The sequence below is a fragment of the Mizuhopecten yessoensis genome, unplaced genomic scaffold, assembly GCF_002113885.1.
Source record: "Mizuhopecten yessoensis strain PY_sf001 unplaced genomic scaffold, ASM211388v2 scaffold11097, whole genome shotgun sequence".
Classification (NCBI taxonomy): domain Eukaryota; kingdom Metazoa; phylum Mollusca; class Bivalvia; order Pectinida; family Pectinidae; genus Mizuhopecten; species Mizuhopecten yessoensis.
Window position 1 is genome coordinate 409,805 of NW_018408878.1, and position 144,179 is coordinate 553,983.

The 144,179-nt window shown below is 37.5% G+C and overlaps 4 protein-coding genes across 4 annotated transcripts in view; 2 read left to right on the plus strand and 2 right to left on the minus strand.

The window, feature by feature from the left end:
* Positions 1–38,886: 38,886 nt before the first annotated feature.
* LOC110465662 lies at positions 38,887–101,088 on the minus strand. Its single transcript, XM_021521620.1, has 28 exons — positions 100,738–101,088; positions 97,241–97,425; positions 96,137–96,395; positions 94,562–94,987; positions 93,070–93,192; positions 91,695–91,946; positions 90,298–90,393; positions 89,354–89,495; positions 86,065–86,190; positions 85,580–85,753; positions 84,655–84,790; positions 83,638–83,776; positions 82,365–82,609; positions 80,767–81,859; positions 79,003–79,215; positions 77,020–77,126; positions 75,638–75,770; positions 74,729–74,908; positions 73,436–73,685; positions 72,308–72,521; positions 71,438–71,633; positions 70,620–70,714; positions 70,016–70,118; positions 69,389–69,509; positions 69,093–69,183; positions 67,558–67,643; positions 67,302–67,371; positions 38,887–43,623 (listed from the first exon to the last, which is right to left on the minus strand). The coding sequence occupies exons 2-28, from the start codon at positions 97,421–97,423 to the stop codon at positions 43,558–43,560; spliced, it is 5,319 nt and encodes a 1,772-aa protein (XP_021377295.1). The 5' UTR covers positions 97,424–97,425; positions 100,738–101,088; the 3' UTR covers positions 38,887–43,557.
* A 165-nt stretch (positions 101,089–101,253) lies between these two features.
* On the plus strand, positions 101,254–118,130 carry LOC110465683 (ankyrin repeat and SAM domain-containing protein 3-like). The gene is made up of 13 exons (XM_021521650.1): positions 101,254–101,339; positions 103,613–103,807; positions 104,149–104,344; positions 104,796–104,917; positions 105,702–105,783; positions 106,757–106,889; positions 108,093–108,260; positions 108,623–108,760; positions 112,261–113,465; positions 114,123–114,271; positions 114,790–114,931; positions 115,933–116,084; positions 117,059–118,130. The coding sequence occupies exons 2-13, from the start codon at positions 103,623–103,625 to the stop codon at positions 117,363–117,365; spliced, it is 2,979 nt and encodes a 992-aa protein (XP_021377325.1). The 5' UTR covers positions 101,254–101,339; positions 103,613–103,622; the 3' UTR covers positions 117,366–118,130.
* Positions 118,131–125,897: 7,767 nt separating this feature from the next.
* Positions 125,898–144,179, minus strand: part of LOC110465680 (cell migration-inducing and hyaluronan-binding protein-like) — a 49,567-nt gene continuing 31,285 nt past the window's right edge. Inside the window, exons 16-24 of the mRNA XM_021521648.1 lie at positions 137,366–137,401; positions 136,925–137,035; positions 135,330–135,513; positions 134,616–134,825; positions 133,343–133,533; positions 131,505–131,675; positions 129,099–129,273; positions 127,702–127,755; positions 125,898–126,069 (exon numbers count right to left, since the gene is read on the minus strand). Coding sequence (XP_021377323.1) covers positions 126,007–126,069; positions 127,702–127,755; positions 129,099–129,273; positions 131,505–131,675; positions 133,343–133,533; positions 134,616–134,825; positions 135,330–135,513; positions 136,925–137,035; positions 137,366–137,401 — 1,195 coding nt within the window. The 3' untranslated portion in view covers positions 125,898–126,006. The remainder of the gene's footprint in view (positions 126,070–127,701; positions 127,756–129,098; positions 129,274–131,504; positions 131,676–133,342; positions 133,534–134,615; positions 134,826–135,329; positions 135,514–136,924; positions 137,036–137,365; positions 137,402–144,179) is intronic.
* LOC110465681 lies at positions 140,174–142,591 on the plus strand. Its single transcript, XM_021521649.1, has one exon. The coding sequence runs from the start codon at positions 140,703–140,705 to the stop codon at positions 142,305–142,307; it is 1,605 nt and encodes a 534-aa protein (XP_021377324.1). The 5' UTR covers positions 140,174–140,702; the 3' UTR covers positions 142,308–142,591.

Below are 144,179 nucleotides of genomic sequence, written 5' to 3' on the forward strand. Positions count from 1 at the left end.
ACAGTTTCGCTTTTAACATTCCGGTTGTAAAGATATGTCACTCACGTTGTAACATTCCATTTAAACTGCTCATTAAGACTATCCGTAGCCTCTGTCGGTTACATACCGATACACTTCAAATACAAGAGCTAGTAGATCAAATGCTAAGTATTACACCAGTGAAGGTTTGGGGTTCTGATGTTTCTCACTGCATGGTCTTAAGAGGCATCTTGTAATTGTGGTCATCCTTGTGAAAACGTCTTACACTATTTTATGGAATGTCACCTTTTTACAAACGAAAGACGTATTTTGGTTCAAAATTTGAAGAATTTGAATGTCGCGTTAAATTTAGGAATTCTTTTGTTTGGCAATTCACAGTTATCCGTTGACCTTAACTCAAACATTTTTAGATCTGTGCAAAACTTTATTAAATCCAGCAAGAGATTTTGACCCCAAATTATAACAACAATTGTATATATGTATTGTCATTATTGTAATGTCATTTAAAATGTATATTGGGAGAAGGCGTTAATAAGTTGTTATAACTTGTGCCTAATCCCTTGTCTAATTTTGGCAATAAATATGTTTAAACTAAAGAGGCGACTAGTGTGCAGAATCGGGGATGGTTTTTTTCGATTGTTTTCTGTTTAGAGGGCATTTAAAACAAAAGACCTGCTGTATCACACTGCATGTGTATCGCAAGAGACGACCCGCTTCTGTGTCTTCTACTAGGAGGCATGATACGGACAAAAAGTGAACGACTGCCCCCCTTGTAACAGTACATCTTTTTCATTTTCCATCTTTCCTGTCGTCTTCCTGGTGTACGTCTCCCTAGGCAACCGTCCTCACGTGACCCTATAGCTGTTGCGAGGACGTTAAAACCCTTAACAAAGATTAGTAGTAACACATACATGAGGTAATATATTTAGTTGTAGCTAGTCAATCTCGTCAACATGAGTTTTGACTAACGCAGGGACGTGAAAATAATGAACAGGGTGTGTTTGGTCCTGTCCTGATTTTTAAGGAGAATCATCTTATATACAACTTCGGGGCTTGGCATGTTACCATCTTTTGAGCTAACCCTCTAAACTGTACATATGATAATTCCTGCCTCAATTAGACCTACAGAAGAATATGAACTGTTTAAAATTACCTTTTGGTGTCTCTGAGAAAAATAATTTTCTTTATCCTGGGCGTTAGGGATATTTACCAAGTGTTCGTCTTGATCCTCATGTTCCTGTGATGACAAGTCACGTGGTAAATAATCGATAATCAAAAAAGAGATGAAGCTTTTTGCCCGATAGGCGTACATTGATAAATAACAAGTAATATAAGCTTTGAACACGGGTTGTGTGTTGTCATCTATATCAGCAGGTCCCCAAGCGACAGGAAATTCCACACCGGTGGCGTTACCATAGAGACCAGCTGCACTTAATAACCTCGAGGTATGACGCTTGATTGGAAATGTGCTTAACTAATTAAATTGTATAAAATCGGTGCAAAACATTGACATAAACCTTATGACATCCATGCCCCTGTCTAGACGAGCGGACTGTAAGAATTTGCAGCGGGCCGTTTGGGAGTATTCCCTTCACGCTCACGCGAGATTAAACGAGATCTTCAAAGTCATGTGATCACCAATTACAGGTCGATAATGGATTAATTTACCTGATCTGAAGTTAAGTTTATTTGAACAAAAACAAATACACGCGATCACAGTTTACATAATGGAAATGCAGTGATTCAGAAGTGCTACTCGTGTGCATAAATCAATTTGAACTGTCATAAATTCTGTATCAAAATACATCGTTTGTCCCATTAAAGGGTTCGCTTAATGCATTTCTCTAGTTCATCTTCCTTCGGTTTCTCTGTCAATTTTCGAATGTTTAGTTATATTTTGTCCATGTAATAAAATGAATCCATTTTAACCGTAATTGATCCAAGTCCAAACCAACTTACCGTAGGACAACTGGAGACCCACAGTGAGGGATACAACAGGTATAGATAACCAACAGATACAAAATACTCTCTAGGTTGGCACCGAACATCTCCTGCTACAAAACGACAGGTTTTAATAACCATTTATTTTAGGTAAAACACGCTTTATTGTTGCAAAATACACAAAGCAGCGTGTTTATATCAATCATTTGTCTGGTTTTATCAGAAAGTATTTCGGGTAAATCTGGCTACGCAATGAAGCGTTAACCTGACTACATAATGGAGTGTTAACCTGACTACGCAATGGAGTGTTAACCTGACTACATAATCGAGTGTTAACCTGACTACACAATGGAGTGTCAACCCGACTACACAATGGAGTGTTAACCTGACTACATAATGGAGTGTTAACCTGACTACACAATGAATCATTAACCTGACTACCCAATGGAGTGTTAACCTGACTACACAATGAATTATTAACCTGACTACCCAATGGAGTGTTAACCTGACTACATAATCGAGTGTTAACCTGACTACACAATGGAGTGTCAACCTGACTACACAATGGAGTGTTAACCTGACTACATAATGGAGTGTTAACTTGACTACCCAATGGAGCACTTACCTAACTACAGCATAGAACGTTAACCTGACTACACAATGGAGTGTTAACCTAAGTACACCATGGAACGTTAACCTGGCTGCACAATGGAGTGTTAACCTGACAACACAATGAATCATTAACCTGACTACACAGTGGAGCATTAACCTGACTACACAATGGAGCGTTAACCTGACTACATAGTGGAGTGTTAACCTGACTACACCTTGGAGCGCTAACCTGACTCCACAGTGGAGTGGTATCCTGACTACACAGTGGAGGGTTAACCTGACTACACAATGGAGCGTTAACCTGACTACACAGTGGAGTGTTAACCTGACTACACCTTGGAGCGCTAACCTGACTACACAGTGGAGTGGTATCCTGACAACACAATGGAGCGTTAACTTGACTACACAGTGGAGTGGTATCCTGACTACACAGTGGAGTGCTAACCTGACTACATAGTGGAGTGTTAACCTAACTACACCTTGGAGTGCTAACCTGACTACACTGAAGATGGTATCGTGACTACACAGTGGAGTGGTATCCTGACTACACAATGGAGCTTTAACCTGACTACACAGTGGAGTGTTAACCTGACTAATCCTTGGAGCGCTAACCTGACTACACAGTAGAGTGGTATCCTGACTACACTGTGGAGTGTTAACCTGACTACACAGTGGAGCATTAACCTGACTACACAATGGAGCGTTAACCTGACTACACAGTGGAGTGTTAACCTGACTACACCTTGGAGCGCTAACCTGACTAACTAGTGGAGTGGTATCCTGACTACACAATGGAGTGTTAATCTGACTACACAATGGAGTGTTAACCTGACTATACAATGAATCATAAACCTGACTACCCAATGGAGTGTTAACCTGACTTCACAATGGAGCGTTAACCTGACTACATAGTGGAGTGTTAACTTAACTACACCTTGGAGTGCCAACCTGACTACACTGTGGAGTGGTATCGTGACTACACAGTGGAACGGTATCCTGACTACACAATGGAGTGTTAATCTGACTACACAATGGAGTGTTAACCTGACTATACAATAAATCATAAACCTGACTACCCAATGGAGTGTTACCCTGACTTCACAATGGAGCGTTAACCTGACTACACAGTGTAGTGTTAACCTGACTACACAGTGGAGTGGTATCCTGACTACACAGGGGAGGGTTAACCTGACTACACCTTGGAGCGCTAACCTGACTACACAGTGGAGTGTTAACCTGACTACACAGTGGAGCATAAACCTGACTACACAGTAGAGTGTTAACCTGACTACACCTTGGAGCGCTAACCTGACTACACAGTGGAGTGGTATCCTGACTACACAGTGGAGTGTTAACCTGACTACACAATAGAGCGTTAACCTGACTACACAGTGGAATGTTAACCTGACTACACCTTGGGGCGCTAACCTGACTACACAGTGGAGTGGTATTCTGACTACACAATGGAGTTTTAACCTGACTACACAATGAATCATTAACCTGACTACCCAATGGAGTGTTAACCTGACTTCACAATGGAGCGTTAACCTGACTACACAGTGGAGTGTTAACCTGCCTACACCTTGGAGCGCTAACCTGACTACACAGTGGAGGGGTATCCTGACTACACAATGGAGCGTTAACCTGACTACACAGTGGAGCATTAACCTGACTACACAATGGAGCGTTAACCTGACTGCACAGTGGAGTGTTAACCTGACTACACATGGGAGCGCTAACCTGACTACACAGTGGAGTGGTAACCTGACTACACAGTGGAGCATTAACCTGACTACACAATGGAGCGCTAACCTCACTACACAGTGGAGTGTTAACCTGACTACACAGAGGAGTGTTAATCTGACTACACAATGGAACATTAACCTGACTACACAGTGGAGTGTTAACCTGACTACACCTTGGAGCGCTAACCTGACTACACAGTGGAGTGGTATCCTGACTACACAATGAGGTGTTAACCTGACTACACCTTGGAACGCTAACTTGACTACACAGTGGAGTGGTATCCTGACTACACAATGGAGTGTTAACCTGAGTACATAATGGAGTGTTAACCTGACTACACAATGGATCATTAACGTGACTATCCAATGGAGTGTTAACCTGACTACACAATGGAGTGTTAACCTGACTACTCAGTGGAGTGTTAACCTGACTACACAATGGAACATTAACCTGACCACACAGTGGAGTGTTAACCTGACTACACCTTGTAGCGCTAACCTGACTACACAGTGGATGACTACACAGTGGAGTGTTAACCTGACTTCACCTTGTAGCGCTAACCTGACTACAGCATAGAACGTTAACCTGACTACACAATGGAGTGTTAACCTGAGTACATAATGGAGTGTTAACCTGACTACACAGTGGAGTGTTTACCTGACTACACAGTGGAGTGTTAACCTGACTACACCTTGTAGCGCTAACCTGACTACACAGTGGAGTGGTATCCTGACTACACAATAGTGTTAACCTGACTACACAATGGAGCGCTAACCTCACTACACAGTGGAGTGTTAACCAGACTACACCTTGTAGCGCTAACCTGACCAAACAGTGCAGTGGTATCCTGACAACACAGGGGAGTGGTATCCTGACTACACAATAGTGTTAACCTGACTACACAGAGGAGTGGTATCCTGACTACACGATGGAGTGTTAATCTGACTACACAATGGAGTTTTAACTGACAACACAATGAATCATTAACCTGACTACCCAATGGAGTGTTAACCTGACTACACAGTGGAGTGGTATCCTGACTACACAGTGGAGTGGTATCCTGAATACACAATGGAGCGTTAACCTGACTACACAGTGGAGTGGTATCCTGTCTACACAATGGAGCGCTAACCTGACTACACAGTGGAGTGGTATCCTGACAACACAGTGGAGTGGTATCCTGACTACACAATGGAGCGTTAACCTGACTACTCAGTGGAGTGTTAACCTGACTACACAGTGGAGTGTTAACCTGACTACACAGTGGAGTGTTGACCTGACTACACCTTGTAGCGCTAACCTGACTACACAGTGCAGTGGTATCCTGACAACACAGTGGAGTGGTATCCTGACTACACAATGGAGCGTTAACTGGACTACACAGTGGAGCATTAACCTGACTACACAGTGGAGCGTTAACCTGACTACACCTTGGAGCGCTAACCTGACTACACAGTGGAGTGGTAACCTGACTACACAGTGGAGTGTTAAGCTGACTACACAGTGGAGTGGTAACCTGACTACACAGTGGAGTGGTAACCTGACTACACAGTGTAGTGTTAACCTGACTACACCTTGGAGCGCTAACCTGACTACACCTTGGAGTGTTAACCTGACTACACAGTGGAGTGGTATTCTGACTCCATAGTGGAGTGTTTACCTGACTACACAGTGGAGTGGTATCCTGACTACACAGTGGAGTGTTACCCTGACTACACCTTGTAGCGCTAACCTGACTACACCTTGGAGTGTTAACCTGACTACACAGTGGACCATAAACCTGACTACACAGTAGAGTGTTAACTTGACTACACCTTGGAGCGCTAACCTGACTACACAATGGAGTGTTAACCTGACTTCACAGTGGAGTGTTAACCTGACTACACAGTGGAGCGTTAACCTAACTACACCTTGTAGCGCTAACCTGACTACACAATGGAGTGTTAACCTGACTACACGGTGGAGTGGTATCCTGACTACACAATGGAGCCGTTATTGCAAACGTAACAGTTTCGTATGCCCACATATTGTTTTTGTATAACCCTAAGTGTGTTATAGTGTTTTGAATGAAACCTTCTGTTTTATTTAAACAAGAGGATCGCTCACAAATTACTTCAACCTATTGACGCAACTTTTCAATTACATCGACGTTAAAAACAAAACGACTGCAATGCAATGCAAATGTATTTAAAAACGAATTGTATGGTTATTGGAGTAAAGTTGAAATCTGCCATGCTAAAAATACATTAAATGCACTTAAATCTTGTTTACCTCAAAACGTTCGGATTGCCATTGATAAATACGTTTAGAGTTACTAAAATACATCATTGATGCTTCATCAAAGGTCAAGTTTTCAAATGACAAATGTTCAGACAATTTTTCAAATATGAGCCCAATCGTCGATTTTGTGTTCTCTTGATCATGTTCAATACCAAATCAGTTACATATAACTTTTATTTTCTCACATGGGCATGCTATATTGATAGAAACAGCAGCATTATGGACATCAAGAGAGTGATATATATTCTTAAGACATAATAAGCTGATCGTCGGTGTAGCCTATTTATTTTTATCAAATATGACTACGCTGTGCATTTCCCTTTTTCTGCAATATATTCGCTTTGAGTGAAACATTTAATGAAAATCACAACACGCCACTCTCCTCTCCTGTTGAGATCTGCAGTGTACGCCTAAGAGTTCAATGTGAGCGAATTTGGAATTTGAAGCAACAGTTCGAATCACTGATGTTCAGTGCTGGCAGCGCTTGTTTGATTGGCGAATGACCTAGCGATGGAATACCAGCACGTGGATTGCCATGGAATCACCTCTGATGAAAGGAATATTGAGTTTATATCTGGCCTATCGACATGGCGCACTTACGGACAAAACAGTGTGTCTATCCTTGGCGTAATTGGCTTGTAGCGCAGCCATTTTCCCCCTAAAATAACTAGCCAATCAACACTACATGTTTCGGCACGTGACTGACGTCAACCTCATGAATACACAAAAAAATGGCTCTATGACTGCGAAAACTTGGAAATTGTGTGTGTTTTTGGTCCGCGGAAGGAGAAAACATTTTACGTGCATATAGGAGGTTTTCAGAAGAAAAAAAAATCCATCTTTCCAACGGTACTAAGCCTTTTTTTGTACATCAACTAAAAAGGTGATTTTTGATTGCAAGAAAGTTAGATGGGGTCGATTTTTTGACATCGAGAGCTTTCCTCCCTTCTCGTAAATTATCATCATTGGGGGCGTCATTTTTTACCGAAAGTCGATGTAAACCCCGTAAAACGTGTAAAATTTCTCTGAACACCTTAGTTAAGGTCCAAATATAGTTGTAACAAATCATCAGGTCCCTGTGACACAGTGCTCTGATTGGGGCTAGACCAGGATTCGAACCCTGTATTTCAGACTGTTATATAATATCGCTCTTATCGACTGAGATGCCTGGTCAACGGGTCCAATTGTGATAAACGAAATTAAGGGAAGGTTATATGTGTATGTATGAAAAACAACATAACAGCTTGACCGTGATCCTTAAAATAGTTGTGCATTGATAAATATTATATTTGATATTTTAAAAACGATAACACGACGATTATTTTGCTTTTAAGCAGAATTTTACTCCGTGACTGCCTCGTTGTAGATAACTTCTATATATTGATATATTTTTTTAAATATCGAAATGGTTCGCAATTTTTTCTCTCTCACACAACAGTTCAATATTTTTCCCGGAATCCTCAAAGGAATTATTTAGATACGTGTACCATACATATGCATCTATTTATATCATCAATCTAAACAACTGTGACCAGTTATTCCGAGCTTCATCAGCTTTACGAAGAAAAAAACTAAAATTCTTATCATAATTTTCCAATTTTTCTTCAAATTTATACTTATTTCAGTGGTCTGATGCTTTAAAAGTGAGTTTAACATATTCTTACACACATACATTTATTTTTGAATTTTCCAAAATTCATGAAAATATAAATCCTTGTATTTTCTTCTTGATCTATATTGAAGCTAACCATACTTTGCACAAACGGCCGAAGTTGTTTATAATAATTGTTATAACAGAATTATTTAAGAAAAATGTGCATGTCAAAATTCCTATGATAAAAGATTGTAGCTACAGTATTGTTGACGTGAACGACTGTTAAAGCAAACAACACAAGCTACTTCTCAAATTTGAGTAACAGATAAAATCTGTTATCCGGGACGTTTCTGCTAAAGAAAAAGAAAACATCTTTCTTGTATCGATATTGGCAGTTAATGAATGAGTAATAGCCTAAAAAGAAATATCACTCCCCGAGGGCTCCGCTCCCACTACCGCGGAGAAAATCAAATTCCCGTTCTCTCCATATCCCTGATGCCTAATAATTACGTCCGTTACAACGTAATGAAAGTTGTAGAGTTTACGATAAACTCGTTTTCTTACTTCTATAAAATGTTTTGTTTGTCATTATATTTTATTTAAGCCGTTCCGTTAGCTAGGTCGGTGTTCCATTCCGTCCTCCGCACGCTATATCGAGATATTTTTGATTCTCAAGTGAAGGGTTGAAACCGCCATCAAAAACGGGCCGCTTTGTCCGACCTCCAGTGACTACCACACATTAGGACGCTACGGACTCTTTAGGACACTTCAGCTTACAGGGGTCCTGTTTTTCTGTCAATTTTTTTTTTCGGTCATTCTTCATTTTAAATCTTCTGTAAAAGATTTACACGTTCTTTACATGTAAAAAGGGCACTGACACTAGCACTGGGGGAAACTTCTAAAGATCTTCTAAAAACAGGACGTATTCATGTAGCGATTAACGATCTCGTAATTCATGCCCTTTATACAATTGTAACATTTTTTATTTTCATTTTATTTTTTATTGATTTTATTTTTATCTCAATATTGTTTTATTAGTTCAATTTTATTTATTTGTATGTGTGTCTTTTTTGTCATTTTTTAATCATCAGTTCGATGAATTGGCTTATCAGTTTTGTCGATTTTTTACCCAATTACTATTAGTATTTTAGTTCAATATTTTAGTTTTAATGGATCTTTTTAGTTCATCTCTATGCATTATGCAAGGACAGAAACTAACAAATATATCACAAGAAAAATATCAAGCTTCGTAAAAAATAAAACCTTGTGTTATATTTAGCATAAACGTTATCATTGTTTTTCGTTAGGACATCGAGAAATTTAGTAAACTTACCTTAAACCTTTTCCTGATATAGAGTTGGGAGAGTTTAGACTCTAGATTTTAAATGAATTTAATTTCTTACTGTCAATTCAGGGCCCGTATACATAAAACCATTATCATGCTCATGCGATTCTGTACTCAAACGATATCTTTTGTAACTCGCTTTTATCATGTGACAGACTTAAAACGTCTTGTGTAAACGGTGAAACCATTAATCGGCTAGAGGTCTCTACAGAATTTTTCAAAATCTGACATTTTTTGCTTTTTATTCATTTATTTCCGAACCAAGAAAAAGGGCAAGAGCATAGAAACTGAATTTGAGCACGAGAACGGTTTCATGAACACGGGTCTAGTTGGTATGTTGTGTCCAGTTTTACAAAATCGTAAACACTCAACGATACAAACTTTACGCGGGTGAAAAAGAAAATATCACAACCTGAACATGAAAAAATACCATTCTAAAATAAGAAACAATTTGAAGGATTCAACCGTACTCATATGAAAATTAGCGAGATTCAACCATATTCCTATGATAATTAGCGAGATTCTACCGTACTCACATGAGAGTAAGCGAGATTCTACCGTACTCACATGAGAATTAGCGAGATTCTACCGTATTCACATGAGAATTAGCGATGTTCTACCGCATTCACATGAGAATTAGCGGTATTCTACCGTACTCACATGAGAATAAGCGAGACTCTACCGTACTCACATGAGAATAAGCGAGACTCTACCGTACTCACATGAGAATAAGCGCTATTCTACCGTACTCACGTGAGATTAAGCGAGATTCTACCGTACTTACATGAGAATAAGCGAGACTCTACCGTACTCACATGAGAATAAGCGAGACTCTACCGTACTCACATGAGAATAAGCGATATTCTACCGTATTCACGTGAGAATAAGCGAGATTCTACCTTACTCACATGAGAATAAGCGAGGTTATACCGTACTAACATGAGAATAAGTGAGATTATACCGTACTCACATGAGAATTACCGAGATTAATTTTCTACCGTACTCACATAAGAATTACCAAGATTAATAGTCTACCGTACTCACATGAGAATTACCGAGATTAATATTCTACCGTTCTCACGTGAGAATTACCGAGATTAATAGTCTACCGTACTCACATGAGAATTACCGAGATTAATAGTCTACCGTACTCACATGAGAATTACCGAGATTAATAGTCTACCGTACTCACATAAAAGTTACCGAGATTAATAGTCTAACGTACTCACATAAGAATTACCAAGATTAATAGTCAACCGTACACACATGAGATTTACCGAGATTAATAGTCTACCGTACTCACATGAGAATTACCGAGATTAATAGTCTACCGTACTCACTTGAGAATTACCGAGATTAATTTTCTACCGTACTCACATGAGAATTACCGAGATTAATATTCTACCGTACTTACGTGAGAATTACCGAGATTAATATTCTACCGTACTCACATGAGAATTACCGAGATTAATACTCTACCGTACTCACATGAGAATTACCGAGGTTAATATTCTACCGTGCTCACATGAGAATAACCGAGATTAAAAGTCTACCGTACTCACATAAGAATTACCAAGATTAATAGTCTACCGTACTCACATGAGAATTACCGAGAATAATATTCTACCGTACTCCCGTGAGAATTACCGAGATTAATAGTCTACCGTACTCACATGAGAATTACCGAGATTAATATTCTACCCTACTCACATGAAAATTACCGAGATTAATAGTCTACCGTACTCACATGAGAATTACCGAGATTAATAGTCTACTGAACTCACATGAGAATTACCGAGATTAAAAGTCTACCGTACTCACATGAGAATTACCGAGATTAATACTCTACCGTACTCACATGAGAATTACCGAGGTTAATATTCTACCGTACTCACATGAGAATAAGCGATATTCTACCGTACTCACATGAGAATAAGCGAGACTCTACCGTACTCACATGAGAATTAGCGAAATTATACCGTACTCACATGAGAATAAGCGAGATTATACCGTACTCACATGAGAATTGCCGAGATTAATAGTCTACCGTACTCACGTGAGAATTACCGAGATTAATAGTCTACCGTACTCACATGAGAATTACCGAGATTAATAGTCTACTGTACTCACATGAGAATTACCGAGATTAATATTCTACCGTACTCACATGAGAATTACCGAGATTAATAGTCTACCGTACTCACATGATAATAACCGAGATTACTAGTCTACCGTACTCACATAAGAATTAACAAATGTGTACTGTACTGATATACCATAGTTCTTATATATGAACACAGATAGTGCGGAAGCCCGAGTACAAAAGTCTCTAAGGAAGTTTTACTGATTAAATAAGAAACATTTTTATCAATAATTGAACACCAATAGCTTTAAATCACTTATTCACTAAAACAATTAACTCTGTGTTTATTTCCTTTGAATAAACAACATCTGTTATTTTCTTGAAGCATTCGTCTCTGGTTGAATTACAGAACGCCCTATAAAATCCAACATATGGTTTTCATTTATTATGAAAATTGTAGCAATCGATTAAGATAAACACCAGACAGGGGGAGATTAGCGACCAACATTTTATTGTGTGTAATATTTAGAATTGGACACCAGGCTATCCAATATGGCTAGTTACATTTGATTCATGATTTTCGGAGAATTACATTATTTTTTTAAATATATGGCCAGTTAATAGGATGATAAAGAAATGTTCGTACTACATGTACGCAAAACGCTCCTTTAAAGTAACCTGCGCGCGAGGAGGTGATTAGAGTCCTTCAAATCGAAATAGGTTTGGCACTTAAACATCACTAAGTACATTTCTTTATGACCCTTAGGAAATTATTCCGCCCGACCGACATCAAACGAAATAAGTCCGTCCGGACACTTACGAACAGTATCGTTTAACAATAAATTCACTTAAATTGTTATTTTTCTTTCTCAAATTCGGAGCTGTGGGAAAATATTTCAAGAATTCACAAACAAAGAAATGACACCCTATATCGTTGTGTTTCCCACGGCGCCACGGTATTAGTCCGCGCGCGTGCATGGCACGTGCTCACATTCATATATATCGATTATTATTTGATTGAATCGTGCTCGGCCTGTTTGGATCACAGAGCTCAGTGGTTCCCTGTCGCGACTACAAACGGTCTGGGACAAGCACGTGAGAGAGAAAGGTGGGATCGAGGACTGGTGCGACACCTGGTGGTATAGACTACACGCGCGGGAACGGATATCACGTGATCTTCGGGGAGAAAGTTTGTTTCATTTGTTTGATAAATTCACACTGCACAAAATTATAGCAAAATGGAAGAATATAATCCTTATTTTCATTCTCCACACGTCCTCTTAACATAAGGCACATAAGAAAAATCACGATTTTGAAATGAGCTCCATTTTAATTAATCGCCCCATACGTTCATGTTATCGAGTACAGTCACAGGGACCTGCGAATTCGTTCAAATAAAGGCTATGATCACTGGGGATGTCATTTTATCTCAACCCCTAAAACATGTAAAATTACTCTGAACACCTTAGGTTAGGTCCAAATATAGCTGTAACAAATTATCAGGTCCCCGTGAGTACAGCAGTAACGTCAATCCACCCCATTCCTACCATATCATATATAGCGTACAAGGAAACTGAAGAAATATAATAATGTATCAAGGTCGTATTCAACCCAGGTAACTGTGAAGAAACTGGGGAGGCATATTGAAATAGGGGTCCAAGTGGAGAAAGCTTATTGGTTCGGGGTCAAGGGTTGAGGTCCCCCTGAAGCTCTATAGATTTTCTGAGCAAAATAAACATATATTATGTTTAATGTATATCTAGCAGTACTCTCTGTGCCATGGGTGGTTCGACCATAGTATATTGCCTGCAAAATTCAAGATGGTATGTCAAAATTATCTGTTCCTTTATTAACGTGGAAGGTTTATTACGGGAACCATTGAAAAATGATTTCGCAATTGAGATGATGCGAGTTGAATATTAATAGCAATTATCCAAGGAATAAATTCATATTTAATAAGAAAAAAAAAAAAAAGTCGATCAGGATGTAACGCGGAAAAAATGTTTTGCGAGAAAAGAGTGACTACCTGTGTATTATTAAAACTTGATCGCATCGCACAAAATATGGACAAAATTTCCTCATCGCGAACTTCGCTCCAAAGCTTTTGTTTTTAAAATATCTTACTGTATTACATAATACTTTGACGCTCGTGAATGATTTAGAGACTCTTAAGAAACCATTTGTGAAATGTGAACTTTACATGCAAGCGGGTATGTTTATAATTACTACCAAGGAAAGGAAAGTTAGTCATCGTGAAGTTGCAGTCATGTCGCAGTGTGGCTATTCTTGTCATAATGTAACGATCTTGAATTTAGAGTTGACAGATGTGACGTCAAATGTACCTCAGTATAGATAAAAGAAAACAAAAGACAAATGCAGTTCAGAAATTAGAAAAACTAAAGAAAGCTAGAGAAAAAAATGAAAATAAGAAAGAAACACAAAACGAAACCTTGGCGGTTTCTATACGCTTCTGTTAACAATACTGGTCTAGAGAAATGTCAGTTCCCGGACTGGTATTTTTAATATTTCTATTTGTTTTTGTATTTTTATTTATTTCCTGTTATTATTATTTATTTATTTTATTTCTTTCCCTTATTTATTTTTATTTTTTTCTATTTTGTGGGATAAATAAGATACAATGTATGTCGTGACAGTATTGTCACTTATATACATCCTACCTTGAATATACATCTGTAAGATGTGGAAAGGTCAAAATGTCTTGGCCTGCTTTCTTCAAAACTTTCGATTGAATTCTGTTTTATAAGAATACCACAGAAAAAGTAATGAAGATGGTTTGTTCCACGCATTTTCTTCTGATTTATTTGAAGTCAAACGGTCAACTATCTCTACCGTAAGAACATTCAAGGACATGATCGTCGATGTTATTTGGATAATTTAAAATTTAGCTTTTTTTTTTTTTTCAATTTTATGATCGCCAACACCCGAAAATAAAACCAAAATTGATATCCGTATGTTTTGATTATTAGTTGACAGCTATTTCACTAGAAATTTGAACAAAAACACAGACTCAATTCTTTTTGGTTGTAATCAATTACATTTTCATTTAAGGAAGTTATTTTGATTACAATATATATAGTAACCCATTAAACTGTTAAGCAAACATCAAAGCTTGTATTTCAGTTATATGAATTGAAGGTTAAAACTAGAGGGTTCCGAACGGTGACGGGAAAGGCCGAATCGACTGATCGAAAATTATCACCTATGATCTATCTTTTTTATTCATAATTAATGTCAGAATATTTTATCTACATTTTAGTATTACGGATTCTGTATAGATTGTCCCTGAATGTTTAAAAAAGTATTTAGAATTGTTTTCCAAAGTAAATAAATTAACTTTGTATCTACATTGTATTTGTACATGTGGATTGACATGCACGCTTTAAGAAGTTGTTCGCGTGTAGTCGAAAATAATATTTGCACATGAAACTAAATTGACATTAAGGATTGTCAGAATCAAACAAAAATATATAGAAGTCATTTTTACCTCTTTTTTTTATTTAAACCAATCAGATGTCGCACGAGACACGCTTGTGCTCCTTCTCACGCGAGAGGTAAATAATTAATGCCCCCTAATTATTGCCACAAAGAGCAATGCCGCCTGCGGTTGTGGCGATACCGGCCAATCAGTGGTAATCTCGACGGGATGTGGTGTGTGTTTCCGACCGTGATCGAGGGAGCTGTAATTAGGGGTGAGGTGTTTTTGTCCGTAAATAAAACTTAAATCCCTTTGATCTTGTAACGATGACAATAATAAACCCGGGGGAGCGATCTATGGCCCCTGAAGATAGGCGGTTTCAATGTTTTCGCCAGGAAAATTCGAGATTATCATATTTATTCATATATGAAACTGCTCATTTTACCACTATTGACATATATGCATGTCTAATATTATTTTATTTATGTTTGGTATTTACAAAAGAATGTAAGTAAACACCCCAACAAATCTCCGGATTTTTAGAGTTCGGAAAACCAATTTATTTTGGATCTAACTCCCTCGCTACAGCTAAAATCATATGAAGAAAGACCGGATAATCGAGGATTCGGATTAGGAGAACGTTCGCATTAACGTGAATCCGTTTTATTTGCACGTTCAGATTTAATGAAGGCAGTTCCACTTTATTTTTACGTCTGAAATACATTGCTGCAGTTCTGTTTTATTCGTACCTCCAGATTAAACTAGCACTGTTCCTGTAAACAGTACGTCGCACGGACGTGGTCCTATTTTATGTGTTTGACGGATTAAACAAACGTGCCTCCATTTTATGTTTACGCCCAAATTATTACTGTTCCGCTTAATGTGTGTAGTTCCAGATTAAATCAATGCGGTTTCACTTAATATGTACCCAAAAAATAGTACTGTTCCTCTTAATGTGTGTAGTTCCGGATACAATCAACGCGGTTCCGCTTAATGTGTACATATTTCCGGATAAATATTTTCAAACGTTTTACCGTTCTTCTTAGTGCACACGGCATACTCTAGTCATACATAAAATGAACTGATATGGCATTTATTTCAATAGTTCAGCCTTTAGTATGCACAGCTAAAAAAAAATAAGATTCATCACAACAGACTTACTTATAAATATTGATGAAACTAGTTTCCCAATGGCGCCCCTCCGGGATCTATTGGGCGACATATATTGTTACATACCCTGTGGCAGACCTCCCTATCGTTGCAGGGCGAAAAACTCGATTGATTTGCAAACAATTACGCTGCATGAACGGCCACAAGTCATACGAGCTCCTCAAATGAATACCAATCAAATAAAAAAAAAGGCCACGTCGATTAGCGCGGGAAAACGCTCGACCAACGTCGCCATTCAAAGTACCGGAAGTCCTATCAGATATAGTAAAAGATTAAAGCGAAGTTTAATATTAACAGTGAAGGATTAAACAACAATCGTTTCCTGTCCTAGGCACAGTGAAATCTGATGAGACGTTAGGGTTTCTTTTGTCTGTCGTTTTTCGTATTTTCTTAGTCACTCGTGTACCTAACCAAACGAAATTAAAGGCGCACATTCTTTGCGCCAAACTCTTAAGTCATTACGTCATCAATTTACCATTTTGTTTTTATTTATCAATCGCCAATTCCATTGATTGTTTATCCGAGATCTGTTTACGGATGCGTGTAATGAGGTCTGAATCTTCAACAAAATTCTGTGATCGAACACGTGATCACTGCTGATTTTGTTCGATACCGAAAATACAATCTTACTGATTTAACATTTCTGTTTAATTGAAAACATCACGTCCACAACAGAAGATAGTACCAGTATAGTCCGAATCATCTAAAGCAAAAGGCAACAGATGATTTACTACATCACGTCTACAACAGAAGTCAATAGTTGATTTACTACATCACCTCAACAACAGAAGTCAACAGTTGATTTGCTACATCACGTGCACAGCAGAAGGCAGCAGTTGATTTACTACATCACCTCAACTACAAAAGGCAACAGTTGATTTACTACATCGCGTCTACAACAGAAGACAACAGCTGATCCACTACATCACGTGCACAACAGAAGTCAATAGTTGATTTACTACATCACGTCTACAACAGAAGGCGATAATTAATTTACTACATCACCTCAACAACAGAAGGCAACATTTGATTTACTACATCGCGTCTACAACAGAAGACAACAGATGATCCACTACATCACGTGCACAACAGAAGTCAATAGTTGATTTACTACATCACGTCTACAACAGAAGTCAATAGTTGATTTACTACATCCCCTCAACAACAGAAGGCAACAGTTGATTTGCTACATCACGTCAACAACAGAAGGCAACAGTTGATTTACTACATCACGTGCACAACAGAAGGCAACAGTTGATTTACTACATCACGTCCACAACAGAATACAACAGCTGATCCACTACATCACGTCCACAACAGAATACAACAGTTGATTTACTACATTACGTCCACAACAGAATCCACCAGTTGATTTACTACATCGCGTCTACAACAGAAGACAACAGCTGATCCACTACATCACGTGCACAACAGAAGGCAACAGTTGATTTACTACATCACGTCCACAACAGAATACAACAGTTGATCCACTACATCACGTGCACAACAGAAGGCAACAGTTGATTTACTACATCACGTCCACAACAGAACACAACAGTTGATTTACTACATTACGTCCACAACAGAATACACCAGTTGATTTACTACATCGCGTCTACAACAGAAGACAACAGCTGATCCACTACATCACGTGCACAACAGAAGTCAATAGTTGATTAAGTACATCCCGTCTACAACAGAAGGCGATAGTTGATTTACTACATCGCGTCTTCAACAGAAGACAACAGCTGATCCACTACATCACGTGCACAACAGAAGTCAAAAGTTGATTTACTACATCACGTCCACAACAGAAGACAACAGTTGATTTACTACATCACGTCCATAACAGAAGGTAACAGTTGATTTACTACATCACGTCCACAACAGAACACAACAGTTGATTTACTACATTACGTCCACAACAGAAGGTAACAGTTGATTTACTTCATCACGTGCACAACAGAAGGCAACAGTTGATTTACTACAACACGTCCACAACAGAAGGTAACAGTTGATTTACTTCATCACGTGCACAACAGAAGGCAACAGTTGATTTACTACATCACGTCCACGACAGAAGGCAATACTTGATTTACTACATCAAGTCTACAACAGAAGACAACAGTTGATTTACTACATCACCTCCACAACAGAAGTCGATACTTGTTTTACTACATCACGTCCACAACAGAAGGCAACAGTTGATTTACTACATCACGTCCACGACAGAAGGCAATACTTGATTTACTACATCAAGTCTACAACAGAAGACAACAGTTGATTTACTACATCGCGTCTTCAACAGAAGACAACAGCTGATCCACTACATCACGTGCACAACAGAAGTCAATAGTTGATTTACTACATCACGTCTACAACAGAAGGTAACAGTTGATTTCCTACATCACGTGCACAACAGAAGACAATACGTGATTGACTACATCACGTCTTCAACAGAAGAGAACAGTTGATTTACTACATCACGTCCACAACATAAGGTAACAGTTGATTTACTACATCACGTCCATAACAGAAGGTAACAGTTAATTTACTACATCACGTCCACAACAGAAGACAACAGGGGATTTACTACATCACGTCCATAACAGAAGGTAACAGTTGATTTACTACATCACGTCCACAACAGAAGTCGATAATTGTTTTACTACATCACGTCCACAACAGAAGGCAATACTTGATTTACTACATCAAGTCTACAACAGAAGACAACAGTTGATTTACTACATCGCGTCTTCAACAGAAGACAACAGCTGATCCACTACATCACGTGCACAACAGAAGTCAATAGTTGATTTACTACATCACGTCTACAACAGAAGACAACAGTTGATTTACTACATCACCTCCACAACAGAAGTCGATACTTGTTTTACTACATCATTGATTTACTACATCGCGTCTACAACAGAAGACAACAGCTGATCCACTACATCACGTGCACAACAGAAGTCAAAAGTTGATTTACTACATGACGTCCACAACAGAAGACAACAGTTGATTTACTACATCGCGTCTTCAACAGAAGACAACAGCTGATCCACTACATCACGTGCACAACAGAAGTCAAAAGTTAATTTACTACATCACGTCCACAACAGAAGGCAATACTTGATTTACTACATCAAGTCTACAACAGAAGACAACAGTTGATTTACTACATCACCTCCACAACAGAAGTCGATACTTGTTTTACTACATCACGTCCACAACAGAAGGTAACAGTTGATTTACTACATCACGTCCACAACAGAAGACAATACTTGATTTACTACATCACGTCCACAACAGAAGGTAACAGTTGATTTACTACATCACGTGCACAACAGAAGACAATACTTGATTGACTACATCACGTCTTCAACAGAAGACAACAGTTGATTTACTACATCACGTCCACAACAGAAGGCAACAGTTGATTTGCTAATTTACTACCTCACGTCTACAACAGAAGACAATACTTGATTTACTACATCAAGTCTACAACAGAAGACAACAGTTGATTTACTACATCACGTACACAACAGAGGACAATACGTGATTTACAATATTTTATCCACAAAAGAAGAAAATACTGATCCAGGAATTCTTCCTGATTCCGCTCGGGGTTTTTTTAAATTCCGAAAGAAAAAATACTAGTAACCTTTGTTACACACCTGTATTGTGAGGATATAGTACATACAATCTTGTCGTCTGGCAACAGGTTATTCGGATGACGGGAGTAACTTGCTGTTTTAATTAATGAATAGCTGTTGAATGAATAAGTGATAATAAAACCATCCAATTAGCGATTTACGAGTCCATGAAAATCGTATAACTCATACACACAACATGGCCGAGACTTAATGTCAAGAAAGATGTCCTAGCGAACTTCAAAGCCCACATTTCGTGAGAAATGTTTTTAATTGTAACTACCCATAACAATGTTTTTATATATTTCTGTTAAAAAGACATACGTTGCTTTAATTTGATTCATTAGCAACGTGACGAAGCCAAATCAAGGTAACAGCGCGTGCTTGTTGATTGTTTCTGACGACAACATGCGATGCACGTGCGCGATAATAATTACGACGCAAAGGTCTCCTGATTTTTCCTCACGTGACTCCGCATGTGAGTAGATGTAGTACGCGATAATGGGCGGTTTTAACGATTATATAAAAACGGTCACTGAGTAGATGAAACAATGTCGATTCGTTTAGAAATTCTTTTCGCTTTACTGAATTCTTCAATTGAGCTTCCGCAAAATTAATTGACCGGTATTGTTATCAAATACATGCGTCCCGCATTATTCTTGCAGTGCTTCCGCAAGATCAACTGACCTATACAAATTACGGTATCGAACATCGGTTTGATAAATCTTCAAAAGTGTATGTCTTTACAATGAATATATAATGGCAGTTCCGCTTTGTTCGATTTTTTACATCGTGGAGTTCCTGCAGAATTGATTATCCAATTTGCTGAATGGTTAAAGTCGCGTTCTATTCTCCCATTGCTTCCTTTACATTCCTATTTTAAAATTGAAAAATGTTTTTCTGAAATGAAAGTAATAGTCGATTCATCTTACACTTTATTACTTCCTTGGAAATCTACTAGATAAACAAAAACTCTAACCATGTTTACTTCAGCTTTGACGCTGAAGCTTCCTCATGTTTTACGACTTCTGCCCTTGTTATCGCTTCTTGAATCTGTCTGTTGACTACTTCCGTTAATTCGAAACCCCGTATAATTAAAAATACACTCAATTCACAGTGTGATTGATCTTCTAAATCAGTTATTGTAATGATCTTTGAAAGAACGTTTTAGTAAACAGTCTTCATGAATAATCAGGTCAGGGTATGACTTTCACTTAGTTGAGCTGCAACATGAACTCAACATCTTTTTTTCCTCTGACGTCAGTCCCTTTAAAGATGGCGGACTCCTTAAATGAGTCCAGCTTATTGTCCGTTGCTTTCTCGTTTACAGACATTCGATTACATGATTTATGTAACCGAAGAGACACGTATATCGATTAGACCTGTATTTCAGCTTTAATTAGAGCTAAAATTCGTCAGATTCGATAGCTGTGTGTCGATAATACGACTAACTGAAGTATACAATCTGTTTTGGTTTCTGCGCGAGGATCGTTCATTTATAGATCTATTAGCATGATTACTCTCTCATACACTGCATTTTTGTTTGTCTGTTTGTTTGTTTTGGTTTACTTCCTACTAACAAGTATGGTCATTTAAGGACGAGCCAGATTTTTGTGGAGAAGGAAAGCCGGAGTACCCGAATAAAAAATCATCGACCTGCGGAGCGTACCTGGTGACTACCCCACGTAGGCCTCGAAACATCTACCCAGTGGTCGGTTTGGTTTTGGTATGTTTAGGGTTCAACGTCCTATTAACAGCTAAGGTCATTTTAGGACGAGCTTGATATATTGCTTCCTTTGTATTCCCATTTTTAAACTGTAAAATGTATTTCTAATATGAATAATAGTCGATTCATCAAACAATTTATTACTTCCTTGGAAATCTACTAGATAAACAAATACTCTAACCATGTTTACCTCAGGTTTGACGCAGAAGCTTCCTCGTGGTTCACGACTTCCGGCTTTGTTATCGCTTCTTGAATCTATCTGTTGACTACTTCCGGTTATACACTTAATTCACTGTGTGATTGATCTTCTTAATCAGTTATTATGTTCTTGGAAAGAACGTTTTGGTAAACAGTCTACATGAATGATCAGATCAGGGTATGACTTTCACTTAGTTGAGCTGCAACATGAACTCAACATCTTTTTTTCCTCTGACGTCAGTCCCTTTAAAGATGGCGGACTCTGTTTCTTTGAATGGATCTAACAAATTGTTCGATGATAGACGTTCGATTACATTTTTACGTAACAGAAGTTAGAGAGACACGAATATCGATTAGACCCATATTTCAGCTTTAATTAGAGCTTAAATTCGAAAGATTCGATAGCTTTGTGTAGACAAAACGACTTACTGAAATAGAGAACACTTTTTTCGGTTTCTGCACGAGTTCCGTTCCTTTCTAGATCTATTAGTATGGCTATTCTCTCATACACTGCATTTTTGTTTGTCTGTTTTTTTGTATTTTACGTCCTTCTAACAACTATAGCCATTTAAGGACGTGCCAGATTTTGGTGGTGGAGGAAAGCCGGAATACCCGGAGAAAAACCACCGACCTGCGGACAGTACCTGGCGACTGCCCTACGTAGGCCTCGAACCATCAACCCAATGGTCGGTTTTGTTTTGTTTTTATAGGGTGTAACGTCCTATCAATAGCTAAGGTCATTTAAGAATGTGCCTCCGTGATGTGTGCTTGAGACAGGGTTTTATGGGGTATTTAACTCCTTTCGATAGCGCAGATCTGATGCCGACTTTATAATGCTATCTCACTGAAATACAATGCCGAAGGCACCCATCACAGCATTCCTCCTGGTCAAATGTTACTGACAACTGGTGAACCAGTGGTTGTCATAACCCTTAATACTGAACGTTAAATAAATTGAATAAATAAATAATGAAAAGAATGAGAGAGAGATGTTATGAAATTTAGAGAAATATTTATCAATGGATAAAATTCAGGAATATGGCATTCGTTTAACCGTAAATATTTTAGTGAATGCTCCAAAATATCTGTTCATTTTTTTCTCTCGAAAAATTGAACCCCTTGAAGTTGCACTTGACCGCTCTTGCATTGTGGGTTATTTTAACATACACTTAAAGTGATAATTCAATCTTCAACACTTATCGGTAACTGTCAAGTCAATTTCTGAACATGGTTTTCAGCAACAAATACAACCGAAGTCAAAAGCTGACGTAATAGACTTACAGAAGGTCACGTGATATCACCAAGCGTCTCCCATTTTATAATTACCTGTAATTAATTACCGGTTTATGCAGATTAGCTACAGATCTAATTACGTTTTAATGAGATTTGGTCCAGACGTCCCTTATCAAACGCTGAGGTTGCCGACTTGTCGGGGTGACATTTAGACGCAATCCAATTTGTTCACACGATTTGATGCTAAGCTTTTTAATGACAGAGAATTTGAGAGATGCTAAGCTTTTTAATGATCTAGAATACGCTGGAACGACTTGTCCCGGTTAATCTGCTAATTCCGGTTATGGGGAACTCCAAGGGTTTATAGGAAACCAGAAATTAAATAACAATCAGAAATACTCTATACGAGTGTAAAGGGTGGACAAATGGTTCTACTCCACGAGGTAGAAAGGGTTTAATGTAGACATGAGATGTTAATTTGAAAATAACACAATAAATCTACAATAAACGAGCATGGCGTTGCTGTTTGTCAATTGCAAATTGAATGTAAACATGTGTATATGCTTCTTAATTTTGTAATGCACATATTTGATATACAAAGTGTTTAAAAACAAAGTTGGGAGATCTTTTTCGGGTTTTTTACTCCTGAAGAAGATGATTGTCTTACATAAGACAATTTAGCGCGAGTGCTCCAGTCCATTCAGCTGTACAGATGGGAAGTGACTCATCGCGTCCTTCCATTTCGGGGGTCTGGTGGCGCAGTGGTTAACGCACACGCCTTTTACCAAGGTGGCTGGGGTTCAATTCCTTGATCGGACGTAAAAAGGTATTTTGTCACCAGTCCGATTACGTTGGGTATTTTTTTTACATGTACTCCGGTTTTCCCCACATTAAGAGTTAGTGAGCGCAAACAATTTCACAAGCGAATATTTTTCTTTAGATTATAAAGATGTAAAGAAAACACAGATTTCAAAACTATTGCAAATGCAAAAATTTCAACACCGCTATAACCTTAAAGAGTCACTGTGTGAACATTTCCACACGCGAGAATTTCACTTTGAATTAATTATGAAAAAAATGGATTATAGGGCAATGATTATAAATGTTTGCTACACTTAATCGTTCTAAACACCCTCGGATATCTTCGTCTGACGAAATTTTACGACCATTTGGATCAAACTGCCGAATAAAACTACTGGTCATCTATATTGTTTTTCTCAGTTTTCAAGATAAGCTATGGGATCGAATAAACCAACATATTTTTTGCAAATCTGACGTCCTTTTACCCAGCCCCCTAACACGAGTGGTCAAAAGAAACAAAAGGCGTCTACGTTTGGACAAGATTTTAGAAATTCTATTTTTTTTTTTTTTCAAACTTCTAAAAATAACATTTGATAGTTTTCTAGGATCGACCAACTAAGTTTGTTAGTTTAGTGTGTTCACTATCTTAAGAAAAATAAAATATAACAAAACAATAAAAACACCTCTGGTTAGACAGTTGTCAGGTCAGGATAATGAGACCGGGAGGAGTGGTAGACTACCGTGTCGATGTTGGACATTTCAGTTACCGGCCCTGTCATCTGTGTACGCCGGCGTCATATGATCTTAGTTTTTGTGAGGGCGAAAGGTCCGAAAAGTCTCGAAAAACGTATTTCATCACATTACACAGACATTTTGGATGTTATTCTGGCTTGTGTTGGCATTTCAAACCAGGTTTATCATGTTGAATATTTCACGTTAAACACATAGTTAATATTTTAAAGACACAATATTTCATAAATGTTCATCCCTTCGATCGTACTTTTATAGTACAAAACTTTATAATCATTTGTGTTCGTAGACGTCACTGTCGACGTCAAATCAGTAATACCAAAACGTTTGAAATGTACATATATTCCGTCTTTGCGTATTGCAGAGTTATCTTCTCTTAGGAGCAGGTATTGATTGTTACGTCATTGGTTTGTGCGAGAAAATTACGTCGTTTTCTCAAAAAATGATGACGTTACTCTCACAAACAAGTGACGTAACAATCAATACCTGCTCCCAAGAGAAGATACCTCTGCAATACGCAAAAACGGAATAAGTCACCCTGGTACTAAATACTAGCCAGTTCCTACCAACTCAGCTAGAGAGAATTTCTCCTTAGTTCATTCGTTAGATCGTAAGACTCGGAACCCGGAGGTCCTTGGTTCGACTTCTAGATGGGGAATCGAAAATAAAATGACCTCTGTTATATGTATATTAATTGTATGATATCAGCAAAGTATAATTAGATTTCTGAAAGCTGTAACCGAAAAAGATTTGCTGGACAATCATCAACTCTAACTTGCATACTTTAATGTGCTACTTCAGTAGAGTGACACCTTGTAAATACTGCCAAATAAATGATGGCGTTATAAAAGGTTTGGCGATAAATTGAGGGAAACTTACGAAGGAATTCTGAAGAAAACGAGAAAATGGAACATTGGAATATGTTGGCAATAAGCGAGGAGGCAAATGAAACAAGGGGCATTATATCGAGGTTTTAATGTATCGTTACAAAACAACAAATCAAGAACTGCAGGCACATCTTTTTGAGCGCCCAACCGCGGTTTCAAATCTGAAATAATCCGAACTTTAATTAAAGATCTTTCATTGCAGGTCCCCTAGCGGACCAAGCCTGATCCTGATTCAGATGAGTCTGTGGTTACGTAATGCCTTGAAATAAAGTTAATCAGTCCTGTGTGACGCTAGGCCTCGTGCAGTGTTGAACGAGCGAAATAAACATTCGCTAAATTAAGTTTAATCATGAATGTCGTGGTTGCTTTCTCTGTACATGGCCGACATTAAAACACACTAGAAGATAAAACAATCTATAAAATGAAACTAATCATGCGCAGTGGACTTGTTTTGCTTTTTATGCGCAGTATTAATTAAAACTGTCCATGAAATTCTATTTCATTATCAACAGACCGTCGACTCCTTCATCGGCAGTTGTCAAAGAAGTGAGCGGAACTGGGAAAAAATAAACACGAAATCGTTATGTGGTTCTCATCAATAACAAACATTAGAATATATTTATATACGAAATTATTCATTTGCTGTATAATACCAAACGGAAATTTACAACGTAAGTGTTAAACGCAGAAGGTATGTTCCTGATTAATGGTGTCTAATACGCGTTGTGAAAGTACCGGAAGTTGCGCAATCAAGCATCGGTGTTGTTGTTGAAAGCACACGTATGATGTTCGATGATTTCTTTGAACTAGCAATCTAGACCGCAGTTTATTGCAACGTGGCCTTCTAATGTCTAGTCTCGTTAAAGCTTACAGCTTGATCAAAGTTAAAAGTAAAAGTTATATCAATGATGTGTTCCTAATTTCCGAGACTGGTTACAACAATTAACATGTTCTGGTATTCTAAATGACCCGCAATTTGCGTGAAAGAAATAAACATCGTATTTAAGTAGATATTTTTGACAAAAGTGCTTTTTAAAAAAATGAAATAATGTATGATTAAGCTATCGATGTCCTGTAAAGTGATTCCTAAATTACAAATAGTGACAGATGTAAAAATCGCTGACAAACAGGAAGAAACTGCAAAAACAGTGCAGGAGAATTATTTCCTTCGCCAATTTGCTCGCCATTTAATATCTACCGTGTAATGGGCTGTAGAAACTTGATGGACATAAACATCAGAAGCAGCCATGTTATGTAAAACAAAAATAATGAAGACATGCCGATTTATTTAGCGATACAAGAATATATATGTCGGCCACCCTTTCAACAGTATTTTCTCAATTCCTCTTTACACGGAGAAAACCGGAAGTGCTTTAAACGCACTATAATTGTCAGCACTTTATTGTCCATTTCTATACTAGAGGTTAAAACGGAGCAACCGGCGCTTTTTATTTCAACCTTCTGTGAATTTCAATTACCTACAAGGATGAAAAATAAAGCAGAATAATATATATGTAAACTTAAGTTCTCTTACAACAATTATATAAAACAAGTTACATTAACTGATATTAATCACTCCTGTTGGCCCGGATGTTAGCGCAAAGAAGTCTTATTGTGGGAGGAAACCCGAGTTCCCTGAGGAAACGCACGTGGTCCCACGTCCGATCGGGGAATCGAACCCCGGACGCATTGGTGAAAGCCACCAAACTGCTTCTATTCTTCCATAGAGATATAACATCGCTTAAAGAACTTGTCCTTGGTATTAGCAGTAGAAAAGGCATTGTAATTTGCCAGACGTGTCATCTGGGGAAAATGCCTGAAACATGATGAAATATAGAATGAAGTAACAGGGAATGCAACAACAATGTTCTCTGGCACGAGGAGCCTGGACAAAATGTAAATTCTCGAAAATATTTTTTAAAAGACATAAAAAAATTGTCCCGATCGGACGTGAAAAGGTTGGGGTCACCTGCCCGACCACGTGGGTTTTCCCCGGATACTCCGGTTTCCTCCCACACTAAGACCCCCGCGCGCTAACATCCGGGCCAACAAGAGTGATTAATATAAGTTAAAATAACTTGTTTTATAATTGTTGTTAAGTAAATAAATGTTATAAAGGATATAACAGATAAGACAACAGCAAACTTACTGACTCAAGGAACTTGGACAAGTCGCAAATTACCGATAGAGCTATAGGAGGCAAATATCACGAGCGATGTTAGAAGGATGTTGGCACGATAACTTGTCAACATGGTACTCGGATAAAATGGCGACGATCGTAAGACACGGTAAAGGAGCATAGTCTCAAATAGCTTTACTTTTGAGACAGACGTTCACTGCACCGTATATTTTCCCTGTGACGTCATCAATAATTACAGGTTGTCATTATAGAAACCGTTCAAAATGCTGCTTGCGTGTTTCACCAGATTTCACTGCCAACGAGGGCAGCACTTGTAGACATTTATGTGCTGTAGCGGACAATTAAACACGGTTCCTACATCAACTGTTAATGAGCCATTCACCAATCATGCAAATTGTCAAATCAATAGACTGAGCGATCAAACATGTACGCTAATTTCCGCGGTGTATACATGTTGTTTTAGGTAGTAAATGATTATTACATAATCGCCGTTCGTGAATATATCCCACAGGAGGTAAAGCGCTGTTTTCATTTAAAGCTAGATCATTATACGATAGCATTGAAATAGTTAATGCATATTTGTTTGGTCGTCAATGCACGTGAGATTGATATTTTTTTAAATTCAAAAGCAGAATCAACGGCATCTCAAAATCAACGACTGTGAATTGTTTCAATACAATATCCATTTTTATTTCCATGGCAATGCTATGTTAAAAGTAAATGCTAGATTCAAGAGACTATGACTGGCTTCGAAATCACAAAACTTACTGAATTTTAAGAGCATTTTCTATTCCGGAAATAAAAAAAGCAAGCTCCAGTTGTGAAGTCACGCAACGCAATAAAAACTCCGATTTCAAACTCATGCAATTCCATTCCCACTTCAATGATGGAGTCATACAACTCAATACAAATATCAATTGTGGACTCACACCATTTCATACAAATATCAATTGTGGACTCACACCATTTCATACAAATATCAATTGTGGATTCGAACCATTCCATACAAATATCAATTGTGGATTCGAACCATTCCAAACAAATATCATGTGGACTGACACCATTCCATACAAATATCAATTTTGGACTCACAATTCAAATACAAATATCAATTGTGAACTCACACCATTCCATACAAATGTTAATTGTGGACTCACGCCATTCCATACAAATATCACTTGTGGACCCACACCATTCCATACAAATATCAATTGTAGACTCACGCCTTTAATACAAATATCAATTGTGGACTCACGCCATTCAATACAAATATCAATTGTGGACTCACAATTCAAATACAAATTCATATAAATATCAATTGTGGATTAACTCCACTCGATGCAAACATCAGTCGTGGAGTAGCAAAACTTAGTACAAATATCAGTTGTTGAGTATCACAACTCCATACACACATCAACTATGGAGTCACTACTACCCATAACACATCCAATGGTGGAGCTACTCCGTTCAAAACAAACATATCCACTCACAGGATAGCTTCACAAAGCCTATATAACGACTTATCTTTTTTAAGCCCGCTTTTATGTTTTATTGTGAAATTGAGTACCTGTGGACTAAACCACGGAAATCAGCGATGATGTGTTCGAATATTAAACAATACACACTGTAGAGAGATAAGACTGACCACTATTGACGTTTTCCCAGTCAACACACATTGATGATGAGCCGGTCATTTACCTCGCTTGTTGACCACTGTAATGACCGAAGCAGCTTACCGTAATCCGCGGAAATTGATACCGGAGTTACCCTGTATCAACACACAGTATAATGGAAAAGGGAGAGTGGCTGCTTATTAGCATTTAATTCAATCCCTGAGCATCGCGTCCGTGTAAACCTTTACTGTTTAGGTCTCATATTAAGTGTCATTTTCTCTAGTAATGCAATGTTGTATAGGCACTCCCATCGCATTGATCCTTCTGTTCAATTGGGGTAAATTTCTTATTTATATCAAAATCCTTTTAATATCATATGCCTTTTTAAGCATTGATCGATGGTTCATGTTTTTCGTCCTCGAAATAGCTTAGGTCATATGAGGATGATGTCCAGATATAAAGGGGGGTCAACTTGAACTGTCATCTCATCGAAATAAAAGTTTAAAAAAAAGAATAAGAAATTATATAATATAGTCTCATACAGGTGTACCTATTTATTCAGCCCATAAGTAGAACAACTGTCGTCATTGTCTCGGGCATTCTTTTGTCCTAACGAACTCATTCTGGTGTTAAACCTTTTTTTTTTTTTTTTTTTTTTTTTTTTTTGTTTTTTTTTTTTTTTTTCATTTTTTACAAGACCAGACAAAACATATATGACATTGTTCATAAGTACATGATTGTTCATACATGCCAATGCCATTTACATACATAAAGACATACACTGAGACACTGATGCAAAAACAATATATATAAACCTATGACATCAAACACACAAGAGCAAAACCAAATAAACTGAAACAGATAAAAAAAAACAATAAAAAAAAAAAAAAACACAGGGGATGGGGAGCAATCCTAGGTCATTATATTTTAACTTAAGCCTGGCGAATTAAAATGTATGAAATATTTGATGATTATTATTACAGTGAGGAGACGATAAAGTACAATAGATGTATATATGTATAGAACAAATATGTCATATATATATATAGATATATAAAGTCATATTATAACTGTCCAAATCAAAGATCTCTCTCTCTCTCTCTCTCTCTCTCTCTCTCTCTCTCTCTCTCTCTCCCAATGATATGACATTAGCTGTTGCGAATAAGGTACGGACAGAAATAAGACCCGAACACAAAACGTGCTACATAAAGAGTTCGGTTCTTTTAACAATGATTATAATTCTATTTATACTCAATGAACACTCTCTATGGACGAATCATTGACCAATCATAAATTGGTATTCAAATCATTTATTGTAATGGCGATTATGTAAATTAACTTCTCCTTTCCTTGATCCCTAACTCGAACAAGGGTCCTTCCTCTTGTCAAATCTATTCAATCAAATTTCTTTTCAAACATTTAACCAGCTTACTAACCAAATTAAAAGACGAACCTTAGATATATTGTCATGCTTATGATTCATTTAGCGGCACGAAACAAATTCAAATTTCCAGGGAGGGGGGACGGAGAATTCTTTGAACCTTGAACCTATTTCATTATCTACAAATACCTTTTAATAAAACGTTTGGCTTTGACATTTTATGCATGTATGCTATCAGTTCTCAAACCTAAATCCCATCGGAGATAAGGTAATTCAGTCATTTCTAAACCTGGCTAATGTATATCTATCTTCGTTAGAAATAAATGATCAAAAATGCCAAAATAAGAAAGCAATTATTTCAGAATTTAAAAGACGGCGCAAAAAGCTATAGAAAATAAGCATCTTTTTCTGCATTATCAAATGATCGTTTCATCCATTTCGAAATCTGTATCTAACATGTTACTTAATATACGTAGAATACAACGAAGAGGAAAGGTTCATATAAACACGATATAACGTTACAATTTTACAACTTTTAGCAGACAAATTATTAATGAACTAGTATGCCATGTAAACCAGGTCAAAATGAATTCCGACTACAATGTTACGGCCGACCTTGGGGATAGTTTGACTACCAGTTTTATCACCAGAAATACGAACAAAAGGAAACACATTGATATCTAGTTATTCGCCTCCTCGACACTCCAGGGGTTACGCTCACTTACGCTCTCTGCACCCCTAGAATATGTCATAGCAAAATTGAAGGCTCGGTTTTGCACCACTTTGTTGATAAGACAAGAAGACTTAGACGGTAAAACAAAGGACTGGTATCAGCCTTGCGATTGGTCAGGTTTCTTTACCTGCGACCAATCAAACAGCTATCTTCGTGCCTTCAATTTTGCTATGACATATTTCAGGGGTGTAGAAAGCGAAAGTGAGCGTAACCACTGGAGTATCGGGGATGAGTTAGTCTATACGATTGAGAAAGACAAATAAAATATATTTTACTGTACCAAATGGCCAATTCGTCCTAATTATTACTTAACTAAGTTGTTCTCCCTACATATGCTAAATCATCACCGTCATCATTTTAGCTACGACATTTTAGTATATACTACGATCGGTGTGTTAGATCGTAAGCAAAATACTAGAGCATTCTACTGAAACTAACTGTACATAGTTTTTCCTACATAGAGTAACCTCCTCCTAATGTCATTTTGAACAAGCTGTAGGTTTTGGCTAGGGATCTACATTCTCGATCTCGAGGGGTTACGTGCACCTTCGGTCTCTACACCCCTGGAATATGTCATAGCAAAATTGAAGGCAATCGGCTCGCTTTTTGATTGGTGTCAGGTAAAAAACCCACCTGACCAATCACTAGGCTGATGCTTGTCCTTTGAAGATTACAGAGGACCAACGCCCGACTTCAAAGCCAATACGTTTTACAGTTACGCGACCGCGAGATTCTTTTGATGTACATCAAATGATCAAACTAGTCTTCTCGTCTCATCCACAAGGCGGTGCACACTGAGCCTTCGATTTTGCTATGACATAATCCAGGGGTGCAGAGAGCGAAAGTGAGCGTAACACCTGGAAGCTCAGCTACTGGTGGTACTGTGATAGGAGGTCCCGGATTCGAATCCGGTCTAGTCCCGGTTCATTTTTACTCTTAATTCACTAAGTTTATAAAGTTACTGTTTTGTCAGTGGTACGGGACTCTTTAAGCTGCATGAAGCTTTGTATAGCAATGTCCTCGTCAACAACCTAACCTGGCTGTGTTTTGTATTACTAGCCGAGCCAATCTGGCCATAGCGCCTCAGTGTCTGTGTGTTTGAACGAGAGTCGTGTGACCACCGGGACAACCGCTTGTGATGTTCGACCGGCGGTGTAACTACGGGAGCTGATTACTTGTAACAGACGGGACTGGGAGCGCGTGAACTTATTCTTTACTTACTCGGGCTATCGAAGCATGTGTCTGTTACAAGATCGAATGCTATATTGGAAATTAAACATTGTCATGAATTAATGTCATTTTAGCATTGTCGCCAAATTAAAGAAATCAAAAAAGGGCAATATGGCATCACCAAGGTAGGAACCAACATGAAGAGAAGGTCACCACCATGGCTTCAGAAAACAACAACTGAAGACGGTACCTACTGCCCAGGAAGAGAACAATGGCCTCTTTGTTTATGCGGAATAACCGGTTTGTCTGTTTTAAATGTAACTTTTTCGGGTATGTTTTATGGGTCTTGCAATGCTGTAACAAGGCTCGCCTAAAAGCAGATTCGGATTACTAGATCCGACCTTATTTCATAAACGAACAACTCTGGTCCTATCGGTCCAACATTTTGGATCGCGATAAGCGAAAGTGGCCCACATCTCATCCATTATGATATCTTCCGCCGAATCCAAGTAAGCTTGTAAGTCATCCATGATCTCAGAAAAAAGTGCTTATACCACGGAAGAAGTAATCGTATTATTATCTTATTGGTAACAGAAAAATATAACCTTGTTGTACCTGCGAAAGTATACTGACATGAATCAGCACACACTTGTAAATGCCTTTATTATAACACATGTGTGTAGTTACATACATGTATCACCACGTGTAGTTAGACGTTTTACTACACAAGCGAAGAAACATGGGGCCTGTTCGTTTATGCAGAACAACCGGTTTGACCGTTTATAAATGTAACAATTTCGGGTATATGCATGCCTTGCAATGCTTTGTCAAGGCTCGCCTGAAAGCAGCATCAGATTACTAGGTCCGACCTTATTTAATAAACGAACAACAGTGTTCCGACCGGTTTGACCGTTTAAACGAAAACGGCCCAGTATCACCACATGTGTGGATATTATGAACTGTATTTAATTTCTTTGACATAAAAACGTGTTATAGACATTTGGATTAGGACATAAAATTCGACTCCGGTATTTTCCCATACCTGAAAGTTAAATAAATGTCTGAAATTTTATTCGAATTGCGTTATTGCTTTGCATGATATTTTACATTAATCCTTAAAGAACAAATTTAATGACAATAAGTGCACGTGATATTATAGAGTGCACGTGACATCCGACTGACGGCTCCATACACAATGGACCTCCCCGTCATAAAAACACCCAACCTTATTGTCATAATTTCTACATTATTTCTTCTCAAAGGGAGCTTAGTATAATTAGCCAAATTTGGAAATAATGCCATCTTCTTCACCGTTGTCGTTGCCACTTTCGTCATCATCATTATTATTTGATGACGAGAAAAAATAATAACGTTGCATAAGTCATACGGGAGAAAAATTAAATCAGCAGTATGAAGATGATAATAAAAAATAAGATACATTTTGTATATTACGGTACGGGTCTAGGTGGCGTTCGTCAGTTGTTCTCTGTGATAACCCGTATATGGTGTTATAAACACATTTACTACAGCTCTTTATGGTATATGGTATAAATAGTGTGGGTGGGTTTGACACGTAAATCCTGTTAATTTATTGGGAACTGACAAGAGCAATAAGCACACTGTATGTTAATAATAATAATATTTTACAACATTTATATAGCATCCTATATTATTTGTAAAATTATTCTAATGCGCCCTACAACACATGAATAATAGCACTCCTATGGTAGTGACAGTTATGGCAGTAACAAAAGGCATACGACTCGGCATTATACATAAGGTAACAAAACACTTATCTCAATATGTATATATAGTGTGTAGATGATGTTTGCGAAAAGGACCTAAAATGCAGACGTAAAAAGGTGGTGTGTCTTTATATCCTTCTTGAATTTAGCCAGATGTTTTGACTTCCTGGTAACAGACGGTAAACTGTTCCACAACGTTACCGAGACCCTAGTTTTCATCTTATCAAACCATTACTATTTTGTTTTCATTATTTGATATTTATGAAAGTCTTTCAATGTTAACAATAATATATCACAATAACGAAAATTTAGAAGAATAATGACTATTTTATTTCATTTATTTTATTTCGAACGAGACATGGAGATTTTCTATTAGGTACATCATGGTATAAAATGTTGATTATTTGACCTTACGTTTAAACAATATTTCATTCAATAATAACATTTACAACAACAATCATGCAAAAACACATGAAGTAGACGAATAAGGATTTGACAGCAAGGCCATAGCTTGGTCATCTTCCGTCGTTTGGTCAGCATGTATTGATACAATGTGTTATGTTATTGAAATTTTCAAAAATGATTAATTTAAAATATTTAACCTTAAAACTACATTTTCATTATTTTTGTATCTAAAATGTATATTCTTGCTTTTTACTTTTATATTAACGAGTTTAAAAGCAGTTTTTTTTTCAATATATATTTACATTATTAAAATTTGAGCTGGAGAATATCTTCAAAGTTTGGCTTCTAAATGTGCGTGCAAAACGAGACGGATTAAGGCTATGACGTTACATGGTCTTATAGAACGTTTTACTTCATTAATATAAATATGAGTGTGAAATATCGACATAACTGCTCAGTAGAAGTGATGTTTTTAAAATAATGCTATCCTAATAGGTTAAACCTTCACAAAAATGTGGGGATAGTTTGCTATATCGTGGCATTATATATGAATAATTGGAAACTAGGGCCAGCATTTGTATCAAGCCTGAAGTTCAGGGTAACTATGGCAATTAAATATCACAAGTTAAGTTAAAAAATAAACATGCTCGAGTTTCTAGCAGAAAAAAAACAGCATTAACAAGGTAAATTATTACCATTTTCATCAATATATTTTATGGTTATAACAAAACAATCTCTGAGTTCAAGATCTAATGTCACAAATAACTTCGAGACAATAAACGCCACGGCCCTCTCATAGCAATATCAAGAGTGATAGGGAGATCTAAGCGAGCTGCAGGAAAATGGCTAGATATTGGTCACCGAAGTCGTTAGATTTTCTCGCCTTCGCGTCTCGTCGTAAGTACTACATATGTAACACAGCAAGAGAAAGGCAGATTATATAATCCCCTCGTTCTATCCCCGCCTCGTGTATCTCTCCCTGTCATCCTCCCTTTATCCCCCTCCCCCTCCATGTTTCATAGCGATCACGCATTGTTTTATAGGTACGGAGAGAAAAAACAAGCACCAATTTCCATTAACAGAACGTGAAAATCCGCTTATCGTCAGCGCTCTTTAGAAGAATAACACAATGACAGAGGGACTGCCCTTGCCTCGTTATGGGACACCTCCTGTCTCGCTGTGGGACTGTCTCAGCCTCGCTCTGGGTTGATGAAGTTACGAGGTAACGGGTTGCCCCACGTCGTCTGCTAACGACATTATGACAGGTTATGTGCGCAGGCCTCCCAAGCGACGCCCTGTGTTGTTAGGGAATAGTGTAATTAAAAGCGGAGCTTCATATTCGCCAATATGGGAGCTTAAGGTTTTACGAGAGAATTTGGTTTTTATTACTACTAGTTAATGGACGTGTGTTGTAGGCCTTCCAAGCGCTGTGTTTACTGGATAATGTAATGATGAAATTTGAAACCTTCCAAACTAGTGAGAAAAATACTGCCGATGTTTTAGACTAATTAGCTTCGTCAGTGCACATGTGTGTCATTCACATTACACTAAGGAATCCAATTGAATTATTAAATTTCATATCTTACAGTGATGTACCGAACGAGGAGTAAAGTTGCGCCCGTGTTGTACATAAATGAATTATAATGTCACTAGAAATTTATAATGGACAAGAATTATATTTTTTATTATATTACAAGTTTTCATAACTAATTTATCCGTAAAGTAATAGCATTGTCAAACCACACATCAAAACTATCCAAAAATATTTGTGATAAAAATATTTCTTTGTTCTAGAACGGGTTATAAAAGTTGACATATCGTATTTATTGAATAGCTGTCATTTGTTTATCTAGCATAAAACCAGGGTAATAGTTTAAACTGTTCTCAGATAGAAAAAAGAAATACCGATTACCTCGAATGTGTAAAGACATGAAAAATCATGTAGCAAAATTGAAACAGAAAAACAAATGATGCTAACAAAATCGAATTGAAAACACAATATATGGTGGGTTTATGTTGTAAATATAACATACAGGTACATGTACCTAATGCTTGGTGTTGTTTAATCAAGAATACGAAAATATTTGTAATATAAATTGAAGCGTACGTGTACGCAAAAGTAAGTGATCAAACAAACTATAAACAATGTTAACACAAAATTCTTACCAATGGTCAGAGTTACATATAATTTGTTCCTAAAACATAACTATTAAACTGCATCCATAGATCGGTCATACATTTGTTGTAGAGTGGTGAGCTCACAAAAACCACATTAGCATGTGCCTTGAGGTAAGGGTTACCTCATCCCTGATACTCCTGGGGTTACGCTCACTTCGCTCTCTACACCCCTGGAATATGTCATAGCAAAATTGAAGGCACGAAGATAGCTGTTTGATTGGTCTAAAGGTAAAAAAAACTGACCAATCGCTAGGCTGATACCTGTCCTCTGAAGATTACGAAGGAGAGACGCCCGACTTCAAAGCCTGTCTTTTTTTTTTACCGATACGTGACCATGAGATTCTTTTGATGTACATCAAAGGATCAAACTAGTCTTCTCGTCTCATCTTCAAGGTGCTGCACACTGAGCCGTCGATTTTGCTATGACATATTCCAGGGGTGTAGAGAGCGAAAGTGATAACATTGTGGATATCGAGGATGGGGTTACCTAAGGTCCTATTGAAACGACTTTTTTACTTATCAAAATTCACTGAGAAATGCTTTCTCTTAAATCGATAAATATAAAATGTTGACATCTTGACTTCAGAACGAACTTATCAACTGAATTACAACAATAGCCTTTATACGAAGTTTTGAAATCGTGATCTTCCTTTTTGTTAAGATATTCAGAAGAAATCGCTGTGAATACTAGTATAATGTTTCCGTTGAAAGCGTGACATGCCATTGTTTTTCATGGAAGAAATTAGGATTTCTTCATCGCATGTTTTTTTTTTTTTNTATATATATATATATATATACAGTATAGGTTACTGAAAATGTTGACATATATGTACAAACCTGTCTATCATTACACAACGCTAAAGACGTCTGCTCTTAGTCGTGTGTAGACTTTTTACCAAACATTTTAAAAATTGTTTCCTAAGTGGTTGTTTATTCTCCCCAGATAATGGGACTCCAATGGGCATTTCAAGTTTCAAGTGGCACCTCACTGACACGTCATAGCCTGGACACGACAGCCAACTGTCAGACGACCTGGTCCCTTATTCCGAGAACGGACAAACAAGAGCTATCTAGAGAGACTGATTCGCCCGTTGTCAGTATGATGTGACCGGGTGGGGTGTCCTGCTGGGTGTCTTCGGCAGTATGTTTCAGTGAGGTAGCACTATAAAGTCGGCATCATTTCCGCGCTATCACAAGGAGACAAACACGAACATATCGCAGCCTCCCAAACACACACACGCATCTTGCACACAGGGAGGCCGTCCTTAAATGACCATAGCTGTTAATAGGACGTTAAACAATACTAAACCAAACCAAACCTTGCTGACAAGACAAAGTACATGGAAAAAAGGTAGGTTAGAATTGCAATCATAGACGTCCCGAGTGGTAGAAAGGAGGCAACAGATCCAGTTCTTGTTTCCTAAATTTCCCTAAACACAACAATTCTGCTTAACATTAATCGCCTCATACGTTACGTCAGGTCTGTTATTTTCTCGAACCTGCAAAACATAGCAGCAGTGTCCGCAACAGCAGAACCTCTGCATTTGCTTCACTTAAATAACTACCATCTATTGAATACTGATCTTTAGACTATACTCATTTCATCGTACTATATTTCAAGTTTTAACCCGACAATAAATGTATATATACCTGCTGTAAATAGACTTCATCACAAGAACCTTCAAGATAGAATACCAGGTACTGATGTATTATAAAACCACTTGAGGTATCAATGAAAAATAATTGACCTTAATTGTTTGATCGAAAGAGGCGGGGCCACCTTTATCTTCTGCGTCCCCTGTGTAGGTGACGAGGAATTGATCTAACGCCCATATCGCAATGCCTTCACCTTTTCTACATCTCTCATACTTAAGACTGCCTGGCATACGTACAATTTAACATATCTACCGTTCGGCCGGGTGGGGGTTTGTTTTTATTTTTGTTTGTTTTTATTTTCAAGTAAGTTATTTACCTTATGCTTTAAAGGCCCAGTGAGGCATATCGGGCCTGTGTTGCCTACTATATAATATATACCATACATGTACATTCTCGTATGAAATACAAAAAACCAAACGCGAAAACAGTAGTAAAACAATTGTATTTTTCAACCATTTTTCATGGAATATGATTGTAAATAACTCTTTTTTTTATTTGGAATGTTAAATTTCAGCTAAGAATTGAAAAGCAAAACAAATTGATAATACAACGCAAGCATCTTTAAATTCTTAATTTCCATCCCGTTCTCACACATATCACAATCAGTATAGTACGGCAACAATATGCCAATACTTTATAAATTAGACATTTATTACACACACGTACAGTAATTTTAATGTTTCCGATTAAAAGGAAATATATTTACAAATCTAGTGCCACAGCAAGAGGATTCTGTTAATTCAGATATTTATCAATCTGGTTCGTTTCTGATTGCTTCGAGCTTGAATAGCATTGGTTTTACATTGAAGTCAACCCTGTTAAATGGCATTATATATCAATTAACCAAAGTTAATACCATTAAGGGCAAATCATTACAGCATATATTTTCCATTTGTTCTAAGACAATAATGTCATCCCCGTATTTCCAAGGGTTATGATCTGTTACGTTCTCTGTACCACTGGAATGTGACATGACAAAATCAAAGGCATGCGGATTGTCTGTTCGGCAGGTTCCATGTGTCAAAACACTGACCAATATTTAGGTCTATAACTTTCCATTGCAGATTACAGAAGAGCAACATCCAGCATCCAAACATGTCAATTTTACCGTTCACTCCCGTGAAACTTTTTCGATGTATACGTTGTATCTTTTGGATTTCACGGCAGTGAACGGTAAAATTGACAGGTTTGGATGTTGAAAGTCGCTCTTCTGTAGTCTTCAACGGAAAGGTATATTGGTCAGTTTTTGACTGCATGTTACATGTGGCACGTAAAGAACCTTCTTATTCTTCCTGACATGTTCCAGAGGAGCAGAGAACGTAAGAGAACCTATTTTCAAATTTCGAGGATGATACTTTATGTATAATGGCTGAAACACGAGACTGAAGTATCACAGAGGGGTATATATACTGGTCACGGTTTTATGTGCATATAAAATTGATTTACTCAATCACATTTTATGTACAATTTATATAACTGAAACATAATACAAAAATAATCATGAACGATTTTGAAAAAGTACATTTTACTGATGTATTAGGAAAGAAACCTGGTTTACCTTTTTCGTTCCATACTAGCACACAGATTTTAACGTCGAACAGTTTGCACCATGTAAGGGTCTCGATTTTACAATGAAAATGAAATGGCCGATCTTCTTTTTTTACCATTGGATATTGTAGAAGTACTGAAAAACAATTCGTCAAAATCCTGCATACATTCTTTTTCTAATGACCTTTTCCCTGTGTTTTTAAACAAAGAAATCTGTGGATTTTTTCAGAATACACTGCTTGAAAATCATATAAAAACAAAGTTAACGTTGAACATTTCACTTAAGAGATGCAAGGGTGTAAAGGTAATAGCAACATAAAATTGAAAGAAACTGAAAACAATCGGTTTCAAATGAACGGAACTTATATTTTTGAATACATTTTAAAAGAAATAATCATTTGATGACCAAAGAAACAAGTTTTGAGCAAGTGGGTAAAATATTGTCCTCTTCAAAGTTCTGAAATCTTGAAAAAGAGGGTGTTATGATCACACATGAAACACACTTAATATAAGTCATTCACGTTTTCGATATATTATACGGAATGCCAGAACGACATGTCGTGTTGTGAAAACTTAAACATAACGTCTATTTAACAAATACAATAAATATTGATCATCATCAGTAAAACCACACGAGTTATAATGCTATTATACATGAAAAGACATTCCTATGACGAGGTGATTGTAATATTCAGGACTCAAACACACATATTGACAAACAGACATATTTTGACAACCTTTTTTACAATGATATGTCGATTTATTAAATTCACACTTATTACACATTCCTCTTCCAAAGTCTTCGGAAGATCGAATCCTGCTATTGTCGAGTTTGAATTGAGATGGTTTTGAAACAAATTTAACATGGCAATGCAAACGAAATAAATCCACTGGTTGGCACCATCTCTCAGTTTGATTGAGAATGGTTAAAAAGAATAATTCCTATAAGACCAACAAACAGACAGCGATGTACAAATCTGTTTAACATTTTGTTTATGAATGATGACCTGTGATCACTTCATTTTGAAATCATGTTGAATTTGCCCCAATTCCAACTCAATTCATCCCTCATCAAACTTCGTAACAAAATATAAGTCCATACATTTCTACTTAACCCTTTCACCTTAGTAGACTCTACCATGCATTGATCTGGATGAGTCCATTATGGTCTACAGTGGTGAAAGGGTTAAAAAATGTTAAATTTTGATATGTATTGTAATCCGTAGCAATGCCGAGGTAAAATCGCTGACTCTACATGTGAAATATTTTTTGTTATGCTCACAGTGCAAATGCTAACCAATTAATTTCATTGGCAAATGAAACAGCTTAAATTTGACAAGTTCCAATGAATCCAACTTCGACAGAGTTCGAAACATAAAATCGTGAAGTAAAGTTTTAACATACTTTGAAAAACATTTTATAGAAATTATGCGATTGCTTTCTTGATGTGTTTGAAAATCAACAAAACATCAATTCATTCCAAACACAAAATCATTTTGACAAGAACTGTCTGTTTATACCCAATGGTAGTGCTTCTATATTTTACAATTGGAACTTTTTATTGATGAACACATGTTCATCCGCCAAATTTATATACACCGTCTGGCCTTAAATATTCCAATGCATGAAGTTATCAACATCGTAAAAAACTTCTGAAGTAGTTACTCACAAAAGGTATATATTCATATAAACAATTCATACAGAAAAATAGTGATTTGAAAAAATAGATGCTTCACTTTTCAAACCATAAATATTCATGAACTCTAGTACCATTTGATAGGGACACAATAGTTATGAAAATATAAATACATTTTTTTAATGATACATGTTTATTGTTTAATACTGCTTTAAGCGAGGCGTTGAAAATGTGAAACAGCACTAATAATTTGTAACGAAACACACAAAACAAGGATGATGGAATGATGAAAAGTACAAATCTAGTCCATTGGAGATCCTTCGACATTATAAATATCTAAATAAATTATGTAAATATCACACTGTAAGGACGGAATACCTTTTTGTTTTGTTTATTAAAGTCCACACTGTACAACCAATATAATGTTCCCTGATGTGATAACCTTTCATACACAACAACAAATCTACCACTTCAACCAATCAGACGATGTTCCTTGATTGGATAACCAATCAGATTGTCCTTGATTGGACAACAAGTTAGATACGACAACCAACCTATCATTTCAACTAATCAGATGATGTCATTTGATTGTTTAACCAATCAGATACGCCTACCAATCAGATGGTCTCTGACTGGCTAACCAATCAGGTACGACAACCAATCAGATGGTTTCTGACTGGATAACCAATCAGGTACGCCTACTAATCAGATGGTTTCTGACTGGATAACCAATCAGATACGACAATAAATCAAAAAACAGCTCATACACGTACATGTATTCCTATCACACTCATCCTCACTAATGATCTAAGAATTGCTTATATAGAACAATGAACTTAATTTGGATGAAATTTATCCACATCTTTTGCCACAAAACACAAGATATAGGATTGCATGCTATGATGAATATCTTTAAATTCGTTCAATATTCCTGAAAATGCCTGATATGATAAAAAATTATATCATTCTTTATATTAACAAAGTCAATGGTCAGAAATTAATGGTTAAATAGCAAATACACATTAATAACACGGAGAAACTTAAAATTATTCAAAATTCCAATTTTCTATCTTTATCTAGATTTCTTATGTACATGTTTTATTTGAATTCCAAATCAGAAAATATTACAAATATATGTGAAGATTTAAATTCAAACCATGGCAAAACAAACACATAAAGTGATAACAAGTACAAAATATTCTGTCATACTAAAGTGGCAATATAATTCACATGTCAATATTTTATCAGAAATATATTCCTTCGACAAAGTGATACTCTTACATAGTTAATGATGTAATCAGTAATTTATAAAGGAATATATTAATTGTTTACGCATTGCCATATCATGTGGAGCCTACCTGTCCTTTGGCTAAGAAACTAGGCCGTTTTCCTTTGTACATTTTGTATTTTAAATATATTGCCCCTCTCCTTTTAAGTGCTGTGGCTTCGGTTTCACAAAACTTCCTGACTCGACGAATGTTCTCCATTTAATTAGTTTTAAATTTCACATTTTCTCTCAAGTGTTTTAGAATTAAACTTTCAGCCATTCTTCCATCGTGTTATTTCAAAAGATAATCCCCTAACAGAAATTCATAAACCCTGCTATTTCAATCAATGCAATAAGGAAAATAGCCCGTAAATACTGGTTTCAATACTTGAGAAGGACCTTAATGTTAAGAATTCAGGGCCCGGTTGACTAAATTGTCCATTTAACTCCCTCTAATACTGTCTATCCTTCTTAATACACAATTTATCCAGATGCTGTAGATTTCTCCCTGTTTAATAATCCTTCCTAACTTCAAACTGCATATGGATTTCATTTATTTAAAAAAAATATGTTTTCCACCATCTGTTTTTTTTACTGTTCATGGGTTCCTGTGTGTTCCTGAGTTACCTCCTTTCATCGTTTCGCCGCCGTTTATACAATTTCTACTTGACTTCCTGGCATCAGCTTGTCAAAGAAAAACCTCAGCATGTTGTGGGCCTGAAATATACAACAGTTGAACGAATTATACCATGTATACAGCAACTTCTTACTTCTTGCTTCTTACGAAACAGTGAATCCTGCTTCTTCTTCCTCTTCTTTCAATAAGAGACTGATCTCCAAGGATGGAGTGATGACTGTCTCTGCTTTAAATACAATGTACATATACTCAGAACGATTTATTCATGAGCAAATCTTGAACAATTTTAATGTTTCACTATAAAATATGCAATAATCATGACTGAACTAGGTAACTGTGTGATTTGGGGATGAAGTATATACTACGTGGAACGATAAATATTTAACAATAATATTTAGCAAGTCCATGCATTCTTGGTGCCTTGAGTTCAGAGCAGCTGTAACCGAGAGAGAATACAATTAGAAGAAGCAATACAATTTCTGTAATGGCCTACATTCTGACCCTAGCTAAAGTTCCCAGCATACGATCTGATTGGATAGAAAATCTAATATAGAAGGAGAAGATATAGGGCTTCCCTTCACCTCATCAACTCAATGTATAGAACGGTGCGGAAACAGGTCAATGTCGCGCTGGTATAGGAAAGGACAAATCATCTTTACAACAATAAAACACGGGATAACACATGTACATCTGACTTGAGGGTTACTGACTTCTATGCCTGTCAAGCAACTCCATTGACATTTAACAGTGTTAAAAGGCAAATCATGATTTAGTAGTTTGTTGAGTTTAACGTCGTATTAACGTCTAAGGTCATTTAAGGACGTGCCTCCATCCGTGTAATGTATATAGTATGTATGTGTGCTGGAGGCTTGGTATGTTGATTTGCCTGTGTGTAATTTATATGTGTACTGGAGGCTGGGTATGTTGATGTATTTGCCTGTGTGTAGTTTATATGTGTACTGGAGGCTGGGTATGTTGATGTATTTGACTTAAAAGCTACAGCGGATATGATGCTTGGTTTTGGTCTAGCGTTCTATCAACAGCATAAAGGTCATTTAGGGACATACCTCCATGTGTGTAATGTATATACATTGTAGTATGTATGTGTGCTGGAGGCTGGGTATGGTGATGTAATTGCCTGTGTGTAATTTGCCTGTGTGTAATTTATATGTGTACTGGAGGCTGGGTATGTTGATGTATTTGATTTATTAGTTACAGCAGATATGATGCTTGGTTTTGGTCTAGCGTCCAATCAGCAGTTAATGTCATTAAAGGATGTACACCTCTGCGTGTGTTGCATGCGTGCATGTGTGTGATTATGCTGTAGGCAGTACAGATCTGACGACGATTTTAGAGAGCGACCACGACGCGTAAACAAGTCCATATTTTTACCAACATAAAGTTTAACGACAGGCATATAGCAATAAGTACGAATTTCATAGACTTTGGTTTGTCTTGGGCTGGACACAAAACACAGTCCCTGCTTGGACTAACGCTCAACACAGTTATCCGGATACTTGGGGCATCAAACACTTGTTATAAGGTTCATCAGGGAGCACTGGAAATAATTCACTAAGATATCAAAACTTGACCAAATGTTTTCATTAAATAAGAAGATACTAACAGGGGGTACTCTAAAAAAATATGATTTTGCAAAGAAATGTAGAAAAACTTTTTGCTTCTAAAATACGTGAACGAATGTTTGTGCATACTACATGTACATAGAAATTAATAAAAGAATTCATTCCAAATATATTAAAAGCCAAGTTATCATAAAAGACATGTCATTGGTTTTTGCAACTTAACCCTTTCACCACTGGAGACCATAATGGACTCATCCAGATCAATGCATGGGAGAGTCTACTAAAGTTACATAGGGGTGAAAGGGTTAAAGAGCCATGAGTTCATGTTAATCAAAGCAGTTGACTATTGATGACTTTACATCTGAATTACAATGTGAAGATTGAATTCTGTTGCTACCACCAGATGGCGTTACAATCGCTACCGGAAACCAGATCAGACACTGACAGGATGACGACTGTGACACCTCTATTTAAATAAAGCCAGCTTTAACGGTATTTATTACATTATTTGCAAATGAAAATTGTTAATTTCCGCATCATTTCATCAAATTTGCTGCGTATTTTTTACGTTGCCAAATTAACATATTTTACCACACCACATCATACCCATATTTTTTTCAGATTCTAGAATAATGTTTTATACAAAAAAAATTCCAATCGTTATTTTTTTAAAAGCTGACTGGACACTTGGGCATCAAACACTATAAAAAGTTGTCATCGTTATCTTTAACAATCGACATTATGAACAACATACGGATCCGAAAGTTATTTTTAATCCAACAAACACACACAAAAAATCTCAATGCTTGATAGTTTAATTACTTAACACATTAAATACTCAGTGTAAAAAACATCAAAAAAATCTTATATGTGATCACTAGTATCAAAGCCATGACTTTAGAATATTACGCATGTGATGAAACTCTGCGTCATCAGAGTCGGGAGGAATCGGAAGATTCCTTATCACATCTGGGTCAATCTAACATGATGGCAGCTGGCCTTGCCATGCCATGCATATAGAAAACTTCACACATTCCATCAAATTACCACCGACCCTGGTTTTGAGATTTTTTCCATCATATCTAGGGATTCCTGGTCATCATCTCTGGATTTCCAATTTGCCAAATGTGTGGATAAATCATTTCTTTAGCATGCCGATTTCATTTCATGCATGCATGCTTGTGAAATGATTAAACCATTTGCTTTATATCAAGATTGTATTATTTCGCACATGTATAACATCAATTTTCTATGGAGTAATTTGACATTAATTACTGACTTGAATTCAATTCAACAATTTGTGTGTAATTGTATTTCCCAAGTTATGGTCTGATGTGATATCCTGTATCCCCCGCTTTTGTGCACTAAACTTGGACTCTCCGACAACGCAATAGACTAGCCCAACCCAGTATTGGTCACCACATCCAGTCTCACAATGAACGAGGAAGGGATTCAATATTTTTGAATTTCCTTTTGCACTGGTCAAGAATCGCGTACCATAACACACATACATGTATTAATTTTGTAATTATTTCAAATTATGTAGTTGTTCAAAACCAAAAAATTATGTGTTTGATCGCCTTATTATGTTAAAATAAGTATCATCAATTCGGTAAATATCTCAAATGAGATTTTATTTATACATAAATAATGGATTTATCATTATAATTTCCAAAAAATATTTGATTAAAATATACCATTAGAATATTTTTATATGTTGGTCAGCTTTGCAATGGGAGAAGTCCTTCAGAGTGACTATAACAGGAAATTCCCTAGGTATTTAAACATTTTTTTTTTAACTTTTAATGTTAGATAATTTCATTATCAAAATGAAAAATGATGCAGCAGTAGAATTGAATTTTTATTCAATCTAATTACGATATTGCATGCCGCCCTAACTAGGTACACAATTGAGACTCCCTGCAGTGTCCCGTACTAGGGCTACAACAATGCTATCTTTGTGATGGTTGTCAATCTTCCGCCATATATCATTCCGTGTTAACGAGACACCTAACAAACACAGACAGATAACTTGTCCATATTTTTATATAGAATTTATTTTCTTTTTTTAATGTGGGCTGCAAAATTTTATTCAGGGGAGGTAAGAATCGTGGATTTATCTGTTATCATGCATCATGATGAAGAAACAGAATCTGAAAATCATTCCTCGACCTGAGGGAAAATATTCTAATCTATATGTCAGACTGTCAAGAGCTGGACCTGTATCAACCCCTTTGTTGGGAAAGAAAAACTTTCCCTTACAACTAATTAAGTGGAATTGTTTCTACAAAAAAACACCAAAAAACCTTGTAAGCCTAACTCCAGGGCCTGTATTCATGAAACCGTTCTTGTGCTCAAGCATGGATTTTGTGCTCATGCATTTGGGGGTGGGGGTGGGGGTGGGGGTGGGGAATAAGAGACTTAAAGGTGAATACTGTTTTTAATGTTTACATTTGACTTTTTGATCATTTGACATGATTTAAGAGGGTTACTAGAAAATTGGTTTGAGCACAAAATCCATGCTTAAGCATGAGAACGATTTCATGAATACAGGCACTTGAGTTAGGCTTACAAGTTTTTTTGTTTTTTTCGGACCCAGGGTATAAATTGACCTCATCTGCTTATGAACAAATGATGTCATTGCTTTGTGTTGATTGTAACACAACAGGAGGGATAAACAGAAAAATTCCAACCAAAAGTGTTGAAATATAATCTACTTCATTTGATGTGAATACTTATTATTACCAGTATAATCATTCATTCATTTCAACAGATCTGCATTTTATTTCCTAATTTTAATTTTCTATATACAGCTCTGCAATATAAAAAGACCATATAAAATTCTCTGGCAGGTACTAGCGATAAGCCAGGGAAGATTTATATCGTTATTATGGAGGAGTTTTGAAAACCAATTAATCTTGGCCACTTTGAATTCTATTGGCCATGATTTTGCTGTAATGTGTCACTTCCCTCACATCTGTCGAGGAGAAAGCCTTGATGCGATGATTTGTAGTTATTTTCTGTCAGAGAGACAGAAATTTACTGTTTCAATCAACTTATTAGAATGACTGTTTCACAGTTTTTGAAATTACTCTACTGCCAACACAAGTGTGGAATCAATACACACAGACTGACAATGACATTTTAAAAATCCTTTTCTCCAAATTAAATAATTACCGGTAGACTTCGACTGAAAATGAGAAACCCATCAATGTTTATCCGAGAGCTATATCAGAAAAAAATGTAAGTAAAATAATGAAATCTGATATCTTATCTGTGATTTCAGGCAGAAACATTTTGCACAACTTCATATCCCAGTGCAAAACACCAAAAAACTTATCTCCCCTTTTACAGGTACTCGCCATCTCTTATTTTGTATCAGATTTTGTACAAAATTGTTGATTATCTTTTAGCAACATTAGAAGAACAAACTCCATCATTTATCTGTTGGGTGGTTATGGGTGGTGCAGAGGATACAGCACACTTGCCATAGCTTTCATCAAGACGTCCGGGGTGCGATTCCCTGATTGGACATGAAAATTAATGTATAGACCCCCTGTGTTCTACCAACTCAGCTTAGAGTGTAGTGAATAATATAAGTTGATACAACTTTTTTCATAATTTATATAAATAGAAAAACTAATTTAGCTTAATTTAAATTATCTGTTTTATTTTAATAAATAATAGATATTATTTTTAAAGATCAACTGTTTCTTTTTTTCCATTATATTACCAGTGCTAACTGAAATAGAAACCGTTACAATGTGTGCAGGATACTGTTACTTAAAAGAAACTGTTTTAATTATTCCCAAAAATCTGCTCTTGAAATCAAAACAGACGAAGATGATAGTGCTTACTCATGCATCTTTCACCAACTGATATTCAATCCAGCCAATAAGAACTGGGCCCGTATTCATGAAACCGTTCTCAAGCATGTGGATTCTGTGCTCAATTAAGCCAGCTTTCTTGTAACCCACCTAAATCATGACAACCATCAAAAAGTCAAATTTAAATACTGAAAACAGCATTCGGCTTCTAATTTCTTCAATTTTTGTCCAAAACTTGAACAAAATAACATTTTTTAAATAATTTATAACTGGAACAAGAAATTAGCCTTGAGCACAAAATCCAGGCTTGAGCATGAGAACGGTTTCATGAATACGGGCCCTGAACTTGTAGTTGCAAAAGATGCCGCCAATCTTCACCGATAAAATTGAATGTATTGGACTCTATATTTATAATAAATAATCTTTCAAATCATACCAAAAGAAACGAACAGCCAACTATATGTCTCCCAATCTTCACCAATAAAATTTAATGTATAAGACTCTATATTTATAATAAATAATCTGTCAAATCATACCAAAAGAAACGAACAGCTAATTACGTCTCCCACTGTTCACTCAAGGAATTTAATTTGTTAGACTTGATATTTATAATGAATTAACGTTGGGCCTCTTACAAATAAGTAACAGTTGAAGTTTGGATTTTAATCCCTTATCTATTACGCAAGTTCACATATCCCCAGTCTGAAGGACGTTACAATGTTTAATCAATGAACATGGAGGTGAAAAGCCCTGACGAAGCCGTCTTCCGGGCGAAACCGGTCGGCAGGTAATATATAGTTAACCCTTTCATCACTGTAGACCATAATGAACTTATAATAACAATTATAATAATAATTTGAGGTCCTAATATACCGCTTTATCACAACCTAGTTCGTAGGGCATCTCAAAGCGGTTCACAAATTATTATCCGTGGTTATAGGGCCTTTGCAACCAGCCAATATCTTTCTCAACTCCCTGGGGAGCATACAGCCGGAGCTGCCATTTTGGCGCTAACAGCTAGCATTCAACAATTCTAGCACTGCCCAACCACATACTCATTTACAGCTGAGTAGACTGGAACAAGCTGTGTAAAGTATCTTGCTCAAAGATACAACACATTGCCGTGCCGTGGCGCGAACCCGCAACCCTTCGGTCACGAGCCCAGCGTCCTACCACTGGACTACCGTGCATTCAGATCAATGTATGGTACAGTCTACTAAAGTTACCTAGGGGTGAAAGAGTTAACGTAAAGATTGGTGTCGTGATTGCAACTCCATAATCATAATTCTAAGATTGATGCAATCACCCCGCATACTCGAGGGTATCAACGCCTAGACGACCAATCCGAAACAACACCGCTAAGAAGCAACGCGTTGGCTCCTCTCCCCCTATTCCGTCTTTGCGTATTGCAGAGTTATCTTCTCTTGCGAGCAGTTATTGCTTGTTACGTCATTGGTTTGTGTGAGAAAATTACATCGTTTTCTCAAAAATTGATGACGTTACTCTCACAAACCAATCACGTAACAATCAATACCTGCTCACAAGAGAAGATAACTCTGGAATACGCAAAGACGGAATTCCTATTGTTTAATTAATACACAATTCCTGCAAAACTCCATGGACATATGTCAGCAATGTCATGTCCAAAAGTACAGGGAATAGAGTAATCGGTCGAAAAACCAGAAATAAAATTAATTGGAACACAGCAAAAAACAACCCTTACGAAGCCGGACTTCAAAGATCATGTATTGAAGTAGCCGTTTTTTTTCTGCCAAGCGTTAGCTTTACGACTGTTTCTCACGCACTGAACTTTTACTTTTGAGGTATAATCCTGGGTAATATGTAATTATATAAAAAAACATTCTAGGAAAAATTTGACAGAAATGACTTCCCAAGTCATCACAGCACTCGAATGCTTTGATCTCTCCCAGTCTTAATTACGTAATAACAATCAACATACATGTGTCCTTTCTCTCCCCCCCCCCCCCCCCCCCCCAATTAAAACTAAAATTTCCACTATTCCTCTCCCAGTGAGCTTCCTTTTCATTCTAGAAACAACACAGATATAGAGTTTCACTAACAAACCATTGATGGAAGTGTAGAGGGACTCACAGCTGTCACATTGTAGAATTCTTTAAAATTATATCAAAACACACTATTGACCAACTTATAAAACACATTAACAGGAAAAGGATTTCTTTCCTGAGTTACTGTACATGTAAACATACTTATTTTAGCGCACTCAATTTTTTTAGCACATTATCAATTTTTTACAGATTAGCGAACATTGAATCTTGTACTATTTAATGATAATAGAATATTGTACAAAAATATACACAATTTTTATATGTAGCAGAAATAGTTAAATTATTAACTTTTTTCTATCATTTATGAAGTGTTTTGAAGTACAGGATAAACTATTAAAATAATTGGACAGGACCACGCAAATGCCCAAAGTTTCTCCTAAATTGCCTATAATTAACCTATAGGAAATGCCACTTTTGCAAGATCCAAATCTACCCGAATAAAATACTTTCCACTGCCACGGGACATTTGGTCAGACAGTTACCAGATCTTCACAGGAAAAATTAGAGTTTTATGTGACCGATCTTTTCACTAGTATAAACGATAGAGTACACAACTGTACACTATGGTATTCAATATTATTCAACCAAATAAATTTAACAACAATGAAATTATCATCTAATTTAAGTTGAACACAACATGATGATCAAACTTCTGGGAAGGTAATAGTGACATACATATCAGGACAAACAGATTTTTACCGGATAGTCAGGCGGTTTGGCACTTTTGAGAAACACTGCAGTAAATATACTCCCTACATATTGCATGAATGTGCAAAAAACGTTTCGGTTGATTTGATTGCTTTAAGTCTATCATTGCTGTTGAATTGGTCAAACTCAAAATTCTTTTCATTGAAATTTCTTTACTGTACGTTAACCCCGACCCTCTGTCCCACCAATCCCTGCCCTCTATTTATCAAACCTATGTGTACGTTGGCTAACAACAGAGCTTAATGACACAGAAAAAGGGCTTCCCGCTTTGACACACAGTCCTAAAGTACACTGTTCCGTGACTTGGTCAGAGAGATGGGGAAATATCTACTTCAAAATCACCGTAACGTCACGACGCGCGCCATGTGACGGTAATAAATCTATTATTCTTGGTCAAATGTCAAACAAATTTCATCACAATATGAATTACTTCACACACAAAGCGAGAAACGTCGATAGAATTATCGCAACACAGATCTTAGAAAACTCAACGGCTTGCTACGAAGATTAAAGTCGCACGACTCACATATATCAAACAGCTAACACCGGCCCATGAGCCATTCAACAAAGGCGGTTACGGAACCCTTAACCAATTCTATAATAAACTATTTTTCATCATTGATCTGGCGCATGAATTTGGCAGTAATTTGCCTAGAAAGATAACGGGTTCACATACCCATGAGTAAGTTTACTACAGTACTGTTATCCTTTCAGTCAGCATTAATGCTTACAATTTGTTTGATAAAAGTAATTATACAGACTTTACAACAATACTACCCTTTATTTTTTTTATTAACAAACAGCTTTGCATTTTTTTTCTGTAGGTAGGCATTTTTAACTACTGGTTTCAGTAATACATGGAATGGTCCCGCTTGATTACTTAAACATAAATTTTATTTTATTTTTGTTTGCAGTGGGAAAAATGCAAAACTATTTTCTCTCATCAGGATAATAAAACTATTTTCTCTCATCAGGATAATTTAATCATTATGTACCTGGGAACATTTTAAAATTTCAAATCTCACACTGCTTGCACATGCATGCCTTCTGCCAGTATGGAACATACTATCTTTTAATACTTCACCTCGTTGAATCTATATTATATAATTTGTATTACAAACACTGCGTTCTTGAACCTACATTTGTTGCCATGTATCATTTTCATCTCTAAACAATCCGTCATAAAAATGTACTATTACACAAATGTCACCTCCAAGAACACCTGATTGCAACAATTGCACTCATACCTATGCGTTCTGTCACAGATATGGAAAGAAGAAGACGAAGAGGAAGAAGAAGAAGAAGACGAAGTAGAAGGCGAGGAAGATGAAAGAGAAGACGAAGAAGAAGATGAAGAAGAAGAAGAAGAAGAAGAAGAAGAAGAAGAAGAAGAAGAAGGCGAGGAAGACGAAGAAGAAGACGAAGAAGAAGAAGACGAATTAAGAAAAAGAAGAAGAAGAAGAAGAAGAAGAAGACGAAGTAGAAGGCGAGGAAGATGAAAGAGAAGAAAAAGATGAAGAAGAAGAAGAAGGCGAGGAAGACGAAGAAGAAGAAGACGAATTAAGAAGAAGAAGAAGAAGAAGAAGAAGAAGGCGAGGAAGACGAAGAAGAAGAAGACGAATTAAGAAGAAGAAGAAGAAGAAGAAGGCGAGGAAGACGAAGAAGAAGAAGACAAATTAAGAAGAAGAAGAAGAAGAAGAAGAAGAAGAAGAAGAAGAAGACGAATTAAGAAGAAGAAGAAGAAGAAGACGAATTAAGAAGAAGAAGAAGAAGAAGAAGAAGAAGAAGAAGAAGAAGAAGAAGAAGAAAAAGACGAATTAAGAAGAAGAAGAAGAAGAAGAAGAAGAAGAAGAAGAAGAAGAAGAAGACGAATTAAGAAGAAGAAGAAGAAGAAGAAGACGAAGAAGCAGACGAAGAAGAAGAAGAAGAAGCCTGGCAATGTATAAAGCTAGACACAAATCCACAGCCTTATCTCCAGTTCAGTTATCTCCCCTGAAAAGTCCACTCAGTAACCCCAAAATTTTAACATAAAACTTTAACCTCAAATCTATACCCCTGTTACCCCATCCTGAGCCAAAATTAAATCTATCTTACCACTAATTTAAATCATATGAACTTTGCCATAAGGCAATTAATCAAGTCATATAAATAAAGGTCAAAATTCGTTCCACTTTCTCAGAAGATTTATGATTGAATTTTCCAGTTTTTAGTTGTGTCCAAAGAGTCATTCTGTGTACCAGTGGATTGAATGAAATGGAATACAATGTACAATGTTTAGTTCCCAGTAGATTTGAAAATAATAGCTTCTGTCCGACATAACAAAATGAAAAATTCTAATTTCCTGGTCCGTTAGTAAAATATCTGATTTCGCTGCAAGATTTGGAAGCCACTGAACGGCTCGTGTGCCCAGAGACTTCCGTTGGCCTCCCGATTGTCAATCTGGCGAGGTTTTCTTTTCTCACTAGGACAAACAAAAATGAGTTCTGGACTAGGAATTTGAGTGAGAATATCGGACAAATTAGATATCAAGTCTGTAAAGCATCACATGGCGTATTTTGTTTCAAGGTTTTCTGTTTACTCAACAAACAAGGGTTTAATCGGTGAGGTAACGAACAGTTCCGTGAAACCCGAGTGTCTAGATTCCGCGGTAGATGTTGAAGAATTTCTGTAACCGTGTTGACATAGTATTTTACACACAAGGTCACACACGTTAACTTGTATGGATGTCAACTTCAGAAATTGACTCAGTTTCACATTATCGTGTGTGCTTAACAAACAGTACAACATTTTATAAGCCGACATCAATCTAAGTGATATTCAATTTTTTATAGCTATAGCCAACGGGTTGATGAGTTGAGCATACAGTGTTGGTGACTAGCTCATACAGGTTTGTGTTGGTGACTAGCTCATCCCGGTTTGTGTTGGTGACTAGCTCATACAGCTTTGTGTCGGTGACTAGCTCATACAGGTTTGTGTTGGTGGCTAGCTCATACAGGTTTGTGTTGGTGACTAGCTCCTCCAGGTTTGTGTTGGTGATTAGCTCATACAGCTTTGTGTTGGTGACTGGCTCATACAGGTTTGTGTTGGGGACTAGCTCATACAGGTTTGTGTTGGTGACTGGCTCATAAAGGTTTGTGTTGGGGACTAGCTCATACAGGTTTGTGTTGGTGACTGGCTCATAAAGGTTTGTGTTGGGGACTAGCTCATACAGGTTTGTGTTGGTGACTGGCTCATACAGGTTTGTGTTGGTGACTAGCTCATACAGCTGTGTGTCGGTGACGAGCTCATACAGGTTTGTGTTGGTGACTAGCTCCTACAGCTTTGTGTTGGTGACTAGCTCATACAGGTTTGGGTTGGTGACTAGCTCATACAGCTTTGTGTCGGTGACTAGCTCATACAGGTTTGTGTCGGTGGCTAGCTCATACAGGTTTGTGTTGGTGACTAGCCCATACAGGTTTGTGTCGGTGACTAGCTCATACAGCTTTGTGTCGGTGACTAGCTCATACAGGTTTGTGTCGGTGACTAGATCATACAGCTTTGTGTTGGTGACTAGCTCATACAGGTTTGGGTTGGTGACTAGCTCATACAGGTTTGTGTTGGTGGCTAGCTCATACAGGTTTGTGTTGGTGACTAGCGCATACAGGTTTGTGTTGGTGATTAGCTCATACAGCTTTGTGTTGGTGACTAGCTCATACAGGTTTGTGTCGGTGACTGGCTCATACAGGTTTGTGTTGGTGACTGGCTCATACAGGTTTGGGTTGGTGACTAGCTCATACAGCTTTGTGTCGGTGACTAGCTCATACAGGGTTGTGTTGGTGACTAGCTCATACAGGTTTGGGTTGGTGACTAGCTCATACAGCTTTGTGTCGGTGACTAGCTCATACAGGGTTGTGTTGGTGACTAGCTCATACAGGTTTGGGTTGGTGACTAGCTCATACAGGTTTGTGTTGGTTACTGGCTCATACAGGTTTGTGTTGGTGACTAGCTCCTCCAGGTTTGTGTTGGTGATTAGCTCATACAGCTTTGTGTTGGTGACTAGCTCATACAGGTTTGTGTCGGTGACTGGCTCATACAGGTTTGTGTTGGTGACTGGCTCATACAGGTTTGGGTTGGTGACTAGCTCATACAGCTTTGTGTCGGTGTCTAGCTCATACAGGTTTGTGTTGGTGACTAGCTGATACAGGTTTGTGTTGGTGACTAGCTCATACCGGTTTGTGTTGGTGACTAGCTCATACAGGTTTGGGTTGGTGACTAGCTCATACAGGTTTGTGTTGGGGACTAGCTCATACAGGTTTGTGTTGGTGACTAGCTCATACAGGTTTGTGAAATATGCCAATTTAGAACTGCATGACAATTTGATTTCCATTCGAAATTAATTTATTATGATCTAATCTCGTGTATTGTATTGTGCATTAATTAGCTCATACCTGAGGATATTGACAAAGCTGTGTTTCTAACGGGGCTGCAACGTCGACATATCGTATCATATAGTATCGCAACACTTTCTTGTGTATCATATTGAATCGTTTTGTCTGCCTGTATCACAATACACTAACAGTACTTAAATTATCAATAAATTTTATCATTAGCTCTAAAACATTTTTATTTTTTTATTTTTCAGTGAAGATGTGGTCCACTGTGCCGATTTACCCAAAAGTACTTATATTCATATGAAAATGTATTTCAATAGTGATGACAAAACTCTATAAAATCCTGCATTATGAAGAAGACCATTTAAGCAGATATTTGTATCTTGATGCGAATCGTACTGTGAGGTATGTGTATTGTTACAGTCCTAGTTCTTAACCACAAGTCCAATGCTTCAATTAAACTCCAGAGGTTTTGAGAGCCAATGTTAGAAGTAGCTTACACTTATAGGGTGGTCGGGTGGTGCAGTGGATAGCGCACTTTCCTTTCATCAAGGCAGCCAGGGTCGATTCCCACGATCGGACATAAAAAGGTATTGGGTCACCTGCCCGACCACATGGGTTTTCTCCGGGTACTCAGGTTTCCTCACACAAGAAGACACCCACCCCCCTGTGCGCTATCATCTTGGCCAACGAGAGTGATTAATATAAGTTGAAATAACTTGTTTCATAATTGTTTTAAAATAAGTAAAGTTTATATTTTAGAAGTAGGTTTGTACAAGGGTTGGTCATGCAGTGTGGCACTTCCCTGTAAGTATCAGTGTTCTCTCCATGCTGTTTTTGCAGCATGGCACCATGCTCCTATAATTTCTTGCCATGCTGCTTTCCTAGATCTTCTCTGCTATATATTCATAGTAAACCTAAAGTTACCATGCTGCTTTGATTTTACATAGAGTGCTGCTTTAACAGAAATATTGAAATACCATGCTTCTTTCAAAACATTCTGGTGAGAACACTAAGTATGGATACCAAACATCCAATGCTAACCACCAAACTTCATAATAAAAGCCAATAGTAACTCATAGAGAATGGTCAGCCTGTATTCAGAGACCTACTCTTTGGGTAACTATTAAGGCTAAAAAGTGGTGCCGTAACAGAGGTTTCTATACAGAGTACTATCAATATTTAGTAAATTTTATTGTGGGGATGAGAAAATGTGGTCGCTAATTAATAATGGGATTGCTTAATAGTGGTGGTCTCTTGAGCAATTTTGACTGCATTACTTGTTACCTGATACCTAACAGGTATATATATATATTGAAGTAAAACAAGTCATTCGGATTGATGTGTCTCGCCTGTGCCCCACTTCGACCATCAATTCAGATTGATGTGTCTCGCCTGTGCCCCACTTCGACCATCAATTCAAAATGATATGTCCCGCCTGCGCCCCACTTCGACCATCAATTCAGATTGATATGGCTCGCCTGTGCCCCCCTTCGACCATCAATTCAGATTGATGTGTCTTGCCTGTGCCCCCCTTCGACCATCAATTCAGAATGATATGTCTCGCCTGTGCCCCACTTCGACCATCAATTCAGATTGATGTGTCTTGCCTGTGCCCCCCTTCGACCATCAATTCAGAATGATATGTCTCGCCTGTGCCCCACTTCGACCATCAATTCAAAATGATATGTCACGCCTGCACCCCACTTCGACCATCAATTCAGATTGATATGGCTCGCCTGTGCCCCACTTCGACCATCAATTCAAAATGATATGTCTCGCCTGTGCCCCACTTCGACCATCAATTCAGAATGATATGTCTCGCCTGTACCCCACTTCGACCATCAATTCAGATTGATGTGTCTCCCCTGTACCCCACTTCGACCATCAATTCAGATTGATGTGTCTCCCCTGTACCCCACTTCGACCATCAATTCAGATTGATGTGTCTCCCCTGTGCCCCACTTCGACCATCAATTCAGATTGATGTGTCTCCCCTGTACCCCACTTCGACCATCAATTCAGATTGATGTGTCTCCCCTGTACCCCACTTCGACCATCAATTCAGATTGATGTGTCTCCCCTGTGCCCCACTTCGACCATCAATTCAGATTGATGTGTCTCCCCTGTACCCCACTTCGACCATCAATTCAGATTGATGTGTCTCCCCTGTGCCCCACTTCGACCATCAATTCAGATTGATGTGTCTCCCCTGTACCCCACTTCGACCATCAATGCACATATCGGTGAATAAATTCAATGGTCCAAGTTTAGTTGGTCTAGCACTTATAGTATCAGAGAATTACTACCTTGAACGCAAAAACTTAACGTTGATGGAGATGATGACAGTTAAGTTGATGGAGATGATGACAAAGTCAATGGACCATGAAAGGGAGGCCGCATCCAGCATTTGATGCATGGGTTGAGATGTACTACCTAAGATGCATCTACGGTCCAAGTTTGGTTGGTCTAGCACTTACACTTTCAGTGAAACTAACTTAAACGCAAAAACTTAATGCTGACACCACTGCCACAGTCGAGCAATTTTGACTGCATTACTTGTTACCTGATACCTAACAGGTATATATATATATTGAAGTAAAACAAGTCATTCAGATTGATATGGCTCGCCTGTGCCCCACTTCGACCATCAATTCAGATTGATATGTCTCGCCTGTGCCCCACTTTGACCATCAATTCAAAATGATATGTCACGCCTGCGCCCCACTTCGACCATCAATTCAGATTGATATGTCTCGCCTGTGCCCCACTTCGACCATCAATTCAGATTGATGTGTCTTGCCTGTGCCCCCCTTCGACCATCAATTCAGAATGATATGTCTCGCCTGTGCCCCACTTCGACCATCAATTCAAAATGATATGTCACGCCTGCACCCCACTTCGACCATCAATTCAGATTGATATGGCTCGCCTGTGCCCCACTTCGACCATCAATTCAAAATGATATGTCTCGCCTGTGCCCCACTTCGACCATCAATTCAGAATGATATGTCTCGCCTGTACCCCACTTCGACCATCAATTCAGATTGATGTGTCTCCCCTGTACCCCACTTCGACCATCAATTCAGATTGATGTGTCTCCCCTGTACCCCACTTCGACCATCAATGCACATATCGGTGAATAAATTCAATGGTCCAAGTTTAGTTGGTCTAGCACTTATAGTATCAGAGAATTACTACCTTGAACGCAAAAACTTAACGTTGATGGAGATGATGACAGTTAAGTTGATGGAGATGATGACAAAGTCAATGGACCATGAAAGGGAGGCCGCATCCAGCATTTGATGCATGGGTTGAGATGTACTACCTAAGATGCATCTACGGTCCAAGTTTGGTTGGTCTAGCACTTACACTTTCAGTGAAACTAACTTAAACGCAAAAACTTAATGCTGACACCACTGCCACAGTCGAAGGAAAAGCAACACCCTTTCACTACTTCCTCCCGGCGAGACAATTAACCCTTTTCACCACTGTAGACCATAATGGACACATCCATATCAATGCATAGTAGAGTCTCCTTAAGTTACATAGGGGTGAAAGGGTTAATGTGTAACCATGCAAACCTTAAGGATCCCTGTCCCACTACACTGTGGTCTTGTGTATACACAGTAATCTCCCCTTAATTTGATTTTAGATATAGCTGTAGCACAGCTGGGCCAAGAAACTCCCGTTGACCATGCTTAGATTGTTAAAACTATACTTAACTCATTCACCCCTGAAATTTCATAATGAACTATTCCAACCATTGAATTGGAAGAGTTCAAATGTGTCTTCAGGGGTGAATGATGTCCAAGGTTTGAATCCCCTTTGAATTTTTACGCTAAGATTACTTTTAATAATTTACCTCAACAACAGATAAACAGAATGGCTACAAGTTCAATATTTTACAACTGATTCAAAATCTGTCGTAAAAGAGTGTGAATCATTTTGTTTAAGATTTTTTTAAGCAAGCTACATGAAAAATATCATGTCAACAGAACACAAGGCTTGAAAATATGAATCACAAAATACAATATTTCATGTCAAAGTCGTAGCGAGGAACAGAATGCTAGTCCTAGTTCTTAAATCATAGAACCACATTAAAGTCAAATTTGTTTGTGTGGAGTGCAGCGCTCGCTAGTAAGTCGCTAAATCATTGAAATTTATTACCGTTTCACCACAACCTGACACCGAATCATAATACACTTCAGTTGCTTGGGGGACAAGTTATCTCCCCTTGCTCGTAACTCCTACGCCCCTTTAGATTTCCTCTCCTGGTGCCCGTAGAAATACATCCCCATGATGTTCCTCGTTACAAACAGGTTCTCTAAAAACATCCTGAGTCAATTCTCCTGGAACATTGATCATGGTTTTCAATTCATGGAGTGCATCATCGGTGTGGAGTTCATTTGAAATTGAGTGGTTTTTCATCTATATTTATGATCAAGTTGACACATGAATAGTTTCATTTCAAATCGATCTTTACCAAAAAAAATGTAAATTTCCATTTTAAAAATCTGTTAAAACGAAACTTTTTTGATGTACTCATCAGTACACATTTCCTTCTCGATGAATAGTTGCCTGATATGAAATTCGCCCTTCACATTTAATTACAATGTATATATTGTTTACAATTTTTTGCTGTAATGATAAATTTGCCCTCATAACAGAGGGCGAAAAATGGCATAAATTAAACCGCAATGAAAATACCCCCGTATACAGTACCTCCTAGTTGCGGTGATGATTCAATCTCATAACTCACTTCAGGAGGAACATTTGTATTGTTTACTTGGGAAGAACTCAAACATTTTCTGTGTATTGTTTAGGTTACGGAATGATAATTAGTTACCTTAGCAAAAATTCCTGTATAATTCCAAAAATCCAGTATAATTGCAAAAAATTCTGTATAATTGCAAAAAATCCAGTATAATTGCAAAAAATCCAGAATAATTACAAAAAAAAAAAGTATTTAGCACAGATGACAATGAGATACTTTTAAGGTTTGAAATGCATCTTTTTAAACATTTATGTATGCAACACAGTTCCGTTCAAACATATTCCATGATGCACGTTAGCATTAGGGTGATTTCTTGTTGATACTATCAAAACAAGAGATCATGTAACAGTACATGTAGTACTGTTAATATTACTACACACTACAAGGGGTATCAGTGATTAAAGCGTTTCCTTAAAAGCCGTTTTATCAAGCACTCTTTAAAACGCTATTTCTAAACTAGCACCTGTCTATATACAGGCAACTTCTAAACCAACACCTGTCTATAAGGCCACAGTACTAAACCCATACCTGTCTATAAGGCCACTTCTAAACCCATATCTGTCTATAAGGCCACTTCTAAACCCATACCTGTCTATAAGGCCATTTCTAAACCCATACCTGTCTATAAGGCCACTTCTAAACCCACACCTGTCTATACGGCCACTTCTAAACCCACACCTGTCTATAAGGCCACAGTACTAAACCCATACCTGTCTATAAGGCAACTTCTGAACCCATACCTGTCTATAAGGCCATTTCTAAACCCATACCTGTCTATACGGCCACTTCTAAGCCCACACCTGTCTATAAGGCCATTTCTAACCCCATCCCTGTCTATACGGCCACTTCTAAGCCCACACCTGTCTATAAGGCCATTTCAAAACCCATACCTGTCTATAAGTCCATTTCTAAACCCATACCTGTCTATAAGGCCACTTCTAAACCCACACCTGTCTATAAGGCCACTGATAAACCCAAACCTGTCTATAAGGCCAATTCTAAACCCATACCTGTCTATAAGGCCACTTCTAAATCCACACCTGTCTATAAGGCCACTAATAAACCAACACCTGTCTATAAGGCCACTACTAAACCCATACCTGTCTATAAGGTCACTGATAAACCCAAACCTGTCTATAAGGCCACTTCTAAACCCATACCTGTCTATAAGGCAACTTCTAAACCCATCCCTGTCTATACGGCCACTTCTAAACCTGCACCTGTCTATAAGGACACTTCTAATCCAACACCTGTCTATAAGTCCACTACTAAACCCACACCTGTCTATAAGGCCACTTCTAATCCAACACCTGTCTGTAAGGCCATAGTACTAAACCCATACCTGTCTATAAGGCCACTACTAAACCCTTACCTGTTTATAAGGCAACTTCTAAACCCATACCTGTCTATAAGGCCACTTCTAAACCTGCACCTGTCTATAAGGCCAATACTAAACCCATACCTGTCTATAAGGCCATTACTAAACCCACACCTGTCTATAAGGCCACAGTACTAAACCCATACCTGTCTATAAGGCCACTTCTAAACCCATATCTGTCCATAAGTCCACTACAAAACCCACACCTGTCTATAAGGCCACTACTTAACCCATACCTGTCTATAATGCCAATTCTAAATCCAAACCTGTCTATAAGGCCACTAATAAACACACTTGTCTATAAGGCCACTTCTAAACCAACACCTGTCTATAAGGCCACTACTAAACCCATACCTGTCTATAAGGCCACTACTAAACCCACACCTGTCTATAAAGCCACTACTAAACCCATACCTGTCTATAAGGCAACTTCTAAACCCATACCTGTCTATAAGGCCACTACTAAACCCACACCTGTCTATAAGGCCACTTCTAAACCCATACCTGTCTATAAGGCAACTTCTAAACCCATACCTGTCTATAAGGCCACTGATAAACCCACACCTGTCTATAAGGCCACTACTAAACCCATACTTGTCTATAAGGCCACTACTAAACCCACATCTGTCTATTAGGCCATTTCTAAACCAATACCTGTCTATAAGGCCACTTCTAAACCCATACCTGTCTATAAGGCCACAGTACTAAACCAACACCTGTCTATAAGGCCAATTCTAAATCCAAATATGTCTATAAGGCCACTTATAAACCCACACCTGTCTATAAGGCCTCTACTAAACCAACACCTGTCTATAAGGCCACTACTAAATCCACACCTGTCTATAAGGCCGCTACTAAACCCATACCTGTCTATAAGGCCACTTCTAAACCAATACCTGTCTATAAGGCCACTTCTAAACCCATACCTGTCTATAAGGCCACAGTACTAAACCCACACCTGTCTATAAGGCCAATTCTAAATCCAAACCTGTCTATAAGGCCACTAATAAACCCACACCTGTCTATAAGGCCACTTGTAAACCAACACCTGTCTATAAGGCCACTACTAAACCAACACCTCTCTATAAGGCCACTACTAAACACACACCTGTCTATAAGGCCACTTCTAAACACACACCTGTCTATAAGGCAACTTATAAACCCACACCTGTCTATAAGGCCCATTATAAACCCAAACCTGTCTATCAGGCCACTTCTAAACCAACACCTGTCTATAAGGCCCCTTATAAATCCACACCAGTCTATAAGGCCACTTATAAACCAACACCTGTCTATAAGGCCCCTTTTAAATCCACACCTGTCTATAAGGCCCCTTATAAATCCACACCTGTCTATAATAACATTGCATGGTTATCAGTGTTTTAGACAGCAGTGAAAAACACTAAAAAAATATTTCTCCTAAAATAAAGTGTGCAAAGGGGAGCAACTCTCCAAATTTAAAAAAATCAGTTCTAAGTCAAACATTGCATTGAGACCTGGTGGCTGTCATTTAATGAATTTAACAATAAATAAAACTAATGACTTTCCTTCGTGTAATCAACCTTTGACAAAAATGAACTTGAACAAAGTACATAATATAACAACCACATGACATTTTGTGTATGGAGGATCTGTCATAAGTTTCCCTTCATATTAGATTTATGATACAAGTTTTGGATTTTTCACGTTTGCGAGCGTCTGGCGAGCAAATATGAAAAATCCAAAACGAGTATCAGATCTAATATGAAGGGAAACAAATGAAAAATCCTTTTTGTCATATAATGCAAATAAACTGTTAACTGTGATCTGAAACGATTATTTTACACTTGGCCGCCTCTGAAAACGATGAAAATTGTGTCCCCTTTACCATGACGTGACGTCACATTGATAGTTCCTATTCGATTGTGACGTCATTTCCGGAGTGATATTACACACTTTGCATAAACATAATTTATGTGACGGCTTTACGACACTGCATAACACAGTATTCATATGACAAACAGGGATATAAAACATGCATTGTCAAGATATTGTGGAAAACTAAAAAACACAAAAGCCCCAAAAAGGGTAGGTAAACATAGACTTAAAGAATCTGTCACCCCCTTTGGCGTGAAATAGGGTTTTCTCACATACTTCACAGGGTGATCCCGTTGTTGCTAGGGAAAAGATAACTCTATCTTACACGGGGTAGGGAAAGACAGCTGACACGCGCTATGACGTCATAATAACAGATTGTCAACGTGACGTCATTTTATTGTGTCCGTGATGTCATACAACTGTTGTGAATGGGAATCATCCATCTCAACCCTAGGGCTTTGGGATTTGCCGAAAGAATAAGAGTGATGTTTATTCCGACTGGAATTTGTTTATTTGAATGTATGTATGTGAGAAAAATAATCAAACATGGGTCTGTTCCATAGACAAGGATATCTCAACCCTCGTGTAAGAGTTTGGCTGGCCAGAACTTGGCAAGCCTCATGCTGACCAGCCAGACTCTTCTACTCGGATTGAGATATCCCTGTCCACGGAACAGTCCCATGTAAGATTGTATCAATCTCAACCAAAAGGGAGAAAATTCTTGAGTTGCAAAACTTCTACTTCTAAATGGTACTGACCAACTTCAACAATTTGAAGATAAAATGTCAGACGAGGGGTGAAACGTGGAAAGAGAGTGGTTTTAAAAGATACGAGATGGTCTAATTTGCGTTTGAAAGGTGACGGTAGAGGGCTGATTTGGGAATAATTCCGTTGTGGGGCTCGAAATAATGTCAGGTGGGAGTTTATTCCACTCGGGTATAGTTCGAGGGAAGAATGATGCCTTTCTGGTCTAGGTTTTTGAGTGGGGAATTTGATACGAAAACTGGTGGTTTGTTCGGGATTTTCTAACTGTAGGGATTAATCTGTCTGATTTTACGATAGCGACTTTCTGGTTTACAATGTTATGAAGCATGGTCAGACGAGCATCTCTACGTCTATCTGCTAGAGGGCGCCGCTTTAGGTGGTCCAACATTTCTGACACACTGGAGGTACGATGGTTGTACCTGTGCTTATTGAGCACATAGCGCGCTGCCCTTCGCTGGACCATTTCCAACTTGTCAATATTTGTTTGGGTGTGAGGGTCCCATACTGTACAGGCATACTCAAGTGATGGTCGAACTAATGATTTGTATGCCTGTACTTTGGCTGATGTTGAGCCAATTTTAAGATTTCGTCTTAAAAAGCCTAGCGTAGAATTTGCTTTTGGGCAGATAGTATTTATATGTGAATCCCATTTAAGGTCAGATGATAGTGTTACACCCAGATACTTGGCCTGACTAAGATGTTCCAGTATGTGTCCATGTAAAGTATAATTATGGACTATTGGAGTTTTGTTTTTAGTCACCGACAACACATTGCATTTGTTTGGGTGGAAGATCATTTTCCATGTATTTTCCCAGAGCGCTAGTTTGTCAAGATCTTTTTGAAGTGTTTCAGCATCACTGTTTGACTTGATAACTAGATATGCAATAGTGTCGTCTGCAAATAAACGGATTGTAGCATTTAGACCCACAGGGATATCGTTTATAAAGTAAAGAAATAAACTGGGTCCCAAAACTGACCCCTGGGGTACCCCGGAATGGACATCGACAAAATCAGACTTCTCCCCTTCAACTACTACTGTCTGAGTTCTACCAAGTGATTGGAAACTTAAGAATCTTTCCCCCCGAGGTTTGAGATTTCAAAACTTACCTCAAAGGGGTGAATAATTATTTGTTCTTACCCTGTTGACCCTATCATGTACATATAATGCAATGTTAACAGTACAGACCAATGCATTGTTGACATAACATTATTTTATTGTTGACAAGAGATTATACAATTGTTATGAATGGTGGGAATCCCTCACCCTGTCTCAACCCCATCCTCAATATCCAGGGGTTATGCTCATACATGATCTATTGTATGTACGCTCTCTGCACCCCTGGAATATGTCATAGCAAAATTGAAGGCACGAAGATAGCTGTTTGATTGGTCTCATGTAAAAAAAAAAAGACCAATCGCTAGGCTGATACCTGCACGTCCTTTGAAGATAACAAAGGGACGACACCCGACTTCAAAGTTAATCAATTTTTACCATTACACGACCACAGGATTCTTTTGATGTACATCAAAGGATCGAACTAGTCTTCTTGTCTCATCAACAAGGTGTTGCACACTGAGCCTTCAATTTTGCTATGACATATTCCAGGGGTGCAGAGAGCGTAAGTGAGCGTAGCCCCTGGATATCGAGGATGTCTCAACCCTAGCGTGAAACAAGGATACATCACACAAGTAAAAGTATGGATACCCCCGTCTAGGGCAAGACAAAATATAGAACCTATAACTCCTCTGTTATGCTGACCGAGAGCCTCAACCTGACGATAACATTTTATTTTTTTATTTAGCATGATCATGAGGCTTTGCTGAGTGCTAAACTCCAAAAATTGTACCCCAAGGACTAAGATTTCATCATTTACACCACCAAGAAGATAGATTCTATTCGTCTTCATTTACACTTTTTGTGTTAGGCTGCAAAACGTGAAAACATGATGGTGACATTTTCATAATAATAGCATGTGTAAGAAGTTACCAAAGGTGTTAAAGAGAGATTTAGGTAGGCACAGTAGTCTAGTGGAAGGACGCCGGGCTCGTGACTGAAGGGTCATGGGTTCGAATCACGGCATAGCACTGTGTTGTATTTTTTAACAAGAAACTTTATTTCTTTTTTTCTAGTCTACATAGCTGTAACTGATTACGTGGTTGGGCAGTGCTGACATTGTTGAATGCTAGCTGTGAACGCCTAAATGGCAGCACCGGCTGTACATGTATGCTCCCCAGGGAGTTGAGATGGATATTGGCTGGTTGCAAAGGCCCAATAACCATGGATAATAATTTGTGAACGGATTTAAGACGATCTATGTTTTGATATAGCGGTATATAAGAACCTCAAAATATTATTATCTATTATTAATATGTTTTCCTATCAGGCGTGTGAGAAATATCAATTACCTGATTCTGGTCGCTAGGTCTTGTGATGTCATCGCCATATTGACTGAGTAGAGAGTCTGACCCGTAGCTACTGAAAACAGAATGACAAACAGCTGTAAAAAGTATCAGTAAGTCTTAACCTGTAGACGAAATTCAAATCAAAGTTGAAAATTATCTATCCTTAAACTTAAGTTTAGTAAACAAGAATTTTTCTAACACTTTATAATGTGTAAACAATGATTTTTAGAAAGGTATTTTGAAGCTTGCTGATACTCACCTCCCTAATAAGGAATCAAATGTGACGACAGCATTGTCCCTCTCCAGGGCCAGGACTAGACAGGGGCCAGAGGTCAACAGGGGAACCTATACAATAAGATAAAAGGTCAAAGGTCATCTTCACATTGCCCTGGTCTCCAGGCCCAGGGCTAGAGCAAGTAATAAGAGTCAAAATCAAACTGACTTCATCTGTCTCTACTTTAACTGTTTACAGGCTCGTAAAATTAATTACCTGTAACCTAGCGAGGTTAGATTATCTCAGTCAAGGGCTAAGATTCTGTAGCATTGTGTCTCAGTTGGGATTTTACTGAATTTTAGCCTGCGACTAAGATAACGTGATCTTGCTCTGTCACAAGTTTTTCTTCTCGCACCTTTTAGTTAAAAAAAGTATTCAATTAGGCTATAGTCTACAAGTATCCAGGGCCTCAAATAAGGTGTCTGACATCCTGCTACCACTAGCCCTCCACCACTGTGTCGCAGGTTCGAGACCTATGAGGGGCAGTCGCCAGGTACTGGCCATTGGTCGGTGTTTTTTTCTCCGGGAACTCCGGTTTTCCTCCACCACCAAAGTCTGGCACGCCCTTAAATGACCCTAGCTGTTAATAGGAGGTAACACACAAACAAACCTAACCTTGAACAAATATGGTATTGTCACCACTAAAGCCACAATTGAATGATTCTGCATAAATTCCGGAGTCCGTCCTCACAAAGAGAGACACCTATATCTCACAGTGTACAATATATTTTGTCTACAACATCAGGAATCTCACAACAGCAAAACACTACATGTGAAATGCCTGTCAGTCGTGTCCGAAAACTGCATGTTTAATGTTAAATTTAGTTTTCTGTGAAGAAATTAAAACCATTTTGCAAAAAAAACAGTCAAATAAATGTTCAAGAGTTTGACTTTAAAATGAAACCTGTCTAATCTGACACATTGTAGGACACCATTTTGACCAGATTAGACAGGTTATCAGAAAACATAGGTGTTCGTTTATAGTCTTTTTTACAAATGGGAAATGTTTTTTTTAAAGTATGGCAGATATATCAGGATGTCAGAATACTAAGGGACCAGAATAGACAGTAAATCAAAATACATTGTCTGAAACAAGGGAATGCGTAAAGGAAATCCACTTGGGCATCCCAAAATACTCCAGGGGCTACGCTCACTTTCGCTCTCCGCACCCCTGAATATGTCATAGCAAAATTGAAGGCTCAGCGCGCGCTGCTTTGTAGATGAGACGAGAAGATGAGTTTGATCCTTTGATGTACATCAAACAAATTTCCCGGTAGTGCAGCGTTAAAATTTACTTGCTTTGAAATCGGGTGTTGCTTCTTGTTAATCTTCTTAGGACAGGTATCTGCCTAGCAATTGGTCAGGTTTCTTTATAACTACCTGAGACCAATCAAATACCTAGTCACGTGCCTTCAATTTTACTATGACATATTCCAGGGGTGCAGAGAGTGAAAGTGAGCGCATACACTGGAGTATCGACGATGCCACTTGTGTAACATTGCAACATTATTTATACATACCTGTTGGAAGCTGCCAGCGTGTATAACGTGGAGGTAGTGCTCCGCCTGTTTCTGTGTAAACCACAACATCCTCGCACCCACAATCTCATACCTGTCAACATCAGACACAACAAATTTATTTTTTTTGAAAACCAAAACGCTCTAAGACATGTTTCCTCAAAAGAGGACAAAAAGGACAAAGGAAATTAATCACTTGTAAAATTATTTTTCCACAATTTGGAAATGAGCATAAATATCTTGATCAATTCAAAAATAATTCACAAGTTTTTAAATGAGAAGAAATAATCTGTACGTACCCGTTTGCCAGGAGACCGTCTATGACGTCGGCGTAGCCACACTTCTTCCTCCCCTTGGGCCGGACTAGACCAGGCTTTAATACAACGCATGTTGTCTGTAACAGTAGCTGGTGCATGGAATCTGAAACAAAGGCAAAATATGCAAGGTGCAATGAAGAGGCAGAAACTGGTTTAAATACATTACTTAGGCAAATGGCTTTAATACATGTATGAATGTCAGTGATATAATGATAAATGTATGCATACTCTTGTCATATCTGGTCATAATGCGTAACAACATTTTCAGCATTCTTGTGACAACAAGAAATATTACAAAATCTACCTATATGCCTAAATTAATAATATTTGATAGTAGTAGTAATTCTAGTTAACCCTCAATACCTCTTCGCTAGTCAAAATAGCATGTTTGGATTTTTTGCCAAGTGACAGCAAATATTTCCTTTTGTGCTATTGACTACCTGACTTGAGATAGTCATTTCTGATATTTTTATTTCAGATCCAGCCATATATCTGGTCATGTTGCTGAACAATAACCTGCTCAGGTTAAAATTTCAACCTGGTCATGGGCCGAATTATCAGGTGAGACGAGATGAAATCTGGTCTGTTGACAAGTTTGTGTAAACATACCTGTGAGACTGTCATCGCCAACGACGTGTTTTTCATGCACCAAAAGTTCTCTCTCTTCGTGAAACTTCAACGCTATTGTCAGATCCTCAGCTGGACACTGAATCTAAAACAGGGAACGTTGGACCAAATTTTAAAATAAATCTTAATTCTCTTGATGATACATTTTTACACTTGTAAGTCTTTTTCCTCAAACTTGTACAGTCTTATAATTTCTTGTATTTCAAATTTATTTTTTGAAGATCAGACCAGTCATTTAATTGAAGTTAAATCTTGTGAACAATAAAGACAGGTAGTTAAATATAAATCTTAATTCAGTTTATAGTGAAAGTGAAAAAATTTAAGTAATACTTTTTATACAAAACCATAATTTTATGATTTTTATATATATATCAATATTTGCTTTTTATACAAAACTATAAATTTATGAAAGTTTTACTAATATTTAACTTTTATACAAAACCAGAATTCTATGGAAATTTAATCAATATTGCACTTTATACAAAACAATAATTTTATTAAATTCTTCATTAATATTTACTTTTTATACAAAACCATAATTTCAAGAATTATTTTTATTAATATAGACGGATGAAGACCACGTTACCTCTTCGTCCTGGAGGCTTGGAATGGCTGTACAACAAAGGCCCTCGGGAAAGAAACACTTCTGTTCTGTTACAGCCGTCAGGTAATCTTTGGATGCTGTAGGTCAAAGGTTATAGCAAATATGATATTGTTTATTCCATTTCTACAACCAAAATATTTTCTTGCTTGGAAGAAATTAAATTTTCACTCTTTGAATTATTTTAGTGCAAATATTTAAAATGATCCCTTATACAATGTAGGTGTAAACACTGTATTATGAAAAAATGTTCATCGCAATATAACTTCCAACTTTTTAGCCCCCCCCCCCCCCATGATGAGGGTGAATTTACCCTGACAACGAATCAAAATTACATATATAGTCAGTACATGTGAAGGGTAAAAAAGATGTTTTCAGGGTAAATATGGAGTTATCCAGTCAAGGGCACATGTTGATTGGGGGAAAGTTTCCTGTTATATTAGACACTGATGTTTTTACTTCAAATTCCTATTCCACACATTCTTCTGCATGATCACAATTTGTTAATAAATCAATATATTGCTTGAATAATTCTGTTTTCTTCATTAATGCAAATATTTTTCAAATATTTCAATTCTTTTTATAGATTCAGTTCCTCATGATAATCTGCTATTCAAAGCATAACCGTTCAATTTTAGAAACATTAAGGGCGCTAGTTATACATAGTATTTGTTTTAATCTGGGGGCAGATTTCTATCCACTTCTACCATTTCTATACCTATTAAAATTAAACTCCATTCTACCATAGCACTTTGTATAGAACATCAGTCTGTATGAATATCCACAGCTTATATTAACATTACCATGGAAAGCGTTGAGTACGGGGTCCGCCCCAAACACGCCCCTCCAGTAGAACTGACTGAGTCGTCTGGCTCCCTGAGGGTCCATTGGCCCCAACAAGTCAAGTAGGTACTTCACCGCATTCTCTCGTTCCAGAGTGAGGCACACACAGGGGCCGGAGGTTAAGTAGGTCAAATGTTTTTCCAACAAATCTTCGTCCTGGAACATAACATGTGTATCCCATTGGTATGTATAGAAACAACAGGACTGATCAGTTTGCACTTTAAGTATTACAAAATTTTATAGAACTTGATGTTACACAAAAGTAGTAGTGTTAGTCATCTCTTTCTCGCACCTCAGACAGAGATATCCCACGTCATACCCCATGCTAGATTTTTCTATCTCGTCCGATCTGTCTTGTACCTTTACGTGACATTTCGTGGAATTTTTACACTGCGATGTATTCATCCGTGCGTAAACTGCTTGAAATTGACAATTTGAATTATAAATGTTCTGTTTTGTCGTTATATGTATAGCTTTGATGTTGCTAGATATTTGATGTTGTAGATAAAATATAATCTACACTGTGAAATATCTATGTAAGGATGGACTACATTTTTACGCGGAAGCATTCAGATGTAGCTTAAGTAGTGAGGAGGTAATTATCATTTGAGGCCCAAGGCGGGATACTTGTAGTTTTTAGCAAAACTGAATAGTTCTTTTCGAACTAAAAGGTGCGAGAAAAAAATCAATTACCTGTAACTGAGCAAGATATGGTTATCTCGGTCGAGGGTTAAGATTCTGTAACAAAATCCCAACCAAGGCTTAAGCCGAGGTTGGGATGTTACAGAATCTTAACCCGAGATTTTATTAGTGTTGTACCATCAACCTACCATGTCTGTCCTGTCCACTAGAGACGCTGCCTGACCTCTATCAAGTACACACTGGCGGAGTGCTGAGATGTGGAATTTCTCCTGCACAATCTTTTTGAGAATTTTCGATAAATGTCTGCGGACAGCACGTGGTTTGATAAGGAGGAAGGTTGTGAATGGCTGAGGTTCTCGCTGCATCAGGTCAAAAATAGATTCCCTTGTCATAGACGAACCTCTGTAAGACAAAAACACACGATAAAGAGTTAAAAGACATTCAGCTAGTCTTATCTAGCGACCATCTGTCTATAGCTTCAATCTGTCTATAATAATCACCTGTCTATAATAATCACCTGTCTATATCAATCCTCTGTCTATATCACCCATCTGTCTATAATTATTATGAGAAGTTCTTTTTACACAACCAATAACATTTTCTATGTGACGTTTCAATGACTAGTACGATATGTACACTGTCACCTTCATCAGACAAATGACCAGTGGAGTGTATGCACAGTGTTAACAAAGGGTAGCTGAATTGAGTCATTTCAGTATATATATAACAACTATTGTACATACGTTTCCAGCGTAGCCGAAATCGACATCGATTATATGGACAACTCGTACACATTTTACACCTTTATGTGAATACGGTTCATTGGTCATTTGTCTGATGAAGGTGACACTGTACATCTGTACATATCGTACTAGTCATCGAAACGTCACATAGAACATTTTATTGGTTGTGTAAAAAGAACTTCTCATAATCCATACTTACCAACCTGAAGGAAATGTTTAAAAACATCTGTCTATAACTTTATAGTTAACACATACATAACAACCACAAGTCTTATTATAGTCTATATCTACCACCTGTCTATAACAACCTGTGTAAACTAGAAAATGTCTGTAAGACATAAATCCCCCCGCTCATTATTGGGACGGGACGCGACAGGACGCGATAGGATGGGACGGACATGGGCAACATTATATGCACCCCCATTTCATGGCGGGGGCATAAAAATACAAATTGTGTAAATCTATGACGTGTCTAAAGCTAATACTTGTGCAAAGCGTCCTCGGTTGTAATCATGGCTGGTCAGATCAAACATAAACATAAGTGACATGAATGCTTCGGTGACTACTACCCACCGTTCCCTGTCTCTGCCCTGAGGGAAGTGTCGAACACTGGGTAGGTACGGCAGGAGTGACCTTGACCGAGGGTCGGCAAACAGCTCACGATCGGTGTAGAAGGAGCGGGCGAATGAGTACGCCTCCTCGGCTGTTTGGGACATGAGATAATCTACGTGGTCACCCTGTGGAGTCTGGGACAAGTTGTTAATGACCGACTTTAGTTTCTCAAACCCATTAATACCTCGCAGGACTAGAACAAGTGCAGGTTCTGAAACATCGAAAGTATCATGGTAAACGTTCATTAACATTTTTTTATACAAATATTATTTTAACTGGTGTTTCCCAACTTCTTATCCAAAATTCTTGAAAAAGCTGAAAAAGGTACGTTATACGATAGGTAAACCTCAAATTTAAAGAAGCATGCAAGACCTTCATGGCCAGTTTGTGCGAAAGTTTATCTTTACTAATAGTATCAACAAGACACACTTTTGTGCTCAATCCATATTCCACCACATCTAGATAAAGGCCATAACTGTCTTTATATACAATGCAGTATACAAGGTTTGATTTCAGTATGCTACAATCTGTCAGTGTCATTCCAGGAGTTTCTCACATACAATTTGGCAACTTAAGTGACTTTGTATTAGCATGGACAGATAGTCTGCAAACGAAAGAAGAAGGCTGATATAGTCAAAGCCTGTTGTCTTATTCTTTTGTCAATACTGTTCTAATATCTTCTTTAATGTTAACTTATATGTTTGTATTATATATGTACTGTCAATAAAATACTTTTGAAAACCATAGTCTGCAAACCTATAATTTCCTTCGGTAGATATTACTGGGGACTAATAATTTATCATCCATTTGAGTAAGAAATGTTTTTTGTTAACTAATTCATCTTTAACTCATATGAACAGTCAAACCTGTGTTTATACAACAGTGGGAAATCAAAAACACTTATTTACCCCTGTGACTTTGAATATGGGTAAAGGTCATTCTTCATTTGAACAAACTTGGTAACCTATGATCCCAGCATGTAACTAGCCATTTACATTATTGGACTTAAGGTTTAATTCAGAAGAAGTTGGTTAAATTTTGGTTTTAAACATATTTGAACCCTGTGTTCTTGAATATAGGTCAAGGTCATTCATTTGAACAAAGTTGGTTCGGTAGTGTGGCGCATGATTCACTCCAACATATCGTTAGCGACAAAAATTCAAAAAATGAAAATGCATGCATTTCCAGTCTTCATATCTACTTGTGGTGTCATTTTTGAACATTCTTCCTCTGTCTTGCTCAAGGCTAACTCACCATCTGTAAGTGTGTGTATGTTTTTCTTCCACTGGCGGTCCCCGACTTCGTAGGGAGTGACCTCCTTGGCCTGGGATAGGGTCAGGGAGGGCACCCACTTGACACCCAGCAGTTCAAAGCCCTCACTCAGGGGGAGGGTGATGGGCGTCTTACTGAACGGCACCATGTTCAGAAGTTGACCTGGAGGGACACAAATCAACCAGAAATGTAACAACAAAGCTTTTATAACTACTTAATAATTTACAAGAACATTTCTGTTCTGATTTAAATGGTTTTCAACTCCTTATTTCAGAAAGCTACACCTTTACATAACTGCTGTATATATATACATATACTGTGTCACATAAATACGAAGGAAATGGGTATATAGAAATGTCAACCTTAAATTTTCTCTCATTTCCCTGTGTGTTTGATAGAGCCATCCAGGGTAGGTAGGAAAGGGGTGTAGGAAATTTCTATCTTACACCCAATTTCTTGTGATGTGACGTCACAATGGCTCGACAGTGACGTGACGTCACAAATTTGTAACTCTCCGATGCCACAATGCAGAAAAGGCATTGTGATGAAATAAAAAACCTTTTACGATATATTTACCGTACACATTAGAAAGATATGATTAATTTTCCTGTTCAAACTCTGTTTACAAATATGGGATATGCTAAATACAAATAGAAGTTTATCTTGGGCCATTGAATTCAAGCTTAAAGTTTTGTTTACACATGAGGTTGTTTGAGCGTGATCAAACAAATTTTCCCTGATATCATATATTGGTAACATGTTGTATAATTCCCAATTCATTGTGTCTGTGCAGTAAAATTCCCAATAAAAAAAGGCACCGGCCCTTTAGAAAAAAAAGCAGAAAAATCACTGTATGGAGGTCTGTTTTTCTGTATTTATAGTCCGACTTACCGACGAGGAGGCCACAACTCTTGAGGTTACTGTGGCCCAGTATGAGGAGGACCACGATCTCCTCCATCTCGGGGTTAGTATAAAGCTTGGGTACCACAAAGCTGGGGTTTACACTGATCTCATAGTCGACACACTATAAACACATAAAAGTTGAGCTAGGTCACATTATCAATGGAGATGTACAATGTCAAATTCAGCATCCGCACCCTGCATTCTGTAAAACGACCCCAGCTGAATCACTGACACAAGTATGATCCATGTACAGCGTAAAATCTATCATACAAGTCCCGAGTCCTACACTCATAGAATTTGTAATTGGACTCCAATAGAATTTCTGGAATCTATACTTTAATTCAACATCGTGGGAGTCATTGGTTTTACTAATACTGTTGAAAATGACTCACGAAAATAAATTCTATATTGATCAGTGCATGTAGCACTTACAGCTACCCATATATGGACTGACAATTCTTCGTAATTTGATAATTAAATTTTTAAGGAAGCAGGGAAGTCACTGAAGCTAAAAATGTAGGTCAATTTCAGGAGGTATCCACAACATATATGTTCAGTAAAAGCGTCCCAACTGCATCTTTGATGCAAGCATTTCCCTGTAGTACTTAATATAGTAACCCAGATATTGACTGGACATTTCTTTTTAAAGTGATTCAAGAGGAATAATATAAAGGAACTCAATGAAACGTTAAATGTAGGTAAAATTCAGCATCCACAATATGTGTTCAGTAGAGAGACCTTCTAGCTGCATCATTAATGAAAGATGATAGAGAATGTACAACGGAGAGCCACTAAGTTTCTACCTGGATTTAAAGAAATCTCCTACAAAGAACGTTTAGAAAAATTAAAACTACTTACACTAAAACACTGAAGAACTAGAGGTGATTTGATTAACGTTTTCAAGATTGTGAAGAGGAAGTTTGATGAGAAAGTCACGTCAGACATATTTGTCTACGATAATAACGAAAGAACACGAGGACATAAATTTAAGCTGTATAAACAACGATGTAGTACAGAGCTAAGGAAAAACTCGTTCACGTTTAGGGTAGTTGATATCTGGAACGGTCTACCGGAATCGGTTATAAATATAGAAACCACGAAGGACTTTGAGATCCTGTTGAATAACCATCTGAAGGACACTATTTACAATAATTACTGATAATGACTTTTAAAATAACTCTTTTGGGAAAGTTTATATATGTTAACCAGTGACAATATAATATTTTTATACTATGTTTTGTGATATGGACTTAGAGTCTTTCAGCCTGTGTCCATTATTATTATTTATTATTTTTAAATCAATATTCATTAATAAAAAAAAAAAAAAAAAAAGTAAATAAATAAAATAAACATGGGTGTTATATATATACCTTGCTAAGTTCTCCCCCAAGGAGAGCCTGCAGTCCGTCAGAGTACCGTGCCGCGTGGAACAGCTGTTTAGAGTTGAGGGGAAAGTCGACTGTCTTTTGTATTGTACCTGCCATGGAGATTTTAAGGTCATCAGAATTAAAAGAGACACCTTTTATTCTATCCCTTGGATTAAATTCAACAGTTTTAAAAAAAGTCACAGCTTTTACAAGACTTGGTTGGAAATTTAACACGCTATAACTTTTGACTTTGAGTGACCTAATTGCAGTGCAATGCACTTATTTGACCTTTGACCTTACAGTGATGATCCCAATGCATTCCACATCTCCTGAGGGGGGATGCAGGTATACTTCTACTTTCATCAAAATATCTTTTAAAGGACTATGTATGGTTTGGGCCTTTTTTGGCCCCCAAATGCATCAAAATTCAAAACCTTTAAATGAACTTTGAAATGACTCTTTCTTTTATTTCAAATTCTTCCCAAACACTGTCATGAAAATATTTATTTGTATTTCTAATTATTGTTGCCATGGTATCAAGTTCAAAATTGCATAAATTAGAAAAAAATGAATATTCAGTGAATTTTGCCAATATTTGCATAGTTTTTCTCCTGGAAACTGAAGAGTGCATGCTTGAACAAACTCAAAATCAAAGTATAATGTGAAGGCACCTGTAATACATCTTTAGGAGAAATATAAAGTTTGTTCAAGAGTGCGCTCTATGGTAACTAAGAGAAAAACTAGGCAAAAACCTGTCAAAATTTACTGAATATTCAAATTTCATTAATCTATGCAAATATTAACTGGTTACCATGGCAGCCATAATTGAAAACCTAAATAAATGTTTTCATAGTAGTACCAGGGAAGTATTCAAAATTAAAGAAACACTCATTTGAAAGGTATATCGAAGATTTTTAATTCTGATGGATTTGGGGGCCAAAAAAGGCCCAAACCATACATAGTCCTTTCAAAACTTCTGGCCCAAACAACATTACATTAGAAGACCCAGTACTACATAGTACAGTATACAGGGATATTTTTGCCAAAATTTTCACCCTTCGATGGTAAAATCCTTTTCCGCTCAATATTAAATTTGCCCTTCACATCTAATTACTATGTCTATTGTGTTGTTATGTTGTTTACAAAAGTTCACTATAATGATAAATTCACCCTCATTACAAAAAATGCGAAAATTAAACTGCAAATGCTCAAACATTTCCTGGTATACAGTAGTACAATACGTGTCCTCGAGACATGTATATAGAGGATATTTAATGGTGTCTTCAGGAATAACAAATCTATTTCACCAGTGTGGCTAATATTAAGATATTTTTCACAAGCACTACCTAAGGATGCTTCCAGTCGAATATGGCCGATATCCATCTCTTAGTTCCAGAGAAGATGTCGCTTAAAGCAACATATCATAATCTTGGCAACACGAGTGAAACATATATTTGTTTATAATACTGAAGACACCATTAAATTTTCTATTAATTATATAATTACACCTCTAAAGCATAAAACATGAAAAATGTAATGCATTAAAAAAGGGCTGGAATCAGAAGCATAATAATTTGATAGCGCCATATATTCTAATGACGTCAAGTTTGACAACAAGGCTGCACGCCATTTTGAATGCGATACTCCACACAATTCCGACGTTTTCTGCTATTTTCTGGTGTGATCGCTTATAAAACTGTTATTAATTGTATATTTATGTAAATGATTAAGTGTGTGTACCAAACATTTACCATAACAACCACTTATTCTACCGTCGCTTCATTTGAATCTGAACAAAAAATCGGTGCCTTTGAATGCAGCAAATAGAAGATACCGTTATGATTGGTCAATATCAAAAAGTGATATTTTTATACTGTGAAAATATCACAGTTTTATCAAGTTGATAGAATCCGATATTTCACTGGCAACAATGTAATAAATCATAAAACGCCTCCCAAATCGAGATCTTTATAGTGTAGACCTTACCCATGACTCCCTGGAGTGTCAGCTGTACCATACAGGCTTCTATCAGGCTGGCTGCGTGGTGGGCAGCATTCTCCTTATTCAACAGCAGTAGCGTACATGGCAGTCGGGCCTCAGTGTTCTTCTCCTGGGAACCGCGGACCTTTACAAATTCGGCCCCTTCCACCCCTTCAACAGACCCGGGACAGAAGATGGGGACAGCCTCACTCCCAATACCTAAATATAGAAGTTGTTTGTACTTTGTATGTGTGTATAAGATTTTAACAAAGTCAGTCCCTTCCACACTCAACGTTACAGACAGTCTTACTCTTAAAACCTAAATACACAAGAGATAAGGAATGCTTCTGAAAGTGGGGTGCAGCTTCAAGTTTCAGAATCAAGCACAGAATTAAAAGTAGTATTGGAACCCAAAAATATAAGTCTTTTTCTCCTAGCTGACAAACAGCTATATGGACAAGCCAAAGACCTAATGTATAGCCTCCTAAGATGCCCTGAACAAAACTAAGTTCAAAGGTCACTATGCTATACTCTGTTGTTACATTGAGCAAGAAGTGTAATGTGACATTCATGACTTTAACTCATTCACCCCTGAAATTCCATAATGTGCTATTCTAACCTTTGAGTTGGAAGAGTTTAAATGTGTCTTTAGGGGTGAATGAGTTTTAAGGATGTACACCTCTTAGAAATCAAAAAATTCCTGTAATGAACTTTTTTTTCTTATATGGATTTTTGGAAAAAGGAGATAATGGCATAGTAGAAAATGCAATAAAAAAAAAATATGTCCGTGTGTTCATTTTTGCGCTATGATTGGTCAAAGATACCAATTTAACACAATAGGTGATTTTAGGTGAATTTTCAGGTTTTGACCATTTGCAGAACAAATTCATACAATTTCTTCCAAGTTCGTTATCAGATATGTATGAATGTTTGTAGAATTGATAAAAATATTTTTTTCTGTTAAATTATGGAAGTAAAATTTCTTAATCTTATTCATTTTACTCAGAAATGCAGTTTTAGTTAATCCTTCCCCCTATTTTTTAATGAAAAAATACCCATTTTTCACCATTTTTTGCAGATTAAGTGCTTGATATAAAAAACATCCTGTATTAAACTTTTTTTAGTATTCAATGAATCAAAAGAAAATGTGTTTCTCTTTCTAAAAAAGCCACAAAAATGGGGGGATCGGTGTGCTTCTTTTTTTTGTCCCATTATTATTTGTGTTATTTTTCACCTTTTTCAGGGTCAAAAATCAAAAGTGCTTCAGTTACCCTAATATGTAAAAAAATTACCAATAATATATAGCTTTCCACTTTTTGTGTTTATTATTTTAATCATATGGGACATTATAAAGTTATACAGCAAAATTTAACCTGCGACATGTTACAATGGTGACATAATGACAATTTAAGAGATCAATCTAGTGTCAAAAAAGGTGAAATTTTGCTATTTGTGAAGCGCAAGAAGTTCACATAAATACACTTTTACAAAATGGCCGCCAAATTGGTAATTTTTTTCCAATTCTTGTAAAAAACGTTCTACACACAACAGACATCTAGTTTTTTGACATGTTTTTCAGATGTGTATTTGCTATTAAACCTATCATAATTTGTTAAATATTACAAAAACCCGTTACACCAGATCAAAACGAGACTTGAACGTGACTGAAACCTCAGAAGAGTACGTCCTTAAGCAATAATAATTGATTTGCAGCGTTATTTTGGTGATAAGCATTAATCCCCACTATAGTTTGAAGAAAACAATACCTACCTAAAGAACAGGCTTTTTTAGGCGTTAATCTAGACCTCCTGATGCCCCTAATTTGGTAACCACGGCGCTGACAAGTCGCCATTACGATACCCATACACCTAGGTCCAACACTCGGGGATAGGACCAGAAAAATGTCACTCTTAGTTGTAGAGGTCAAGGTTGCTGGAGGTCGTCTGCTTGGCACAACTACGGGTTTATCGTCCTTTTCCCGGAATTCGTTAAATGTGACCTTCTTTCCTTTCCGTCCCTTGGGACTTCCGCTACGAAGGTGATCCTTTTTGGTATACGGTGTTCCAACATCTATAACGCCACCTGGCGGCACTCTACCACCAAACCAGCGTGTCAGTTCTATGTGTACGCGAGTTTGATTCCTTGGACAGAACAGTAAAGATTCGTCACGTGAACTCCCGCCATACAAAGCACACAAAGAATTGGGGTCGGTCCTACGAGCCAAGGATGGGTCCGAGGGTCCAACGGCGTCCAGCCAGATTGTCCTGCCAAATGTTCCCCTTATAGACACGGCCAGTACAGGTCCAATGTTATTGAGTACTTCCAGATCAGTCTTGGCCTCGGAATTGTCAGTCGGCACTGACGGTTTACCGGAGGCAAGGTTCAGAAGCGCGGGGGTCGGGTATAGCAATCGTACACCGGCCAGATCAAGACCCTCTTGCAGCACACGGTTAAATATACCCATAGTAGCACGTGGGTCCTGGAAAATCTTTTTATAAATAAGAGACATAGTATTCTGCGTGTCGTAATTCACGCCATCGTCGTTGAATGTGAGATCGGCGCTGGAGTCCTCGTTGTCAACGGTCTGGAAGAAGAAGCCGACGGAAGTATTAAACACTTTCTGTGCCGCACTTTGGTCAGGGTTTATCTGCATGAAGGTTGACAACGGTTTGTTGGTGATGTTTGGTAGGGGTGGGCGGTACACGTAGGAGGGGCTACCTGTCGCGGGGTCGACCTGTGACGACGGTACCTCCCCGGATACCAGATCCTGTAACCATGGACACACTGTATGGAGGGTGTTTGTGGACAGGAATTTGGCAAGGTGTCGTTGAAACGGTGAACTATCCTTCACTTCATCTTTAACCTGAAATAGGAAGACATGAAAATATAGGTTTAAGCAAAGTGTAAAATCATAAATTTTCGTGGGACATTAAATTTTGTTTATTTCGTGATCCTTAACAAAAATCCATGAAATTAAATCCCCACGGAAACATAAATTTGGTATGATATAGATAGGGGAAAATCAATAATCAGCAAAATATAATGTCCTTGAAACAGGCTACTATATGAAAACCACGAAATTTTAACCCCAGAAAATAAATTATTTTTTGGATTATTTTTGTATAGCAGTATACACTTAAGCTTGCTCCCTTTCTGTGAATGGCCATATATTCATCTTTGAACAATTTGAGTATAAACGCTTAGCACCTAAAGTTACAATTTCTGGGAGAGCTATAAACGGGAAATAGAGCCTGTATCGGAGTACATTTTTTTTTTTTTTAAATGAGGATGAAGGTATTCACTTTAAAATTCAACATTCTGTGTATGACAGTTCTCACATTTTAACATTCTTTAATGATGTTTCTCACCTTTGACTTTTTATGTTTGATGTGCTTGTGACGGAACTGTTGTGTCGGGGTAACAGCGACCACCAGAGCGTGCTGCTCATCCAGCCACAGCTGTTGTAGGCCCACCACATAGAAGGGCGGGGCGAGGTACTGGACTCCGCCCTCGTCGTCCTTAGCAGCTTGTGGCTGGAGGAAGTTGTAGTTGTCCGGCACATACGACATCAGCCAGGTCAACAGGACCGTGTAACTAGCCGACAGCCCAATACCTACAGGTACAACAAACCAGCACTTCAGAAGATAGTTTTCAACAGTTAAAAAAAAAAAAAATCTAAAAAAAACAACCTCATATTTTTACATAAAATGCTTTTTAAAAATTAGTTTGTCTTACAACTGTGTAGCAGCTGGTCAGTTTTGCAGGATGATGTTTTTTGCTAATTTTTAGGGTTTGTATATAATCACGAAACAAATGTCCTTGCAATTGCAATGCAGCATTATTACAGTGAACATAAGCAAGTATATTCCGTCTTTTCGTATTGCAGAGTTATCTGCTCTTGTGAACAGGTATTGATTGTTACGTCATTTGTTTGTGAGAGAAACGTCATAAATTTTTGAGAAAACGACGAAATGTTATCACACAAACTAATGACGTAACAATCAATACCTGCTCACAAGAGCAGATAACTCTGCAATACGAAAAGACGGAATATCATTATGTATACTCAAAAGATCTAGTAATGCGGCAAGTATGGTTGTTAGAAATAGATCCTATGTTTAATGAATTTGTACTTCTCACGGGAATCAGTTTACAGTTCAACAATGGATATACTGTTACTTGTCGTTACATATCTCTACATGTGTTTGAAAGTCGCCATGCATCCGGGGCAGTAAAACTAGATATTTCAATATGGAGAAATTCAATTTCCTTAAAAGTAAATATTGTGAAAGTATAGACCTGCGGAAATAACTGGCTATACCCAAATTTCTTGCTTTTTCACCAAAGGGATTTTAAAACTTTACGCATTAATGGATCAATGGATACTTCGGCTTTTCATCATTTCGCAAGATTTTTTTTGCACTCTTTGCTTGACAAAGGAAACAGATGTTTTTGAAAGCTTATAAAATAAGTTTCAGCCACACTGTTTGTCTTTAAAACAAACTTAACATTTATTTTCAAGAACCATTTTGAATATATATCAACAGTCTCTTCAACATGAATTTTCTGTTTTTAATAATCACCGAAGTATATCCTTATCCAAATAATTCTGATTTGATCAAACAATGTATAAGAACCTACCAGTGTCTACACTTTTACTCTTGCCGCGGTGCAGGATGATCTCGCCGTTACTGGACAGGTGTACAGTCAGCAGCAGACATTCCTGGTCAGGCTGCAGGACAGTCGGGAGACTGCGTGGGGCGGGCTCATACGAGACATCCTGATTTATTGAAAAAATGTATTAAAGATTCATGAAGAAAACATCACTATTTGAATATTTTGTCCTCTGAGTTAATATTGGATTTCCTCATTTCTCTGGCCAGGTACGTAATATTGGATTTATTTTGATGTCTGTAAATTTACATAAAAGTATGAAGTTTATCTTTACGAAGGCTGTTCCATATTAATTGTATGCGGGAGGAGGGAGGCACCTGTATTTATATCTTATGGTTTGTAGAGTTAAAACCAGATCTGTTTACCATTCCTGATATTAAATCCCTTTTAAGTAGGGTTGTCAAACCGAACAATTTTAGTAAACCGGTTACGCGAAAAATCTTTCGACCGAGTAACCGATTAATAGGTGAGTTTGTTAATCAAACAATAAACAACAATAGATACCTAGTAGGTTTAGCTATTGTTCTAATAAAAAAGAATTTACAATTAATATTTATCACATAATGCACTGTGTTATCCAGTGAATAAATCCATGTCATATTTTTTTGCGTATTAACCCATGTAATATGACCTATCAGCCCTGTGATTGGTTGTAAGTTTCAATTGTTTCAGTTGTGACGTCACGCCTAGGACGAGTACATGAAGTCACAGACTTGCACACTGGAGTCAAAATGGCGGCTTTTTACATTTCAAGGATGCATGAAAATTGTCGTTTTACACGAATAAATGCCACAAATCTTGATTTATATGTGATAAAAAGGATCTCACACTCGTTTTCATTTCGAAATTGGCAAAATTCTGACGGGGCGAAATTTTGACATTGTGAAAGTTTCACAGTATATAGTACTAGTATCTGGAATAGTAAAATTTGATTTTTGCAAAAATCAAATACCTTGAACTTATTACACCATATGATACACTTACAATATCAAACACCACAGGTGTAGTCTCAGCAGAGTCCTGTTTCCCACTGACGGAGGCCTGGGGACGAAGGGCGTTTAACCGTTTACACAGACGCACCCTTGCCTGTCGCTCAGACTCCCTCTGTTCTCTTTGTTTTCTATGGAGAAATATGAACATGTATCTTTATCATGGACTTAAATTTATATCACAACTGTATGGTCTTTTAACCCTTTCACCCCTATGTAACTTTAGTAGACTATACCATGTATTGATATGGATGAGTCCATTGTGATCTACAGTGGTGAAAGGGTTAAGCAGTAAATTGAAACATTTTTACCAAGCTGAATATTCTCAAGAAATTTAAGATAAAATTTTCTTCTCATTTGAGTTAAACTGATCGCAAGAACTTCATACGTATTAAAATTATGCGAAAAAAATAAAATGAGCGGACATTTTCATGTTTTACAGACTAGTACTAAAGGCCATTGCCTCATTGTGAGGGACAATCACTTTAACTTTGAATTTTTCATATGAAAAATAATAAAATTAGTAATCCAAATGATGAGGCAAAAAGGTCTCAATAATCAGAGATATGGTATATCATAATATAGTTTCATAGTTTTAAAGACCAAGCCTGGTGATATTTGCAGTCAGGTATTCAAATTTTACAGAAGAAACACCACTCAGATAGTTTCTATTGCAGCAAACTAGTAATGAAATTCTGGTAATAAACTTTCATAAATATTTTAATATTTATTTTAAAGTGATATCAAAGTTTTACTATTTACAAAAACAATGTACGTATTAAACGTGTCGCAACGTTTCAAGACTGACTGGTCGCTTTGTCAAGCTATTAATTTTACAGGAATAAATGTAACAAAATAAAATACTCCACACAATGTAACAACTACACACAGCTACTTAGGGTACAGTAAGCATGACATACTTGGCCTCTTCCATCTTGTTGCGTTTCTCCTTCTCTGCCTCCTCTTCCTGTCTTCTAGCCTCTGTCTCTGCATCCTGTGCCTCAGGGTGGGGGGTTGTGAGGCCGTCTCCCTGCCCGGGGGTCTTGGGCTTCATGTTTATAACCCTCTGGGGCTGGCGGGCATCCGTGTAGGTCCTGGGGTAAGGAAATAACAGTATTTAAAAAAAAAATTGACAATCTTTTGGTTTTAATTACATCTACCATGTATCTCACAAGGAGACTAGCAAAACATCAAACATGCCACAATATCTACCAAATAAATATGGTGTATAGATTTTGAAGTTGAGGTTAAATTTTGAATATATAAAATTTGCATTTTTCAATAGTGTTAATCTAAATTCAGTATCAGTTGATTAGCATGTTTGCCCTTGGTTTCTTATTTTTTTTTACTTAAAACTATATTTATTACTTATAAAAATGTACGCTATAAAATCCTTGTGAAGTACCTTGACAGCTGTGGTTTGTCGGGCAGTACCTCGGCAGTCACACCCTTGGAGGACAGATTTGTCTTGATCTTATTCCTGACATCCCTCCAACAGTCGGCAGACACCTCCTCCTCGTCACTCGAGTCTCTACAGTATATCAATATATATATCATATAGCTCTAATATGTCGACTGAGACCATATTTAGGATAAGACTGCATCAGGGATAATCCTGGACGGGGCAATTAACCCCTCAAAACTGAAATTGACCCCTCCATGTTCCAATTTTCTGTTAATTTTACATAGAATGACCCCTCTTAATTTTGATACTGACTCAAGATTGCTGGAAATGGCCCACTGCTCTTAAATTCCAGGATTTTAGGCCTGCTGCCTGTATGAAACAGACGGCATATGTATGTCATATACAGTAATGTACAATGAGCTCACAACATCAGGATCACGACAAGACCCGGTTACACATATGATACATTTACATGACAACAAAGCTCTCAACCTCCCGCTGATAAATGGAACAGACTCGACATATAAAATGACATATTTACATGACAACAAATTTTGGCTCTCAACTGCCTACTGACAACAGAACGAGATCCACATGTGACACATTTACATGACACCATAGCTCTCGACCTGACTCACAAGGAGACCAGACCCACATGTGTGTCACATTTACATGACACCATAGCTCTCGACCTGACTCACAAGGAGACCAGACCCACATGTGACACATTTACATGACAACATAAGCTCTCAACCTGACTCACAAGGAGACCAGACCCACATGTGACACATTTACATGACAACATAAGCTCTCAACCTGACTCACAAGGAGACCAGACCCACATGTGACACATTTACATGACAACATAAGCTCTCAACCTGACTCACAAGGAGACCAGACCCACATGTGACACATTTACATGACAACATAAGCTCTCAACCTGACTCACAAGGAGACCAGACCCACATGTGACACATTTACATGACAACATAAGCTCTCAACCTGACTCACAAGGAGACCAGACCCACATGTGACACATTTACATGACAACATAAGCTCTCAACCTGACTCACAAGGAGACCAGACCCACATGTGACACATTTACATGACAACATAAGCTCTCAACCTGACTCACAAGGAGACCAGACCCACATGTGACACATTTACATGACAACATAAGCTCTCAACCTGACTCACAAGGAGACCAGACCCACATGTGACACATTTACATGACAACATAAGCTCTCAACCTGACTCACAAGGAGACCAGACCCACATGTGACACATTTACATGACAACATAAGCTCTCAACCTGACTCACAAGGAGACCAGACCCACATGTGACACATTTACATGACAACATAAGCTCTCAACCTGACTCACAAGGAGACCAGACCCACATGTGACACATTTACATGACAACATAAGCTCTCAACCTGACTCACAAGGAGACCAGACCCACATGTGACACATTTACATGACAACATAAGCTCTCAACCTGACTCACAAGGAGACCAGACCCACATGTGACACATTTACATGACAACATAAGCTCTCAACCTGACTCACAAGGAGACCAGACCCACATGTGACACATTTACATGACAACATAAGCTCTCAACCTGACTCACAAGGAGACCAGACCCACATGTGACACATTTACATGACAACATAAGCTCTCAACCTGACTCACAAGGAGACCAGACCCACATGTGACACATTTACATGACAACATAAGCTCTCAACCTGACTCACAAGGAGACCAGACCCACATGTGACACATTTACATGACAACATAAGCTCTCAACCTGACTCACAAGGAGACCAGACCCACATGTGACACATTTACATGACAACATAAGCTCTCAACCTGACTCACAAGGAGACCAGACCCACATGTGACACATTTACATGACAACATAAGCTCTCAACCTGACTCACAAGGAGACCAGACCCACATGTGACACATTTACATGACAACATAAGCTCTCAACCTGACTCACAAGGAGACCAGACCCACATGTGACACATTTACATGACAACATAAGCTCTCAACCTGACTCACAAGGAGACCAGACCCACATGTGACACATTTACATGACAACATAAGCTCTCAACCGGACTCATAAGGAGACCAGACCCACATGTATGATACTGATTTATTTATATTTAATAGTAATAACAGTAATTACAACATAACTCTCAACCTAACTAACAAGTGGTACGGGGGCTGATACCTTGTAGTGTAAACAATTAAAAGACATCACATAACACTCTCAGTGTAAAATCCTGACCATTTAGGTCCACTAGATCTCAACCTCAGACCACAGGCTATAAATGGGACCTGATCCAACATACATGCTAACTAACAAGGGTTGTTGAAATTGATACTTTGAAGTGTAAACATCTTAAAAACAACACATACACTCTCAGTGTAAACATCTTAAAAACAACACATGTATACACTCTCAGTGTAAACATCTTAAAAACAACACATACACTCTCAGTGTAAACATCTTAAAAACAACACATGTATACACTCTCAGTGTAAACATCTTAAAAACAACACATACACTCTCAGTGTAAACATCTTAAAAACAACACATGTATACACTCTCAGTGTAAACATCTTAAAAACAACACATACACTCTCAGTGTAAACATCTTAAAAACAACACATGTATACACTCTCAGTGTAAACATCTTAAAAACAACACATACACTCTCAGTGTAAACATCTTAAAAACAACACATGTATACACTCTCAGTGTAAACATCTTAAAAACAACACATACACTCTCAGTGTAAACATCTTAAAAACAACACATGTATACACTCTCAGTGTAAACATCTTAAAAACAACACATACACTCTCAGTGTAAACATCTTAAAAACAACACATGTATACACTCTCAGTGTAAACATCTTAAAAACAACACATACACTCTCAGTGTAAACATCTTAAAAACAACACATGTATACACTCTCAGTGTAAACATCTTAAAAACAACACATACACTCTCAGTGTAAACATCTTAAAAACAACACATGTATACACTCTCAGTGTAAACATCTTAAAAACAACACATACACTCTCAGTGTAAACATCTTAAAAACAACACATGTATACACTCTCAGTGTAAACATCTTAAAAACAACACATACACTCTCAGTGTAAACATCTTAAAAACAACACATACACTCTCAGTGTAAACATCTTAAAAACAACACATACACTCTCAATGTAAAATCTTGAACGTTTAAGAAGAAGTAATTTGATCGTTCTCACCCTATGTTCTCTGGTTTGATATGTAGAATCCTTTTGACCCTTTCGATGTTTTCCTGTTGTTCCTGCCGCGTCTTGTCAAAGTTTCTCAGGTCGAGGAAAACAGTGTCTGGTTCCTGTTTCTTTGGAGCCTGTACTTCTGGCACTAAAAAATGACAAAAAATACTGTTGAATCTAGAAAATGTCTGTCAGACATGAATGTCCCTGACACCATGTGAAATCAGTTTCATTGTTTGATGTTCTATAAATAGTTACAACCACTCTGATAATGGGACTGGGCGGGGCGGGCGGAGCGGGGCGGGGCGNTGGCGGGGGCATAAAAAGAAGAATTGTTTTTAAACCATTTATGTCACTGATTTTTATTCTGTCAATCAAATGCTGAAATTAGTGGTAAGAGATCAAATTTAACAAGTTCCATTCATTATTTGTCACTCCTTATCATGTTATTTCCATGGATCTTCCCACAGTACTCCTCCCCATGGCATACTATGAAATCACTGATTTTCGTAGAGGTTTTAATTTTCGTTCATTTTTCTTGGATAATTTTCATCCACAAACTCACAGGTCCAAAAAGTAGTGACAACTTTGATATAAAGCAATTCTCCGTTTGAGTGGGTACTTGTAATCCACCAATTCTTGTACATATCGCCACAACATGGTATTTTGTCTGGAAACCATGAAATTTGGGCTCCACGAAAATATCTTATTTCACAGTAACCATGCTTAGAATAGATGTCCTAGAATGTGACCTTTTCAACAATTCACATTATTCAATGAAATTTATTTTCATAGCATTTTTATTTTTCATGAAATATTTTATCATTTTATTGCAAAAAAAAACCCTTAAAAAACTGTTACAAAATACAGCAGAACTATTTATTTGCATCAGTCTAGAAAAAAACCTTCTGAACTAGCCAGTAGTTTTGATCAAACATTCCACAAATTACCTTTAGGTTTGACGCGTGGTATGATGATCTTGGGTGGCTGGTCATTTGTGCCCGAGGTGTTTGTTCCGCAAGACGCAGTTTTCTTCACAGTCTCGACTAAAGAACATCAAATAGTGTTTCTAAACATTTTCTCCATGTTGGTATATAAGTACGGATTATGAAAAGTTCTTTTCTTACACAACCGATAAAATTTTCCATGTGACGTTTCGATGACTATAGTACAATATGTATACAGTGTCACCTTCATCAGACAAATGACCAGTGAAGTGTATGCATACAAAGGTGTAAACAATGAATACGCTTCATTGGTCATTTGTCTGATGAAGGTGACAGTGTACATATGGTACTAGTCATCGAAACGTCACATGGAGAATTGTATTGGTTGTGTAAAAAAAAACTTTTCATAAACATCTATAAGTTCAATTACAAACCATATATCATACATTAACTTAATCGACCAGTAATATCTGACATTATCTGCAATGCAGCATTTTGAACACAGTGTCTGTTTTGTTTACAGAGAACTACTGGTATGTCTCATACTTTAAAATACAAAAGGCCCTAAGGGCCTATTTCGCTCACCTGGATATCTAAGCAATCATGACAAAATATTCTCCAAATAGGATCCAAGGGAATGGGCCAGACCCCTAGGCCAATCCTTGTAGCATATCTGTATTAGTTTTCTCATGCACAGCAATTTTATGTATGGTTATGGAACAAGAGGCCCAATGGGTTTGTATCTCTCACCTGGTATTAAATTTACACTTTAAAAGTGGACTAAAACAAAACTGTATGTAAAACATCAGTATATCTATGACTCTTAAGTCATTCAAAAGACTCTGTAAAAACATTTATCTACATTTGACACTTACAAATTAGAAAGTCTAACAAGGTCATTATGTTGAAAAAAAGTGTATCTATAGCCCTTCATCCCTGCTTGCAACTTACTAAATTTCATCACCCTAAGCCTCTTGGTCATTCAGAGGAAGTTGTTAAATGTAAAAAGTTGACACCGGCCGGATGACGGATGCATCGCCATAGCATAAGCTCACTTTAATAGGCCCTTTGGGGCAGGTGAGCTTATTACAAACAGGGAGGTAAATTTTGACAGAACAGTGAACAGTAATGCTGATCTTAAAAGTTGTTACCCAATGATCACAGAAAAAATATAATTTCACCACTAGGTCCATCCCTATTTCATAAACAAATACAGATTGGCCAGTAAGAACCATTTGGAAAGCAATGCATGAAGGATGCCAAGGACTTAAAAAAAAAAATTCTGACTTTGAAAACATTTTGATATTCTCCCTCAAAAAATGGTATTACTGAGCCTAAAGTATATACATATATATTTTTTTATTTCTGGGAACAGAGGCTCAGGGGAGACAACTTTGTACCTTTTGATTCTTTCAGAAGGTCATCCTTGTCAGCACTGTCAGGGGTCGGAGGTCGTTTTACAGGGCGACCCCATTTGTCCTTGTCCTCTCCGTCAGTCTGTCCTTGAGCATTGTTGGGCTCCCCCCCACTGTCCCTCCCTGATGTCTCCTTGTGGGCCCCTGTGTTAGGGTCGACATCTGTGAGGTCAATGCCGGACTCTGCCATCGACATCTGGGCAAGTCTCTCAATCAGTGTCCGGTTTTCATTGGTCTCTATAGATAGAACAGTGAATACAGTTAGTATGTACTTATAAATTTGATTACAAGTCCACATAACAATTTATTATTATACGAAAAATTCAGCTTATAAGTAAAAATTGTGTCAATTGTGCCAACACCACTAATTCAGTCATAATTATACACTGTATATCTTCGGAAAATTATTGACAGTTCAAGGCAAGTGCAGCCAACAACAGATTGATAATTGATAAACTGTATATTTAAAATTAAATATTGTATTTTAACTGTTATGTTAAGATTCCATCCCATTTATCTCTCAGCTTAATATCCATTTTTTCTTACAACAATTGGTTCAAGATGACTTCAGATTCTTTAACAAATTGTCATTATTTAGAATGCACAAAACATATAAACGATGTTTCTCCAATAGTGAAAGAAAACTCTGGAAATGTGTGCTAGAACTTAGAAGTAAATATTATTATAAGCTTCAGACTCTGTGTGGCCCGATAATATGCAACTGAATTGTAACACAAGAAGCAAACTGGTTGTGGTTACAAGATTTCAACCCTATTAATATTGAGTTAAAAAGTTAAAACACAAATACTTTGTGTATTTGCCCAGTAAAACTTTGATATAATGCCACTTGTTTCTTCTGCCAGCTCACTTACTGCCAACATATTTCTGCAACCTCACTTACTGCCAACATATTTCTGCAACCTCACTTACTGCCAACATATTTCTGCAACCTCACTTACTGCCAACATATTTCTGACACCTCACTTACTGCCAACAAATCTCTGCAACCTCACTTACTGCCAACATATTTCAATGTCCCTTTTTCTTGCTTTCTTAAGAATTCTTTTAACATTTCCTTCATTTTTTTGCCAACCCCGTTACTTCCTGGACAAATGCTGGCAGTATGACAAGGCTTTACTGTACCTATCAATTATGTTCAAAAAATAATAACGAAAAAACAGCAAGAACTGATTTTTAAGAAATTACAAACAAATTTCCTCCACTCAAAATTTTAAAAATTCTGACATTCATTTAACTCATTCACCCCTGAAATTACATAATGAACTTTTCCAACCTTTGAATTGGAAGAGTTCAAATGTGTCTTAAGGGGTGAATGAGTTAAGAAATGTATATTAGATACCTGTTTTGTTGGATCCATCCCCTGTGGCAAAGACAGACTCTATATGATGGGCCTCGGGCCAAGCCTCCTGGACAATGGGTGGAGCAAGCTGATTGTCGTCACTCATACTGTCTAAAACCATGTCTGTCAGAGAGATAATGAGTAAAAGTTATATACAATCTGAACTACTATACTTACAATATATAAGAGTCCAGTGGTCGACACGAACACTTTTCCGTTAGTCCGGGACTAGTAGATTTCAGCAAGGACTAGTGAATCACCTAACCTAACTGGTCCTTTGGACTTGTGAATTATAAAGTAATAATATTCCTTTTTAAGATTAAGAAAACTGCTTAAGATAAGATACAGTGCATGATAATTGTCAAAAACTTCACCATATTTTTATAGCAGTAACATTAGTTATCTTAAGTCCCCAACAGTCGTTTACTTTAATTTGATGTTTCATGCTGTAGATCGCGATGTTTCCTTATCAGGAAATATTGGACTAGTTACATTGACGAAGGACTCATCATACAATTTATTCAACTAGTCCTGGGGTCTATCAAGCAAAAAAATGTCTAATGCTGATTAGACAGCTTTGTTTCATCACGCTTTGCTGCAATAAAACATTATGTATATTCAACAAGCTTAATGATTTATGCAAACGTTGTTGACTTATATAAATAAGTTTTTATGACACGGACAACAATTTTTTTCGGAGAAAAAATATGCATTTGTTAATTGGTACAATTCCTTTAGTTCAAATTATGCTATTCTTCAAAAAAAACTATATGGGATCAGACATCAAAATTTCATAAATGAAACCAGTTTTCTCCTAAATTTTTGAAAATATAATTTAATGAAATGTACCATGCTGGCAGAGGCAAAATAACTCAAGGGAGTCATTAATTTAAGTTACAGGCCATTTTTTCTATTGCATTTATTACACAACAATTGTCAGGTAGAATATGAACATAGATAAAATAGTTTTTAAATTTCATAATCTTGGACGTATAAAAAAAACCTTCCAGATAAATAAAAGATGTAACTAAAGGGATGTCCCATTCCACTAGCACAACTGTGAGGCTCTTATGTGGAGGATAGAGGAAATTTTCATTATTTATTTTTTCATGAAGATATATGTCAAGCTAGTTAACTTTTTTTTTCAAAATTTACCTATGGGCTTACAACCCCAGAAAAACATGTACATTTGGTTTGTTTGGTTTGTATGTGTTTTACTTCCTCCTGTTAACAGCTATGGTCATTTAAGGACGTGCCAGGTTTTGGAGGAGGAGGAGGAGGAAAGACTGAATACCAGGGGCAAAACCACCGACCTGTGGCCAGTACCTGACAACTGCCCCATTCAGGCCTCAAACCCACGACCCAGTGGTGGAGGGCTAGTAGTAGCAGAATGTTAGACACTTTAACCAATTGGCCACAACGGCTTTACTTAAATATTCTGAAGTAAACATCTACAGGTTTAAATGTGTATGGAGTTACAAAGTTTACAAACCGATATCCAGACTGCCTAGGGTTCCCATACTGAGTTTGAGGGGCTGAGACGATACCAAACTGGACACGATTTCTCGCTCCTGGTCCCGGCGAATCTCCTGCTGCAGATATCTATCTATCTTAGGATCACCCGATCTGTTGTTCATTGTCTTTTTAACACTATCCTCATTTGATTCCTTTTCGTGTTTTTCAATGTTTTTATTATCGTTCTTTTCCTCGAGAGAATCGGTGTCAAACAGATTTTCCTGACTTTCCACCCTACGCATCATTTCGCTCTCCATCATGCTAAAAGCATTTGAGAAATCTGGAACAGTGTCATCCAGTTCTTCCAGCCAATTTTGCAGTTTTACTTGGGGACGTTCCGTAAAGCTGTTTGGGTCTTCCCTTGCTTCTATTACGACCTCCGTCCAGCTCGCGACCCCTGTACCTAGGAACACACGAGCAACAATTGATATTAAATTGGTAGATATTTCTATATAGATATTCTGAGAAACAGTATTTTTAAATTTTCACCACTGTAAACCATAATGGGACTCATCCATATCAGTGCATGGTAGAGTCTACTTAAGTTACATAGGGGTGAATTTAGGGTTAAAATAAATTTGAAATTTTTTGAGTCAGCATTCTGATTAACAGATTTGTATACACAATTATGCAGAAATTCCTAAAACGCATTCAAAAAGCAAAATAGCAAACATGAGTGTTTTGATACAGAATAGTAGTTAAACACTGGCAGGAACTTCCAGTAAACTATAACACATCAAATCAGTCACAGAATTTCATGACAAGTCAATCATAAATAATTGTTCAATACATTTTAGACATGTTTTTTCCAATATAAACAAGTTTAACGTACTTGATAACTGATCATATGTTTTTTATCATACACGGATGGTTCTTTTTTATTTATTCCCATTAAAACTTCATTTTGATCCAAGAAATAAAATTTCAAATTTGAATTTTGTTAGAAACGAAGACTTCTCTTGTGAATTCACAAGAGAAGTCTTCATTTCTAACAGAATTAAAATTTGAAATTTTATCTCAGATTTCAAAGCAATACTGGCCAGTCTTTTATTAAACTTCGGTAGAGGGGTACTTATGCTCCTATGATGTTTAGACCCAGTGTTTAGAGCTGTCACGATACACTTTACCCACGATTTGATACGTATCTGGACATTTGTACCACGATTCAATTATTTCGATTCAATACACTTTTATTTTAAGATATAAACAAAATGAGATATATAAGCCGTTGATACACGGGAACCAAACTATTTCCACACTTTTGAATTGAAGCTTGCCGGAGCATCACAAATTTTCATTTCCTTACCGCAGTCCGCCGTTTTTTTATGAATACTTTGTAAAATTTGTATCCTCACAGACGATTGGCTGAGGGTTTATAGTTCAGCCAATGAAATTGAACGTCTAACAGACGTTTCTGCTGAAGCGGCATACACTAATATTCAGATCGTGACGTATCGAAAATCCGGAAAAATATATCGTGAATCGAATTGAACATAGATAATCGCGGTACAAGTGCATCACAGTGAATCATGACGCCTCTACCAGTGTTTACCTGTAGAAGCTGTTGCTTTGTTTGATTTCTGCATCTTGAGTGCAAGATCATTGTCGTATATAGGTTGTGACGCAGAGTTACCAACATCACTGTCTGCCTGTGTGGTGGAGTTGTAGGAGAAATTGTCACGGGAGGCGTGAAAAAGCTCCGACAAGGACTCCTCATTGAGGCTCGTGTCAAAATCCTTGTCGTCATCATCTAGATACGTTTTCATCAAATGTCGCTGGAAAATCACAGGTTCTTCACTGTCTGAGCTTACCTACAAAAGCAAAATAGATGACATCAATTGATTTTGTGAGCTTGTGATCATTGAAGCACTCCCTTTAAAGCACTGTATTATCTGTACACGATATGATAACATTTTATATCTCAAAACAACTTTGTCAAAAGTAGCTATATAGCTTAATGACAGAAGACGCATACATGCACCTTTGCATGTGTTACAGAAGCGGAAAATACATAGTCAAACCGGGGTTCAAATCCAGAACCCTCCAAACTCTTAATTGACAGATGCTCTACCAATTGCAATTGAGCTATATATCTGGTCGCTGACAATCGACCCAGTCCAGATCTGCTACATTCTTCGCCCCCGAAGACACAGCTATTTAAAAGCAAGATTTGGGTATCCCCATGTTGAACTTTCACCTAGCTTTCAGCAAGAGTTGACCACAGGCACCAAATGTTACAGAAGCTGAAATGTGAACAGCCAGACTGGAGTTTGAACCACGTCACGGGGACCCTCTAAACTCTGACGGAGGCTTAACAAATCGAGCTACCTGGTCACCGACGATTGACCCAGTTTATAGTTCCGCTACACATGTATCATCTTTGGCCTCATAGTTTTATATATATTCCATAGATTATAGGAATTCCTGATCGAAGATCTTAAAAAGGAAAAAAACTCAAGTGCTGAATTTAATGAAAATTTCCTTAACTGAAGATTTTTCCTTAGTTCCAATAATGCTTTCTTATGGAATAAACTAATATTGTATTAGGTTTTCAGTAAATTCTTCCTAAAAAGAACCATCCATTGTAAGATTTTTATAATACTGTACATATACATGTACCGTCATTTAATATCCCCTAATAATCATATTAACTTACATCTGACAAGTCAAAATCAATGGACGGCAGGTTTTTCTCCACCTCAGCAAAGATGGAGTCTAGTTTGGGTTTGAGTAGTGACTTTCCGGCCAGACAGAGGGCGCTGTTGTTCCTCCCGGCCACATTCACTCCCTCGTTGTCACTGCCTTCGTCACTCGAATCCATGGTAATCGGGTCATCCATGTCTGCCAGATGAAAGTAAGGTAATGTGATTATAATACCAGGTATATCTTACTATTTTTATCATCATAAGCAGGGGTCGACACAAACACTAGGCCGATGGTCCTGAACTAGTATTCCGTCTTTGCGTATTGCAGAGTTATCTTCTCTTTGGAGCAGGGATTGATTGTTACGTCATTGGTTTGTGTGAGAAAATTACGTCGTTTTCTCAAAAATTGATGCCGTTACCCTCACAAACAAGTGACGTAACAATCAATACCTGCTCCCAAGAGAAGATAACTCTGTAATACGCAAAGACGGAATATTTCATCAAGGACTAGTGAATCACCTAACCTAACTGGTCCTTTAAATTGGACTTGTGAATAATATTATTATAAAATAAAAATATTTCATTTTAAAATTTCGAAAACAGCTTAAAATAAGATTTATTGTATGATGATTGTCATTTTTTTTCTAAAGCTTTACCATATTTTAAAGGTAGTAATTATTTTATCCAATACAGTCGATTATTTTTGATGAACATTACGTGCTGTAGATCGCGATGTTTTCTTATCAGGAAATCTGGGACTAGTTACTTGACGAAGGACTATTAACTAATCTATTCAACTAGTCCAGTGGACTAACAAGCAAAAAAAGTCAGTGTCAAACCCTGATAAGTAGCAGAAGATTTAACACCTTACTCTCAGAATATAACATGAAGTCAATATTGGCATAATATGTCACAAAGGGAAGTATTTTTCGATGCCTCCGCTAGGGATCAAACCTTGGACCTCTGGTTTACTAGTCTGACGTATACGCTGTGCAACAAATAATCAACCTGACGAGAAATTGTCCCTAGCCGAGTAAGAAAGAAGTGGCTAGTATTTTGTACCAGCTGCGTGACATCATTTTTACTGCCCCTCCAGGACAAAAATTGGTCTCAAGTTTTCCAGGGGTCATAGAAATTCTTGTGATGCTTTGCTCAGTATTTTTGTAAATATTTCCCATGTCCCTGCATGCTTGAACACGAATGTAACAGAACAGAATTCATCATTTTTGAATGCAGTGACAACCGACCACTCGGAGTTGATCCCAGGACCTTTGGCTGATCATTAGTCTTAAACGCTACCGAATAAGCTAAAATGAGAAATTCTTCCTAACTGAGTCTGTTGGATTTAAGTGGCTAGTATTTTGTAACAAGTTGGAAGTAAAATAAGACTACTGTCTTGTAGTTCTAATATATATACCATGCAACCCCATTTTTTCTGCTGACCCTAACTTAATCTTGGGAAAATCTATTTGAAAAAAACACCAATTCCTATCTTATATATATATATATATATAAAGTACTCCTAATAGTTGAAACACGTACAACTGCAAGCATTCTTTTTTATGCTATATATACAAATACATTCAATTTTTGTTTTAATTAGGAACTTTATTTTATGTTGAGAAAAATTAAAGCTTTTGAAAGTGTTTTTTTTCTCCTTTTTTTTTTTTTAAAATAAGACCTCTAAATAGATTGATTATTTTTGGAATTTTTTTTTCTTCTAGCTTTCTAGTACCTGAATTCAAACAGATACAAACATGCTTTTTTCTAAGTAGCTTTTCATGAAATAGATCATACAATATAATATGAATTATATATATCACTTCATTGTGTTCAAACAAATACTGTAAGCATGCAAATGTCACATGCCTGTTTTTTGGTGGTTTTTTTTTCAAATATACATATATGTACTGCTAAAATGAAACTGGAAATGCTGGGATATTGTGTAGAAAATACTATTTTTATTAACACTGAGTGTTTACAAATTGTCAAAAAATTTAATGATTGTCTCGGTACATACAGTTCTAACCAGAATTTGTGAAAAGTCATGCAGCTTTACATGTAACGATCGATGTCAAGGCGATCTATAAATAGCTAACATGAAGGGTATACTTCATATGTACATTGATTTATTTTGGGCTATCTGCCAGTAAGATCAGTAGTATAGCTGGCAGCACCAAGAAATACCTGATACAACAAAATCAATTTTTGGGGCAGTACATTTATAGTCCAATGTGAATATCTGGAACTTTGGGTGAACAAGTAGAATTATGAGCATGCATAGATTTTTTTTTTTTTACGAAAAGTTGCATAGTGAAATAGCATATATACATATATATATATTTTTCCTTTTCAGGGAAAATCAGGGAATTTGAGAGCAGTGGACCATTTTCAGCAGTTTTTAGTCAATATCATTATTAGGACGGGCCGTTCTATGTAAAATAAAAAGAAGATTGGAATATGGAGGGTTAATTTCAGTTTTGAGGGGGTCAATGGCCATGGCCCCTCCAGGATTATACAGGTCTGCCTTTTATTATGTAGTTGTGCTATATATGATACCGTTTGACAACATCACAAATAAGAAATTAAAACTTTCCTGCTTCCATAAAAGGTCATGATCAGAGTTATGAAAACATCATTATGATTGTCCATAACAAATAGCTCTGTTACCTTATTCAATGTCCGTAAAAACTACAATTTTATATTAATCATCTTTTCTATGTATACATTTAGGGTATTAAGTCATGTCGCATTCAAAAAAGTTCTGAAATGGTTTAATATGAATATAATTTATATATAATTATATATATATATATGTTTTTTTTGCAAAACTTTTGCAGTTCTTGAAAAGATTGGCTAATTAATACTGTTTAAAAAAGGATAATTATCAGGCTTGTAACCTAACTATCAATGTGCAATTCTGTTTCATGGAACAACTACAAATTTGGAGCAACCTTTAGGATTGAAAATGCTAATATTAATATTGATTATATAGGTTGGAATTACTATCGAATGATTGATGATCTTAATTAATTCACGAAAATCACTAAAATAAAACAGGTATTAGATGTAATTAAAACAGCTTTACTTCATATTATATCATATATGCAAGATAAAATTCAATGAATGTTTAATCTAGGAACCAAGTAACTGGAATATTGTTTATATTTTATTACTTACACCTGGACGAAGTGTTTGACAGGTGGAAAACAGTGATCTAAGGGAAGTAACTCGTAAAAGTTAGGTGTCTTGTCGAAACCACGTGAAATATAAACTTTTGTATACATTTAAGGTAATAAAACACACCATAAAGTAAATATTTGCATACAATATGTCCATATCTATCTAAAATATAAAAATACGTTAACAGATTCAAGGACGTTTGTGTTTTACTCGCCGGTGGATTCGTGCATGTTCCAACAAGGCGAGTTCACGACTTTTCGGTATTCGACAGCACTGAGCATAATTATTTCAATATAATTTACTTCAAGCTTACATAAAACCTTACCTTAATTACCAATCAACCAGCAACTGCTGTCACAATGAACACTGTGGTCATTCAATGAAATTAACCGAGTAATCACTTCGACATTCCCGGTTCGGCTTCCATGGTAATTATGTCAACTATCGCAACTTTCCCTCATCACTTTTCAAGTCATCTGCGTTCTGAACGCCACCTTAATTTTTCCATGAATCAAACGACGATATTATTTGTTCGTGTCCTATCCTGCAAGAAAATTGTGTCCCCGAATGTGAAGAGAATGTCTGTAAGTCAAAATCGTTTGAGAGAAATGCAGTGTATGTCTTTTTTCACTCTCCAGAATAATCCGACAAAAACATTTCGGCCATGCCAAGTGCCCGGATGTGCGGCTCTCACGAGAAATTTTCGAGTATCCTCTGACTTTTACATATATAATGTAGTTACAGTTAGTTAAGAGTCACCTAAACGCTTCAGTCAGACACGACTTTGTTCATCTTAATTAGTGCGTTTTGATGACTTTGAGGATTTACCTTTTATTATTATTCCGAATAGTAAAGTTGAAAAATAGGCTGGAGAAAAAGATGCCAAGATGATCACCTTAATTTAACGAAATGACATGATTTTTGTCGGTAAGTATTGCTACGTTTTGTAAACTATTACGGACCTGGATGATAATAGAATGTCAACACTAGTCATTAGCACAAAATGGATGCCCATTTTTGCAATAAGAATTGTAGGCCATGGTTCTGAATCTGAAACTGAAAAAAATGGTCCTGTGTCTGTTTTATGTGTCAGTTCAAGTGAATTGGAAATCTACTTGACAATTTTGAAAGTCTTCATTATAAAGTAAATGATGACATTATGAAAGAAATTACGAAATGTTCATTAAAATGGTAAATAAATGTCCATACTGATAGAGGTGAGACTCATTCTGAAGTTCTTCCCCTGCAGTGACACTCACTTGTTACAGATAAAAGTGCTTACTGAAGATCTATATTGTGGATGCTGTCACCGTTACCCTGAACAGCTAAAGGTCTAGAATCATTTCTTTTCACCCACTGGCAATCATGCAGCTCGACTTGACACTATTTATAAACAGGTGTTGAAACTGACATGAGCCTCAAGAAATTGTCAAAACATAATTCTAACCATTAAACCATGTGCCAATCAATATCCTTTTAGGAATTATAGATGTTTCAGTACATGTACGTGTCAGTAACAGAACCTTACAGACAGGAAGTTTCAGAACTTTTTCTTAAAGAGGAAAAAAAATTAAAGTTTGAAATTCATGTTAAACTATCTCAACAAAACACAAAAGCAATCCGAGTGCCAAGAGTTTAAGAACAAGTTGTTTTTACATTGACATGGTAAATGACTTAAGTGACTGACTTTCTTGTTCAACCCTAGATATAAATCTTAAGTTACCTATAGAGTCATGCACTGGATCAATTGGAACCCGGAGCCATAACAATTCTACCTTTTTGATGTCGGGTCTGAAACAGAACCAGACTGTGATCATGAACACATGAGCAACTGTGCATTCCCAATTCCCCAAACTCTCACATGTACAGCACCCTGTGGAGGATGTCTAGCAGGGGGTGTTGCCTGCACACGGTTATTAACGCCAAATCGCCAGTAGCTCAAAGGTGGCTGTTCTTTCCTGAACTCCAATGGTAAAATAGGCTAGCTAAATAACTTAAACAAATCAGGTCGCTACCACAATACATTTACCAAAATGTCTGTACCCCAGTTTTAGAGCCTGGAAATTAAAAATGAACAGAAGAAAAGCATGTACCGGGTAACATCTGTTACATCATGTCTGTGAACTTTGTAGTCCAGCACTGACTCTTTCAATTAAACATTTCTAACATTTCCTCCTTATAGTGAAACTGTCAAATTATTTGTTTAAACTTGAAACTAAATGCAGCATCTGTAAATTCAGATATATATATATTTGGTTTATTAACTCTGGCAACTATAAGTACACCACTGTATTTGGGTGTTGTTTTAGTGGTTTATTCACCAATAAGTGATGGTTGGTTATCATTGTTATCTGTTAGATGATTTTCAAATTGTATAAAGACGCAAGGTGAAGCTGATCAATAATCTCAATTTTAGGGACATTTTTCAACCTCAACATCCAGATATTGTATCTAGAAAGCCATATTCCGTCTTTGCGTATTGCAGAGTTATCTTCTCTTGGGAGCAGGTATTGATTGTTACGTCACTGGTTTGTGTGAGAAAATTACGTCGTTTATCAAAAATTGATGACGTTACTCTCACAAACAAGTGACGTAACAATCAATACCTGCTCCCAAGAGAAGATAACTCTGCAATATGCAAAGACGGAATATGTTCCTCTTGGCAATCGTTATTCTTGTTTCTGATTGGGCAAACAGTTGCCATGAACTATGACGTCACGTGTACAATGGAAGATGACGTCGCACAGCATTGTTACTCGACGTCATAATTAAAAGATTGGTCATTGAAATATCTTCAAGGGTGTTATCCACTAGTGGGTAACCAATGCAAAAACGTTTTCAAACTCCTATCAGGTTTATCCAATGAGTCTGAATGGGGAAGAAATATCGTTTTATACCATGTAGAACAATTGTATGTGCCCACATTATTTAGTACTTCAGGGGTAGAAATATCCTATAATTCTGCCCTGAAGAAGCTCATTGTAGGGGCAAAACCAGGCGAAATTTCTAATAAACTACAAGAACAACTTATTGCTCCTTTGCCTGTTGTGATTGAATCTATTTTATGATTATCGTTTTATACTTGTTATGAGTCAGTATTTCTAACAGCTCGCATAATAAATATCTCTTTGTCACTGCGTACATGAACAGTGGGTGGTGAAGTGTATAAGCAGCGTCTATATATCATCTTTTATTACTAGGTCGGCAGCCATGGCCAGTGAGGTGGACGCCCAGTATGAAGCCTCGGACGAATCCTCAGAAAACGAACTTCTCGACAAGAGTCTGTCTGTGTGGAAGGGTTGGAATGTGAAGGAGACCTTTGACCCCATACCCCTTGACCTCCACACAGCCAGTAGCATTGGCCACTATGACTGTGTACGGTCGTTTATCCAAAGGTAAAGATACAGCTGATCTGAGGACTTTGTATTACAATTAACCCTTTCACCCCTATGCAACTTTAGTAGTCTCTCCCATACATTGATCTGGATGAGTCCAATGTGGTCTACAATGGTGAAGAGGTTAAGGATGTAAAAACAAAAATCCCTTTTAAAAAATTCTTCAAGATATAATTCAGTCGTCTCACCATTTGGAATTTTGGGAATTGTTTTCTCCCAAAATTATATTATAATAAATATGTTCTTTTCCCCCCTTTTATGCTTATTGCTATTGGACAAACATAATTTCATGGGTTTTTATTAAATATTTGAACTAACACAACCTCCTATCGTTGTTACAGGAAGGTTGACCTGAACAAGAAGAACCGCGGAGGATGGACACCACTCATGTATGCCTGTTACATCGGCCACGACAACATTGTCAATCTGCTGCTGGATGCCAACGTGTCCGTCAACATCAAAAACAGCAAGGGTCAGACGCCCCTAATGCTGGCGTCCAGCTGTGGTAACGAGAGCGTGGGTTACTTTATCTGTCAGGTGAGTAGCGACCAGACACATCCCTCTCAGTATAAATTATTTTAGGATTTGACCCTGTTCAAGGTATCCCTAATGAGTTGTAGGCCTTTTCCTAATCTGATGAAGAATATACAGTTGAAATTGCAAATAGAGTAAGGCACACAAAACAAACTAAAATTGGAATTCTCAAGTGTGGAAATGTTTTGACAGTTAAAACTGTTCGTGGTGTGCAGTGGAAATTTTCACACTGGCATTCACACCAATGGTTCTGAAATATATTTATCCATGATCTAGTTTACATATATCATCTACATATATCATCTATAAAAGGCAGATTTGCTTTTGGATATTGTTGCACTAATTTCCTCACCACAAAAGGACACAAATATTTCCAAACCAAAAAAAAATTAAAAAAAATGGTGAAGAAGAATTAATTGGTTAAATGTGTTTGACTTTTTTTCAATGTTTAAAGCAAGGAGCAGAACTAGAGGCCCGCGACCAGAAAGGTTGGACCGCTTTATTCCACGCTACGTATGCCGGACACCAGAACATGGTACAAACACTACTGGAACAGGGCGCCGACATCAACGCTGTGTAAGTACCACACTGAGTGTCGATGTGTCAGGTCTGTTTGATCATACAGCCTCCTTCGAGGAACATGTTTGTTAACATTAGAAAATTAACCTACAGTAATCCCCTGTTATACTGCCACAAAACTTTTATCCCTCAACAATTTTGGCTGTTTAACGTGGTTGGCGATACAAGGAGGTTTCAGTAGCCAAATGTAGAACATGGGTGCCTAAAATATATCTATACATTTGTAACAAACAGCTATGGGGATGCTTAGGCTTAGGAAGATTTTGCATTAAGCAACGACTTAGATCTAGAGTTGTCGGTATACACACCCAACACTTCAGAAGATGAAGAGGGAGAGAAAACAAGAGACTATAAACAGTACAAAAACAAATCAGAATCCATGAGCGGGGGCATTTATGTCTTACAGACATTTTCTAGTTTCTATAACATTAGGAATCTAACAACATCAAAACAATATACATATCGCAACAAAATAGAATCCTCATAATGCAGATAAATCTTTTTGTGAAAATTCTGCAAAATGTGAAGGTGCATCTAGAAAGATAGTACAAAATAAAATAAAATCTAGCTCAGATTAACATGTGCGACATCCCTGTATGAGTTGGGAGAAATAATTATCTGTTATCAAATAGAACAGTGGACAAAAAGCATTGTTCGTCAATGTGCCTTTCCACTTGTATCTAGTTTAATTGCCATAAGTTCAGCAAATAAAGAAAAGAAACAAAAAGTGGAAAAAGTTTAATTACAATTTAACGAGAATCCTTTTTCGTTTCCTCCATAGAGAGCCTAGTATGGGGATCACTCCCTTCATGGAGGCAGCCGCGGAGGGACACGAAATCATTGTCCAGATATTCCTTCAACATGTAAGTACTCCTCTCTGGGCGTCGAAACCTTGTGTACAAATACAAAAAGGATAATAGTGTAAAAATGTAAAAACAAAACCGGATTCTATTCTTATAATTTTCTGACAAAAACCCACTGATAAATATCCATTAATATCAATAATGTCCAATTAAACAGGTGGGTGAGACTGACCCATTTACAGACAACAGACATTTGTAACAGAAAATTGCATGTAAACTAGAAAAAAATGTTCAAAATTTCCAAATAAAGGGAGTTCTCTCGAGTTCACTCTTGATTTACTCTTTTATTTTTAACAAATGAACTATTGTCTGAATAATATAAAAATTAATGTAAACTGGACTAAAATGTGATATAGTATATTGCTTTATAAACCGTTACAATCTCTCATACATGTTACTAAAAATGTAAGCAACAGCTCCAGGATTTAAAACTTACGAAACCTTCGTGAATGAATGAAACATTAACAAAATGAAAATACCACTTACTGATTTTACCGCAAATAAGCCCCCTCTCGCAAATAAGCCCCATCCCCACTTTGACAAAGGTGGGTGCCTGCAATTACAGTAAGCCCCCTCCCTAATTTTGTCTCCATCTCCAAAAAAAATGTATGTCAATTTTTGTCTGTGACATAAGCAATTTTGCTAAATGGATGCAAAACAGCATAAACCCAAGTTAAAATACTACAAATAACTATGTTTCTGAATTAGACACAACAGAAAAATAGCATGTAGTGACATGTACTCTTTACTGAGTACTGTGATTCTGTATTTTTTTTTATAATTAATTATATATTCATAATTAAGTGACTTAAAGATGAATATTATAACACATGGTACCACCAAGACAAAGTTATGAAAGTATGGTTTTGGAATAGTTTCATCAGTCGCTGGCTCCAATGTAGTGCATCTCACCTTCGACTTCCTGGTATTGCACTAATAACTCGTAACATTTAATTCCGGTTGCGTGTTGTAGGGTGTGACAGTTAACAGCAAGGCACATAACAATGACACGGCACGCTCCCTGGCACTCATCTACGGTCACATAAAAATCGTGAGCCTCATCGACAACCACAGTATGCCCATCACCTGTCTACGAGCAGAAGCAGGTACGAAGGAGTCAGGTTTGGTTGTGTTCGAACTTAACCGTAGACAATCACAGCTAAAAAAACACTATCGGTCTTTGTGAATCATTTACGTCTTTGAACAAAGTCCTTTTTGCGAATCTGGTTCAACCAGTTCGTCTGTTTTTAAATGTAACATTTTTGGGTACAGCTCCTGGCGAACCTGCAAATGTTTATGCAGGCCTTGCATGGCCTTGTCAAGGCTCGCCTGAAAGCAGCATCAGATAACTGGGTTGAACAACTCTTGTTGTCTATGAAGTCAGTTCCTTAGATGTATATGATTCAGTGGTAAATATCGTACACTGAAGTGAGACAAAATATTTTCTGTGAAATTACTTGCCTTGCTTTATTATTGCACAAAATTTCTTTTTGTTTCATGTTATTGAACACTAAATATATAAAAATTAACTTTTCCTGGTCTAGATCTGGTCTATCCAAATTTCAGTTGGTCACTAAGATATCCAAATCTCATAGACCTATTGCCTAACATCATAAATTATGTTTTTACCAATAATATCAACCAAACTTTATTTATATAACAGAGCTGACAGCAGAGGAAATGTAAACATTCCTATAGTCAGATCCTAATTATATTGTTAATTGTTAATTATTAATTGTTTTAGCCACCCTTGTAGTCAATAGACTTAGCAGAACCTGTACAGCTGTATAGAGTTAACCATGTCTGTCGGCCAATCATGTGCCTTGACATCAGGATTCCTTGTTAGGACTCTTAACTGTGTTACCATGGTAACCAAAGTCCATATTCACCGGCTTAGAGAGATCACTCTGTATAGAAATAATATGAGTTGTCATTTCAAATGGAGGGTAGAAAAATTAGAAATATAATGTAATCATGTTTCCTGAAATGAAGGAAGAAATAGTGCTGGTTGTATTTCTAGTATATTCTTTTCTAGGCCATCAAAAAGTATTTTTTCGTGAAACTTGAACCGTACTTGCAGGTGTGTAGTGCATTGCATGTAATTAAGATGCTGTAATTTACACTTCTTGGTCGAAAGTCAAATGATTGCAAATTTTCCAGAATATTCTTGTCCAGTCTATAACTTTTGATAAATGAGACTGCTGAAAAGGCGAGACAGATAATTTTTCCACAAAACACAATTAGCTGACTTACATTTTACGTCTGAGATCAGTTTACTTGGTACTTATTCTGACCTTTATCCCTGCTAGGTCTTGATGCCGACCTTAGTTCATCAGATGAGTCTTTTCCTACGCGTCGTACACAGCAAGTACGTCGGGGCAAGGGAAAAGGAGGCCCCAGTATTCGAGACGGACCCGACGCCATCGCACGACTTATTGACCGATCTCATCCAGGCAGCGCAGAAAACTCACACCCAAGTACGTATAGGGGAGATAATTCACACAATAGGAAATAGGAGACAACTCAATTTATTGTGGTAGACTGAACTCATGCAGTAGTAGGGTAAGGGAGATAACTGTCAGCGATGTTAGTTCATTAACTTGCAAACAAATGGGTTCATAACTTAATGGGTTCAAGAAAGTTTTTCCCCTTGAACAAATTGTAATTAATACGCACAATATGTTGAGGAATATTAAAATGAAAAGGAAAAAGAAAAAGTGAATGTAAAATATGTACATTATAAAACATCACTGGATATCTCCGTGGTAACTTGAATGTAGATTGTTTTATTACGCAATGGCAGAACAGTGTTCATGTCTGCTTGTCTTGTCTGTTACAGAAGTGCCAAAAGGATATCTGAGTTTCAAGCAGAATGAGACTGACCCAAGTGACGCGCCAAAGCTGTCCTTTCGTGACGTCACCTCACCAATTAACCAACAGGATTACAACAGTGCTCTCGACAGCTCAGGGGGCAAAGGTCAGTGCCTACACTAAAAGACCTAAAGGTCAATACTTACAGTACAGGGGCAAAGGTCAGTGCCTACACTAAAAGACCTAAAGGTCAATACTTACAGTACAGGAGCAAAGGTCAGTACCTACATTACTGCGTTGAAGATCAGTATCTGCTGAAAAGGGGGAAAAGTCAATGCCTACATTATAGGGGGCAAAGGTCAGTACATACAGTAAATGGGCAAAGGTACAGCATAGGGGTCGAAAAATGGAATGTCAGCCTGAAAGTATTTGTCTGGAAAAAAAAAAAGTATTTTTTGCATCGTCATACTTAATACTTAGGAAAGAACATTTTCTTTGATATAGCGCTTTAAAAATACATTTATCATCCAGAATGTGAGTTTGATCAAACATTTTGTGAAAATTTTAATGTAAAATATAGGATTTTTCATACTTATTATTCTTGTATACCAAAAATTTCATAGTATGGAGAAGTGGTGTTATTTCAAATATGTATGCAAACATTCAGTCAAAAAAAAGTGGTGGAAAGTATTCATTTCGCACAACAAAGTATCCTATGTACCTACTCCAACAATGTTAGAGGTTTTACACGGCGAAAAACTTTTGACAGGCGCCGCGTAACCTCTAACTGCCCATAGCTGATTTTCCCGATGCTGACTATCACATTTTCAAAGTTCGGATTAAGAAAGAGTATATCGTGTTTACATACATTTAAATGGTCAAAAGGGTCCAATAAATATTCCTTTCCATAAATCCATGATTATATGAGAAAAATTTCATGTCAAAGACATAAATAATGAGTTTTTCCTCATTCGAAGCGAAGCAGACAGCATTTGCCATGATTTTTCCGGTTAATACAAAAATGGATTACATGTAATGTTTCACAAGCGGAATACAAACAAACTCCGTATCATTTCGTTCCGTTTGAAATCCCCCCTGATATTTTGTATTAATCCAGAAGCCATGTTTTAAATGTAGGTCAGAGATGTGCTACAACGACATGGACATGTATTTTGAGTGTTCTATTCCGTAATATACTATATATTTGTGTCTGACATATATATGAGATCTATATTATCTAAACCGTGAGTAGACATCGTTGTCATGAACTGTTAACCACTTACGGGAGTTTTTCAAGACGATTTTGTTCCGCCCGGATTTCGGGCGGAAACTGCATCAAAGAATTAGTGCTTCGGAAATGAGAGGTCGCAGTCGGCAAAATCATATCATATCTCATGTTATGGGAGTACCTATGTACCCAAAAGGATGATGGCATAAGACACCTCCCTGGCGTCCACCAAAAAGCAATGTACCTGATTAACAGGTAATTGGTAATGAAATTCGTTACAAGCCTACAATAAACCTTACAGTGCATGTTAGGTCACAACAAATTCCAAATTCAAATATGCTTCATCACTTTGCGTGATTGATCAAGTTTTTGTTACCGATCAATTTTAAGGTGGCTCCACACATCGTCATCAGCGTCCATTTTAGTGACGTACTTCCGGAAAAAGTACAGCTCGGACTCAATTATCTTGATCGAAATGTGCATGTACACCGTGTCGTCATTTCCGTATTGCGTATCGGGCATTCAATATCGTAGTGCAAATTATAGTAACACCTGGGCCGTTTTCATTTAAACGGTTAAACCGATCGGACCACTGTTGTTCGTTTATTAAATAAGGTCGGACCTAGTAATCTGATGCTACTTTCGATGATATGTCAACACCCGATATCGAGATTTTACCGGGAAATGTATAATCACACGTACTTCAGGAATAAAGCTTTCCAATTCATAGACATAAACAGACTCACGGGAAGACAGTGACATGAGACCAGACGACCTCAAGAAGGTCATATAGGAAACGCATAGAATGCGGACGTACCAACTTCACATGTGCATATCACGTGCTTACACGTGTTCATAAGCTCGAGGTTGTTACGATTTTCGCTGTTGAGGGAGTTTCGCTCTGTCGATTAAATCGTGTTTACAAATGTAGTCTACTTTCTCTGTGAAAATAATGTTTTGTAAAATATCAAGATACCTATGAAATGCATGTGTGAGTGCACGTGAGAACGGCATACCATGCGATAGCCTCTGGTCATTTATGTACCTGACATGTAATTATAAATATACCGTGAGTTAGCGGACTGTGGAATGATGTCCAAAGTGTACATGACTGAGGGTAATTTGGTTCCATTAAAGAACAATAAATTGATAATTTTGATATCATATTTTTGATTTATTTCCATAATTTTTGTTATATGTAAACAGAGACAACTGTCATTGTGTAAATGTCACCCCTCTGCAAAAAGTTCCGATTTTTTACAAGGAAGATAACTCTCACCCGGATCAAAGTGATTGTAAAATGTAAAATAAATTGATTATAAAGCCATTGTGTATATTTTGTTCAATTTCCCATTCTATATGTATAGGTCTTTGTGTCCTGTTTACTTTTAGCTTGTAGATAATCACTTTTATCCGTACAAATTCAATAAAAAACACTTTGTGTAACATGTGTTACATTTTTTGCGATAAATAAAATATTTGTAGGGTTAATTAGAAATGCTTCTTTTCATTTTATTATTGTTGTTATTGTTCCGAACAATGGCACAAACAAAAAAAACCCGGAAAATATTAAAATTGACGAAAATTCATTTTTTTGTATTTTTTCCAAAAAAGTCCCCAAACTATCGGAATGTTTAGATTTTCATAAAAGCAACTCTACATAGTTGCATAACCATTATATGAAAGTTTCAACGAATTTTGCTGGTTAATTGCGAAAGTGTGGAGCCACCTTAAGATCAAATGTAATATCCTTTTCACTTCTTATACACTTTATCATCAGACTTTCGTTTTTACATTGCTTTTAGGGGATATTTCATACTCATTTGTTGATATTCATCTCATAATGAAGAGTAAATGTATTGGTGAAGGTTGCCATCGCATCTTCGCAAAATCTCATAAATGTAAAGGTACACAAATGTAAAAAAAAAATCCGTAATATAAATGGCTTTTGGTTATACTGACTAAAAGTGGCATAGATTGCTCAAATGAAGATATTAGTATTTGTCCGAAGTGCTACATAAGGTATCTGCGCAAAAGAGAATCTGAAAAAAGTTTTTTTTTTTAAAGGGATTTTTATATGCATACTGTAGTATGTGATCTGCAGTTTCGGTTGCATCATAAATGGTCCTTCAGTGCATTGTTAGCTTGAAAATATTCATCATTTGGGGAAAACCCTCGGCTTTTTGAGAATTTCAGTTTTATGCTTCTACGAAAAACAAAACTAAGTACTAGTTTGAATTTTATGGGTGTTTTTGTTATGATAAGGTTTAGGTCTTCACCTCACCAAAAGAAAATTGAAATCAAAGGAGGGGCCATTTTGGAAACCGCTCCTTTAAAGAAAAGTTGTCATCCCTACATATGAACCAAGAAAAAACAAACAGAATATTTATTTTCTAACAAACTCATAACCATGTGAAATTTATTTTCCTGTTTTGTAGATTCTTGTGCAGATGAACATGAAGAGGATGGTAATGCTTTCTCCAAGACCGGAGCACTCACTATAAAAAGTAGTTCCGGCTCCAGTGGTGGTTTAATGGCTGCCCTTGGTATAAATCGTGAAAGTAGTCTGGACAGTGACGACTGTCAGCCACAGGACAGCACGACATCGGGAACATCCTCACTAGAGGGCAGCACTAACAGTCTCAATGGTGCTGTACTCTCGCCCGCCAGTAGCTTTAACAATGACTTAGTGACAGTTCATAATAACGACAGGGTCAGTGAAGGTGCTAGTATACCGTGTGATGAGGCATCCCTTCCGGGAGGCAGCGGAAAGGACTCACAGCCGATAAATAGTCGACGCAACAGTGGTCCTCGTGATAGCAAAACAGAGGCGCCAAAGCCTGTTTCACTCCCTTCATCCCAGCTTTCTGCATTTGTTCCAAATAATCATTCATCAAGCTTCACAACAAGAGCAGAATTGGCGACAATGAGCTCAAATTCTCAGTCATCCATGCCTTGTTTAAATGTAAATCACCAGAACAGTCCCAATAATCGATCGCAAGTGCCCAGTTTCGGCTTGGGAAGTCAGTCTCATCCTCACAATTTGAATACACAGCCGTCCAACTTCAATGCGCAACCGTCCAATTTTAATGTGCAGTCGTCCAGTTTCACTTCGCCCTGCAATAATGGTGCGTCCCCACAGAGTGACCAGCAGCAGCACCTTGGATACACGTCGCTGCCCCAGGAATATGACATCCTACGCACGACAGCAGACGTCATGCCTGCCAACAACCCCCCTCATACAGACAACAGCTACCCCCCACCAAATATGTTCTCCGGTCTTGGCTCCAACCCTGTCACTTGTGCGCCACAGATTGGCTACCAGCTGTTCCCAACACCTCCCGCCATCAACACGGCGATTCCTCAATCTCCCATAATGCCATCAAACCAAGGGGTACCCCAGTCTCCCATGATGCAACAGAACCAGGGTGTGTCCCCATCTCCCATAATGCAACCTAATCCTACCATGGCTCCGAACTCTGGTACCCAGCAATCCTCCATCATTCCTCCCGGACCAGCAATGGGGGCGTCCAATTCTGTGATGTCCTCTCACCCCACTGTCACCAACGTTGTCATGACGGCCAATCCAATGATGACCCATAATGCATTGCTGCAGGATCAGCAGTTTTTTGGGCCACCGAAGGTAAGTTGTTGGTGTTAAATATATCTGATTTCACTTTCGTCAAGTAAGATTATGTGACTCTTTCATGGCCAGGGGTGTAGGAAAGGGAACCTCCTTTTAAGACTTTGTCAAGGGTTTCAACCGATTTGAAAATACCCAAGGGTGGAATTTCCCTACCCAATACTGCTGGGCATGAAAGAACATTTTCTCATTCCTATCACAAGAATTAGCTCAGAAACCACAAGTCAGCATCACAATTTCCATATTGCGGTATCAGTAAGTTCCCGATTTTGTGACGTCATGTCTCTGTTGTCCCATTGTGACATCACATTGTTCAACAGAGCAAAGATTTATTGCCAAAATAGCAAACAATTGTAGTTATTAAAATAATAAAAAATGTGAACTTAATGAAAATGTGTGACCCGCTAAATTATGTTAACTTGAATTTATAGACATGTGTACTGAAATATTTAAAATTTAAAATTTATGAAATTAAATTTAAAATTTATGAAATAAATGTTTTATGTAATTTGATTTTCAATCTTAATTTCCCGTCATGGTGTAACCCTTTCACCATTGTAGACCATAATGGACTCATCCTTATCAATGCATGGTAAAGTCTACTAAAGTTACCTAGGGGTGAAAGGGTTACACAACAACCTGTTTGATGTATTTTAGGTTCCCTCTGATGGTCAGCCACAGGACCTGCCTGGACTGCTTGACCAGCTAGGACTGACCAGGTACCTTCCTGTGTTCGAGGAGCAGGACGTGGACCTACAGGTGTTCCTCTCCCTCACTGACGCTGACCTCAAGGAAATTGGAATAAAGTAGGTCGCTGGTACCTGGTTACCGTCTATGCTATAAGGTAGAACTTCATTGGTCTCTTTGCAGGTTTCTGTGGAAGAATATCTGGTCACCATTGAAATCAGTGTGGTTCTTGAAGAAACCATGCTGTTTCTATCGGGGAAATCATGTTTTTTGGTTTTCTATGAAAATTCTTTGTTGAAACTATGCCTGGTTGCTATAGGAAAACATGGTTTGGTTTCAATGGGGATCCTGTGTTTGAAACCATATCTGAATACTATGTATATCATGAGAGGGTTGTTAAGCAACCTAAGTCTGATTATCGCCCTGAAAAATGTGTTGTTTCGTATTTAAACTGGAAATATATCCTACAGCTGATAAGATTTGTCCTTTCTTTTAGTCAGTGGTTCAGGGCTAAGGAATTTTTCCTCTTTGCTTTGGCATAATAGCAAAATATTTACAAAGATAATTTGAATTAGCAATATACTTTTAATTGTTTACACATGAATCCATTGTCAAAATAATCTGTTTCCTTTTGTAGACTGTTTGGGCCCCGTAAGAAGATGACCAACGCCATTGCTCGGTGGCACAACCGCGGCCCGATATGTCAGTCCAGTCTTGAGCAGGCCTACGCTGACCGGCTGGACACAGAGATGCAGGACATGGGTCTCCAGCTACGCAAGGTGTGTGTATATACATAGACCCTGGTCTGAAGCCTGTTGAATGTGAAAGACATCTACTCTGTGTTCAGTTACACTTGATTTCACTGTATACCAATAGTAGGAGGGTGTTAAATAATTGCAACTGGTCAAATTACAGGAATATACTGTAGACCAGGTAATGTTTATGCACGCGTTTATTTTTGAAGATTTATTTGCAGTATTTCCAGCTGAAGGTAATATTTTAGAATTAGTCCAAAACTTATGACAGAGAGAAGCAATTTAAACGATCAGAAATTAGTTGGTTGATCAAATACTGAAAAAGAACGGGAGGCAATTATTGTGTCACCATTATATAGGGTCCCTGCAGGTAGGGCGTAAGAATTGTACCTGCTGCCCCCATTGCATGATCATCAGAGGCGACTAAATTTGGGATCTTATCTCTTCTCTTCTTTCTAAACAATTTTCCTTTTTCCCGATGTCTCCCTTGATAATGTCTCACGTTTGGCCTTTAGTTGAGCATTCGCCCCTGTGAGGAAGGCTTTGGGTTCTGTCCCCTGGCCAAGACGGTATTTTCTACTCCTGCATAACACTCATCAATTTAGAAGTGACAGTATAATGTGACCGGGTGGGGTGTCCTGCTGGGTGTCTTCGACAGTATGTTTCTGTGAGGTAGCACTATAAAGTCGGCATCATTTCCGCACTGTCACAAGGAGACAAACACGAACATATTGCAGCCTCCCAAACACACACGCATACACTACACGCATGCATCTTGCACACAGGGGAGGCCGTCCTTAAATAGCTGTTGATAGGACGTTAAACAATACTTAACCAAATCAAACCATTATATAGATGGTTAGAGATTTCTTTAACCCTTTCGCCCCAGGCCACTTCAGTAGACTCTCCCATGCAATGACCTGGATGAGTCCATTATGGTCTACAGTGGTGAAAGGGTACTGATTTGTGAATGTTTTGGAATCACTTAGCCTCTTCACTGTAATTATTGTGCTTTTTTCTTTCAGTCATTTGAGCAAATTGAGACGCTGAAGGCTCAGGTTTTGCAGGAGCAACGGATCCGTAACGTGACCGAGAGTTGTCTGACGGACATACAGCAGATCAGTTACGATACCAGACAACAATGTGAGGAGATGAAAGAGTCACTAAGAAAACTAAAGTGAGTGACATTAGTCTTAGAAAAATTCAATTAACTTGTTATAAGAAAACTTGATTTAGTGAATTTAGTCTCTGAGAAACTCAAATGAGTAGAATTGAGTTACTCGGAAAACTCGATTTAGTGAATTTAGTCTGTGAGAAACTCAAATGAGAAGAGTTGAGTTACTCGGAAAACTCCATTTAGTGAATTTAGTCTCTGATAAACTCAAATGAGCAGAGTTGAGTTACTCGGAAAACTCCATTTAGTGAATTTAGTCTCTGATAAACTCAAATGAGCAGAGTTGAGTTATTCGGAAAACTCAAATGAATCTGGTTTAAGAAAATTGAATGAGTAAATCTAGCTGCTCAAAAAAATCAAATGCAGTTGTTCAGAAAACTTAAATGAATCCGCAGAAACTTAAGAAAGTTAATTAAGTCACTGACAAAACTCTAATGAGTTGCTTTACTGACTTTAAAAATATTCAAGTGAGTGAATCTAGTCACAGGAAACTCAAGTGAGTTAATTCAGTTGCTGAGAAATCTACAACTGAGTTAACTTAGTGACTCAGAAAACTCAAATGAGCACATCTAGTCACACAGAAAATTATGTTCCGGTAAGCTAATCAAATCACAGGAAACTCAAGTGAATCTGGTCACTCAAAAAATTCACTAAGTCTATAAGATCACAGATATATACAGAAAGTTATGTTGTAAAACAGGTTAATTTATTCACTGCAATAACTGAATAAGGATAAAATGGACACAGGAAACTCGAGTAATTTTGTGAGTAACTTTAATATAAGTTTGTATTAAAAGTGTGAGTGTAATTTAGTCACAAAGGAAAGCTTGGATGATCATGGCACTCGTGGAATTTTTGTAGTGAAAATCAATATGAATTACTCAATAGAAAATATTGATTGTTTAATGTTTATCCGTCGGAACAAACAATTCTTTCTATTTTGGGATGATTCAAATATTTGTTTTATTACTTTCCAGACATTTTCACACAGAGATTAAGATAAAAGCTGATTTGAGGGATGAGAAGAGAAATCAACCAATACCAGCATCAGAGGCAAGAAATGTGAATGATTTAGCAAGTGCAATGAGAGAGGACTTGTCATTGGATGACAGGACCAGAGGTTCAGCCAATGACAAGGCAGGTTCCTCGGCAGATTTGGCTATAAAGAAGATAGAACATTACATTAAGGCCCTGCAGAAATATCTTGCCATGATTACGATGAACGCTGACCGACTTCTCACGTGGGGGGCTAATTCTCACACGCAGGATTCTGGCTTCTCGTAGCAAAAGTTTATCTCTAAAGCACACAATACTAGTGCTAGCTTCATATGGAGTTTGTGGAATTCTTGCAGCACAGAGTTTTAGTTTCCCGTAGTAGATGTCTGCATCTCTCACAATGCACTTAGTTCCTGTAATAAATGTTTGAAATAAATTCTCACCACATTTTTTCAGGCTTGATGCACAATTTGCATTTGGATAATATTATCATAATTTTACAAGTTTAGGAATCCGGAAAAAGTGACAAATTCTAAAATTAATGACTAGGAATTCTTATTGTGTAAAGTGGCATGGGAATTCGAAAAAGAATTGTGCAAAAATTAGATTTCATACTACAGTATGTTTAAAGTATTATTATTATGAGTTATTTTGTAATATGTAAATTACATTGTTACACACAGACACAAATCGAGATTGTCGGAGATGTCTTAATCTAAGAACTAGTGTAATTTTTATGTTGCATGTGTGATATGAGGTATATGATAAGTATATGAGAATTTTTACATTCATAATATGAATAAATGTCAGTGAAATCGGCCATAAGGGCTACATTCGTGTATCTCGGTTGAAACGGTACGTGTGGCGAAGAAATTTTCCACGATAAGCAGAGCTAAAAATGCACACTTTCGGAGAATAAAAAACAATGTATCAAGAATATTATGCCCTTCTTTCATCCGTCCACTAAATTACTTAACTTATCTTAAAAACTACATGTGACTTGACATTGTTTTAGAAAGGAATAACGCAAACTGGCAATAGTCAGCATTTTAGTTTCGGTCAGGTACGTCTGGACCCCTCAATCTATAGTGCCAAATTTTCCTGAGGTCGGCCTCGGTTCAGATCTGTACCTGTCGTATTCTTTACAGGTTCAACCGGTTCAACTGGACACGCGAATATACCCCAAGTCTAGAATGTTTAAACTTCACTCTGCTGGCTGTGGTCTCCAGGGTAAACACATCCTGTCGATATCCATTTTTTATTTTTTTTTATTTTCTGTAAATAATAAGAAATGAAGATATGAAAAATAAACATTGATTTTTTTGGGAAATTCAATTCTTGTGATATGAAAGAAGAAAACAAAATATATTGTTATCTTGGTCAGAGAACCCGCTACATCTCCTTAAACAACCAACCAACCCTAATCTCCAAGTGCACCCTGTCTGAATAATTTACGATCTTTCACATAATGTACAGTGTACATGTGAAACTATTTTTCATTGATAAAAACTTTCACAATAGGTAATACAGTGTACATGTGAAACTTTTTTTTATTGATAAAAACTTTCACAAGAGGTAATACAGTGTACATGTGAAACTATTTTTCATTGATAAAACTTTCACGATAGGTAGTACAGTGTACTTGTGAAACTATTTTTCATTGATAAAACACGATAGGAAATACATGCATATGTGAAGCTGATTTATTGATATACCCACTTTCACAATAAACTTCATATTTGAAACTTGAGTAAGTTATAGGCTGTACACTGAATCACTGTACAGATATGTTGTTCATCTGTAACCATGGAAACCGTTCATTGTTACTAAATAAAACATGATGTTACGTTGTACAATGTGTCGTGTTTATACAGTAAGTACACTATGTATATTTCATGTATGTGTGTTGACTGGTTGTACATGTGTGTATAGTGTATACCTGATGAAGCCCCGCCTCTGGGCAGATCTATTGATGCAATATTTAATCATGTATGTTTGTTTCTGAATCTCTTTCGTTATCCTGTCTCAAGTAACTGTACTAAATCAGTAGTTCCTTGTGACATGTTATTTAAGTTGCTGTTAAAGAAATAAGTCTTAGCTCATCTTTAGTTAATGTTTTGATGTTATTTGAAATACTAAAAAGTAGTCTTTATTTCAAAGTTTCCAATTCAGACCATTATCAGATTGTGGGCTGTTTAAATCACCCTTCATCCGTCTGCATTCTGTCCCTCCTTCCGTCCCTCCTTCCGTCCTTAAACAATTCTTGTTAGCACTATTTCTCAGAAAAATACTTGAGGAATCTTGGTCAAATTTCATGTGAAGGTTCACCATGGTCTGACAGGCAGACATCTTGTTATTTATTCGCAGTCTGAATCATCTCAGTCTGTAAATGAATTTGTAAATTCCTGTGAAATATTAACATTGCAAAGAAACATACCACATTGATGATAAAACTGAAGGTGTAAATGCAAATCTAAGCTGGAGTTAATTCTAAACACAGCACCGCAAAGGTTTGCCTGCTCAATTATAGGGCAAAACAGTACAGGGTGCATATACAATTATCTTTTTTAACCCTTTCACCACTGTAGATCATAATGGACTCACCCAGATCAATGCATGGTAGAGTCTACTAAAGTTACATAGGGGTGAAAGGGTTAAGTTTTCATTATATTCTATTTCATTGTATCATTCACAAAAAAAAACCAAGATGGGGGAAGTTCCTGGTACATTTCTACAGTGTTCTGCACCACAATTCATTGTTTGCTTTGAAGTATGTTTCATTGTATGTATGTAAATATATACATTTATTATTTTTTGTTATGATTATCTCCGACACCATCTTCAAAGATGTGATTTTTCAGTAATTACCGCTGAAATTATTATTAAATTTCTTAAAAATTACTGCCAAGATTGTAAGCCATTTCCTGATTTTAAGCTCATATATTCCTGAAATTAAATGTTTGTTATGTTAGATTTCTGTATTGTTATACCAGATAAAAGTTGTCTGGCTTCTATAAGCTACAGTATGATGTATTATGTCTGTTTTTTCTATTTACCTGTGAATTATTTTAATTCCCATTCTGTGTAGTATGTGTTATATACTGAAACCAATTTCTGTTGTCTTTTTTATTCTTGAAGAAAATTAAACTTTTTTAAAACTTTATTTGTATGTAACACGATATTGTTAGGGGAAAATGTATAATTTTATTCTTAAATAAATATTTTATTTTATAATCAGTTATAGTTTAATAATGTAATGTATTGTATACAACGGGAAATCATGCTCCGTCCACATAAAAAAATGTTACTGAAATGACGAATAAAGTTATGTATTGTGAACGAAATGTTCTAGTGCGATTACCTATTCGTTTCAAAAGAAATATTGATTCAATGTAAAAATTATATTTCAAGCTGAACAATGTTATTACGTGATATCATTGATATAGATATTGATTGTTACCTGGTACAGCACCTTAATTTCATAATGATGTACGGATGTGTCGTCTGTGATGTCCTGTCTCCAGAATCAGATGTGAAAGCGAGGAAATTTGAGACTGAAACAGTTCAAATACTGCATAATAGGTTATCTACACGGGCTGAAATTTTCACGATTTTGAACCCAAATTCGAAAACTGTTTTTACATGGATTTTAAATTTGCTATCTTGACAGGTGGAGGAACTGAATTTTGTGGTGTTTTATAACCGAGATGTAAAACTTGACATAAATTGTCATAAAGTAAAATTTTGCGCTTTATACCAGCATTTTCAAGCAAAAACAAGCAATTGTCTTTTGTTAAATAGATTGTCCGCAAAACTTTTTAAATGTGTTATAGAATCTATTTTAAACATCTTGATGTAAATTATCATTACAACCCTAAACTCGCTATTACATAACAACGTAATGGTTATGAAGTTTATCATTGTTGCTCATTTTTACACTTCTCATATTATTCTGCAGATCGTATTTTCGCGATCATGTTCTTGACCGGGAAATAGTGAATATATCATTCCTGCAGAAATGTCCGGCTATATGGTATCATTCAATAACAGTCTTACATTTCTGTGTACATGAAAAGGTGTGTATATGAAGAGAGATCGTATATAGGTCTCTGGAATGTGGAGAATGAAACCTATGTTTAGACTAATAACCCTATCCAAGTTCAGTATCATTAAACCCTTTCAACCCATATGCAACTTTAGTAGACTCTTCCGTGCATTGATCTGGACGGGTCCATTATGGTTTACAGTGGTGAAAGGGTTAATACAGCTATGTAACGTTTAAAATGTGTTTGTATGAACAAAGATGTTTTACATCATGTGTATACATCTCTGGAATGAGGATAGGAATACCTTTGTTTAGACTAACACAACACTGTCCAATCTCAGAATCGTTTGGTAGAGCAATCTTGCGTTTATAATGTGTGTGTATGAACAGAGACGATGAAACTGTGTATGTACCTTGTCTCTGAGACGAGTACAGTTATTCTGTGGCTGAAGAACTACTTGTTTTTACACTGTACAATGTTAGATTTTGTAGCCAGAAAAAAATAATAAAGCGTTATAATTTTACAATGACACTTGTAGGACTGCCACCCACACAGAATCTCACAATGGAGGAAAACATTTTCATTAATGTATGAGCTGTAAAAAAATAAAATATTTTGTTGCAGTTTGTGTACAGTTGTAATATAACTTTAAACAATTCTATGAAATTAGAGCATTTAAAGCTTCATTTGTTAACGCATTCACCCCTGAAATTTCATAATGAACTATTCCAACCTTTGAATTAAGAGAGTTCAAATGTATCTTCAGGGGGTGAATGAGTTAAAGGATCCCTGTCCCACTGCAGGCAAATCACTAGAGAATTCCACTGTGGTTTTACATACATACAGTAATCTCCCCTTAATTTTCATTTTGGATGTAACCGTAGCTTGACCGGGCCATGACAGTACAGTGATCCGAGGTCCACAGGGCTCAATGATGTAACCGTAGCTTGACCGGGCCATGCCAGTACAGTGATCCGCGGTCCACAGGGCTCAATGATGTAACCGTAGCTTGACCGGGCCGTGCCAGTACAGTGATCCGAGGTCCACAGGGCTCAATGATGTAATCGTAGCTTGACCGGGCTGGACAGTACAGTGATCCGAGGTCCACAGGGCTCAATGATGTAACCGTAACTTGACCGGGCCGTGCCAGTACAGTGATCCGAGGTCCACAGGGCTCAATGATGAAACCGTAGCTTGACCGGTCCACGACAGTACAGGGATCCGAGGTCCACAGGGCTCAATGATTTAATCGTAGCTTGCCCGGGCTGGACAGTACAGTGATCCGAGGTCCACAAGGCTCAATGATGTAACCGTAGCTTGACCGGTCCATGACAGTACAGTGATCCGAAGTCCCCAGGGCTCAATGATGTAACCGTAGCTTTACCGGTCCACGACAGTACAGTGATCCGCGGTCCACAGGGCTCAATGATGTAACCGTCGCTTGACCGGGCCATGACAGTACAGTGATCCGAGGTCCACAGGACTAAATGATGTAACCGTAGCTTGACCGGGCCATGCCAGTACAGTGATCCGCGGTCCACAGGGCTCAATGATGTAACCGTCGCTTGACCGGGCCATGACAGTACAGTGATCCGAGGGCCACAGGGCTCAATGATGTAATCGTAGCTTTACCGGGCTGGACAGTACAGTGATCCGAGGTCCACAGGGATTAATGATGTAATCGTAGCTGGACCGGGCCGTGACAGTACAGTGATCCGATGGCCACAGGGCTCAATGATGTAATCGTAGCTTTACCGGGCTGGACAGTACAGTGATCCGAGGTCCACAGGACTAAATGATGTAACCGTAGCTTGACCGGTCCACGACAGCACAGTGATCCGAGGTCCACAGGGCTCAATGAAGTAACCGGAGCTTGACCGGGCCACGACAGGACAGTGATCCGAGGTCCACAGGGCTCAATGATTTAATCGTAGCTTGCCCGGGCTGGACAGTACAGTGATCCGAGGTCCACAAGGCTCAATGATGTAACCGTAGCTTGACCGGGCCATAACAGTACAGTGATCCGAGGTCCACAGGGCTCAATGATGAAACCGTAGCTTGACCGGTCCACGACAGTACAGTGATCCGAGGTCCACAGGGCTCGATGAAAAAACCGGGACAATAACATTTTATTTCTTCAGGTATTCTAAGAAGCAAACGTTTGTTACAAGTATTCTGCAACAGATATTTTTTTTCTCTCACCTCTGTGATGAAATACATATGTGTCCCACACTCAGATGATGGCATATTATTACGGGCATCACAATTGAAACATGCCAAAACTATTGAATTACTGGCAATCTTGCCGTCAGCAAGTGACACCACTTAAAGAACAAAAGAATTGCTGGACGAATTAGCCCTAAAGTTCTTGCATGGATCTTTATATCCGAGGTATACTGTTCTTTTTTCTGCTTTTTCAAAATATGACCTTCGTCTGTGTATACGTTATCTAGAAATTTTGTTATTGCCTGTTTTAATGAAATTTCGGTTAACCCTTTCACCCCTATGTTATTCAAATAAACTCTACCATGCACTGACCTGGATAAGTCCATTATGGTCTACAGTGGTGAAAGGGTTAAGAGGTGTATGAAAAAAGAGTTGATCATTATGTAGGTATGTGCACGTGGGATATGGACATTCTACCTTTGGGTGCACAATTTGGTGTCAGAACCTCGGCAAAACCTCGGTTCAGACCCAAAATCTACACTCTCCAGATTCCACATTCCTACATATGTTAGACTTTAGTATTACCCTCTGTACTTGCACTCTTTGATCATTAACTTCGAGTTAAACTGAAAACAAAGGGAAACGCAAAAAAACTTGATATTGATGAAGACATTGACAGTCACCGGACCTTACAAACAAAGGCCACTTTTGTGAATCCGGTTCAACCAGTTGAAACGGTTGAACCTGAAAGAAAACGACTGGCGCAGATCTGAACCGAGGCTGACCTCAGGAATATTTGGCACGTGTAGATTGAGGGGTCCAGACTTACTGGTCCGAAACTAAGAAACATTATGTCGTTATAAAACAAGGTCAATCCACTTGTAGATTTTCAGATAGTTATATAATTTAGTGGATGGACGCATGAAAGAAGGACATATTATTCTTGATATACTACTCTCATTTTGCTAATTAGGATCACTTTTATTTTTGGGCATATCTGAAAATAAATATTTGATTTGGTTTATACTGCGATTATTTTTGAAAAATTGATTGTTCTTTTAATTTATCAGCATGCAAAAATTCCAAAAACGCAATTACAGTCGGAAAATGGGCCACAGGAAAAGGGTTACCCTTAAAACTGGTAACAACGAGGTATTAAATAAAAAACTGAAATAAACAGAAACTGTTTTAGTATCGAGTGTGACGCCCATGGCCATCAATTACAGCTTCATAACCTTCTCGCATGCCCCTTATGAGATCGCGTATCTGGTTTTGTGGGATAGCGTTCCACTCGGCTACCAAAGCTGTTCCCATCTCCTGTAGCGTTCTTGGCTGAACATTTCCGGTAGAGAGAGGTGCCTGCAGCATGTCCCACACATGCTCGATGGGATTTAGATCCGGCAAGCGGGCTGGCCAATCCATTCGTTGAATAGTCTCTTGCTGTAGATACTGCTCAGTCACCCTTGCTCTATGTGGTCTAACATTATCGTCCATAAGGATGAAGTCAGGGCCGATAGCGCCAGCGTAGGGTCTGACATAGGGATCAAGAATTATATTGCAGTAAATCCGGGCCGTAACGGTACCATTATGGAAGACATGGTGCCTCCCCACACCATCACTTAACCTCCGCCATATCGGTCATGTTCCACAACGTTACCTGTCTGGAACCTCTCCCCAGGTTGTCTCCATACTCTAACGCGCCTGTCGGTGAAGTCGAGACAGAAATCTGAACTGGTCAGTAAAAAGAACCGGTTCCCATTCCTGAAGAGTCCAAGTGCTGTGAGCTTAGGCCCAATCTAATCGGTCCCTAACAAGGCGGACAGTTAAGGGAACTCGTATTGCTGGTCTACGTGACCTTAAACCAGCAACATGAAGACGGTTCTGAGTGGCTACCCGGGTACCAGAAGCCTTTAGGAGGTCATTTCATAAAGCTGTGGCAGTATGGAACCTGTGACGCCGTGCCTGTATGAACAAAAATTGGCCTTGGCGCTGCATTGGACCCCATTGACCTCCAGCATGAAAACTGTAAGGGTTTTCCGTTACTTTGGAAACAATTCCACATATTTGCCACCACACTTTGAGACACCCTAAGGTCTGCTGCAGCGTGACGTTGAGACATGCTAGCTTGCAGCATTCCGATGCCCCTATTTATTTCACCGTCATTTAACCGTTGTCTGTTTCGTCTTTGTGCCATATTAAAACAAAAACACGTTAAGAATATTTGAACAACGCCTTACTTATCCTAGCTTAGCTTTTGTAAGGGGTGTACACGTGGAAAAGCGTGCACACGCTTTTATGGTTGACTGAACACACCCACACAGGCTAACATATTCGCCCAAAACAGTATGGAAGGAATATATAATATCCTTCCTAACATTTAGATTATTTTTTTTCAAAATATAGGTGATCCTCAGCAAAATGTGAGTAGTATATATTGTGACAGTTATTTCTCCGAAATTGTGATTTTTTTTTGCTCTGCTTACAGTTCGGTCAAAGTGCGTTTGTTTATTGTGGAATATTTTTGTGCCAACTCAACCATTTCAATCGGGATACGCGAACGTGACCTAAGACCCTGCACAGCTTCAGAAAGAAAACTAGAAGACATGGGTTTTCATTGAAAGATAATATTTTATAACAAAAGTACACTGACAGGTTTAAACTTCAATGAGAAGTGACAATCTATTGGGATACAGTCCTGCTGTTTCTCCGAGAAGGCTTCAGTCGAAAACATCGCTGGGTATACCAAACATTCCGTGTCGTGTGGGCCCTGCTCCCCATACCTACAAAACAGACAGGATGATACTTGTTGCCCCAACTTGAAAATAATGTGATTTGGTTGAAGAATTTATTACATTTTGGAAATCTAATTATGGGTTATGTTCTTGATATGAATACCTTCTCTAAACGCTTGGATTGTGTCATGACAAATTTCACGGCACACGGTTAGCAATAACGGTGTTTTCTGGTTATGTATAAAACCTGACCAATCGCGCCCTTTGAAACTTACAGGTGAGTGGCATCCGACTTCAAATCCAGCCAAATTTACCATTATGCTGCTGCATGATTCTTTTAAAGTACATTAAAGAATCAAACTTAAATTTATACTTGCAACATCTGCTTAGTGAAGCATACATAGCTTACAAAAGACCTGGGGCATTACGGGTCATTTTTGGCCTCATAAAACGTGAAAAATTTCAACTTTGATTTATTTACCAATTTCTATTATAAACATCAGATTGGTTAGTTTGGGCTATCTTTCTTGGTGCAGATAATGCGCATGCCTAGATGCCCTACCATAGCAACAAAATTGCATTGCTATGCAGAAATAGCCCAAATATGGTGTTTTTGGACAGTTAGCATGCAGAAATGAAAGCCGAGGCATACGACAAACAAAAATTTCTTTCTACGAACGATCACTGGTATGACAATGTTTAAGCATGTCAATGGCTTTCCAAAATTGAAAAATTGTTTAGGTAATTTCCTTCTTAATGGCGAATTTTCAACGAAATAGAGCACAACAGACAATATTCACGCATTTTATTGTGAAAATGCGGGTTTATGTCTCTCTTTGTAATGCCAAATATCTCCTAAACCAGTTGTCGAATGAATTTAAAGTTTCAAATTTGCGTACTTCATTTATTCCAGATTATGAACAGAACAACTAATTTTAAATCCCCGATGAGGCCGGCAATGACCCTTATAGGTAAAGTCCCTAGTCTTTTGTCATGACAAATTATAAGGATGAAGAGAAGATATGTGTATCTGGGGGGAAACCCTTGGATTTTAAAGATGAGTTTTAGTCAATACTACATCCTATTTAATATTTTAAAGAAAAGAAAAAAAAATCATTTGGTGCGAGCTGAATTTTACATAGGTCATTTACTATTATTTATTAAGTTTAGCTTCACTTCTGTTCAAGTTGTTCAAGTAATTCACAACTATTTCTGAAAAGGAAAATTTGGTATGAGCCTGGTCAAGACCATCCTCGATATCAAGGGGTTATGCTCACTTTCGCTCTCTACACCCCTGGATATATCATAGCAAAATTGAAGGCTCAATGTGCAGCACCTTGTGGTTGAGACGGAAAACTAGTTCGATCCTTTGATGTACATCAAAAGAACCTCTTGGTCATGTTACGGTAAACATTGACAGGCTTTGAAGTCGGGCGTCTCTCCTTTGTAATCTTTAAAGGACAGATATCAGCCTTGCGATGGGTCAGTTTGTTTTACCCAAGACCAATTAATCCATCTCGTTTTTTACCCGAGACTTATCAACCAGCTATCTTATTGCCTTCAATTTTGCCATGACATTTTCCAGGGGTGCAGAGAGCAAAAGTAAGCGTAACCCCTGGAGTATCGAGGATGGGTCAAGATCCCCCTACATGGAAAAACTTCCACAGCAAAATGTCTTACCTCGGGTGGGGACACCATGTCCAAATTGAAGGGTGGAAAGCTTGCTACGGTGGGCTGTAGTATAAATAAAAAACGGTTAAACAAATCTATATGTACATTTAAATAGGTAACTCGGACCATATTTAACCCTTTCACCACTGAAGACAATAATTGACTCATCCAGATCAATGCATAGGAGAGTCTACTTAATTTATATAGGGGTGAAATGGTTAACCAGAAACAACAAGGTTTTCACCATCTTCACTAAACACTGACTTATTTACAGATCTAGTAAACATCATTCCACAGATTTATATTGAGTAAAATATCTTTAACATAAACTAAAATATTTTCATATCCAGAAGTCATCAGCCTACAGCTATGTAATTATTAACCCTGAAACCTGTACCGCAAATATTTATGAAACAATAATGATCTCTCCCTCCTGGTAAACAAGTTCCATACGATCAATACCATACTCTAGAATATCAAATATAAACTTCATTTATTTTACAACAATTATAAAACAAGTTATTTCAACTTATATTAATCACTCTTGTTGGCCCGGATGTAAGCGCGCGGAGGTCTTATTGTGGGAGGAAACCGGAGTACCCGGAAAAAACCGACATGGTCGGGCAGGCGACCCCATACCTTTTCACGTCCGATCGGGAATCAAACCCTGGCCGCCTTGCAATTGGTGAAAGGCAAGTGCGCTGTATTTTAGGTCCCCCACCGGTTCCCGGGGGGAACTATAGGTTTGCACTCCGTCCGAGAAGTTTGTCCAAGACATATCTTCTATACCATTTCACCTGAAGTAACCACATTTGGTATACAAGGAAATCTGGGGATGGCGGGGTGTAGAGTGCAAGAAGACGGTCACTTTGACATTTTCTTTGACCTTTGACCTTAACTTTTGAAAAAGTTTGTCCGGGCATATTTTCTATACTTTTTCACATGGAGTAACCAGATTCGGTGTCTAAGGACATCTTTGGATGGTGGAGTGCAAGAAGTATGTATTTTTTTGGATACTTTCCTAACAGAAGGTACATCCAGACATAAGTGTGCTGTTTGTTAAATAAAGAAATCATTACCGTTGGGGGACTATGGATTGCCTTGTTGAGAATCCATTCCTCTGTTCCCCTCAGGTTCATTGCTTATAAACCCTTTCAACACTGTAGACCATAATGGACTCATCCAGATCAATTTATGGAAGAGGTTATTAAAGTTACATATGGGTGAAATGGTTAAGATGTTTTTAATTGTAAATGATTATTAGTCCCTTACAGGTAAAACCAAAACTACTACAATTCACTAATTTGAACTTAAAAGCAATAACCCAATACAGATGATTACATGTAAGAGATGAGTCTCTGTCTTTCCCCTTTTTTATAGCTAACTTTCTGAAAATGTGAACTTACAGGCGGGAAGGAAACAGTACGGTTATAGACGGCGTAGGCACGGGCAGTACAGTCGGAGTCTGTTTTGTCACCTGACTTGATCTTGACAGTTACTGCAGTACAAACCCCCTTGGGACAGTCTCTCGCTGCCTGTTTATTCAAGGTTATGCTGTGGAACAGCTTGAAGAACACAATTCTACAACCAAAGTTGTCATGTATGTATCTCACAATTAATTATTCAACTGCATGTGAAATTACATCCTTAATCAACATCGCTGATCATACTGGTGATCAAATTCAACATCAGTCTGATCATAATCAAAATCAACATCACTGCTCATAATCAAAATCACTGATCCTAATCAACATCAACATCACTGATCCTAATCAACATCAACATCACTGATCTTAATCAACATCAACGTCACTGATCATAATCAACATCAACATCACTATCATAATCAACATCACTGATCATAATCAATATCACTGATCATAATCAACATCACTGATCATAATCAATATCACTAATCATAATCAACATCACTGATCATAATCAACATCACTGATCGTAATCAAATCATCATCACTAATCATGATAAAAAATCAACATCACTGGTGATCATACAACGAAATATTCCCCTATCTCAACTCAAGGGGTGGTATTCTTGATTGTCTTATGTTCCAGGCTTGCTTCAAGCTGAGGGGTAGATACTCTAAAATCTCACCCCAAGGGTTGAGATATAAAATATGTTTTTTGTAAACTTGTGGAATTCAATTGATGTGCTCTATAGACTGTTTCTACTAGCATATTTCTGGGCTAAGGAGTGCATATCATCAACACAGACCACAGATTATTTTGAAAGACCTCAAGGACTTTAATATAACCGGATTCACCTGTAACTAGACCTGTAAACCACAGGCTAATTTAATACCCTTAACTAAAACAATCAAATTCAGAAAGGGGAAATAACTCCTATTAATATGCTGTACTGAAAAGTAATGGCTACATGCAATTAAGGTCGAATGAGTGTATTGATAAACAGAAATAGGAAGTAACATCCCTAGTTGAAAAATCCAATGTAGGGAGACAGTATTGACACAATTCCCTCATATTTTAGGTCTAATATTTATAATTTATTTAACACAATTTCAGCAGTTATTAAATTGAAATACATTAATGCAATACTAATCTATGGCAGTATCATTTTTATTAACATTATTTTGCAAAAAAATGTGTTTCGTTTCTTTTCCTAAATACTGTATACCAGGAAAATTTTGCAGCAGTTTGACATTTGATTTTTTTCCGAAATGAGTGCGAATTTATCACGAACATTAGTACACAACACACAATGTATAGTAATTATATGTGAAGGGTGAAATGAACACTTCAGGTGAGCAGGTATTATACTGGCAAAGGGCGAATAATCGATTAAGCAAAAGTTTACTGGTGTACGTATAGTGCAACTACCGATGGTACCATCAGCCAAGAAAATAAATATTTGCAGTGCTCTTGACAAATTTATAAATGGAAATCACTAAAGGGGCCTTACTCCGACTGACACATGAATGAAAAATAAAATGCAAGAGCACAACTACCTAGGGTACTTATTCAGCGTACCAACTTTCATAAATTTTAAGTAGCAGCACTTCAGACAATATTTATAAAAGCTAGGAAATCAGAAAAGGGACATAACTCCAAAAACTAAAAAAAAACGTACAAATGAACATTACTTAAAGTTTGAGCTCCGAGTAACTTTTATCCATAAATGGACAGACACCCTGATTCCATTCAGATCTTTCGACTGACGACCACACTTTTTCAATTTGATATATTAGCTGTCAAGAAAGGAAAGATGGAACCTTTTACAGGGAAGTATTTTTTTAAGCAAAAAAACACTAATTTGCTTGATCTTCTAAAGACAAGGACGAGTACTCAAAATAATAAGACTTTACCACTAAGTACCGTATCAAAAGGAAAAGATGAAACCTTTCAAAGGAAAGTAACTCGAAGCAAAAAAAACTAATTTGCTTTACCTTCTAACGAAATACAAGGAAGAGTACTCAAAGTAATAAAGACCTTTCGATTGCTAACTACAATTTTCCAATTTATTACAGCTATCCAAAAATGTAAACTGCACTGTATTAAAACGAAAGACGAAAACTTCCAAAGGGAAGTAAGTCTTAGCATCTTTTTTAAACTTGCTTTACTTTCTAAATACAAAAATGAATACTCAAATTAATAAAAACTATGAAGCTGATTTTGCTTTATTTATATTCTAAATGTAAGCGAGAATATTCAAAAATGATAAAAAAAAACCTATGAGGTCGATTACTCTTCTTCTCAATTATAAATTTTGCAGTTTCACCCTCACTGAAGCAAAATGGCGCTACATTTTTCAGTTTTCTCATACTTTCAATACCTACCCCACAGTGTCGTCAAAGAAATATTTCGCACCATTCGTGTCATCATCAACCTCCTGTAGGCTGTTCGCCTTGGACCATTTCCTGATTTTGTTAGCTTTCTTGGGTTTATTGATTTTCAATTCCAACTTTGCGTTCCTTGGTACACAAACACCGATTCTTACTCCACCCACCCTGTGTATAAAATGAAATTCATTAAGTCCTTTCAAACACATTTGGAACTATAAAGGCAAGTTCTTTCTAACCAAGGTCTGTATTCATGAAATCGTTCTCATGCTCAAGTATGCTCAAAGCCTAATTTCTTGTTCCACTTTAATAAATTATTAAAACAAACTTGTTTTGTCAATGATTTGGAAAAAATGCGAAGAGCCAAATACTGTTTTCAATGTTTACAATTGGCTTTTTGATCGTTTGACATGATTTAAGTGAGTTACAGGAAAACTGGGTTTGAGCACAGAATCCATACTTGAACATAAGAACGGTTTCATGAATACGGGCCCCGGTCCATAACACTGGTCACCAGACTGGATGGTTCACCATTCTATGATCTACCTCATTCATATCAGCTACACAGTACACTTGAACTAAAAATGCTAAATCTCAATAATTAAACTAGATGCCCAATTGGATTGCATCCCTCACCTGGTATTGATTTCACACCTGAGTATCCTTAAAAGTGGACCAAGTATCACTACCCTTGGTTTTGAGGTTATTAAGAAGAGTTGACTTTAAAGAATTTTTAAACGTTTGACCCCCCTGACCTTGAAAGTTGTCAAGGTCATTCACTCTAACACATATTGAGTCCCATCATCCCAACAAGCTACTGGCTAAATATCATCCTGTGACTTTTGGTTATTTAAAAGAGGTTGTTTTAAGGTTTCATCAACACATTTGACCCCTGGTGTTACCTTGAATGTAGGTAAAGGTCATTTATTTGAACACATTTGGAAGCCCTTCATCCCCGCATGCAACCTTGTGTTAGCTAAATATCTTCACTTATTGGTGATATTGAGAAGTTGTTTAACCCTTTCAACACTATAGACCATAATAGACTCATCCAGATCAATGTATGGTAGAGTCTGCTAAAGTTTCCTAGGGGTGAAAGGGTTAAGGAAACAAGTTGATGCCGAACGGACTTATGAAGGACGCTTCACCTCGGCATAACTGTCTTGGAACTTTGGGTCAGGTGAGCTAAACATTTTCTATGATATCAATTTTTTTCTATAAATGGTTATATAATTAATAACTGAATTGCTTAAAGCTAATTAGCTTTCATATTCAATTAAAATCGGTATTTTTTCTCTGGATGCCCCAGTTTTCCTGCACCACCAATACCTCATTCTTAAATGATCATAATTGATAATAGAATGTAAAGCACAAACAAACTAAACCAATAATAATAATAATTTGAGGTTCTACTATAAACCGCAATATCTCAACCTGTTTGTAGGTCGTTTCAAAGCGGTTCTACGAAATAATATCCATTGTTATAGGGTCTCTGCAACCAGCCAATATCTTTCTCAACTCCATGGGGAGCATACAGCCGGTGCTGCCATTTTGGCGCTCACAGCTAGCATTCTACAAATCCAGCTCTGCCCAAACACGTACTCATTTACAGCTGAGTAGACTGGAACTAGCGGAGTAAAGTATTTTGCTCAAAGATACAACACAGTGCCTTGCCGTGTGTCGAACCCGCAACCGTTCGGTCACGAGCCCAGCGTCCTACCACTAGACTACCTTGCCTCCTAACCAAAAAGAACTGTTACCTGACAAATATCACTACAATGATTTTATAACTTAACCAGCCACAAAAGACCTGAGCCTCTTATTTAATGTCATACTTGTCTATGGCAGAAGCTTTAATGGTGAAAATATTCGGCATAGGAGAATCAAAATTGAGGATGTAGCTTGTTTCAAATCCCTTTATGACGAGGAATTGTGCACCGTTCTGGGAATCTTCAGAGTAAGACAATGAGGGATCGTCGTCTCTCGTCATGGTGGCGATAGCGTTACCACTGTAGCTCACACTCAACTGAAACACAAACAAAATTGGATGCATTTCTCCATATTATATGTATCAGAAATTGTGTTTTCTCAGTTTCCAGACTTTTCTCGTTTCGGTTTTATTTTTTAAATTTCTGGATTCACCGAATATTTCGTCCTCTGTTTCTAACACATGAAACCTTTCAGCAGAAAAACGAAGCAGCAACAGCACGAAGCATGTTACCTAAATTTTCTTTTACTGACGAACATTGTAGTGTAATTATTTCAATGTAAAAGACAATAGCAACTTGCAAACGATTCATCTATATACTTCTTGCAAAAGTTTGAAATATTTATTTGACTTACAGAAATGTTCTGCTTTCACTTTCATAGTAATTGTCACATACATGTTCTGTTAGTGTTTTTCAGTTTTCACTCTGTCTTTTTGCAATACACTGTGACGTCATTAAACGATCGAGTTAACACATTTATATATACTTGCTGATTGTTATCGCACAGAAATGTTTAATTGGAATGGTAAGAGGTCAGGCCCAATTAAAAAGATGGACATTTAAACAAAACCTCAGACAGGTTCAATAAGGTTTCCCAACCAGGAACATCAGGAACCCAGAACAAACGTGCTACATTTATTCTTTACTTGCGATATGACAGGTTATTTATGCAGGCTTAATTTCCACGATTTTGACTCAAGATTGGAAAATTCAATTTAAACGGGAAATGCATTGAATAAATGCAATGCGGAAGGTCACAGTACCCAAACAGTTTAAAGATACAACTGAAACTTTTGCGCTTATTTGACCTTAGACCTATAGGTCAAGTTCACAATGCACTATTACAATTATTACAGTAGATCACAATGATCTAATTACAGTGCATTGAGGTCAAGGTCACAATGATTTAATCATAGTGAATTGAGGTCAAGGTCACAAAGATTTAATATTAGTGAATTGAGGTCAAGGTCACAATGATCTAATAATAGTGCATTGTACATCGTCTGTGGGTGACGCAGATCTACTGCAAGATTCACCAAGATCCCTTTAAAAAGTTAAAAGCTACATCCACGACAGGAAATAATTAGAAGAACGAGAAGAAAATGGGAAACATAGTCACCTGTCCATAGCTTTGGGGACATACTCCAAGACCCCAATGGTCGTTGATGATGCAGGAATCGGTGAGGTGGAAGGGGATGGGTTTCAATACTGTATTTTCGGCCTGAGTTGTCAGTGACCCATCCTTATCTACGAAAGCAGACACGCGGTCAATTGCAGTGTCTGTATACCCAGGAGTAGAGGCATTCCCATCAAACACTCTCAAGTCAGCCTACATAAAATACACATAGTCGTAAGTAGGTATAATCATGAAAAGAAGAACACACACACATAGACAGTAAAAAAATTGAAGCAAATATGTTTCGCTATAAAAAAAGTAAATTATTGCACAAGAATAACACATATAACTGCGGAAATGACAGTGTTTTGCAAAAATGCCTTAAACAGATTTTCAAAAGTTTGATTATTTTCATTTTGTTTATTTCAGATAGCATAAAAAGTAATAGAAGTAAAACACACAGCACACTTTCAGGCAACACTAGATTACTAATTTGGTCTGTGTGCAATGTTTCGTAAAAAGGTCATGAATGGTTTGCATGCGTTGGTCCAAAAAACTATGTCGGACACACACATCTGGTTAATGCATTAGAAACCAAAAGAAATCTTAATCAGTTGAAAAAATCTCATTCAAAAAAAATTCAGATTGGTCGTACATTCACTGTTGTACCAGCTGTTCAAAGTACATTCACAACATCAAAGGGATTATGTTAATTACCGGGTCATTGTAACCGAACAGAACTTCCTCCACGCTGCTCCTCGGCGAGATGGCATTATTGTCATTGGGCTGGAACCCGATTCCCATCGTCTTGTAATTACCGTTTTCGTCAAAATCTCCGAACCAGGACTGCATGAGTCTAATGGGTCCCTCATTGAACACAAAACCTTGGACGATGGAGTTCCTGTTAATACCAAACACATTACATAGAACAAAACCACTTTGACAATACAGTTAACCCTTTCACCCCTATGTAACTTGAGTAGACTCTACCATACATTCATTTGGATGAGTCCATTATGGTCTACAGTGGCGAAAGGGTTAAAAAGAGGGCGAAGTATATAGCAAGGCAATCCATAGTCCCCACTGGTGTAGCGGAACTGGACTGGGAAGCTCTACGGGGACCAGGTTGCTCAATTGGTGGAGCGTCTGTCTAGAGCTCCAAGGGTAACTGGGTTCAAACCCGAGTCTGGACATGCATTTTTCCTCTCCTGTTACAATGGTGCCTGTGACCAACCCTTGTTTCAAGCATTGGGTTTATGCTTTTCAAGAGGATATCCGGACCTGGTTGCAAATAGTTGTGTCTTCAGTGGTGAAGAATAAGGAGGGAGGAATGTCACGGAACTGGAGTGGGTCGATCAGCGGCGGCCAGGTAGCTCAATTGGCAGAGCGATTGATAGAGAATACAGCAAATGGTTACAATCGGATCTAAAGATCACAATGATTTGCTTTTCATACAGTAAATTTTGTTATCTCATGATACACCTGTGTATCAAATTTGTTTACTCTTGGATAAAAGTTTTAGAAGATAGGCTTTGGACACACTTTTTCAAAGTTTGAAGTTAAAGGTCAAAGCAAAGGTAACAGTGACCTCTTCTAAAATCATGCGATCCCTTATCTGTAATCTTTACTCCAAGTGAAATAATACAAAAGATAATTCTAGGACAATCTTTTTCAAAACTTGAGGTCAAAGGGCACAGCATAGGTCACAGTGACCTCATTCTCAAACTAGACTCTTTGCTATCCCTACATGTACTTGCATACAAACTCTGGTTACTCCAGGTGAAACGGCATAGAAGATATAACATGGACAAACTTTTTCAAAGGTTGAGGTCAAAGGTCAAAGTATAGGTCACAATGACCTACTTTTTTGACTCTGCACTCTGTCATGCCTAAGTGTACTTGCATAGCAAGATATGCCCTGACAAACTCCTCAGCCAGAATACAGACAGATGTAGGTGAAAGGACAGAATGCAAACCTATTGTCCCCACCCCACTTGGAATCGCTTAGTAATACACATTGCATTGAACACAAAACCTTGGACAACTGAGTTCCTGTTAAACAGAAACACATTTGCTTAACACTAACTCATTCACCCCTGAAATTTCATGATGAGCTATTCCAACCTTTGATTTGGAAGAGTTTAAATGTGTCTTCATGGGTGAATGAGTTAATTTCTGGACAAATCAGATCTTTTTCACAAGAAAAACCCAAAAGAACTATTGAAGAAAATGTTGCAAAAGCTCCCTTTTAGATTTTAAATAAGTCAGATAAATCAGATTACTTCCATGACATCATATTTCCTGATACTTACGGATCTTTTTCTATCGGGCGCGATCGATTGGACACCGTGGTTGGCTCGCCAGTGTTCGGTGATTCTCCGAGGAACACACTTTTAGTTACCGACTTCCATTGGAAAGATCCTCTGAAAAACATACATACAATACATAAAAATAAACATCCAAACTTTTACAGAACATTTAAGGAAATGTCTTTTATGTAAACTTTGACAAATCAATTATGTTGTTAACTCATTCACCCCTGAAGACACATTTGAACTCTTTCAATTCAAAGGTTGGAATAGTTTATTATGAAATTTCAGGGGTGAATGAGTTAATTCAAATAATATGCCTAATATAATGAGTACCCTTAACCTAACCGCCCTTCCCCTATCAATCTCATATCTTCATCTCTATTTATGAATGATCTGTGACTTAAAAATTTTCAAGCATTGACAAATATGACAGTCACTTACCTCTCAAAGTAAACACTTTGCGATGAATCAGAAAACCTGAAAAAATTAAAATTGCCAAATTTTAAACATTCCTGAAGTATATTTTTCTATTAATCTTAACTATGTTAATTTTTATTGCAGTAAATATATAAAACATCAACTACCTTGGTATCAATTATGTCACTGATTTTATAATAATAAGCAGTAACAGTCACTCTGTGTCCAAGCTTTCAGGCTTACATCTAGTCATTAAGTAAGGATTAAAATGGACGTACAAGAACTTCAAGGAAGAAATGTATCACCTGACCTTGCTTGCAGCCATGTTGTTTTTCAAATTTTAAAAATATAACCCAATCAGATATGTAATTGATATTTATTTGCAAAATAAGTTTATGAAAACCAAAGCATAATTCTTTAGAATTAAATCTGCATGGAAACCATTTGATTTTGCACCAAATTCAAGATGGTCACAGGTGGCCAGGTTTATTTTCAGATTTTGATAAAATTGGACTTGAGCTTGCTAATCAAAGATTAAAAAAAATTGAACGGCGTCTCACATAGACATATACACCCAACCCCATCATACCTTCATATCCCCTCGTCCCATCATGCTTTGCTTGTGATTTTTGACCCTTCATACTCGACTGATAACTAACAAAGTGAGCAGAGGTTCCCATAAACCTATGCACCCAACCCCTGAACCTACCATAATATCCCCTCGTCCCATCATGCTTTGGCTCTTCATACTTGACTGATAATTACCAAAATCTAACCATGTATAGAACTTGATATTGAGGTCAAGGTCACAATGATCTAATAATAGTGAATTGAGGTCAAGGTCACAATGATCTCATAATAGTGAATTCAGGTTAAGGTCACAACGATCTAATAATAGTGAATTGAGGTCAAGGTCACAATGATCTCACAATAGTGAATTGAGGTAAAGGTCACAATGATCTAATAATAGTGCAATGTACATGGTCTGTGGGTGATGTAGATATACTGCAAGATTGATTCATCAAGATCTCTTTAAAAGGTTAAAAGTTCCGGCCAGGACGGGAAATAATTAGAAGAACTAGAAGAAAAGGGGGAGACATAGTCACCTGTCCATAGCTTTGGGGACATACTCCTTGACTGATAATGTCCAAAATCTAACCATGTATAGAACTTGATATTACCATATGGTGTAAATATAAACTGAAAGTGCTTATGCTGGGTTCTTGCACAAAAGCTGTTTTACTAGAGACACATGCATGGACACACTGACAAAGCTAATAACCCTTTCACCACTGTAGACTATAATGGATTCATACAGATCAATGCATGGTAGAGTCTACTTAAGTTGCATAGGGGTGAAAGGGTTAATAACGTACCCCTATCATTAGGTGTGGGGTATTATAAAGGTATGTGCATGTTCAGAATTTCAGGCAAATCATAGCAGAATTCCTTTAAATCAGCCTACAAATCGGGTTATCACATAGACACTATATTTTATTTTATGTGGATTATGATGACAGCGTAATGCCGCCAAAGATTGATCCTTGCCATTTCCTTCAAGACGTCACAAAAATTTGTAATTTAAAACAAGAGGCACAGAGGGCCTGTATCGCTCACCTGGATATTTGAGCAATCATAGGGAAATATTCTCAAATATTTCCATTTATTGAGTCTCCTTGGGCTAAGAATGTCCCAGACTAAATGAAAATTAATACTACTCTATCCCAACATGCTACTGGTCAAATATCATCACCAAGGGCCTTCTGGTATTGTTGAAGAAGTATTCACATATTTGACCCCTGTGACCTTGAAATAGGCCAAGGTCATTTATATGAGGAAAACTTATAGCACTCTGTCCCAGGTATCTACTTCCCTGATAGCATTGTTCTAGCTAGGCCTTTTGGTTATTCAGAAGGTTCTGTTCAAAGTTGTTTTTTTTACTATTTTGAACCTGTGACCATGAAAGCAGGTCATGGTCATTTATTTGTGTACAATTCATAGCACTTAATACCAGGTACCTACTGGTACAAATGATTTCAAAATTAAGTGCCATTGAGATTTTGCACTCAAATGGTTATGTGTTTAAGTTAACGAAATTATTGAGTACTAATAATGTAAAAGAATTATGTAATCTCGGAAAGTATACGACAAAACGTAGAGAAATCAACGTCTGATATGGAAAACTACTTGTGTACTTTGTAGGCTCACTCTCCACTTTATCAATTTAAATTTATATATATAATCTCTTGTACATGTATTACATGATGCAATTGTTTGACATTTAACCTATGAGTCGGATGCTGTAACAATGTTCACGACAAACATTGTACATTTATTTGGGAAGCACGGTAGTCCAGTGGTAGGACGTAGGGCTCGTGACTGAAGGATTGCGGGTTCGAGTCACGGCACGGCACTGTGTTGTATCTTTGAGCAAGATACTTTACGCCGCTTGTTCCAGTCTACTCAGCTTTAAATGAGTACGTGGTTGGGCATGCAGTGCTAGAATTGTTGAATGCTAGCTGTTAGCGCCGAAATGGCAGCTCCGGCTGTATGCCCCTATGGAGGTATTGGCTGGTTGCAAAGTCCCTAAAACCACGGATAACATTTTTTGAACCGCTATGAGATGACCTACGAACTAGGTTGTGATAAAGCGGTATATAAGAACCTCAAAATATTATTATTATTATTATTATTTCCTTTGTTGACGTACAGTGCTGTTTTGTACAGGCGTGTATGCGGCAAAGGGTTAAACACAATCTACACTGACCTACTTCACTATCTATGTCTTTATTATCAGTGTGAGTCTGTCGGTCACCTGTCGCTCCACAGGGATGTTATTTACTATGTACAACTGCAGGTCTAAACAGGTATAGATCTACGCATTGCCGCAGTGATGGGCGTATCCAGAGCAGAAATTTGTTGATATCACTAACTAGACAGCAGCATTGTCAAATTTAGCCAAACATTTCACTTCAAGTTTTGATCAAAGTTTTACAATGGCAGCAGGAAAGTGACAGATTTATCAGCAACGAAAACAGGTCATCATGTGATTGTGAATTCTAGGGCTGAGAAATATGGACAAGAGAAAGTGATTATTCGGAGGTATAGAATGGAAAACTTGGATTCATCATCACAGTAACCCATGACATCAGTGATCGTGAGGTAGTTATTCTTTAGTGTTTTTTTACATTACTAAATGTTTAACAATTATATACTACTGGATGGGACCGCAAAATCAAAGTTTTCATTTCAATCTTTACATAACAAACTCTAATTTGTGACGTTTACTGATAACAATACATTTATACAAGAACAACAAACATCTTCAAGACTTCAACAAATAATTAAGCTTTTTATCAAAATGGCAACCCCTATAAGCCAAATGCCTCTCCGTATCAAAGGTCAAACGACATGTAATCACCACAAGGGGAGACAACTAGAATTTTATTGTGAAAAATGTCGGGAACTGGTCTGTGCAAAATGCCTTTCTTCTATTCACAAAATCCATCCAGTTTGTGAGCTAAGTGAAATCACTCCTCAGAAAGAACCAGACATTAAAAACTTCATTGACAGAACAGAAAAAGATGACCTTGTACAAATTGGGAAATACATCAACTCTACTGATACGCTCCTTAAAGACAACACCAGTACTTTTGAGAAGCTGTCACAAAAGTTAACAATGCAAACGGATAAAATAAAACAAGAACTGGACAGGCTAACATCACAGACACTCTCCCTTTACCACAAAATGGAAGAGGATAATACCAAGCTGATAAAGAAATACAAACAGGACCTGGAGATGTACGAGAAGCAACTCAAACAACAAATTCAAGAATGCAAAGCAGCTCTCCAGCGGGGTTCACACTTACAGATTTATGATTCATTTTGTGAGATCTGTTCTCCTACATACAGTCTCCCTGTAAAACCTGTCCTGGGTACTGCCAACTTCACTCCAAATGAAAATCCTCAAGATCTTTTGAAAAAAGCCTTGGGAAAAGTGATCACCTCAGGTCAAGGTCAAACTTTGACTCACCAGGATCAGTCAGTCTCAATGTCTGATGATTTGAGACAACCCTCTACACAACAACAACGGTCAGAAACAAAAGCGAAGAAAGCAGTGACAACATACAAACTACTGCCACTGACCAAGGTAGTGGAGGAGTGGAAGTCTCCATGTGGCATTGGTTCTTTATGTCCCACCACTGATGGTCAGGTGTGGACCACGGACCAGCTGTTCATATTAACTCTCCTGGACAGGAAGGGTAAAGTAATACAGAAGGTCGAACACAATGTCAGGATCAATGACATCAGTCTGTCACACACCACACACACACTGTGGGTCTGTGATAAACAAAACAACATCATGGAGCTGGTATCAGGACGACTGACACACAGATTCAGCACCAAGGAGGAACCCTGGTGTATATGTGTTACAGCCAGTAACCATGTCATTGTAGGGATGGACAGACAAATCTCCAAATTTACCACAAATGGTAAAATGGTGTGTACTACTTTGGCTAAAGAGACTGGGAAACCATTAGTGTGTTCACCATTCTGGATCACAGAGTGTCCTGTCACTCACAATGTGGCAGTCGCTGATTTCAGTAGTGAAAGTGATGGTGGTGATGGAAATGGACATGTTGTTGTGATGGACACTGATTTCACTAAGGAGCTGTTTGTATATAGAGGTGACATCCCCAGTACATATAAACTAACACCACAAACAGGAGGTGAACCATTTGAACCCCGTGGTGTGGTGTATGACAGTGTGGGGAACCTGATCATAGGGGACTGTAACAACTACAGGGTCCTACTCATCAGTGGAGGTGGTGAGTTCCTCAGGGTCATTCACACAGACACAATCCATAAATGGGATGTAGGTGTAGACAGGGAGGATGTCCTTTGGGCAGTGTTTAGTGGTCGCAATGTCAAACTACTACAGTACAGCAGTGTGCGACACCTGTAACCAAACAACTAGTATAACTAGTTACCATGACAACAACATGGAAATCAGAGACAAAGGAAACGTATCATGATTACCAATCAGCGAAAGATGTGTGACATTCACAGGATTATAAATAAAATGTCTAGACTACAGATTCTGTAACATTCACATGAGTATGAGTAAATTGTCTAGACTACAGATTGTGTGACATTCACAGGATTATAAGTAAAATGTCTAGACTACAGATTGTGTAACATTCACATGAGTATAAGTAAATTGTCTAGACTACAGATTGTGTGACATTCACAGGATTACAAGTAAAATGTCTAGACTACAGATTGTGTGACATTCCCTGGATTATAAGTAAAATGTCTAGACTACAGTTTGTGTGACATTCACAGGATTATAAGTAATTGTCTAGACTACAGTTTGTGTGACATTCACAGGATTATAAGTAATTGTCTAGACTACAGTTTGTGTGACATTCACAGGATTATAAGTAATTGTCTAGACTACAGTTTGTGTGACATTCACAGGATTATAAGTAAAATGTCTAAACTATAGATTGTGTGACATTCACAGGATTATAAATGAAATGTCTAGACTACAGTTTGTTTGACATTCACAGGATTATAAGTAAAATGTCTAGACTGCAGATTGTGTGACATTCACAGGATTATAAATGAAATGTCTAGACTACAGGTTGTGTGACATTCACAGGATTATAAGTAAAAGGTCTAGACTACAGTTTGTGTGACATTCACAGGATTATAAGTAAAATATCTAGATTAGAGATTGTGTGACATTCACAGGATTATAAGTAATTGTCTAGACTACAGTTTGTGTGACATTCACAGGATTATAAGTAAAATGTCTAGACTACAGATTGTGTGACATTCACAGGATTATAAGTAAAATGTCTAAACCATAGGTTGTGTGACATTCACAGGATTATAAATGAAATGTCTAGACTACAGGTTGTGTGACATTCACAGGGTTATAAGTAAAATGTCTAAACCATCGGTTGTGTGACATTCACAGGATTATAAATGAAATGACTAGACAACAGGTTGTGTGACATTCACAGGATTATAAGTAAAATGTCTAGACTACAGATTGTGAGACATTCACAGGAGTATAAGTAAAATATCTAGACTACAGATTGTATGACGTTCACAGGATTATAAATGAAATGTCTAGACTATAGATTGTGAGACATTCACAGGAGAATAAGTAAAATGTCTAGACTACAGATTGTGTGACATTCACAGGATTATAAGTAATTGTCTAGACTACAGTTTGTGTGACATTCACAGGATTATAAGTAAAATGTCTAGACTACAGATTGTGAGACATTCACAGGATTATAAGTAAAATATCTAGACTACAAATTTTGTGACGTTCACAGGATTATAAATGAAATGTCTAGACTACAGATTGTGTGTGTATATATATATATGTGATGCTGTAACTGTCCCTGATGTACTCAGTCTGATATTAACCCTTTCACCACTGTAGACCATAATGGACTCATCCAGATCAATGCATGGTAGAGTTTACTTAAGTTACACAGGGATGAAAAGGGTTAACAACAGTGTTAGTAGTTTTACTGAAATACTGTTGAAATCTATGGAACCTTTCCTTTTAAAACTATAATACTGACAGGTCTGCGAGTGCCCCGCTGTATGCCTGACAGTGTATCTCCCGTACCGTATGCCTGACAGTGTATCTCCCGTACTGTATGCCTGACAGTGTATCTTACGTACTGTATGCCTGATAGTGTATCTCCCGTACTGTATGCCCGACAGTGTATCTCCCATACTGTATGCTTGACAGTGTATCTCCTGTACTGTATGCCTGACAGTGTATCTTACGCACTGTATGCCTGATAGT

Coding starts and splice junctions, on each gene's coding strand:
- LOC110465662 (XM_021521620.1), bottom strand. CDS start 97,423: ATGGATGACCCGATTACCATGGATTCGAGTGACGAAGGCAGTGACAAC. Junction 72,522..73,435: donor CAGGGCAGAGACAGGGAACG/GTGGGTAGTAGT, acceptor TTTGTCTTACAG/AGGTTCGTCTATGACAAGGG. Junction 67,372..67,557: donor TTTGATTCCTTATTAGGGAG/GTGAGTATCAGC, acceptor TTCTGTTTTCAG/TAGCTACGGGTCAGACTCTC.
- LOC110465683 (XM_021521650.1), top strand. CDS start 103,623: ATGGCCAGTGAGGTGGACGCCCAGTATGAAGCCTCGGACGAATCCTCA. Junction 114,272..114,789: donor CTCAAGGAAATTGGAATAAA/GTAGGTCGCTGG, acceptor TTCCTTTTGTAG/ACTGTTTGGGCCCCGTAAGA. Junction 114,932..115,932: donor TGGGTCTCCAGCTACGCAAG/GTGTGTGTATAT, acceptor TTTTTCTTTCAG/TCATTTGAGCAAATTGAGAC.
- LOC110465681 (XM_021521649.1), top strand. CDS start 140,703: ATGGCAACCCCTATAAGCCAAATGCCTCTCCGTATCAAAGGTCAAACG.